Consider the following 144,179-nt stretch of genomic DNA (forward strand, 5'->3'; position numbering starts at 1 on the left):
GGACATCGATGGTAATACAATGAAAGCTCTGATGGCCATTCCAGAAAAAGAGTTCCAAAATCTCTTTGAAGGGTGGACTAGGCACTGGTGTCAGTGCGTAGCTTCCCAAGGGGAGTACTTCAAAGGTGACCATAGTGATATTCAGCAATGAGGTATTAGCACTTTTTCCAGGATGAGTTCACAAATTTAACTGTCAGAACTTGTGTGTGTGTGTGTGTGTGTGTGTGTGTGTACAAAGGGTGCCAAAAAAAGTATACACATTTTAAGAAAGGAAAAACCTATTAAAATTGTAATACTCAATAACAAAAGATGAATACAAGTCATGTTTGACGTCTGCAATTATAAGAGGAGCTCAAAGTGGTTACGATTAGTGTCCAGACACTTCTGATTACGGCGAACTACTGCTTGAGCAATGCTGACCAAAGTGTCCACTTGTGTACATTTTTTTGGCACCTCCGTATAAGTTACACACACACACACACACACACACACACACACACACACAGATTTTTTGAGGTTAAATGGAATAATATATTTGAAAGTAACTGGCAGAGTGCCTAGTTATATCATGTGTTTAGCACTTCTTTCCCTTTCTCCTTTTCTCATAGTTTTCCTTTTTTAAAGTCTTTCTTCTTTTTCTTCTCCTCCCTAATCTATCTAGAACATTACCACAGAATTATTGTTCTCACAGCCTAGCTGGTTCATTAAATCAGTGCCCTGCACCCAGGAACGGCTGGCTATTCATTATGCACTGGCCTCTCTGAGGGGGCTGCAGACTTAGGACGCAGACAGGTCTGTAGGGGGGAGACTTGTCCTCACCTGCCGACACGTCTTTCCCATCTGTCCACTGCCCTTACTGCCACAGTCAATGGAGGGTCAGTCTCCTTTGGGTGGCACTCAAGGTCCTCCTTGGAGCGGCCTGGACTGGGCCAAACTGCACCCATCAGTCTGTGAAGTCACAGCTCCCCCAGCTTACTTCCATGTCACTGCCACCTGTTCCCTCTGTGGTGTGGCAGTGCCCTCTCCCCTCCTCCGCTCCTCTTTCTGCCCACTGCCTGTCTGTTCCTTCACCTCCAGTTCAACTGGCTCGTGTGGGAGGCCTTCTCCAGTCCCCTAGGGGATGTGCTGCAGTTCTCTCACACTTCCTTCAGGTGCTTCTTAGGGGACCTGGAGTGTTCTACAGGGTCTCATGGCTAGCTCAGTACATCCGGGAGATCTCTCCACTCTGATCTCCCCAGGAAAATGCATTTCTCTTCCCAACCTCTGCAGGTCATGTGAGGGCCTCCCACCTGCAGTGACTCTCTGACATGTTTGTTGATGGATAAATGAAAAACGTTTACTCATTTTGTTGAGCTTGTGAACCAGGAGCCTATATCTGAGAGCAGCTGTCGTAAAATGAGCAACTACTTACTAGCACCAGCACCAGGAGGACCAACACATTTCTGTAGGCTGCCAAACGGCTATGGCCCACAACTTCTGCCGTTAGTACCAGTCCAGGGAAGACACTTCCTGTTGCTCCTGTTGATATGCCTGTTAGAAGCGATTCTAACAGGAATCTACTGAGAACAGGAGGACATGTGATTCTAGAACAAAACAGCCAAGTGGATAATCTACTTCTGATCAGAAGATTCTAGAAGATAGCTCATTTTTGTAGGGAAGCCCCTATACCACTCTGTGTCTTCCAAAGAACAGAAAGTTGCATGGCAACAGTTTTGCATTTTTGGGCTTAGCCTGGGGGCTGGCCTCTGTTGTATTTCCTGGATCTTGGTTCAGGGCTGTGTCTGTACAAATCCCGGGATTAAGCTTCTTTGGATAAAATCTTGGTGGAAAGTCTGGCTGGACAGAATGGGTCTCACCTATAATTTGTGAACACCTCTGGAAGCAGAGACAAGCCCCTCTAGGGCACTGGAGAGACCACCGTATTTCTGTCATCAGAGGTCTTCTTGAGCCCTGCTGCAGGGGGAGGCTGCGGCCACTGATGAAGGTGTTTGCTGGGTCTGTTTTCTTCCTACCTCATTCTTCTCCCCTAGCAGGAAAAGGTTTTCTTGCTTCCCTAAAGGTTAGAGCCTCAGGTGCAGTGACTGGCTGCTCTCCCACGGCCAGGTGTGCACTGATTCTGGGGGTGTGGGGCACGGTTAGCAGAAGGTCAAATGTGGGCCTGCTGATCCCAGTGACCTTTGTCCTAGAGACCCAGTTTTAGACATTCTAGTTCACTGCCAGATCATCAGCCTGGAAAGTAATTGCTAAGGACACTCATAATTCACAAGGACACACTTGTGTGCCAAGGGCCCCTTGAAGTCCTGTGAGGGATCCTGAGGGAATGAGGAGTTGGAACCTGTCCCTTGGTCTTTACTGGTACAGGCCTGGATGCCCAGGAGGCTTCTCACGAGGCACAGGAGAGGCAGCAGGCTGGGAAGGGCAGGCAGGGTGGACAGCCGCTGGGGCCACCGCATTGCACTCCCCACCCCCACCCTCCTTGGGGTTGATGGCTTTGTGTGTGCTGTACCTCTTCTTGGGGCGCCTTTCCTCTTTTTCTCAGCCCAGGACCCTCCTATTTCTCCCTAAGACTCTGCACAAAAGCCCTGTTCTGCCTTTCTGACAGATTCCCATGGCCATAATAGATTTTGTCTTTCCCTCTGTAAGTTCCAAATTGTTTCCACCTACCTGTGCTGTAGCATTTATCACGTGGCAGTAAAATTACTTATGGACATCATTGCCTCCTTTATGGGACTGTGAGTCCTGCCGCCCAGTTCTCCGTTTTATGCTTCTTTGCATCTGCCCCAGAGCCTACAAGGGGCAGGCCAGGCATGTGTTAGCGTCCTCACAGCACCTTCCATTCCAGGAAACTCTCGACTTGCGGTAGGGAGTGAGAACTCCCAGCAAGTCCATTTATCATAGGACTGGAGTAAGTGAAAGGTAATCCTTTTTAAAATGTGAGTTATGGAGCTTTGTAATGCGCCATTTGTCTATGTCTGTGTGGAGAGGAAGACGCCAGGGCAAGTTTATTACTTACACAGAGTGCACTGGGTGTTGTCTTTAAGGCCCCATTCCCCAGCCCTTGTATAGCACACAGTCATACTCTGACCCGATGAATTTTGATGAAAACATTGATTAAGCACCTAGAGTTGCTTGTTACCAAACGTGGAAGAGGTATTTGAACACATACTCGGCAACCAAGCTGTTTATTAGGCTTCTGAGTCTCTTTATACCCACCTTGCTTTAATGTTTAATATCTAATATATGTGAGGCAGGTATATTTTCTTGGAAGAAAGCTAAACAGCTTTCGGAAATTGGAAATCTTCTAGAACAGGCAGGTAAGTTTTAGAAGGATAAAAGGGATCAATGCAGTCAAACCACAAATTTGAAAAGCCTCACTAAAAAAATGAAATGAAGGATTCTTACATTTGATTTCCCTCCCCTACAAATGGTATTGACATGTAGCCACAGACCTTGGCTGAACGGGACAAATGGCACGATTTTCATTCACGCAAAATGGATAACACACACCTTATTTTGTTCCCAGTTTTAAGAAGTCAATATAACCCAGAGAGAGAAAACCCTTTGTCTCCATCTTCCTCTTTTTAAAACACTTGCAGCAGCTGCTGTATGGACAAACCTGTCCTAGTGTGTCTGAGGTGACACCCCCTAATGGCATTCATGTTTATAAGGCTCAAGACAACAAACATTTGTTTAGTACCGGCTTCTCTAGCTCCCGGAGCCTCACTTGCATTCCTAGGGCACTGGGCCTCCTTTGGTGTTTAGCAAGTGGGCGAAAGCTGCATGTCCAAGTGGCAGATACCGGTATTCACAGAGCACTTAGTGCTGTCGCAGGCACATAGTAGGCATCTAAAAAATATGACCAAGTATGAAAGGAAAACATGGACAGGACCTCAGGAAGTTGTGGTCTAAACACAGGTAGGCAATGGGCCATTGGTCCGTCTACTTCCCAAGACAGAAATGAGTCAAGGCTTGGGGGAGACACAGGGAGTGCGGACCCATTAGAGAGCTTTGTCGTCCTTCCTTTGTAATTGCTTTCCCCTTCAGTCCACTACACAACCTAAGGGGGCCAGTCCTGGGCCAGGGACACCACTCTTCCTGGAGGGAGGGAGCCCCTGGTGGGTCCCACGGCTTCCGCATGTCACTTCCCCTGCATTCCGATTTAATTAATTTTTATAAGTAGTTTTGAATGACACCCTTCCTCTTGCATTATGGTGAACGCTTTAAAATTACATTTATAGGGAATCACATTCCCTCAAACTTCTATTAAAAGCCAAATTCCAGGCTGAAGCTATTGGCCAAATGCCATTAAAAATAGATATTAAGTAAATTAGCTGATTCAAAACAGCTTCATCAAAGTAGAACACTGGTACCAACACTATTAAGAGTTGAATTACTGATTTATTTTTAATAGCAGGTGGTACAATAACAAAGAGGAAAAGTGACTTCCTTTCCCTTCTCCTGTCCTCCCATCACTTTGGGGGTCAGAGGGGGACTAGTGACCTAGTGCTGGAGATCCAGGAAAGAGAGGTGATGGCATCAGGGTGGAGGGTGGGGCCTAGGTAAGGGAGAGGGTGGAGAGGGAGAAGTGGAGACTAGTGGCCGGAGGGAGCAGGGGTCAGACGCCTGCCTGGTCCTCGAGGTAAAGCGGCCACCTCTCGGCTCACCGCGGGCCAGACGGGCCCTGCCGCTGCCGGCCGCCAGGGGGCGCGGGCGGAGCCGGCGGAGGGAGGAGGGAAACGCGGAGAAGGGTCAGCCGGGCGGCAGGGGCGGCGGCGGCGGCGGCGGCGCAGCTCCGCTCCCCGCGCGTCTTCGTCCCCGGCTCCAGGCAGGGCGCTCAGCCCCGCCGCCAGCATGCAGCCGCCCGCCCGCCGCCGCGCGCTCCCGGCACTGCTCCCGCTCCTCACCTGCTCGCTGGGTAAGTAGCCGGCGGCCGGGCGCGCATCGGCGGGGCGCGGGCGATCAGCCTGCCCCCGGAGCCCCGCGCCCGCAGCAGCGCCCCCTCGTGGCCCCCGGTGGACCCGGCTTCTCGGCCCCGGGACGCGCCGCCCCTGCCCCAGTCGGCTGCCGGATCCCCGCCGCCGCCCGGCCCGCCTTGTCTTCCCGCCGCCTTCCGCCCCGCGCTGGCTGTCGGCCGAGCGGCGAGCCCGAGGCGTCACCCCCCACAGGAAGCGCGAGTAAACGGGCGACTGCAAGAAACTTTGGAACGAGGGACGCGGGCCCGCCCCCTGCCTGTCGCCCGCGCGCCCCGCACCGCCCGCGGGGCCCAGGGATGGCGCCCGGGCTCCGCTGGCCCCTCGGGCTCCCTGCGGGGGCTGACTGTGATGCCCTGACCCCCGAGGCTACGAGGCTGTGATGGTGCCAACTTGGCGTCAGCACCCCCACTACGCATTCCTGGACGGGGACGGGGAGAGCGGTGCCGCCGGACCTCGGCGTGTGCGGCCCTGCGGAAGCCTCGCCGAATCCTGGCTGGGTCTTTAGGGGGAATTAGACACTCCTGGGAACCGCTGCCATGCTGTACTGCCCCTTCTCTTTTTTCTTCCATTCTCATAAGAGCATTTTCTCCCGTTTATCATAAAATGTGATAAAAGTTTTTTTTTTTTTTTAAATCATTGTAATTAACTTTCATGATGAGATTTGTTCAAGTTAGAAAGCTTGGGTAAAAATGATTCCCTTTTCAGTGCCCTCAGGGTTATTGTCGTCTAACCTAGACATGTGCGTTTCCAGCCTAAGGCAGGAATTTCAGGCTTTTAGGAATGGCAGAATGGTGCAACTTAGGAAGAGACGTGGTGTTGTCGCACGTCGCTGTTTGGTAGCCCACCAGAACCTTTTCTGCCCGTTTTTGTTTGGATTTAAGCTCTCCTAATAAGGACCTCATTTGCGAACCCCTGGTATTTTCTACAGGTGCTCAGTAAAGTGGGGGAAAATCAAGTGAGATTAATTGGTAATTAATTGTTCATACGCATGATTAAGTAAGCAACAATGTAATTAAAAGTGTGCCGGCATCTTGGGCAGACAAGGCTGTAAGGGACTGTGGGGAGCCACTGAATTTGGCAGAGATCTGTTTTACTGGGAGGGAGTGACCTGCTTGGGAGCAGTCCTGGGGGGGGCGGGGCGATGGACTAGGTGACTGCTACCTGCATCTGTTGGCTTGCTGCCTGGAAGTTTTGTACCTCACCAAACCCGGTGGGTGGTGGCTGAAATTGGCATTCTATTTTTAGCCCTGCACTTTATAATGCTGTCCTGGGGATGTAATGTTTGTACATAATATAGTCAACATATGGGCTGAAAGGCCTGTTTGTATATTGCTCTGGGTACCTGTTTTTTATTGCCCTTGAGGGAATATCTGCATTGTCCAAACTTGGTACTATATTAAAGGGACACGCAGAATGAACTAAAATGTCAACACATTTTTAGAGATGTCGCTCAGCATTGTGAAGTCAGATAAGCACAATAAAATAAGACATAAAACCTATGAAAAGTTCCCTGAGATATGTGACTTCATGAAATGGCTTTCATGGGTTGGTACAGGTAGGAAGTTGTATTCTTCGAGGTCTGACATACATCATGAGTTCATTTTATTGAACTCTGCTTTGATATGGGGGGGGGGAGCACCAGGATGTGAAAAGGTGGGGTACCCACTCTACAAATCTTGAAATCAAGATTCTTGGGATCTAGCCGAAACATGGGATATGATAGGAATTCTGAGGCATGTGGACACTCCTGATCGTTTAAATATACCTTAAATATTCCCCTATAAGTTTAGTTGGCCTGGCTGTGTATATTTTATTGTACCCACACAAACTGTAGCGTATTCAGTAGAGAAAAGTCAACATAGAAAATTTATTTTAAAGCCATATGATTATGCAGATAAAATTCACTGCAATTTCAGTTCTAAAGTCTGGTGCCAGTTCTAGAGTCAGAAGATGTATTCACGCTTCTAGCCCAGCCACTGTGCGGTTTCTAGTTGTTTCTCATGTAAAATGAGAGGCATAGACTAGATCAAATATTGGAATTTTGCCATTGCTTAGTTTTAACATCCCGATTCTATTGTAGCAGAGACTGCTATCTGCCTACACGATAACCCTTAATTCCTTCTTTTCCTGACTAGAAAGCCTCTTAGATAATCAGGACCCTTAGGGACTGAAACTGGTACATTGAAGTCTTAAGTCTCCATTGTGACCCTATTTGGAGATGGGGCTGTAGGCAGGTAATTGAGGTTATAAGGTTGTAAGGGTGGGGCCCTAATCCATTAGGACTCCTGTCCTTATAGGAAGAGGAAGAGACCCCAGGGGTGCATGTAGGCAGACCACAGGCCATGTGAAGCACAGTGAGCACGTTGTCACCGCAGCCAAGCAGAGAGGTCTCAGCAGAGGCCTCTGTTGGCACCTTGATCTTGGACTTCCAGCCTCCAGAACTGAGAGATACATTTCTGTTGTTTACACCGTCCAGTCTATGATTTCTGTTAACGGCAGCTGTAGCAGACTAATAATACAGGGGCTGAGGGGAAGGGTGGAGGAATGGTAGTGGTGGTGGCAGTGTGTCCAGTGACAAAACATTTCTCAGTGTCCCTTGCAAGACAGTGAACTCTCCGTACAGATTTTGGTGGGGTCTTCTTAAAGCTTCTTAAAGGTGGCTGACCCAATAGGCTGCAAGCCTTTTTTTGGCCTTCGTTTCAACCTTTCCATCGCCGATTATGCAAATCTGATGGCTGTAGCCATGGTGGCCATCTTGTGACCATGAGGTGACTTTGAAGACGGGAGCCAGCGGGAAGGATAGCAACCACCAGTGGATCGGTGCCGGGTGGACAGGAGCACCCCGCTAGCCCAGGATTGCCTGTTTCCAGACGCGTATTGCCTGGAATTAGGAATTAACCTGTGCCTTGTTTAAGTCAGTTGTTTGGGTTTTCTATTAACATAGCCAAACCTAATCCTAACTGATACATCTGTGAAGTTTATTTGAACCAATCGTAAAATAATAGATACTAACTTTTCTCTTTCTTATCCCCGTTTTTGCTCTGGATGGGTCACGATGGTATGCCTTAGCACCTGCCAAAATGAAGGATGGTTTCCATTCTGAGCCAGCTCTTGCTCAGATGTGTTTTGCTGTAGTGAACCAGACATTTCAGGATACCAAGAGTCAGGCCTAACTCCAGGTTTTTTGGCGTTTTTTAAATTTTTGATTTTTAGACCTTCCTTTTACTGTTTAGGCAGTACTCATATTGCTGGCATAGATTTTAACCATCTGGGTGGACTCTTTGTCATCCAGGACCCCCAGGTTGGCTTGGCCCCTTGGTCATGGACTTGACCCAAGGGAGTTTGCCTGTAGCTAGTGGTCAGTACCCTGTGTCAGAGCTCTGTTCGCTAAGCCACTCCCAAAGAAACCCTATTCAGTGTAGGTGCTGATTTGAACTGTGAGTAAAGGTTAACAGTTTAAAAATGGTTAAAAGTTTCTTCCATTTATTTAAAAAGTGTTGACTACCTGCGGTGTGTCAGGCATTGGGATGTTGCAGGAGGAGACTGATCTGGTTCCCCTCCGCCTGTGGAGCTGACAGGAAGCACACAGGACACCGGAAACTATATGCAGCTGTGCTGGTGCTGTGGCAGGAGCTCACTGCGCTGTGAGAGAGAACACGTGGCAGGGAGATGTGTGGCCTGTGCCTGGAGTCTGGAGCAGCGGTTCTTAACAGGCGGCGATCTTGTCCTCTGGGAAGTGTTTGTCCTTGTCTAGAGACATTTTGGGTGTCATAGCAGGTGGTTTGGCAGGGGTGGTGCTGAACATTCTGCAATGCAGGATACCCCGTCCTCCCAAGAATCAATGACCTGGTCCAAAGTGTCACATGTGCCACTGAGAAACCTTGGATTAGGAAAGCTTCCTAGAGGAAGTGACCTCAGAGATCAGAACTGGAGGGGAAACCGAAGTCGGTTAAGTGCCTTGTGGGGGCCGGGGGGCGGGGAAGCTTGGTGATTGAGGAATGGAGTGAGAAGGGACAGGACTGGAGAGATTGAGAGGGGGCTGGCAGGACCAGTAGGGAACCCGTTATGCAGGGTCCTGGAGACCAGGGTGAGGGTTTTGACTTTGTCCTTAGAGCAGAGGGAAGCTGTTGGAAGGACTGTCATAGGAAAGTGACACGATTTGGCTTCCCTTGTAAGAAGCTCGCTCTGGCTGCCCTGTAGAATTAGAGGATTAGAGGGGCCAGTGTGGAGGCTGCTAGAGTCACTACGTGAGAGACGATGAACAATCTCTGACATGGTGACTGATTGGTACAGTGGTACAGGGACAGCCACCTACAGAAAGGGTGGGGTCAAGGAGGAGTCAGAGGCTTCTGTCCTGAGCTGTGGTGGACCGTGTTGCTGTTTACTGGTATAGGCACCAATGGAGAAAAACTGGATTTAAACCAAAAAAAATGTATTGGAGTTAAATATATATAGCGTAAAATGTATCACTATGATCATTTTTAAGTGGATACTTCTGTGGCATGGAGCACCCAGATGTTTTTCTAAAATTTACTTTAATTTTATAGGGGGAGGTGAGGATGATGAGCTCAGTTTGGACAAGTTGAGATTGGGGTGCATGTCAGGTGTCCAGGTGCCATATCAGGTGGGCAGTGAGATCTGTGGGTCTCGAGCTCAGAGAAGAGGTCAGCTTGAGAGAAACTTGGGGACATTTTGAGTAGGTTTTTTTTTTCTTTAGAGAGCCTTGATTGATAGAATAAATTCATTTAAGTCTTTATTCAAAATGTATGTGTAACAAAGATTTGGTAGAGGTTGGGGAAGAAAATCTTTATCTGTACGATATAAAGCTGCAGGTTTAGGGAAAAAAATGCGTGAAAGTATATCAAATAAGATCTGAATGTATCTCAGATGTAGCAATGCCGTTTTCTCCTAGGGCTGTGACTGATTTTCTCTCCTAAAAGAATATTTTATGATCTGTAAAGGTGATATGTTTTCGTTTACATCATTGCTTCCTGTGAGAAGCTCAAGGTTCTTTATACATCATGCTGAATTTATCTTCTCCAGGTCCTTGAGGGTGGAGATGCAGGAGCTTGCTTTTCTTTTATGAGATGCAGGGAGGAAAGGAAGGTAATAAACGACTAAGGTCTGTTGTGACAATAGCCCTGTTCAGTTCCCTTGAGGGCCTATCCAGCTGTGCCTGCCAGTGTGTTTTGGTCTTTTGCATACATGGGTATCACCTCAGTGTCTTAAGGAGGCCCCGGTAAGGTCCCCCCTTTAAAATGCAGATTCCTGGATTCCAGCTCTAGATATTTCTGATTCAGAAGGTCCCAGATGGGGCCTGTCGGTTTGCATTTGTAATAAAGCCCAAGGTGAGTTGTGTGTGCTGGCAGGCCACCCTGGCCCAGGTATAAACCAGGACTATTACTGGATGACTTTCATGCACATCTGTAGAATGGAAAGAAAAGATTGCTGGTGGCTTTGTCTTGAAATTGATATTAGGGCTGTTCTGGAGAGAGCAGAGTGTGGAATTGAGGCCTCGTGGTCAGCCGTCAGCTGTTTTGTCTCCTTGGGAAAGGAACCAGGAACCCCAGAATTTAAACTAAGGAGTCTTCCTCTGGTTTCAGCATCATTTGACAGATTTTCAAATGCTACCAGAGGGACTGTGTGTGGGGCATGGGTCTCAGAAACTGGGGAATGGGTTGTGAGAGCAAAGGTTTTTGGATAGTAAAGTTCCTACAGGTGTTAGAATGTGGCAGTTGGGCACCATGGACCTAGCAGCACTGGCAGGGGTGCATTTCAGACTCACGTTTTGTATTTCACAAATAAGACACCCGAAAGTGAAGCATACGTTTTATTTCTGTAAGTTAGCCTGACAGCTAACGGTGCAGTACTACTCCTGCAATGGAAGGAACTGACAAGTCGCTGAATTCCTCGTTTCCATGTTTGCGCTCCAGGACCTCTACGGTGTGTTCCGGAGGAGGCTGTGTCCAGGGGCTCTGTGTCCCGTACCTGTGACTCAGTGCGTGGGACATACTTACCAGGGTGCTGTTTTGAACCTTTGACCCCAAACTCTGAGTTGGAAGTTTCTTCTTTTCATAGCCTGAAGGGTGGGTCTGGGGTTCTCACATCACTTGTTTAAATGAGATATGACTCAAAGAAGCAAATGATCTTTTCCTTCCTAAAATATATGATTATTTCGGTTATTTCCTATTTGTATCCCCTCCCCCTCCAATTTAAATATGTAAATTTGTAAATATGGCACATACACTGTAAATGTCCCTGTAAATATGTAAATATGGCACATACACTATATTGGTCCTGGCAAACTTGGTTACCAAGTGAAGACGTGTCTGTATGCCAAACTCCAATTCCCATTGACTTCTTTGATAAAACAGGAGCTATGTTTCAGATGGAGCAAGGTCAAGTCTGGGTAGGTAGTGGGTTCACACCAGGAGGCACGTTACACATGTCTGCTCACTGCCCGACTTGGGTGGGAGGCCAGGCCTCCCTTCATTCCTCCTCGCAGCCTCCGGAATCACGTTGTAAGTGTGGCAGACCCCATGGAGCCGGGATAGGGGACCCTCATTTGACCAGCTCTCTACCTGCCCTGGTAGCAGAATTGTGTTGGCATTCTCCCTGGTGCAGCATGTCCCCTCCCTAAAAGATTGCTGTTGGCACCTGAGCGAAAGGCTCTGGCGTTTCCTGTAGGCCAGACCCTGTCCCGACCTGCACATGTATTGACTTATTTGATTCCTGTTTGATTCCCCCCATTACAGGAAGAGAAGCAGAGGCTCCTGAAGACCAAATCACTGGCCGCACATTGCTTAGCTCCTAAGCAGCTCGGTCTGCACTGCCTCCCTCCCACATGGCGTGAGTCTGTACTCTGTGTGAGCAGTGAGCTCGGCAGGCAGGCCTGGGGCCTAGTCACTGTGGTGTGGTGTCTCCCCACTGCACTGTGAGCTTTAGCAGAGTGTTCCCTAAAGCAGTCCCCCCCGCAGACCCGGCTGCTGCTGGGAATTTCCACACGAATGTCCGGGGGCATCTCAGGGTGTTGGAAACCAAACTGAGTTTTCCCACACACCTGCTCACCCGGCTTTATTCTGTAGCTTGTGATGGCAGCCCAGCCCGCCCAGTGCCGCCCACCCGAACCCGGAACCATGCAATCACCTGCACCCCTCTCACTCACCAACCTTCTGGCCTCTCCCTTCCCCGCCCCGCAGATGTCTCAAAGCCCATCCATTTTGCCTCTAGTATCTCCAACACAAGCTCCTGCTCAGGACCCCGCTGGGGTGCCCAGGCAGGGCCTCACCTTAATTCCTTCCCATATCTCATTGCCTGGCCCCCTACTCCCTGAGCTTCCTACATGGCTTGCTTGTGCCTTTTTCTGTCCCCGCACACTCCATCCCACTTGCTATCTCTAGAAACCTCTATAAAGCACACATTCAACATGGCACTCCCCTTCTTAAACACTGCAAAAAGCCTTCATGGCACTCAATAAAACCATCTCCCTAACACCAAACCCTTTCATGACATGGCCCCTGCCATTTCTAGCCTCATGTCTACCTCCAGTCACTCCCTTCCCTCAGGTGCTCAGGCCCCAGTCACTCCCCTCCCTCAGGTGAGCAGGCCCCAGTCCCTCCCCTCCCTCAGGTGAGCAGGCCCCAGTCACTCCCCTCCCTCAGGTGAGCAGGCCCCAGTCACTCCCCTCCCTCAGGTGAGCAGGCCCCAGTCCCTCCTGCCTCAGGTGAGCAGGCCCTAGTCACTCCCCTCCCTCAGGTGAGCAGGCCCCAGTCACTCCCCTCCCTCAGGTGAGCAGGCCCTAGTCCCTCCCCTCCCTCAGGTGAGCAGGCCCTAGTCCCTCCCCTCCCTCAGGTGAGCAGGCCCCAGTCACTCCCCTCCCTCAGGTGAGCAGGCCCCAGTCACTCCCCTCCCTCAGGTGCTCAGGCCCCAGTCCCTCCCCTCCCTCAGGTGCTCAGGCCCCAGTCACTCCCCTCCCTCAGGTGTCCTTCTGGGTACCTTGGACTGTCTGTGGTGCTTGCATGCAGAAGTCTGGGCATAAGCCAGTTTCCAGGCCTCTTTGGTCTTGTACTTAGAGTCTCTGCTTCCTGGAATTTACTTCCTGAAGCTCACTGCTTCCCTGTCTGGAAGCCTCCCCTTCCCTCTGATGCTCTACCTGGGTAGGTGCCCTGTGCCCTCCCCCAGGTGCTCCCTTAGTGACTGGCCTCAGGACTCACATCAGAGCGGGCACATCTAACCTGGGTGTTGATGGGGACTTCTGTTGGACATCCTGGGGGAGCAGCTCATCCAGTCCATTCCTGGCTCCCAGCATCATGTGTGGCTCAGGTGCACATGGCCACTCTCGGAGTTTCTGTTGAACAGGTGAAACTGAATTCATGATGAAATGAGAATCGCTGCTGACCGCTAGAGAACTTAGCGAGTGCCAGGCCCTGTCCAGGGACAGCACACATGCCAAGCCATTCCATCCTCAGCCAAGGACGGTGCTGTTCTGTCCCCAGCCAAGGGCAAGTTATAGGGCCCCCCATCCTGTTGCAGGGGCGATGGAGCTGTTCTCCAGCGTGTCCACACTCGTGGGGCTGGTGGGTGTGAGGACAGGCTCCCTCAGTCCTTGTTTCTGCTCCCCCTGCCCATGGATTATCTGCAAAGCAAATAAATTGCCTGGGCTGTGCATCCTGGAGCTGAAGGCCCCTCCAGAGGGCCTGGAGTGAAACCTGGGAAGCTCCAGGGAGCCCAGCCACTGGGGCGGAGTTGTGCTGGGTGATATGTTTTTTAAGTAGGTCACAGGAAAGGAAGTCAAGTCCCAAAGGCTCCTCCCTCCCACTGTGTGTCAGAGGAAAGAGTATGTGGCCCTGAGCCCTGGGGGGCACCAGCTGCCACATCTGGGGGTGCGCTGTGAGCCTGTCCTGATGGCAGAGCTGGGCACATGGTTTTGTCCCCCCCGCCCACGCGGGTCGGGCACACCGACAAGGCCGCAGCCACCTAAGGTGTTGTCCTACCCACCCAGCCCAGCCCTGCACTACCCCTCATGCTTATCTCACTAACCTGGCAGCAGCCTAAGGTCTTGGTGGTTTTCTTATTATTTTTGTGTTTCATGTGGTTTGTGTGATAGACATGACTGGGAGAGTTTGGGAGGACAGATTAGGGAACAGGAAGAGGACAGAGCCAGGAGTTCTGAGGCGCAGGCTTCTCCTGCATAGGCATGGGGTCCCGTGACTCTCCTGGGAACAAGGGCGGGCGATGTGTGACTGGCGTACATGCAGTGAACTGAGTCCTATCCTGCACACTGGGCCAGGAGAGCCTATAAACCCTAGTCCCAGGTCCGTGGTCAAGTCCCGACTGCTTTCTCAGGATGGGTGTGCTGACACATTAGTTGACTTACATTATTTTACGTTGTCAGGAAAAAGGTCTTATTTCTGTTGCCTGCCCTAGTTCCCTGTAGCACGTCACAGGAATTCATGTCGAAAATAGAATAGGGAAAATTACTTTTAAACAGTAGTTTGGCGTGTACCTTGCAGTATTTCTCCTGCTGCACATTGAGGCTGAGCTTTTGAGAATATTTTTCCCCACCGAGTCTGGAAATCCCTGGGAAGACAAACTTCCTATCTGGAGCCCCAGGGGCCCCTCCATTTGCTGGAGTGGGGGCACTTCCCTCCCCCGTACCCGCACTGCAGGCAGGGTTGTTACACTGCCACCCTGTGCTCTCCTCTTAGAGTTTTCAAAGGTTGACGGGTCATTTATTACCTCCCGTGCTACTTTTCCTCACTTCCCTCCTCTATTTGCACTGTTTCCCCTTCATTTCCTCCAACTGCAGATTTCATTGGTAGGAATTCTGCGTATGATTCATCATCTTAAGATAGGGTTTATGAGTGGTAAAGTGTGTTCTGCGTCTTCAAAATGCGTTTGGTTCCTTGATGGTTTCTTTTGTTTTATTTAGATTATGGAAATAGGAAGATAAAACCAACTAGTATTTTTTTTTCATAGTCATCCAATGGGGTGATCTTGCCATATGACTTGGTTTTATGCCTGAAAGTAACTCTGATGCATTTCTTATGATATTGCTTTAGATATTGCAAAACTTATTTCTGGCAGGGCAGAAGGAGTTCCTAATGTCACAGCAGAGTAACGGGGAGAAACGACAGTTTTTCTTTTTAAGGATGTACAACTGTAGGCCTGTGCCTTTTTGGAGAGACTGCAATGTAGTTTGCCCTCTCCCCAGTTAAGCTGTGTCTGGATAAAGGCACGGGGGCCAGAGTGTGACAAGCTGGATACATGGGGGTCACTTGGTTTATTGGGAGCGTCTTCCCTCTAATTCCTACTTTAAACAGTAACATGGCCAAATAATATTAGCTGCTTATTTATGAAAGGGACGCGTTAGTCGTTTTCAGAACTAGTACCCAGTAAAGACACTTTATCTTCAGTGTCTTTCTCAGGGGCCGGGGCTTCTGTTTTGACACACATTTCTTTTTCCGTCAGCCACCCAGCCTTGCAAAAAAGTGACAGAAGACTACCTGCTGGTTGTCAGATGATGAATCACTGAACATGTTAAATAGAGGAGGTTCTTTTTCTGAATAGGAGAGTGAGCTCCACCCCAGAGAGCTCTGACTGTCTGTGCCTGGTGTTAGAACTGACAGGCTTGGTGGAGGGGGACGTGGGCATCTAAGTCGGGCATTAAACAGACCACAGTGTTTAGAGCCCGCATGTTGTCAGATGTGCCGTTTTCTGGGATCCTGTGGTGCCGAGTGATGTTAACATGTTGTCACCTCCCTGTATGATGTGTGTTGGTTCTATTTGTGATGTCTTCTTCACGGTTGTAAATGTGCATACTAGGTTGGAGGTAAATAAAATTAAAACAAACGCCCCCAAATTAAGTACCTAGAAGCAGAATTTAAATGGCTAAGTGGTGTTTGATGTTAAATCTCTCGTTTCTTCTTAGAACCTAATGAGTGATTTGGGCTTTGTGTTTGCTGTGTGTGTGTGTGTGTGTGTGTGTGTGTGTAAAAAGTGAGAATGTAGGTCAGATCCTAGTGAATATAAATGAAGGTGGGGGCGCTTCATCCTTCTGGGTTGACGCTGCCTAGTGTAAGGAGTCGACAGCCCTTCAATGATGTGACCCATCACGAAGACTTGCATTCATTCATTCTCTCGGTAAATATTGATTGACCTTCCTCTGTGTGCTGGCTTTGTTCAAGTTTCCGTGGCAAACAGTAAATAAAACCACATTCCTTCCTTCATGGAGCTTACAATAAACTAATACATAAGACAAGCAATAAACAAAGATATTATGTCAGTGGTGGCACGTGTTCTATAGAAAAGCTCAGCGGGGGTGGGGTGAGGAGGGGGTCGAGTGGGGGATTTACTGTTTAGATGAGGTGGTCTCAGGGAGGCCTCCTGTAATACCTGCTGTATCTAAATTCTGCCCATAGAGGTTCATTTGGCTTCTAATTCAATTTCATTCTGCCTTTTGAAATGTCATCCTGGAAATGGAAATGATTAAACCGCCTTAGTCATTGTCTTCTTAGTGTGAATATGTTTTAGATTATTTCCCTCGAGCAAATGTTAGTGGAGACAGAATGAGAGGCAGTGGAGGCTGGGAGGCATCTGCGTGTGAGGGTCGCTCCTGCTCCTGTCACCCAGGGAGCCCCATCAGGCACTGCTGGTGCTTGTGACTGCTCCGTGGAATTGCCTGTCCCACGCTCAGTACGTGCTTGCCCGACGGCATTGCCTGTTTTTCCTCGGAATGCTAATTGGAGAAAGCAAACGCTGAAATGCTTTCGAGAAATGCACTGTACAATTAAGGTATTAAGCTTTGTCTGGTTCACCTTCCTGACTGGTTTCTCATTTTGTTTTATATTTTCAAAGTGTTATTATCTTATTATTTTTTAAATGTGGAGTCTAGATGTGTCCCTAGGGATATCTCTGTTTATTTATGGGCTCCAACTCAGAGTATTAGATGATTCTGAATGGAGAGTGATTTTAATTCTTCTCACTCTCCTGGCCCCATGGCTTCAGAAGGGTCCGCTAGCTCTCTGCATGCAGGTAGCAGTGTGTACGCCACACTTCTAACCCACAACCCCAACACGGAAAGCTTGCTGTAGGTTCAGCTCTGTGGCTCCAGGCTCTCACAGTGATTTGTGGGAGTGGGGTTTGTGCGTCTTCCCTTGGGGTTCTCAGGAATTCCCCTTTGCTTAATTAAGAAGTAACCAAATAAATAAATAAATAAATAAATAACCTGAGAGGTCCCAAATTAAATTACAGCCTCAGGAGAGTGAGAGAAAGAGACAATAATAGTTAATTAGTTAATAGCTGGGGGCAACTAACAGTAGACTGCTCACAATTCCTGGATGTCTGTTGGAGCTTTGAATCAATTTCCAGGCATCTATTAGAGACCTCCAGAGGCCACCACATTCCGCTTGTACATGAACTTGCAGGGCTACTGCCTGTACCCAGTCAAAAGCAGTAAATACAGAGGTGCCAAAAAATGTATACACATTTTAAGGAAGGAAAAAACTGTATTAAAATTACACTGATGGTAAACACTTTGAGCATCTCTTGTAATTGCAGAAGTCAAGCATGACTGGTATTCATCTTTTGTTATCAGTATATATCGAGTATTACAATTTTAATACACTTTTTCCTTTCTTAAAATGTGTATACTTTTTTTTGGCACCCTCTGTATTTCTCCCTTATAGACCATGCCCTTAGCTTAGAACTGCCCTGCCTTACCTTCTCCTACCCCTTTATCCATAGCCAATGTCAATTCTTTCGAAACAACTACATCTTTCTTCCCCAAACTGTTGGCATAAAAGAGCCCCATCAATCCCAGGACAGGGGACTTGTTGCTTTCTCCATCCAGCCCTGTGGCTGCTGGCTTAGACTGCACGCCCCAGGACCGGGCCTTTCTAGCTAGCATGTGGCTCCATAAACTCTTTCAGAAAAGTTTTTGGCTGTGAAAGTTTTTTTTGTTTGTTTAACATACCACACTGGAATCAAGGTTTCTAAGAAGTTGTATTCTGTGTGCATCTATTTTCTGGTTTATACCCGCGGGCATCAATGGTATAAACAGATTCTAACTTCTTTGATGTAGTGTTTCTCTAGCTTGTTGGCCGCTCCCTGATAAATAACTTTAGGTCCAGAGATGAAGGCGGCGAGTGGCGCTGTTTTGTGGCAATGTAGCTGCTTTTAAAAATGAGCAAAATACATTTTGTTAAAGTATCATTTTTTTCTCTTTTTAAGCAAAACTGTTCAATGTCAGAATGAATCTTAATTGCTAATTTTAATATAAAAATGTGTCCTTTTTTCCAGCTTTGGCTTTGGCTTCTGAAGATGTAAAGAAAGAGATCACACGGTCTAAGGTACTGATTCTAATGATCAAATCTGTTCTTCTGATCTGACATTCGTTTGTGTTTTCTTTAATGGGAGATGTAATGATTTTATCTGTCAGTAGTTACCAAGTTTCTTTCTTTCTTTCTTTTTTTTTTTATGAATTAATGAAATGTTGGTCAACATAGATTTTGAATCCATAGCAGCAACCTATATACAGTCTGGCTTTAAAAAAAAATCTTCGATAGTTAAAGCAGATCCACTACGTTTCAAATTTCATTTTAAGAAAAAAGGTGTTTTAATGTGGAGTTAGACACCTGAGAAGTCTTGCTTGGATACGATGGTTTCCTCCAGTATTACCACATGTTAACCTGGGGCTTAATTTTCTCAGTCTGTGAAAGGATTATGCTGTTTCCAAGGTCACCCGTGCCTGAGTGTCCCTCACCTTGAAGGTGGCAGGCACTGTGAGAGGGCATCCTGGGGACTGGCTGAGAGACCCAGACTCCTCGGACAGTCAGAACCAGAAACCGAGACCTGGGGGTCCGATGGAGAGGGGCGGGCACTCACCCAAATGGTGGGGTGCTTTCTTTGCCAGCATTTCAGCATTGGTTGCGTTCTCCAACCTAATCAATTTTACCATGTGGGCTTAACGCGACATCTGTGAGGAGAAACAATATTTTAAAATATGAGTTGTTTTCTGTTGTATTAATTAAGGCTCAGTTGGCTCTATTTTTTACCCCATGATTGGTGCAAAAGCATTTTTTAATAGAATGTTTCTTTTATCAATAGAGTATTATCTGTGCTAACTGTACTGTGGAATTTCTACACAGGGGAAATAATAATAATAATTCCTTATGGTTTTCAGATCCGGTATGGTTAATTAAGCATTTTTAGACATTTCATTTAATTTGATCTTCTCAATGAGCCTGTTACTACATAGCAAACCAGATGTTCTATGCAAAACAGAAAATTTACCCTCAGAGAAGTTAGTGGTTTGAATGACTATTAAAAGGTGAAGTCAGAATCCAAATTTTCTGAGTCCTTGAATTTTTCATACTGTAATTTTATATTATACAGTCATGTGCCTTATAACGTGTATGTTTTTGCCACTAATGAGGCTCATTTAGAATGAATTTAAAGTGCTACCCAAGGGTTATTGAAATGGAAATAAAATGTTGAGTAATGAATTTAGAAATTATAGCACATACTTTTGAATACAGGTTTTGACTAATCTTTTCAAATGAGGAAATAATTCTCCTTTGCTTTAAATACATATATAGAGAGATAAGGTGAGTCCTATATCTTAGTGTCATTTTTCATGCAAAGGTATGAAAGCCCTTGAAAAATGTCATTAACCCCATCTGTGCTTAGGCCACAGAGCCAAAAAAGCCATTAATCCCACTAGGAGAGGCAGGGATAAAACATCTCCTGTAGACCATACCCGAGACGGGCAGATGGAAAAGAGTGTTTGTCCAAGGTCGTCCAAAGTCTGTAGGTGACCTGGAGACAGGAGTTACAGCTCTTAGCAATAACCACGTTAACTTGGGGTTCTCAGTAGTTTATCACCCTCACAAGCCGTGACCAGGATCTGCCCCATCACTGCTGCTCAGAAATGGCCCCCTGTGTCCCCATCACCCCACTGCTGGCTCAGTCACATGCCCCAGGAAGGGCTGGGGGCATCCCCAAACAAGGCTCAGATTCACTGGCTGGCATCAGGTGACTTCACATCAAAATCGCGAGGGCTGTCAGTGCCCTGTGGTCCTGCTGGGACCTGGCCTCTAGGCCCAGCCTCTCTTCAGGACTCTGGTCCCTGTACTGTCCTGGGTTGTGACCTGCCCCAGCTTTCAGGGGAGTCTGCCCACCCAGGCTCGTGTCCCAGGCCCTGGGAACAGCCACGGCCATGTGCCTGTTCAACCTGTAGTTTCGTTCAGCTTTATGTCTTATGGTGGCTTGTGACATTGTGTCCTGTATGACAGGGGGTTAGAGCTGGACACTGGCACTAAACTGCTGCGAATCACATCCCTTCTCCAACACTGACCTGCTGTGGACCTTACTGGGCCCCTCTGCCTCAGCTTCCTCAGTAAGATGGGATAAGAAGACCTGTCTCCAAAACCTGTTTTGAAGAGATAGATGATAGATAGATAGATGATAGATAGTTGGATAGATAGAATGTGTCTGTGCGTGTGCACGTGTGTCCACCATGTACCAGGCGCTGTTTAAATGTTTATGTGACATGACAGCAAGAAATGTGTTACTCAGCCTTTCAAAAGGAACCTAAACAGTACCAAAAAGACCACAGACCTTCCTGCTTGTATTGGTTCACTTCCCTTTATGTTGGCATTTGACTTCATATGAAGTAGATGATGATGATGGGAAATACTGAGTATTTGCTTTGGGCAGACACTACTCAGCCTTATATGCTCTAATTAAACTCTCACCACATCCCTGTGAAGTAGGTCTTGTAATTATGATTCCTGTTTGACAGAGAAGAAACTGAGGTCGGGGCTAGTAAGGGGTGGAGGCGGGAAGAACACAGACCCAATGTATGGCTGAGCACCCAGATGAAGGCAGGCATGCGGATTAATTTGTTTTACTCAGAGTCTGCGGGTGGCGGGGGCTGCTTGTGATGGGGAAGAAGAGGCCATTTTATCTCTTCTTAAAAGATTTCATATCACATTCTATTGAGGATGTCTACTTTTCTTTTGAAGGATTTATAAACGAAGGCTTACATAGATGGATTGCAGGTGTTCAAATCTGTTGCGCCTCAAAAAATAAAACTGGACCAAGGGTGACTTGATTAGTCCTTTCCCAGAGATGGGGACGCTCGCTGTCTGTGGGGCAGATGCATTGGTGAAAAACCTTTCTGATCTGAATAGCAGCTCAGTTGACTTATGAAATGTTGACAGCAAGCACGTTTGACTGATATTGATAGTCAGTGGAAGAAACATGCGGCAACAGAAATAATAAAACAAATCATGTGTTTATTTCTTGTTGGGAAGAACTAAGCCTTTTCATGATGGAAGCTGGAGACAGAATTTTAAATGTTCTGTCAATTTGTTCATTTAGTCTAATTTTCTTTCTTAAAGGGAAAATTACTCAAGACCATTCTGGTTCGGTTTCAATTCACGTAGTCCAGCTGTTTCTTGGATATTTTATTTTTACTGTTTACAAATTGAGCCATTTGAAGTGGCTAATCACTTCCTAGCTATTATGCCAGCCAGTCGGAGGGGCAGTGCTTGACGGCAAAGAGAAAGAGGTATAATTTTGGTTGCTTTTCTTTGGTTTCACAAAGATCTCTGATGGAAAGTCCAGTGGTGCTCCAGCTTGTTTCAGTTACAAGTCTGGAAACACTCAATTCAGGATCCTTTTTATTTTTCAACTTGTTGATAAGGTGACTGCTGTCATAGGTATTATTTTTAGGTTATTCTCAAAAGTTGTTTATATCTAATGATGCCCATTTTCTGAAAACCACCTCTGGAGGAAGACTGGACATGCATTTTCACGGGGGGTATGAGAAAAGGAACGTTGAGAAGGAGTAAAAAAATCTCAGTTTTAAACATAGTTCTGTGGCTAGAATGACGGTTGGATATTAGGAAAATCCTTTATCTTTTCTCAGCCTCTGTTGTTGCATTTGTAAAAGGAGGTTGTTCGATTGGATCATCTTCAATGCTGTTTTTTTTAATTGTGATAAAATACACACAACATAAAGTTTAACCACTTTTAAGTGTGCAGTCCAGTAGTGTTAAGTACAGTATTGTGTGGCCAGTCTCCAGAATTCTTTTCATCCCGCAAAACTGAAACTCTGTCCCCATTAAACAACTGCCCCTTCCCCACCCCAGCCCCTGGCCACCACCCTCTACTTCCTGTCTCTATGAATTTGACCACTCTAGGGACCTCCTGTAAGTGGAATCACACAGCATTTGTCCTTTGGTGACTGGCTGATTGATATGTTAACCTAAAAACAGGCAAAGTGAAGAGTCCACATGCATTTATTTGAGGTCATTAAGAACAGCTATTCAGGACGCACTGATTCAGGCAGAAGCTCGGGCAGAAGCCCAAATAGTGTTCTGATTAGGAGGGAAGGCAAGGGGTATTTTTGGGAAGGGGAAGGAGAACAATTAATAGAAGGAAGGCATTGTTGTTGGTGCAGATAAGGTAACAAAGTGATGCTAATTCTAAAGACTTGCTTTTACTTTTCAGTCCAGTAGTCCTAATATCAGCTTTCTTGTTATTTTTGCAAACAGTTGTTTGGCATACACTGTTGCCTTAGGCCCAGTGCAAAGGTTATTTTGCCCTGTTTTAACATCCAAAGGTTTGAGGCCTAAGACGTAAGAGGTGGTTCCTCTGGGATGGCAGGTCCTGCTCTGTTTATATTATTTTTTACATCACTTAGCATAATGTCCTCAAGGTTCAGCCACATTGTAGCATGTGTCAGTATTTCTTTTTTAAGGCTGAATAGTATTCCATTGTATGTACATACTATATTTCCTTTATTCATTCCAATGCTATTTTGAGAGCTAAAATTTCCTGTTTTCCATGAGCCCCAAGGAGAAGACAGCAGATGAATGGTGGGAGCTGAGAGACCCTTCTGGATCCCCGGCCAGCACTCCTTCCCCGGGAGCAGGACATTCTGCTCAAAATCCACTAGCAGCAGCCCCTGGTGGCCCCGCACAGCTCGAGCAAAGCCCTCGGTCCTAAAGGCATTTAGAGTATGGGAGATGCACGGAGTCCACACATGCTGACTTAGGATGGTCCTGCCTTTGATACCACATTTACACAAGTGGGTTGAGCTTTCCAGTCTTTTTTTTTTTTTTCTCTTCCAAAAAGTATGTGTTTTATCAGGAGTAAGTAACGTGTCAGTTGATCCTGGGGTGAGCCAAATGAGTATGTAACTCTGGGGTTCTTTTCTTCATGACTCAGTGGTATTTCTGTTCTTGAGATAAAAATCATTTCAGAAAATGCTACCAAAGGAAACACGCTCCTGTGTTTCACTGTCTGCCCCTGTCTATTGTCACGGTCCCTTTAGCATTCTAAGAGACGGCATCTGTGTGAGGCTGTCTTGGCGTTTAGACTGCTCCCGGTTTGTTTGTGCGGGCTCCGCATCGTACTTCTCATTGCAGCCTGTGAAGAAAAGGGAAGGATATTTGCCATTGTCCAGCTGTCATAATTATAGCATATGGCGGTTGAAAGCAGGAAAGGACAATGAGAGAGAAAATGACTTCCTTGTCTGCCGGAGAAAACAATGGAAATGGCAGTTAGCTGCTGCCACTTGGCACTTTGTCAGAGAACCTTCACGCTTCTCCCTGGTTTCCCTTGGATCAGGACGAGGTGTTTCTGTGTCCACATCCAGATTCCGTGTGTGCAGCGCTGCAGCCCTAAGACACCCGGTCTGGGCCTGTGGCGACCATGTCCAGGGCCCCCGTGCAGCGCCTCAGGGGGGAGAGAACACCGCGCTACTGGTACTGCGCCACCTAAAAGATGAGAAGAACAGTCATTAGCAGGGCTCATCTTCACAAGGGCACACTACCAGAACTGATACTATCTCCGCTATGTTTGCAATACTTTAGAGTTTACAACGGTTAAAAAAAAAATAATAAATAATAATAAAAAAAAAAAACCGGAGCCACTGAAAAGTGGAGCTGGAGCTGCCGTGCTGTAAGAACGGCTTGCAGGTCTTAGGCCTCAAACCTTGATGTTAAAACAGGGCAAAGTGACCTTAGGCCGGGCCTAAGGCAGCATGCACATGTCCCAAAGAACTGTTTGCAAGGAGAACAAGAAAGCAGATATTATGACTACCGGGCTGATGACTACTGGATTGCAAGGTGAAACCATTGTTTAGAATTAGCATCACTGTGTCACGTTATCTGCACCAGTAGCAGTGCCTCCCTTCTGTTGATGTCACTGTCTCCGTCCCCTTCGCATAAATACCATCGGCTTTGTCTCCTCAAAGCACTACCTGGCTTCTGCCTGAATCAGTGCGTCCCAGTAGCTCCTCTTTCGGATCTCAGATAAATGCTGTTGCCTCTCACTTTGAAAGGTTTTTTACTATATTTTGAGGTTAACATGAGGTTTCTAAATTAATGTCCCGAGAACACTGTGAACCAATTAAGCGTTAGCTCCACGTCACAAAGGAGGAAAGAGCCTCAGCTCAATTAAGTGATGGCCAGGATCACAGAAGGAAGGGACAGCCCCAGCGAGGCGTGTGTCACAGTACAGAGGCACATCACTGCGCTTTTCCCCGCTTAATTTTGGTCTGTGTTTTTAGGCAAACATTTCTAAGCTCTTATCTTCCATTTCTTCCCTTAATGTGTACCATACATATTTACTTGGTGTATTGTTTGTGACGTGATGAGATTTATCTTTTTCTCTTTTGTTTAAAATGCAGAATTTGGAGAAAAGTGGAATATCAAGGAACAATGACATAGGTAAGTAATGATTTTGTTTTTAACAAGTGTATTTCTTATAAATTATGTTTCAGTGAAGTGCATTTTTCTTTCTGATTTTATTTATGGTGTAAATATTATTGTCCGAATACGCAGCCCAGCGTTTGCCCTCATGAAGACACAGGAGAACACTTCTCACATTGACATTCATGTGTAGTATGTATCAAATTAACATCTTGTATGCTGGATTTAGGTCCCTCTGCCATAAGTTACTGAGTTTCCAGTAAGGGCAGATTAGCTGTCAGGTGGGCCCTCTGGGGATGACAGGTGAGTCAGACATGGTCTCTGTGACTGGGGCCCACACCAGCAGGAGGAAAGGACATGCCGGGGCCTGCTCGTGCCCTTCTCTGCCTGGAGCCTTCTCCCCGCCGTGGACCGCAGATACCACGGGCGCTGCGGTCAGCCCTCCCACGTGTCCTCTGTGCGGTTCCTGATCCCAGGTGCAGACGCGACTGCTCACTCCTTTGCAGACACTTTACATTCCTGTCACCATCCATATACACTCTTATTTGCAACCTCTTTTAAACATCTCTCTCTCCACCAGTATATTGTGTCTTCAGGGATGTGGCCAAGAGTTAGTCTTTTCTGTATTCTGTGGGAAACATGCCCCAGTGTGTGGCTGAGGGAGGGTAAGGCCACACCTCTCCCCAGAGGGTGAGAACTTTGTCACCATCAGTTGTCCCACGGTAGGCGGGGGACCTGGAAAGTGGCCCTGGACAGGAGGAAAAGGTACACCTTCCGTTCTAGGCCTTACTTCCTGGGCCTGGATTCTAAGGAGTTGGGAAGGCAGGAGAGGCCCCTGGCGGTAGCAGAGGATGGGGTAGTTATCTCTGAGGCCTGGCACCTGGGGGAGCACAGGGCCATGGGTGGGGTCTGCAGGCTCTGAGAGTAGCACTATGTGAGGGCACACATTGCATCATTCTTTTTCTTCTCTCTGTGAAAACATTCTGCATGGTTCAGCCACTCCTTCCCGAGTGGAGATTTTCTCTCTGTTGCTAACCCTGTGGGTTTGGGCATTTATCTGGATATTTATTTTATGGGAGCTGATGGGTCTCCCTGTAATAAAATGGTTAATAGATAGAGTAATGACCACCGTTGGGAACACGGGCTTGAAAGAGAAGTTACCTGGGCCAGAAATCTATATTCTTGGAATTGCGAATGGCCAATCTGGTGACACTTGGTGTCAGTTCATCTAAAAAAGACCCTAGGGATTATTCGTTTCACTTCCTATGAGTGTACAGGGCCGGGGGCTACTACGGCAGCTGCCAGTGGAGTCCGAGTGTTCAGGTCATGTCTCAGCACTCAGGGCTGGGTGCCAGCCTTCCAGGGTGCGAGTCCTGTCTTGTCTCCTGGCTCACCGCCTGATCCATACACTCACTAGTGACATTATTGTCACCACGTGACACATAATTGGAGACTCTTCATGTGTGTGCCTGTATGTATGCTTGTCCCTTAAATCCTGAGGGTGCTTGTTATTCGGCATTTACCCAAAGAATGCCGCGTGGGTGTCCATCAGCAGGACACCAGCCTGATGAATCTGTGTCTCCAGATAATTTCTCACCAGGAGAGACCAGTGCTTTCAGAGTGTGTGGCACGCGAGGGTGCTCAGCCCTGCAGGAAGAGCGGGCCTTTGATTTCTTCACCTCTGGGGAAGAATCTCTTCCCCTGCAGGCCGCCTTTCTGACGTCCCCGGTTCTGAAGCCTTCACTTAACGCTCTTGGCACCTCAGCACTGGCTTCGGTCCCTTCCGAATCCTTGACTGATTTCTTTATCTTCCCTGTCACACTCATCATTATTGTCAGGCACTTAGTGTACGACTCATTTGTCGCATTTTCCTGGAGGAGAAACAGTGACAATCTGTCTTGACTTGTGACAGTGTTTGGTGGAAGCAAATTGCACTGAGTTTAGGGACGTGCAAGCATAGTGAAAGGAGGTAGTGGGACTGTCTTATTAGGTCCAGAGATGGGGCAGTGGGAGATGTCGGCAGAGAAGACAGCTACCCAGGTGAGCTGGGATCTAGACGCCCCCAGGAGAGGGAGGGCTTAGCGTGCGTGTCAGAAAGTATTTCTCAGTGCTGATACAGAACGGCAGCAATTTATGCACAGACGCTTTTTTCGGCACTAAGTGGTACCAGCCTGGTTCTCCTCTGAAAGGGGCTAGGGCTGAACAGCACAGAGATGATTTTCTGTCGTTCCTTATTATCAGGGTTTTGGGAACCGGATGCACCCTTCCTCCTTTGCCTCACCCCGGCCACTCCCCTACAAGCAGCCTATTCCTCAGCCATACCTAACAGTTCCGATGTTCAGGGCTCTGAATTCCACTCGTTGTCCCGAACCTTTGCTGCTCTCTCTGTGGGGAGGGTCCTCCCCTGTCTTCTCGGGGTGTCCCCAGGACTGTATCCTCATCTCCTCCTCTGGGAAGGCTCCACCGTCTGGGGCGCCAGATGGCTCCTGAGCCCTTCTGCATTTGAAAGCGATTAGTCCCCAGCCTCTGAATGTGGCGTCAGAACCCTTCACGATCTGGTCTGGCTGACCCAACCTCCATCTCTAACTTTATGGCTGACCGTTCCCTATGCCCTGTTCTCAGCAATGCCCGACACACTTCCTGCTCACCACTCAGGGATGCTGCCGAGATAAGGCCGGCTGTGGGCTCGGTGATAACCCCACTTCTGTCTGCTGCTGACCCTCTGAGCCCGAGCCTGCACAAACAGCTGCTTTTCAAAGGAAACTCTGCTAACACCTCCCCCCAGAAGCTCTTCTTGCACTACCTCCCCCCTCCTCTGTGTCCCCAGGGTTCCCCAGGTGGGCTCTTTGCATTCACCCCTTGTGTTATGGTGGCCTATCTTATTTTTTAAAAAAAAAATTTAAGTTTTACTTTTTTAACTGGAGTATAGATGGTATACAATATATTAGTTATGTTTATTTTAGGTGTACAATATAGTGATTCCACATTTTTATTCCTTACAATGTGATCACCTCACTAATTCTAGTAATCATCTATCACTGTGTAAACTTATCACAATATTATTGATATATTCCCCTTCCCCTTTTCGCCCTTCCCCCACCCTTTCCCTGTGGTAACCTTCTTTTTTGGTCCCTGTTTCTATGAGTCTGTTTTGTTTGTCGTTATTTTTTTTTTTTTGAGATTCCACATAAAAGTGAAACCATACAGTATTTGTATGAGTTGTATCACTTAGCATAATACCCTCTAGGTCTATCCATGTTGTTGTAAATGGTAAGATTTCATTCTTTTTTATGGCTCAATGATATTGCATTGTACATATGTATCACCTCTTCTTTATCCAGTTGTCTATTGACAGACACTTAGGTTGCTTCCATATCTTGGGTATTAAATTCTGCAATGAACATAGGGGTGCATTGTCTTTTCAAATTAGTGTTTTTGTTTTCATTGGATAAATGCCTAGAGTGGAATTGCTGGCTCATAAGGTAGTTCTATTTTCAAGTTTTTGAGGAACCTTCACACCATTTTCCATAGTGGCCGCACCAATCTGCAATCCCCCCCCCCCCCCGCAACAGTGCATTAGACTCAGGTGCTGATGTGCAGGGACTGTGTTTGGTCACCTTTGTGTTCCAGAGTCTTGCACTTGGTAGAGTCTCAGGCAGAGATGTTTGCTGAATGAATGCACAGAGCATGTGTGACCAAGGCCCCTGGGAAAGGAAGGGGATGATTTCTCAGTAATGGAAGAAACACGTACAACTCACAGCCATGACCCAGGTGTGTGAAAAGCGGGGCAATTTGCTTTTTCTTCTCTTGTAAAGCCTCTTCCCTGCATTGCGCGAGCTGGGGACAGTGGGAGCTTGGCTGAGCTGGCAGCAGTGGCAGGAGCTGGTTTCTGTGCTGAGTGCTGGAGTGACCTTTGATGGATGGAGCTGCCTTGTTAGAAATTGCATTATGAATTATTCTGAACATACAGAGCTACAAAGAGTAATATAATGGACCTACCTACCACCTAGCTTAACAAATGAAACGTTGCTAACAGCTGGAGCCCTTGAGCCACGACCTGGGTGTTGTGTATGAGTCGCGTTCGTCCTGTACTTTCACATCGTGTGTACACACACATAGATGCGTGCGCTTGTAGCACACGCCCACTTCATGCATGTTTGCGTTCATCTTTGTACACCAGTGACTTCCATCATTGTTCCGTGGCCGCTTGCTTTTCTGCGCCTTCTGTCTGTACGATTTGTCTCCAGTGCCACCTGGGCTGATGTGTGTAGTGCTGCTGAATTTTTGTGACTGCAGAGTGTTCCGGTCAGTGGGTCTTGTTAGTGGGTATTTGAGTTGCTTCCAGTGTTTTCCTTTTACACAGTACTGCTGGAAGCGTGCTTGTTATAAATCCTCTTACACGCGTGGGGGTTTCTCAAGGACGGTTCATAGCAGTGGGGTTTCTGGGGCACTGGGAATGTGCCTCAACTTCATTACAGTTTGCAGAATTATTCCCTGATGTTTTACTTCATTCTTAACAAAAGTAGATCTTTATAACTTGCGTGTGTCAGTTTATGTTAATATTTCAGGCATAGTGGATGGACGATTACAGTTTAGCTGAACTAGAAGACACCATTTAAGCCTTATTGGGAGGACCGATTTACAGAGCCAAGAGCTGATTTAAAGTGGAGGTAGACACGGGCCGTCTTCATACTCACATAAACCCCCACCGAGAAGCACTGAGGTCGGATTCAGTTGGCTGTGCAGCTGTTCCTCTTACATTTTTTACGCAGTTTTAACCAAAGAGCATTTTGGATTATTTTTAGATCTAGATGGCTCACTGTGGAACGATTTGTTGTATGAATATCTGAGAGAGTGAATACATGAATGAAACTGTGGAACTGAACATAAGAGCAATAAAATATAGTAGAATAAAATTAAGACCAAGTTAGTGTTCCGGAGTTGAGGCGTTACAGGGAAAGGCTATGGTGGGGGAAGGTTCCCACATTCATTTCCTGTAAACCTGGCTGGAGGCTGTAATGAAATGAATGTGACACCTGCCTTCTGCCAGCGCCCCTGTCTGGTGGCAGGGTGCTGACACACGGCTGTTTCTAGTTCTCTTATCACAAGCTCCAAGCCGGGGAGGCCTGATGTGCTTCTCCATGGTGGCAGCTGAGCAGCCATGTCCCTCAGGACAACCTCCGATAGTCCTCCCGGTCAGGTGGGTGTGACATACCAGTGTCAGTCATAGACTCTGCTTGCTAAAGCCTGGCTGCTATGAAATTAAGACTGATTTCCTGAACAGAACACTCAGTTCTGGCTGGGTGCCTTGTGAGGGCGGGCCCGGAAGACTTGAGTTATGTATTCGCAAGCTCTTGTAAACACATGGGACATATGCAGTCACTGTTGAATGTCACCTTGGGGGACCATCCAGAACATTCTGGAGGTAGTATGTTAATTTGCTAGGGCTACAGAAACGCAGTACCACAAATTGTGTGGCTCAAAAACAGAACTTTGTCTAATGGCTCTTGAGGCTGGAAGTCTAAGATCAAGGTGTCTTCTAAGGCTTCTCTCCTTGGTTTGTAGACGACCGTCTTCTCCCTGTGTCTTCACTTCACTTCACATGTCCTCTGTTTATAAGGACAGCAAATACATTGGATCAGGGCCCACACTAACGACCTCACTTTAAGTTGATCACCTCTGTAAAGACCCAGGTCCAAACACGGTCACGTTCTGAGGTCCTGGGGCTCAGGATGTCAACATAAGTTTGGGGGACACAAGTCAACTCCTAACAGGTAGGGGCGCAATGTAGGATTGTGTGTGCATTGTTAAAAGGCTACTTGCGAGCAAGATTTTCAGCTATTGGGGGGTCAGTGTTCTAGACATGGTCATACTTTCCCAGGTTCGCAGTTGTTCCTTTTCACAGGTGCAAGAGCAAATTCAGTGCGACCACAGGTGTGATCTAGTACAGGGAGCTGGTTTGCTTGCTGACTTCTAGGCAGGAAGTTTCGGAGATCAGTTTAAAAACAGATTTTATCATTGGAATTCCGTATACATTGATTTTTTTTCCCCTAAGAGTTTTATTGTCTGAAGCCTTGCCTTATAGCTGTCTTGTTTTTAAACTTGTTTTCAAGTTTATTTCAGTTGTTAAAATATAAATACCTTTGGTGAACACACAATGTGATATATAGATAATATATTACAGAATTGTACACCTGAAATCTATGTAACTTTGCTAACAATTGTCGCCCCAATAAACTTTAAAGAAAAGTAAAATATAAATACCTGAAAATATTTTTTTTTTTGGTTCTAGATTTGAAAGGAATTGTATTTGTCATCCAGAGTCAAAGTAATTCTTTTCACACAAAGAGAGCAGAACAGTTAAAAAGAAGCATCTTAAAGCAAGCTGCAGATCTTACCCAGGTATGTGGAGATGGTTTGGGATGTCCACTAACATTTATTTATTTTTGTTTATTTATTTTTTAAACCGCAATTACTTTATTTATTTATTTATTTATTTATTTTTATTGGGGAAGGGGAACAGGACTTTATTGGGGAACAGTGTGTACTTCCAGGACTTCTTTTTTCCAAGTCAAGTTGTTGTCCTTTCAATCTCAGTTGTGGAGGGTGCTGTTCAGCTTCAAGTTGTTGTTCTTTGAGTCTTAGTTATGGAGGGCGCAGCTCAGCTCCAGGTCCAGTTGCCATTGCTAGTTGCAGGGGGCAGAGCCCACCATCCCTTGCGGGACTTGAGGAATTGAACTGGCAACCTTGTGGTTGAGAGCCCACTGGCCCATGTGGGAATCGAACTGGAAGCCTTCGGAGTTAGGAGCACGGAGCTCTAAGGAGCTCTAACTGCCTGAGCCACCGGGCCAACCCTCCACTAACATTTATTGATACATTTATGTTCTCCAGAGCACTTGGTCTGTAGAGAATCAATTTTATTTAAATGAGAATAATTCTTCTGACTTGTTTTGCTTATTTATATTGACTGTTTATGGCTTAAAATGCACTAGTTAATTCCTAATGCTCAAAACATCACATTCTAAATTATTATATATATTTTTCAATTTAAGAGAATTACATAATTATATAGGACTGTCATGGTTTTGTCATAAAGTATGATAAAAGAAGTGGAAGAAATAACTTTTTAAAAGCAGGGCTTAAAATAGAGATAATTAACGTTCAAAATTTTGGTAACAAGTTCTAAGGCAATTTTCATGTTGAAATACCATTTTGATTAACCTTAGTGTGATGTTTCCTCTGTGAGTCTCTTAGTCTGTTTTTTAATTGGATATCATTAATTGAACTTTTGATTTGATATGTAATGTATTACCTGAGAAGGATCACGGAGAGAAAGATCGACACGTACAGGTCCATTTCAGTAAAGTTTAAAAGAGGCATGAACTGAATTTAATGCTGGAGGTTTGGGGCAAAGGGAGCTGCGCCTCGAGTCGCCTTGCTGGTGCTTTCTTCTGTAGCCAAGCGACAAACATTCCTCAGGCTGCTGCACCGCCTGCTGTGGCCTCCGGAGGGAAGTGTGTGAGTGTGGATGGTGCCAGCCATGGGGGTCTGGGCAGGCGCCCTGATGGAAGGCGTGTGTGCATGATGGATTGCTGTCTTTCTGTTGGTGGGGGCTGGGAAGTAGGGTTGGACGTGTCACAGGAAAAATGAGCCGCCCTAATGATACTGAAGGCTGAGACGCTGCTGGGATTAAGGCTCGTTGTTTCATCCCGAAATGCTTTACGTACAAGATTCATCCAGCCTCCCCACGTCCTTGGGAGGACAGGGCCCTGGCTCCCTTGCTTGCAGCATCACACCTTCTCAGGGGGAGGGAAGAATTGCCTGCTATAGGCAGATGGCTTTTTTTCGGTGGAGATTGGAGCAGCTGGATGAGTCTGGACTTCTCTGTCTGGAAACCCAGCTTTTAGAGAGTTTCTTCTATAAACCTTTCCTGATTTCCTCAGAGAGGCAGACATGCCACCACTTTGACTGGCTGGGCTTCTTCCGTTTGCTCTGCAGAAGCAGAATCCCTAGTGGAGTGGACACAGGAGGCTGTTGCAGGGGCGGGGGGCCGCCAGTAGCCCACACAGTTCCTCAGGTGGTCCCGGCAAGCACTGATGGAATGTAGGTCCATTGGGCCTTGGCAGCTACATTACTGTGCTCAGCGATGACATCAGGACAATTATGTGTCACTCGCTCCGCCATGAATGAAGATCTGTGCATCCCTGTGTACCCACGTGTGACGTTGCTCTCAGAAGTACCTTCTGCCTTGGGCAGGCAGGTCCGTGTGTCTCAGATTGTATACCTTCCCCACTGAATCCATACTAATCGTCCTTGACACTCAGGTGGAAATGGCAGCCTTTGCCAGCAAAGACCAGGCGACAGAGAGTGCCCCATATGTCCTCTACAAGTGGTCCCCTCTTTTATGTTTTGGACTTTTTTGTGCCAAGGGGTACTAACCACTGGCTCTCTGCCTGCCTTGCCCCACACTTTTTTGGGAAGCGCGGCTTACAGGGACCTCGAGGCTGGCCGTACGTACTCCCAGGACTCGGCTCAAGTGGGAATTAGGCATGTGGGTACCTTTTGGTGGGAGCATGGACATTACAGCATGTTCCTCCTTTTTGTCCTCTTAGGGACAGTGAGACTTGGGAGGGCGCTGCTTCTTCAGGAGGCTCGGGACCTCCACAGAGGGTAGGGCCCAGGTACAAGATTCCTGGATGTTTAGGGCTGGCTTTAGGCTTGGGGGCAGGACGATGGTCATAGGTCCCATCTAAGCCGTAGTCACAGGTCCCCATCTAAGCTGACCTTGTCAGTCGTGGTTAGGAGTGGAGGACAGGTGTTGGCTAGAGCTTCTCCGTGTCTCAGGAGTGGAGGCAGGAAGGACGGCCATGGAGAGTGTGGATCCACAGAGCGCTGAGGACCGCAGGCTTGCCACCTTTCGCCAGGACAGCCACACCAGAGCTTGTGAACCGAAGTCCCTGTCTCTGGGTCACCTAGCACTTTACTTGCCAGTCATTTAAACTTGTGACTGTTCCCGGGATCACCTTGCTGTGCCGGCCTTTATGACTTTGGCAGATTGTACACTTAAAATTTGTTCACGTTAAATGTTCTTACCGCAATACAAGAAAAAAAATTCAATAAAAATTCAATACTAGCTAGGTTGGGGGTGGGTGGGAATAGGAGAGGGCTTTCTGCATGGGCAGCCAGGTAAAGGCGGCCAGGTGAGAGGCAGGAGCACGGTGTGTATGGGCGCTGCCTGCTGTCCCAGGGTGGGGTCAGGTGGCAGGTGGCAATGAGGGCGGCCAGCCTGGACGGTTAGGCCGGGACCTGACCACAGAGGAGCTGGATGTCCTCTTGAGGACCCAGGCCTTTCCCAGGGGCATTTCTGGTATTTTGAAAGAAATGTCTTTGATGTCCAAGACACTGAGTATGTCTGGCCCCTGGCAGTATGCGCTGGGAGCGACCCCCTACCCTGTTACTAAAAGTGCTTCCTGTGAGAATTACTGCTGGGGAGAGCGTTAGGGCTGCAACCTTAGCTTTGCAGTTTAAAACCGTCACTCTGGTGGCTGTGAGGCGGGCAGCTTTAAGAGAGCCGGGGGAAGGGGGCCTGATTCTCAGGTGATGGTGGTGGGGTGACGTGGGGCCAGAGCTGGGGGACATCGGGCCCGTGTGGGGCTGAAGGAGAAGTGAGGACATCCAGGGAGGACTGAGGGCGGGTGGGGCCAGCCACCATCTGAGGTTGCAGGTGACGGGCTCTCAGAGTGACAGGGTGCCAATGACTCAGGTGTCTGTAGATGAAATCTGAGGTGGAGGGTCAGTGGTGGGGGCTGCATGTCTGAAGCTCAGGAGAAAGGTTTGGCCAGAAGATGGCAGGTCTGGGAGTCGGCTGAGAGCTTGTAGGTGCTTCCAGGGGAGCGGTGGGACCCTGGGGACCCGTGTCTGGGGGCTGGGCAGAGCAGGCGCAGCCCACCCAGGACACAGAGGACAGAGAGCAGGGGCCTCCTGGGATGGCATGTAGTGATCAGTCCTTTTCCCCTGAGGACTCAGGAGGGGCTCAAACTGTCCATGTCACTGGACAGTCTGTGTGGACTCCCGCCTGTACCCTCACCTCAGCAGCGGGGGACGCCATTGCCACTGTGTGATTATTTTTAATTGTGGTAAAAAGCATACAACATAAAATTTGCCATTGTAATCATTTTTAAGTGTACGGTTTTGTTCTGTAAGGTGCATTTGCATTGTGCTACCCGTTTCCAGAACTTTTTCATTTTCCCAACTGAAACTCTGTTCCCACTAAATAATGACTCCCCATTTCCCCTGCCCCAGACCCTGGGGACCCCCCTTCTCTTGTCTGTCTCTGTGGATTTGAGGACTCCAGGGGCCTCCTGTAAGTGGAATGACACAGGATTTGTCTTTCTGTGACTGGCTCTTTTCACTGAGGACGATGGCCTCCAGGCTCAACACCCGCAAAGCTGTAGCTTCTGGCTGCGTGTATCGTTAGTGTTACTTTGACAGACTCTCCTCCAGGTCCTGCTGCCCTGCAGGTGACCTCCATGCTCATTTGGGGCCCCACGTGGGTGCCCGTGTGCTCTTTGTTCTTTAGGGCGTCTGTCCCACCCTCAGCTCTGCGCTCCTCTCCTCCCCTGTCCCCCAGGGCACCTACTTGTACAATGTCAAACACAGTCCATCAAACAATAGGATCGTCGCCGGTGAATTATTCTTGGCTTTGAAAACTTAGAGAACAGCTCCGTTCATCTGAAGTACTTAACTTTTCTTGCACTTCGTTCTATGCTACTTAGTTTCAGTGTGCTTATACTTAACTTTTATTGTCCTTGACATTTATAATTTTTACTTCAGACAATCTGTTTTGTAGGTGACTCACGTTGCCACTAGGTGGCAATATTGGTTTTGCATTTCAAGACTCGTAATTAAGCAGTGTCATTAAGCAAACCCCTCTCCTCCAGCATTTAATTTCTGTGATAATAAGAGGAATATGGACTAAAGTAGTAAGGAAACCACTGTTTAATGATAAGATAGTCTGTTTTCCCTATTCTGAAATTCTTTCCCGGGACGGAAGCTAGCTGAGTACTCAAGTACAGTAAGTCCTCACTTAACATCGTCCATAGGTTCTTGGAAACTGTACAAGGAAACCAGTTCTACCCTAGGCTGATTGATAGAAACAAGAGTTAAGTCCCCATGGCATATTTCTGGTCACAAAAACATCACCAAACTGCTAAATAAAGGTCCAAAACCCTTCTCATATTAAACACTGAAACCAACATGAACTCTACATCCATTTAAGAAAGATGAATAAACACAAGTGAGATAATGATTTTCCAGCCCGCTATTCCAGTTCAGGGTGGCAGTGAATGGAGCCCATCACAGCAGCTCAGGGCGCCAGGTGGGACCCACCCTGGACAGGACGCCCTCCCATAACACACCCACTCACACAGGGACAGTGGGATGTGGGGGGCGGGGAACCAGAGTTCCTGGAGAAAATCTACAGGTTTTCTCTGCACATAGACAGAGGCCCCGGCAGGGAACCGATACTCGGTTCTCATCAATGTTGTAACAAAACATTGAACAGACGGCATTATTCGAGGACCTGCTATAATTTGTAGAAAACGTCATCCCTCAGGTTCAATTCACTCAGTAGATCCAGAGTGTCCTCTAATGACTTAGAGCATATATGTTTGGATTAACAGGTCTTTGGGTAGTTGAAGTAGCCCGAAAGATTTTAGAGTGGGCAGCTGTATTTGGTACTGGTTCCTTTCTTTCTCTTTATAGAGTTCTTTAGCCTACATGTGTGCTTAAAAGTTGAATTGATCCCATAAGTAGCATTTTAGAGATCCAAAGATTGTTGACAGCTAACACGGGCTGCAGACAATACTTGGGGCAATGACGAGGTACCCTGACCCAGAGCTACATGCAAATAGAGAAGTGAGATTCAGTTCCGAAATGCACAGAACAGAAGGAGACACGGTCACTCTAAGAGGCAGGTATGGCTCCCTAGTTAAAACTCAACTGGAACTTGTTTTAAGAAATTGACATATTCTGGAGGAAGAATGGACAGCTCGGTCATCAGCCCTGGAAGCTTTGAGACTTGGAGGCAGAAGATGGCAGGACGTCCCCAGCACCGTGGCGGGGAGTGCTGGCTTCTTCGAGGAGGGGACGGTCCCATGGTTTGGCAGGTGTGCACTAGACTCTAATAAGCAGGCTGTGTGGGGCCAGAAGGCCTGAACCAGGACGCCTTCAGGTGGCAGTTTTGGGTTTCTCCATCGATTTGTCCACCATGGGCATTCACAAAAGTGGCTCAGTGGGGGGGACGGGGGTGCAACAGCAGTCAGTTTGATCGTTTGAATATTTATCTGACAGCCCAAAATATCTGTTCCTCCCACACTACCAGATGTCTGGAATTGTTGTTTGTTTATTCATTACTGTGGTCGGGTTGTGCTTGACTACAAAGTCTGCCCCCAAAAATGAAAGTGCAGAAATGTAAGGATTTCTGTGATTATTCATCTGCTTCTAGCTGGTCTCTTTGCTTCGTCAAGTCATTACCTGTGCCCGTTGGGCCTCAAGGCACCAGAATGCGGTCTTACTAAAAACACAAACATTTTTCATCCTTATAATGACTGAATATACAACTTTCTATGTGAAATTTAATCCTGTACTTGGAATTGTTTCTAGAGTGGTGAAAGCGTTTTCGTTTTCTGAAATAATTGGGGTCACGGTAAGTTGTTATTCTCATCTCCAGCTTTCAAACTGGAGTTTATAATGGCTTTGAAGTTGATAATGATATGTTTCTTCCAATCAATAAGCCAGCAGACTTCACCAAGTGTACTTTCGTGTGTGGAGTGCCATTCTGGATTGCAGTGGAGCAAAGGGTTAGAAAAGATTCCAATTCTTTGAATTATTGATAAGATAGATGGTATTTCACAATAGAAAGGACTATGTCACTGAGTAGAAATTAGAAGTCCAAAATGAGTAGTATGTGAAAATGTTTATTCATCCAATATTCTTTGGACATCTATAGTGACAGTAGGTACTGTTGAATGTGAAAGGGCATCTCTAAATAACTCATGGGGCCCTCGAGAAACACAGTGCCCATTGAAAGCTGTTTAAGAAGCAGAGCGATACGTAAAAAGCACGAATTAACATAGTGCTGACTGTGTGTGAAACCCGAGGATACATAAGGAGGACTTGTCAAATCAGGTGGGAAAGACAGCGGACATGAGCTGCAGGTGTTGGTTTAGAGCATGGACCCGGGACTAGATGACGGGGATGTGGATTGTCAGGAGTTTACTGTTGGGGTGCCACGTGGAACTGGTATTTGAGGAGGCACAGTGTGGGGACAAGTACAGCGCATGTTAGCAGTGGGATGGCAATCTTTTTAGATTGGAACAGAAGGAAAGCAAAGTGGGTGAGATGGGGAGATGTGGGGGACAAATACGGGGTTCTTAAGTGCACATCTGTAGATGTAAGGATACAGAGTTTGAAGAAATGCTATTTTTTTTCTGAGCTTATCTCCCCTCATGACAGGTGGAAGGGCCATGTGATGTTACAAAGATTGACTAAAGGTGCGTGGACAGTTCCTGTGAAGACCTCCGAATTAATCAGGCACTTAGTGCATTTCATTTTAAATGCCTACTATGTGCATATAGCATCTGGGTGTCCGTTATGATTTGACTTCTGTTTTCTGAACTTAAAAAAAAATCCTTTCCTGAGTAGATGTTTGCGTGAAAAATCGTCTGTCTTGTATGTTACACGAGTGGGAGCAGACAGCCCAGAACCTGGCGAGCACTCCAGCACAGTGTCTTATGACGATGGGGTGGAGAGGTGGTCACAGGGAGAGTCTCTTTCACCTTCTGGATCTTGGGGTCCAGTAACCAAGGGGATCCTACACTGAGAGAATTTTGACTGAAGCTTCAGAAGTGTGTCAACACTTGACTAACATTAAGGAAACCATTATTGTTCTCCAAAGGAGATTCAAAATATGATGAAATCGGAAACAGTAAAGGAAAGAAGATGAAGCATCATTTTGTGTGTGTATTTTTTTTAGTAGGTCCTAATAAAATAAGGATTTGTGCACCATTTTGAAGACCCTGAAGTGTGACCTTTAACCTTTGCACAGGGCAAGGGTCATGCTAGATTGGGAAATCAACTTTGTTGGGGAACAGGGAGGTGAGAGAGCTGGCAGAGGGAAGGATGGAGTCTGGAATGACGCAGGACCTGGGATAGGCCGGAACCACAGGTAAATTATGGTTCCATTTTTAAGGCAACCTGCAAATACAGAAAAACAAATTCAGAAGTGGGATATGCTTATAAGGTTTCAATTCTGGAGGTTGGTACAGCTGTAAATTACATTTTATGGTAGGTGTTGGAGCACATTTTTCGCTTTAGGCCAAATGGAGCCCGGCTAGCTGCTGCTTAGAAATCTTCCCACTCTCTCACCTCCCCCGACTAGAGAGCTTGTGATGGGAACACACACTTCTAATTTTACTGCCTTTTTCTGTGGTATGAACTTTGTTTAAAACCTGGCAGACTCTTAACCTTACAAATAAATGATTCTTTTTGCTTGCTCACAGAAAGTTTTGGAAATCACTATTTTCTTGAGAAGAGTTAGTCAGGCCTTGAGTTATTAGTTTTAAAAAAACCCCTCATTTTCATGAAATAAGCCAGGAAAGGGAGAGCAAAACCTTTATAGATCATAGAGCAAAGAAGCTTGATCAAGATGGCCTTGTGTCTTCTATTGTTAGGGATTTCTTAATTGGCAAGGAGACAGCGTGAGGTACTCCCTTAGGAGCTTGGCTTTCAGAGTTGAGTCATTCTCACTCAGCTTTTCTTTTTAGGTGAGAGTAATTAGATACTTAATCACTCACTAAAAGTTTGTTTTTTGTAGTCACTGATAGTTAAGTAATCACATTAAGTTATTTGTTAAATTGGAGATTTGATGACATTGCCGTTGAATAAGAATGGTCATCTATTCATTTAATAAATCTTTATCGGCTATTTACTTTATGCAGAGGCTTGGGAAAGCTGCCCCAGAGGCAGAGCAGTGAGTCCACTCCTGGGGCAGGAGTCGCTCAACAATAATGATTATCTGCGCTGTGTGGACGGGCGTGCTATGAGTGCCCGTCTTTTCGTCTGTCCAGCATTTGAACCCCTCTCTGGCCCTGAGAACCTGGCCCCGTGTGTTCTGGTGGGGTTGGGGCTTGGCCCACTAAGAATGTCAGAGGCCAGACACTGGTCTCCCCGAGCTCGGGAGGGGGCCTGTGATGGAGTGCGTCCGGGTAGACATTATTGCCACCCAGGATTCTGAGTCTGGAGCCAGGGACCCAAAGAAGCTGGTCGCTTTAGAACTCACTGTAGTGTCAGCTTGGTTCGGACATTTGAACTGAGCCTGGAAGAAATAGTAAGAGTTTGCTAGACTCCTGCCAGGGTCACCTGTGTGGACTGCCTGGATGGAGGATGTCCCTCGTGGGTCTCACTGCTGTTAGCGGACGGTGCCTGTCAGGAAGGTGAACTGTTGTGTGAGCCAGCACGATGGTTCACGTTGGGAAGGTGGCCTCGGAGAGACGCGTGAGATGTCTCATGCATGGGGTCCGGGCCTGGAGTGGAGACACAGACTTGGAGCTGCAGGGTAATCCCGGCTGGCTGTCACTGCGTGCGTGTCCCCATTGTTATTTTATTTGGTGCTCAAAGCCACACAGTGCTGAGCTGTTTTCAAGCGTCAGCGCATGTAAGTCTGTGAAGTACTTACTGTTATCCTCCCCATTTGCAGAGGGGAAGCTGAGGCTCCGACTGAGTGACACGCCCATGGTCACATCACTAGTGAACAGTGCAGCTGGCCTGTGTGTCCTTTTCAAGTGGCCCCAAAGCCTCTACTGTCTGTGTGGCTGCCTCCTGACACGCACCTGGGGCTCTCGTCACCGGCGGGCCGGAGATCAGTGCAGCGGGCGTGTGCAAAGAACTCCACGCTGCTTAGGTGACAGTGTCCTGTTCACGCCACCCCTTTACCTGGCTTTATTTTTCTTATGCCATTTATCCCTGACATTATCTTTTAGATTTATTTGCTTATTGCCTGTCTCTTTCATTAGAATGTGAGCTCCAAGAAGGCAGGCACTTGGCCCTGTCTTTTCACAGCTGTTTACTGTGTTCCTAGAACAGTGCCTGGCACACAGTAGTTGCTCCACAAAATAGTGTCAAATCCATAATAATAACAATTGTCACATGCATAGCATGTGCCAAGTGGAGGCATGTGTTAACTTGTTGTTTTTATTCCTATGGTAGATGACATGAGACGAGATGACAGAGGCACAGACAAGCCAAGAAACTTGCTAAAGGTTGCACAGCCCAGAAGAGATGGAGTGAGGATTCTGATTAAGTACTTTGGCTCCAGAAATCAGGTCCTTAAATACTAGGCTTTACTCCCTTTCATGAATGAGTGGATGGTTAGTTAAAACAGATTTATAGGAGCTATAAAAATGTACGTAGTAATGCGTTTCAAAGTAAATACGTAGTTTATAAGAATAAATTTTATAAATAATGAGGTCATATTTTTCTCTTGTTAAGAAAGGACAGTTAATGACTAAGGTCTGCGTCTGGAAAAAAATTTTTTTTTTTTTTTTTTTTTAAGATAGGCTCAGATTCCTGGAAGATATGTTATTATAGCATCATATGTAATCTCCTGGTCCATAAATAATACTGGGTTTTTAAAGGCTAGTAAATCTGTCTGATCCATGCTTCAAACAGCACACTCCACCTCTCTGCTATCATCCTCGTAAGATACACCAACTTCTTAGGGAAGAAATTATAACAGCAAACAGATGTTAATTTTCATCCTAATTTATTTGTTGGTCTAAAAGCTCAGTTCAGCGCCTGAGAAGTATATCATAGCTGGGATTTAGAAATGCAGTTGAACTGGAATCAGTCTTTAAACTGAAGAAATATCTTGACGTTTGCTTTCTAATTGAGTGCTTGGTCTGAATGAGACTGAATTAGACCATAAGCTCATGTACTGCTAAGCTTATATTTTAAATTAAGGTTTGGACAAGTTATAAACATTGGGAAACAGTCTGTGAAGAGGGGAAAGGCCAGATAATGGAGTTAAATGAGTTGAATTCTTTCCAGACACAGGCAGAAAAACTAAAGTGGTTCAGAACCAAACTTGCCCAATAATGAAAGTTACTTGTGATATTTTCTATGTTAATCTATTTTCATCCATGTTCAAATGCTGCCTTTTTTTATTCATACTATTTATTTTTCTAGCTATACATTTTCATGGTTTTTCCTCCTCATTAAGAACAAGGGGCTGAGCATTTTTAGAATGCTCGGTTATGGAGTCAAACCCCTTTCTCTAATGAACATAATGAATATGTGTAAGAACCAGGTACTGAATTAGAGTGTTGGTTTTGAGTTTGCTTGTTTTCGGTAATTATTAGCAGCTTTAAATGTGAACATGTGCCTCAATAACAACTAGGTTCAAAGGAAGTCCTGACTGAAAGTCCAGTGGGCTTTCTGAGTTCAAAGTGCTTGTTAGGACACAGGTTGAAGCTGACGATGGAAAGAAAGGTAGACTTTAGTTCAATGGGACAGGTAGAGATGCCATAAGAAGTTCAGATCACTGTAATCAAGTTTTTCTTGTTTTTTGCCTTTTCTGTCATTTACCCACATGTGGTCATTTGCATTTTTAGCTCCTTTATGCTTACCTCTGCTATGGCGTTACCTCCTTGTTGAAAGGATTTTTCCTTACTTTTCAGGTTAGAAACAGTTAAGTGTCCGGGTTCTGTTGAATAGGCATCGTTTATAAGACAGGGCTGCATGCCTGACTGTCCAAATCTCCCACACCTTTTCTTCCTTATATTCCCCTTGATTTTTCATTTGAAAACTTTCTCAGTCATTCTAGATAAAAATGCTTCAGCTCTAAAAATGCCTTACGGTGGTGATACAACACCTTTACAGAGGTCTGAATCCTGTCATGGTGTTAAGACAGATGGAAGGAACATAAATTATGACCATTCCGAGTGGTAAGAACTGGGATAAGATCATCTGATGGAAAATTTCACTGTGACCTTTTAAATTATTCTGTCTTAGAAGTGCTAATATATGAACATGTCTGTAAGTATTTGAGTCTTCTGTAGTCACAGAATTTATTCACACACACACACACACACACACACACACACATACACACACACACACACCAAACAGGAATAAAAGCTCATGGGGCTTTTTGAGGATTAGTAGACAAAAATCTATTTATAATTAAAGTGACCGTGGCTTCATCAAGAGTTGATGAAGACCAGATTCTGTGTCAAGGGAGAACTTACTCTGTCCTCCTGAGACACAGGTATTCACACCCCTGTGGACACAGCTATGAACACAGTACACTAGTTTTTGAAGTGTTTCTATTTAGAGATAAAGAGGTACAGAAAGCTCGATTGCCATTTCTGTGTTTACCAACTGAAGCAAATATGAAATCCAGACATACATGGTTTAGTGAACAGAAAGTGATGGAGATAGGAATGGCCATAATCCACAGACTTTATTTTAGCTTAGAATTCAACTCGCCCTTGGTGCTGACTCAACCTTTGCGCTGCATTTCTGTCGTGACAGAAGTTATTCTTAGACCATCTTTGTGCCTCTGCCTTTGTGCCCTCAGGGCCTTTTTGCTGATGTTACCTGTTTAGGAGTGATACTTGTTTAGGTATGGTACCTATTTAGGTGTGATACCTGTTTAGGTGTGATACCTGTTGACATCACTTACATATTTCCTCTAACTAGGAAGGATATAGTACTTGTTTGGGAGAAAAATTTTGAGGTGCATTTATTGTTCTTCAAAACATTTTTAAAACTAAACCATGATTTAACTACATAAAGGATTTTTAAAGCTTATATGTATAACCTTTGTCATCTTGACACAAATATTTTAATTTTCTGGCTCCTTTCCAGTCTCTTCATATATAAATTTGTTTTACATTAGTTAGAATTGTGTCTGTTCCCATTTAACATAAAGATATTTCCGTGATTATAAAGTCTTCATTGTATTTCAATTGCTACATAATAGCCCATTTACTACTTATTTTCTTATAAAACTCTTTTTAGTATTTACTATGTTTCTTTTCTAGCTAGTTCATATAAGCATGCTCCCATAATTATTTGAAGTTTTATGCAAATGTTAACATTATTAGTTTTCTTCACACATGAATTTTGTTCTTATATAATCCCTCATGAATATATCTATATATCCACCTACATATCTATCTATCTATATATATATATATATCGACACATATAGCAAGTTTTTAAAAACAATGAAAATTGCTGCATAATCCAATCAACAGTAGGAAAACCCTGGATTACATTGGGTAATTGCTAATTCAGCTTTAGGTTTACTTTTTCTCTCTAACATGCCACGTTGTCAGCCTGATTGCCCCTTTGATTACTGGTTTGCGTTTCATATTTGTACACGGAAGTTAAAATACAAAATAAAGAAACGAGGCTTGTTTGCTATCCAACTCCAAAGATTTATATTAAAAATGATTTTCTTCTTAAACATAAACTTATATGAACTTTAAGACTGTTGTGGAATCTATATTAGTGCAGTAATATTTCAAATAGTTAGACATTTGTTCTTAAAGTCTTTTGACTTTAACATAGTTACCAGGAAATAGTATAAAACACAGAATATACTAATGTTTGTTGGGGGAGGTGTTCGAGCTGATTAGGTATCTGACTCTTGGCTGGTAGCAAATGGAAATATATTGACTAGTGTTTTACTTCAACGCTAATGTTCATAGCCTTGAAATTATGGATCTCTCTTTTTATGTATGTGTGTGCATGTTTATTTAACCACAGTTGTGTCTCATTGCTGAATATGATTTCCTTCTATATTTATAAATTTTGAAATTCTATCATTGTGCTATAACTATTGTTACTTGAGTATTTAAGGATTATATTTCTCGTATTTATACCCCAAACTCTTTATGACGGTGTTTTAGTGCTTTTACGGCCCTTTAAAAATGTTTTTTCCACATGAGGTAAATTGGATGTTATATCCTCTGGTTTAGCCAAAGTGTTTCATTCCCCATGTGCTACCTGTGCTGTGTATCTGGTAGAAACCTTTTAGGCCTCTGAGTTTTCTCTGACTACTTCCCCTGGGCTCTTCCCTTCCTGTCACCTTTGCAAATACACAAATTTCAGGTCAGCTCCAGGATCACTGAAGACCCTCCCTGGTAGTCGCCACACTACTGGGTGTCTGGGTGTTGGAGCGGTAGTGGGGATTCAGGCACACTCTTTTATTTCTAGTAGCTCCAGAAGAGAGAAAGAAGAGAGTAGTGTGAAGCGTAAACTATCAGGTCTCTAAAAATTCCTGCCTTTTAAAATTGTCTTTTATTCTTTTCTAAATTGGAGTGGTCATGTTGTATTTTTACTTATTTATCTTCTTTGATAATGTTTCTTTAGGAACTCCCCAGCGTCCTTCTTCTCCATGAGCTGTCTAAGCAGGAAGGTGCCTGGACCATACTTCCGCTGTTACCACAGTACGTTTACCTCAAAATGTGTCAGGTCTCGACACTTGTATGATCCCTAGTTTTCTTATCAAGAGGGTATGTTTTTTCTCAGAGCCAGTCAGTGAGGTAAACTTGAAGTCCACTTTTTATGATTACTGCATGAGCCAGATTTCTTGATGACTGACTCCTAGTTATGAGTGGCTTTCATTTTTAAATATGTCCTTATTAAAAGATAAAATGTCTATATAGTTGATATTTATATTTGAAAATAATCTATCTTTAAGAACTCCAACTGTTATAAAACCATTAGTATGTGGCTTTCTTATAACCTGAAACTATTAACTGAAGAAAAATATAGGGGCAAAGTGCAGATTTCTTGACATTGTATGTGTCCTTCATCCATTTCCTGCCTGTGAGTTTTAAACCTTATAATGATCTCCCTTTATAAAGTGATTAGTACCATCTATTTCCTTTTGTCAGCTTTTCTGTAACGTATAGCAGAAATTCATCATGGATTTTCTTCTGTGAAGAAGAGACAAGAATACGAGTTCCAGAACTCTTAGAAGTGCTCAGGAGATACGACCCATCAAAGGTGAGTACAATTTCAATGCCAGTATTTCTCTTTTGGGGAAATGCTTAAAAGAAGATTTAATTTTCATTATGAGGCTTTTCAGCCTAATGAAAACACTTAATTTTAAAGGAAAAAGAATGGAATAATAGTTGACTATCTGGAAGCAATGTTCAATAAGTCTCTAAATTTTGTAGCTTTTAGACGGATGGAACTTACAATGAACTATTTTTAAATGAAAAACTATCTATCTATGCTAGCAATTTCAGAGAATTTAGAAACTATAACCCAGTTTAAATGGGTTATGTCTCTTTATGAACAATGACCACATATCATTTTAGATAAGAGATATTTTTTGAGTGCCAGCTGTGTACCAGGCAGTATGACAGCAGTGTCTAGGACACACACACCTGCCCACCTGGATGGAGAGGGTGCAGGAGAGGATGGCCCATTAAAGCAGCAGTTACAGTTAAAAGTGAGACATCTTGTAATAAGCAAACAGAGGGTGCTGTTAGAAGCACATAGCTGGCATCACATTTAAGTTGGGAGGGTCACGAACGAAAGTGACATTTAATCTGAGTCCTGTAGAACAAGTAGCAGTTAACAGGAGAGAAAGAGTGTTCTGAGCAGAGGGAACACTATTTGAGAAGTTCTGGAGAAGGGATGCATCTTGCGTTAGAAATGCACAGCTCCTTTCATATTTTCAAATTTTATTTTGTGCAGACATGACATTGTGCAGATAAGACATTGGTCTTGTTTACCTCTGAATCCCTAGCACTGATTGGAGTGTTGACCACTTAGTAGGTGGTCGATGAATATTTATGAAAATTATACAACCCTGTAATGTCAGCTTCCCTGTGGGGCTGCGATCAGCGCCTCAGGAGGTTCTGGAGGTTTTGAGGGCTGCCTTGGAGATATCGGGTGTAAACCCAGCTTTTCCATTCTCTTGGAGAAGCCCAGGTCACTTTTTAGAGTTCTTTCAACTTGGAATAAGCAGAATGGGTCCTTTCTGGTATTGCTGGGCCAGCTGTCCTACCCGAGATCTGATGACCATTCAGAGCTGGACCAGATTTGATGAGGATTTGGGGAGCAAAGGTGGCCTCTGGGTACCTGTCTGGTGTGTTGATGTGGACACCCAAAGTTGGGCGACAGCTGGAGCACCAACTTACTTTCTCAAACTCTGCAAGTGTGTTGTTGTCATCAAACCACCACTTTCGATGTTAAATGCTTGAAGGACGCATTATGATTTCTCTTCATGCCTTTGCCTCCTGGGAAGATAACAGATATCATTCAATGAGAAAGTTTTTAGGTTAAAAAAATAGTTCCTTCAAAGAATAGAAAATTACGACCATGTCTCATCCCGTCTTCTCAGATGATGCTCACCAGCGTCTATGCACTTCTTGCCATGTTTTATGTAAAACATTTGTTAGGCTTTTATGTTTTCTTTTCACTTGGGAAAAACTCCCAAATCTTTTTGAGGATGTAGGAGTTTTAATCTCCTCCTAGTGTTCATTTCACCTGCAGATTATTTTTCCATTATCCAAAGCTCTAATTCTGTACAGTGACTCACTGTGCTTTTTAATGAAAATTGGAATGATAAATTCAAAAGTTCAAAGCAAGTTCAGAGGCAAAATGAGATGTTCCCCCCTCTTTTCTGAACTCTCCCATGTGAAAAAAAAAGCTAGGATGCTTTATTTCTTTTGAAACTAGTATTTGGGAATAAAAATTACGTAATGTTGAAATTCACTAAAACCAGTGTGGATTTTTCCCTTACCATTTGAAATTTTAGAAAAGGAAGTATAAAGCAAACCTGGCTTTGATACTGACACAAATAAACTACATAAAAATAATATGATGTAGTATGTTACAGTATCAGTTATTTTGTTTGAATCTGACATTTTTTCCTTTCAATATCTTTCTGTCATTCTTACTAATACAAGTTTATGCTGTTATACACTATTTTAAATGGAAAAATGTAATCTTTATTAAAAGTAATCTTTGTTAAATAGCCTTTCTAGGTGATTTCTATAAATTTCTATATCTTGATGAAGTCTTTCTTCCTCTCCACCCCCACTCTGCTTTCAGTATAAGCGTGTATTTACTCACATGTCTTGACTTTTTTGTTATTAGTAGAGGTGAAACACAGGTACTGGTAAAGTAATTCTATGGTACTAAGAGAACATTGTCTGACTTATTTTATTATAGTTTATCTTGATAATAATTGTCTTTGTTATGAAGTTATTAAGAAAATCATTAAGAAAGATGGGGGTATGCCTCTTTTCATAGATTCTATATCAGTCTCTCCCTTAATATAGTTTATAATATAGTCCCCGACTAAAATGTTAAAAAAAAATCTTTTATACTAAATAATAGCTGAAAACTGCCATTAGCAGTTAAAACCTAAAAACATGTTCTGCATAAAATTAGGTTTGGAACAGGAGATGATAACAGTGGAAGATTAGTGAGAAGGATGCTAAAATACACTGACGTGTTTCTTTTCATTAGATAAGCTGTATTGACATGGTATGTTAAATGTGATGATTTTTGTACTGGTTAATGTTTAGTAGTTTGGCAAAGTGTTATATTATTGATTTAGAAAAATGATGTTGAATTGTCCATCTCAAGCCAGGGCCATTTGCCTGGTAACTATCCCTCTTGCCTAGTGATGACTTGATTTAGTTATAAAGTATCAAGAAGAAAACCATCAGGTGGAACTGTGAACCTAACTGTACAGGTTGTGTCAATGGCTTTCCCGCCTCTTCTCTCAAGACCTACTGCTGAATTGACCAAAACTAAGACTCTGGAAGGTATTGGGGACACAGCCCCAAGCAGAAAGGGGCTCTGAAGAAATGGTGCTGTATCCCTCCTGATGAGGGATAGGGAGTGAGGTGGTGATGGCTGGATAAGAGAGAAAATAGGTAAAAACTTTTAGAACTTAGGGTACTTGGTTTAAATTATATGCTTTAGTCTCCTTCATTGGGGTGGTTGCCCTTTTATTTTTTTCAAGTGTGTTTTTCCAGGACCCATCAGCTCCAAGTCAAGTAGTTGTTTCAGTCTAGTTGTGGAGGGCGCAGCTCACTGGCCCGTGTGGGGATCAAACCGGTAACCTTGGTGTTATGAGCACCGCGCTCTAACCAACTGAGATAACCGGCCGCCCATGGGGTGGTTGCCTTTTAAAGCTTTCCTGGGCTTGCTCCATTAGTTTCCAAAAACCAGTGAGCACCTGGGTATTGTTAGCTATTCTGGGGATACAGCAGTGAGCACAGTGGACAACATTCCTGCCCACAGCAGGGGATATTCTTGTTGCAGGGGAGATAAGCAATAAGCAAAAGTGCAAACAATGTGTCAGATCGTCACAAGGGCTGTGGAGAAAGTACAGCGGAGTAAGAGGGATAACCGACAGACTGGGGTGGGCTTACTGTGCCGTAGGGTGTCAGGGAGCAGCTCCTGGATCAAGTCACATGGCAGCAGAGTTTGAAGGAACGAGAGGGAGGGAGCCTTGTGCTTCCTAGTCCTCCACCAAACCGCCTTCTTCATGCCTCCACCTCTGTCTAACAGGAGCCTCAAACTCAGTGTGTTCAAAACTGAACTCTTACCCTTTAAACTCCTTCCATCTTCAGTCTTCCTCATCTCAGAAATGGCATCACCGTCTATCCAGTTGCTTATCTGAAAAACATAGGACTCATGACTGACTCCTCTTTTTCCATCAGCCCCAGTTGAGTCTCTCTCCAAAACACACCTCTCACTCATCTGCTTTCCGTATTCAACACAGCTCAGGCCCAGGCTACCATCATCTCTTCCCTTGAGCATTATTAGCTGGTTTCCAGGTTTCCACTCTTGCCCTCCTAATAATCTAGGCTCTCTATAATTCAGATGATAATCATTCACCTGTCCAAAAACTTCCAGGATCTGCCATTCCACCTGAGATAGTTTCGCTAGATACAGCATTTTTGGTTGGCAGACATTATCTTCTATCACTGCAAAGGTGCTGTGCTACTGTCTTTCATATTCTGTTGTTTCTCTTGAAAAGTCAACTGTATGTCATTTTTGCTCCTTTGAAAGAAATGTGATATTGTCCCCCAGACTGCTTTTTAGATTTTCTCTACATGGTTTTTCAACCAACATGTACCTATGTGTAGTTTTCTTTGTACTTGTTTTGATTGGAGTTTATAGAGCTTCTTGAATCTATAGTTCGATGACTTCTGTCAGTTTTAGAAGATTCTAAGCCTGTTTTTCTTCAGGTATTGAGTCAGCTCTGGTCTCCTCCTCCTCCTTCTGTTCTGTGCTTCTAATTTAGACTTTTTCACTGCGTCTCACATTGCTTTTATGCTCATTTCTGTATTTTCCTCCTTTTGTTTTCTTTTTTGTATATCAGTGTGGATATTTTTTTACTGACTTGCCTTCCAGGTCACTAATCCTCTTTTGTGTCTAATATCCTTTTGGATTCCATACTTTAGTTACTGCATTAATTCAGTTTTAGAATGTCCATGTAACTCTCATTTATATATTCTAGTTCTTTGGTAAAATTCTTCATCTTTCATTTATTTTCTTAAACATATGAATCACAGTTATGTCTCCGATAACTACAAAATCTGATTTATCTGTGCGTCTTTCTATTTTTCATTTTTCTCTTTGTTTTCAGTTTGGTCTTGTTTCTTGGCATACCTGGTCCTTTTCTACTAAATGTCAGATACTTCATGTAAAACATTGAAGAGGCTGTGGCTGCTATCCCTTCCTACAGGAGGACTTATGTCTGTGCCCTCACTCGTAGCCCCCCGCCCCCCGCCCCCCGCACTTCACCCTTGGGCTCCCCAGCAGCCCTGCTGACATCTTTGTTCAGCTCTTTAGCCTCTACACTGCTGCTTTCCACTTGGTTCTTGGTTTTCCCCCTGGCTTTTGTACAGCCTAGGAGTTGAAGGGAAATGACATGTATAATTTTGGACTCACTTCTCTGAAATCCTCTTAAATCTCTACCTTTTTGGCAGTCTCCAGCTCCAACCTGTCCAGGGAGGTGGCAGAGTCCCCAGCTACTGCTTCCTGTGGTGTGCTCCTCTCTGCTCTGGGAACCAGCCAATTCCTGAGGGTAAATGGAGGTGAATATGGGGTTCCCAGGGACAGGTGCCCCTTTTCTCTGGGATGTTAGCCCTCACTTTCCATCTGTCTTGTTTTCTGCCGCCCTCAATCATTTGCTTTAAGTAATTCTCCTGCTTTTGTACTTGTTCTTGGTGGAGGAGTAGGTCTGATCCAGACTGTTCTGTTGTGGCCAGAAGTGGAAGTCTGCCACTTCACTTAGAATCTAAAGTCTATGTTGCTTTCCACTGGTGTCTAAAACCCACTCTGGTCTGTCTCCTGCTGCTCTCTTTCATTCCGTGTCTCCTTACACCCACGCAAGTCTAGCCACACTGGATTATTTTTTCCATCTAATATATCAAGCTCTTTCCCACCTCAGGGCGTTTGTATTAACTGCCTTGACTGCTCCAGCTGCCCCCGGATGTTATTTACTCTTCAGTTGTTATCTCTTTCCAGGGCCGCCTCCCATTCGCCTGTTTTGTTTTCATCGTAGCACATCGCAGTTCTATCTGAACTCACTTTACTTGCTTGCTTGTTTCATGTGTCCCCACTGTTGTGTAAGCTGTGTTTCTGCCTGGTGTGGAATCTTTGTTAAGTGCTAATTGATAACAATAATAAATTTTAATTGAATGAATGAATGAATGAATGAATAAAACAGGCACTGCTTCTGGAAGGAATTTTTCAAATTCTTCTTTGCAAACCTCAGTGGGGCACAAAGGAAACTGTTTTCTTTGCCTTCATAGTATTTTGATATGGAATATTGTATAAAATACCACTTTTACATATTTATGTTATAATAATGACTAACATTTTATTTATCCTGATGATATTAAATTACTCTCTTTATATACGAAGGTTATGTTCTGTTCATTAGCATATAAGTATCAATTTTATTTTTGTTGAAAGTTTTAAAAATATGTAATTTTTTTATCACCTAGAATATGTAATAAAGTAAAATTAATGATATGACTTTGTTTTGGTCTTACAGGAAGTGGCTTTTTAAGGAAATGACATTTCATATCTTTATTTAACAGGAATGGTTTTTAGGAAAAGCATTACATGATGAGGAATCTACAATCATTCACCATTACGCCTTTTCTGAAAATCCTACAGTTTTTAAATATCCAGACTTTGCTGCTGGCTGGGCCCTTAGTATTCCACTTGTAAACAAGTAAGAATTTATTTGATTTTTTTTTTTTTTTGATGTGTGGATCAACGTTTATTTCTCTGCGTGTTATAATTGATGGATCTGAGATGAGTTTTCAGCCAGAGCCATGTATGCTAGAGCAGGAGCCGTCCCTGAGGGTTCTCGCTTCTGCTCCGTCACCTGCCGGTCCCATCAGACTCACCCCGCCACCTGTCTGTGCTTCCTCTCACTCACCTGCAGAATAAGGTGAATAGCAAATTGTGACTCTGAGGAAGGGCACGCAGATGGTCTGAGAATGAGAACTCTACACCAAGGAGTGTTACTGTTGTTCGTGGAGTAGTTAGCAACAGGTATGACTTTGATGGTCAATAACGATGAAAAATGAACCTGACACACGCATGGGCCTGGGAGTTGATGCTAGTCTGTGCGTGGGTATTCACGTTTAAACACAGGCCAGGCGGGAGGGACAGCTCCCAGGAGGCACTGGTGATATTCGTACCTGGTTCTTTGTGTGTATAATAGCAGTCATGCTTTTTTAGATGTAAAAAGTGAAGATAATTAAGGTGTACTGCAGGAGAAATGTGGTTGTCGACAGGCCCTGTCAATCTGAATACTTCAAATTAATTATTACGTGTTTTTGTTCTTTAGGGAATGGAAAGTTGGTAAAGCACTTGTGGCCTTTATGTCTTCAAAGGTGAAAAGGTTTCTTACATGATGTTTCTTACATTATTTCTTACATGATGTGTGCTGTTTCTAGGATTTGGAGTCTTGAGAACTTTTTAGCTCATTGTAGGTACAGGAAGTAGTAGATCCCTTGTCATTCGTGGCTGGCCGAAGGGCTGGGTGACTTCCTTGACATTTGAAAGTTCCTTACAATGTAATCCCCTCCTTTCCACTTAGAATCCAGAAATGCCGTCAGCACCCCGTGTTGTCCAGGCTTCCTTACTACTAGGGGACAGTGTTGTGAGGCAGGTTCCAGTAGGTAGATGTGCCCTGGAAAATTCTTTTTAGGCACTGAGTTATATTGGGTTCCATTTGGCTTGAGAGGGCACAACAGAGGAGGGGTCATTTGGGGGGCTGGCAGCTGAGACAGTGGCTTCCTGATGGTGGCGGAGACCACAGCTCCTTGCCACCCATTTCTGTGGTATGAATCTGGGGATTGTTTTTACAGTCTCAGTCTAGAGTCTCTTTCCAATAATTCTGTGAGCCATCTATATGCCTTAATAAATGCATTTTGTGCTTAAACTGGTCAGAGTGGACTTTCCAGCTGAAAACTTTGGCCCGTGTGCCCCGTCCTGAGATAGCCGGGCAGGGCTGCCCTGCTCCCAGCCTGTACCAGACTTGTCCAGGATGGTGCTACAGTGTCCTGCCCCATTCTCAGGAGGGCTGGGCCAGGGAGGGACCGAGGAGAGAGCTCTCATTCTCTCTCAGCCTCTACTGATGTGCCTGGCCCTGCTCTGTCAGAGTGAAGGGAATATGTGGTATCCGCAGACCAGGATCATGGTTATTCTCAAATTAATGAAACTTGTGCTTGCTGGCGTTCGAAGATCAGGTGCTACCAGCACTCTCTTTCCATTGTGTCCAGCGGTCTGGTGCCAGGGACCAGTTCAGCACCCTTTGTTTGGCCTGAACCCTTCAGAAGCTGTGAGCATCATGTCCCACGCTGGGCTCTGTATCTTGTCCCTTCAGGATCCCAGAGGCAGCGGCAGCAGCAGCAGCAGCAGCAGCAGCAGCTTCCTCTAGTCCAGCCTCACTCTTTTCGCTTTGCTTCGTGATGTGGATTATGTGGGCTGCCTTCTCTGCAGAAGTCCTGGTGGCCGTGGCTTCTGTGAAGCTCTTCTTCACTCTGTTTCTCTCCCTTTTCCTGGAGAGCCAACTGAGTCCCCTGAGAGAGGGACAAGTCCAGCTATAGCCTTCCCATGACGTTCAATGAGCGTAGACAGCGCCTTCTCTCCAGGGCTAAGGAGGAAACCAGCAGACCCACGGAGCCCTCGGACAGCAGGCCCGGGGAGACAGCCAGGTGTCTGAGCCAGCGCGAGCTCCTTCTCCGTCCCTCCCTCTGGTGCAGGAGGCCTCTCATCCTGAGGCAAACCCTGGCGGTCTCAACTTTGACCTTTCTGCTTCCATCCCAGTTTCCTCATCTGGCAAGGACCTTAGAGACCTCTTTTGATGCTGAATGCAGTTCACCTTTTATTGAGCTAAGTGTGAGAAATAATGAGAGCTCTGGCTTCCCTTTGGACTTATTTTTAAACCATATGGATGGGAGTGATGTGTCTTGAACACGCCTTTGTCACCCGTACAGGACAGCTGTGTCCAATCCTACTGCTTGTCATGATGGCATGAAGCATCGCCTATCCTATGAAACCTCTTGGATCTGTGACTGCCCTCTGGGTGCAACGCTCATAGGTATAGAGGCCACCAGGTACCGGCAGGTGCCATGGCTCTGGCTTATGCTCACCTCATAACCACCTTGTGCTTACCATGTGAGAGCTGCCAGGGACTACACGTCCTGCACCAGCCAAGATATTTGTCTTGTTAAGGGGACACTTTATGTTGTGGATTGCCTGGCATTCTGTAGAGATAGTCCCATGGGCACATCATTCTCTTTCTTGTCGTGTTTATGAGGTTATTGAAAACATCTGTTGACAAGTGCCGACTCACTCCCTTTCTGGTCAAGCTTACCAATATTTTCCTACAGAGATATGAGAGAAGATGGAGGGCCTCCCATCACTGCAGTAGGGTGTGTAAGGAGCCATAGCCAAGGGAGTTGGGGCCAAAAAACTCATCTTTTGCACGAGTTCACAGAATTTCCAGCACTTCCCCCACAACTGCTGCATGATCGAAGAATGAGGCACCAGTTAACCGTCTGCATTGAGCGTCATCCGCTTTCACGGCACTGAATAACTACCAACAAACCGTAGAATATTTGCATTTAATTACTATCCATGGTCTTCTCTGCCTGCCGTCCTTTCCCTTGCCAGCAAAAACAAAACAAATTAAAAATGCAGACTCTACCGTAGGACCAAATTAAAAATTCTGCTTATCTTAGACCCTGTTTCCTTTTTCTCATGATATAGACAGGTAATCAAACAAAAAAATGATATAACCCATCTAGAATAGCAGCTGTCTGTGGCCAAAATATTATACACCTAATAGGAGATTCTTACTTATTCTTTAAGAAATTGGTATTGTACTTTGAAGTAAAGGAGGTGTAAGTACCAGTTAGCCCCACCAACTGCAAAGCTGGGTCTTCCCATTTGGTCTGTCCGCATTCCAAAGCTGATGTGCTGACGTAGTTTCCTCTTGTTATTGGGAAATCTATCAGTCTGAACACTGAATTGAGGACATACTATTCCTGTACTTGGAAAGTGAGGTCTGTGGTGTGGTGGTTGCAGAAACCCAACACTGTTACTGAGGAGCCTGGTTCTGTGTCTCCTGCTTCAGACACAGCGTCATTCATCCTAAATCTGGTTCCCTTTGTGGTTTCAAGGAAGTAAGGGTGACATGTGTTTATTTATGTCCAGCAGTTGAGAACCTCTCTAGCCATGGAAGGTAAGTGCTTATCTTCAGTCTCTAGTTGGATCTTGTCCAGTTGAAGTTGGTTGGATCAACTTCAGGTGTGTACCAACCCCTGGACCATTAACAGTTGCCAGGGAACGCCAGTATTTTGGTTGGGATCAAACTAATTCGGATTCTGGAGCCGTTTATTGGGCTCAAGAATTAATCAGAATCGGACTTCTCTTGGGAGGAAGGAAGGGGAAGGAAGTATTGTGTAGGCAACTCACAGCGCCCTCTAGAGGAATGCCGAGTCTCCTTCTCACCATTTCTGGATTTTCTGAACTACTTAGTAGGTAAGACAATTTACAGTTATACTTATGAAGGTATTTATCCTGCTCAAGTCACCAGAAAAACTGGTTAAAGACCTTTCATGACACACTCTTTCTTACACTGTTTCCCATCAAAAATTTCATTGGCCCCAATTTCTGGCATTAATTGTTTTTTTTTGGCACTTATTGGTTATTGAAATTAGCATTTAAAAAACCCTGTGCCCTCTTGCTTGGTGCATAGACCAGTGAAACCTAGTTCCCACTGCTAGGACTAGCCCTTTAAGTTAGGACAGTGCCCTGCACACTTTTAGAACTTGAACTCATTTGCACGGTGACTGCCTTCGGCTTGGGATGTCACGTGGTGACATGAGGCGACCCACCAATGTGAAGTTCATGATGTCGAGGTAACCGTCACTCCATGGCGGCTAGGCGTCACCACTTAAAAATGTCAGTGTGTGCATTTGTTTGTCTTCAAATCAGTCATTATCTCCCTGAAAGGGCCTCTACCCATGGTCCTCACTGCTCCACTCTCTGAAGTTTCTCCCAAAGGAAAAGTTTCAAGAATTGAATGAGAAAGAAGCTTAAAGACAAAGAGCAGACAGCACACTTGGGCTAACAATTCAGAGATGTGTCTGTTGTATATTGGGAAGGGGCATGGGAAGCGTGGCCATTCCCTGTGGATGTCACATGAGATTGGGTTCTGATCACAGCTTTGTGTCCCTTGCCTGTGACTGTCGCCCAGGTGTGACCTTTTCTGTTTTTGGAGTCTGAATGTGGTCTGTTCGGATCTTGGAGGCACTTAGCATGAGTCCACATTCCAAATTTAATATAAGACCAGTTTGTTTATACAAACTGGCTCCGAGTGAGCAGAACTTGAGCTGGTCAAGACCCCACTCCAGGGCCGAGCTCTGTCTTACCATATGTCGGAATGTGCCTGTGAATTGGTGTCTTCGTGAACCCTCACACTCCGACTCACAAATCTGTAGGCAGACACCTAGCAAGGTGACAGATCCCACGGGCTTCTTTTGGAGCTAGCTACCTGTCACCAAGCTACATTAATATCAACCAGAAGACAAATGCTTTAAACCAAGTATCAATTATAACCCGAGTCCTCCTTCTTTCTCTTCCCTCTAATAAGGAGTAAATTGTTAAAGAAACCTTTGTGGCTCAACCAGGCTAAAAACTCAGTACAGATGTTTGATACTTATTACTACTTTTCCTTTTAAAGTCACTATTATTTCTTTATAGTGAAAAAATGTAGTAGGAGGTTTGTAACTGAAACTGATGGTCTCATCTCTAGCCCTGTAATGAATATAGGACCGTATGGTATGCCAGCGGTCTTGGTAAGTATGTAACCCTACCTCGCTTGGCTTGGAATCAGAGAATACACGGCCCCTCTAATCGGGTTGCTCACTGAGCCCTTGGTTTGGCGGGGTGGGCACTCCTGGCAACACAGATTATAATGCGTGTAACACAGCTGACGGGACGGTGCTTCCTCTGCGAGCAAAGGAACTTTCCATTTCTTCTGATAGGCAAGTCTGGAAAGGTTTCACACAGAAGGTGCCCTTGAGTCTGGTCTGGAAGAAAGTTTGCAAAGTAAAGGTTGAGTGCAGGGGTATGTGGGTCCAGGGCCTGACGACTTTGTTCTGCATTGCAGGAGCCATTGAGGATTTTTCAAGCAAGAAAATGATGTGAAATGAAACTGTTATTTATTCTTCCCCGAAACCACATGTTCTCTCCCCCTAAAAACTCCACACACCAATTTAATTCATTTGGGTGATTAAAAATAGGAGAGTGGAAAGTAGCAACTTTGTGTTCTCTGTCATACAAGATTTTTGCTTTTCTTTTTCTTTCTCTGCGTTATTTAGTGTAAGGATTATCAGGAGTCGACAAACTTAGTGGCTTTTTGTAAAGGCACTTAATGTGTTGTATTGTTTTATATTGCATTTGATGTTAATAGCCAGATGTTATAGTAATGAATGCTGCATTTGCAGCAAGCCTCGCCATCATATCCCGGTCAACATGTAATTGCATTTTCACAGCCCTCTGCCTCTAGTAAATTAAATTGTTATTTTTTATCTGAAAATTTGTATTTTTGCTTGTTTTCAGATATTAGAAAGTCTCAAGAATGTGTTATTCTTGTTTAACCCTTCTTCTGGTTTCAGAAAAACCCTCAAATTGTCTCTGTTTTTTAGGCTTACCAAGAGGTTAAAGAGTGAGCCCTTGAAGTCCGACTTTACAATAGATTTAAAACATGAGGTATGTTGTGGTTTGTTTGGTTAAAAGTCTTACTAATCAGGAATTCATATCTTCTGATATAACAGGTGTCCTGTATTCCCTGCCATGGCCCCGCCCCCCCCCCCCCCCAAGGTTGTTCCACTCCCCAGAATCAGGTCCTTCTCTGTTAAGCTCTTTTTAGTCACGTGGGTGGAGAAGGATCAGTGAAAAAGACTGCATCTTGTGATTCTTGATTCTTAGTTTTAAAGCTAGGTGGATGGGTCCAGCAGTGGATTTCTAAAAACATGTAAAAGTGTCATTAAAAGTACCTGTGGTCTTACTTGGTGCATTGGTTGTACATGAGGCCTTCGTCACACCCCTGTGCTGGATCTTTTGGGGCAGAGCTGAGCCAGTTGGTCCCAAGCAGGAGCTGTGGCACGCCAGTCTGGACCCTCAGCACCCCTGGCATTTACTGGGTATCTGTGACCGATCGTCCTGGAGGCAGGTGGTAGGTGTCTCATCATTGATCATTAAGGTCGGTGTGCATTTCATTGATGGGCATGTTTGACTGCCTGAAACAGACTGCCTTTCCCTCTGCAGGAATCTGTGTCTTAGGACCCTGGGGTCCGTCTTGACACGTAATAAGTCCAGCCATGTTGGCAGCCTGCCAGGAGCAAAACGGGAGCTGTGGTGTAGAGCCTAGGTTCTGGAACCTATTAAAGATTGAATGCATACAATCGAGCATTTCTAACGTATGTGAAAGGGATAAGGGTTGGGCAGAATGTCTGTGTGGTCCCAGGTTCCTGAACCTGGGTCTGTACCACAGCTGACTTTTGTTACAAATACCTCGGCAGGCCCTGGCTTCCCACTAGTCATTCTTTCCTTTTTGTGGGAGAGAAGACTGATTTTTCATACGTGTATTTCTCGTCAAGTGAGTTATTTCCTCATGTAGAAACAGCCAAGGAGTGAACGTCTTGCACGTGCGCTTTTGCTAGCATAGTCGTTGCTTCTGTGAGCATTTTGATGTGTGGCATGTGGATTGTCTGCAAGGCTTTCTCCAGGGCAGAGGCTTTTAAACTGTTATTTTGACTGTGACCCCCTTTAAAAAACTACATTTTTAATCGTGACCCAGTATATTTGTGTGTTGTACTGTGTTTTGTTACTGGTTTCTAACTTAGACTTATTGTGGTCTATATAATAGTAGTTTGAAATACTTTTAGGCTTTATGGCTTAGTTCGTGTTCATGTTTCATAAATAGAGAAAAGGATGTGTATGCTCTAATTTGGGGGGTATAATATTATTTTTACATCTATTAGATTAAAGAAAAATGTATTTAATCTAATAAGTTAACCTGTTAATGCACAATTAATATTGTGCTTCATAGATACCCTTCCTCCCTCACCCCCTCCGCCCCCTCCCTCCCTTCTTCCCCGCTTTGTCTGTCTGCTGGGTGTATCATTTCCTGAGGGAGGAGTGGGAAAATCTCTCATCATAACGGTGGATTTGACACCGTCTCTTCCTTTTTATGCTCTAAGACTATGTTAGTTACATGCATACAAGTTCAGAATCATTACCTCTTAGTGAATTATCTTTATCTCTAGTAATGCTCTCTTTCTTAACATTTATTTTGCTGATATGAATATTTCTATACTAGCTTTCTTTCAGTGTTCTCTTTGTAACTGTTTTTCATCTTCTTCTTTCAACCCTTTTGTGTCCTCATCTTTTAGGTGTGTCTCACTTAAAGAGGACACTGTTGTTGTTGTTGTTTTAATTTAATTTAATTTTTTAAATTAGTTTCAGGTGCACAAAACAAAGTAATAGTTAGATGTGTATCATTTATATCCCTCACACTGTGTGAAGCGCCCTCATGCCCTGCCCCTCTGACATCTCACACAGCCATTACATTTCCACTGTCTCTATTCCTAATGCTGTACTCCGCTTCTTGTAAGTATATATATATATATATATATATATATATATATATATATACACATAAAATTATAGTTGACATTCATTATTGTTCAGCTTCAGCTTCAGGTGTACAGTGCAGTGATCAGGCATCTACATCATCCCTGAGGTGGTCTCCCTAATGAGACAAGTGTGCATCGGATACCCTACAAAATCTTTACAACATTATTGATTACATTCCCCAAATTGACTTTCATATCCCGTGGCCATCTTGTGGTTACTGACTGTGCTTTCTAATCCCCTCACCGTTCCCCTTATTCCCCCCACCCCCACCCCCCGCCCATCCAGCAATCCTCAGTTTTTCAAGAGGACATTGATTTTTAACTCCTACTTAGACAATCGTTATCGTCAAACCAGTTGGCAAATTTACATTTATGTTGATTGTGATTACTAATATATTTGAATAAAGCACTTTGTTTTACCCCTTCCCCCCATTTTTCTTTTTAAAACTTCCTTGCTTTCTTTAGATTTTTTTTTTTCTTTTTTACTCCTCTGCTGTGTTGGAGGTCAATATTTATGCCTGTGCTTATTGGTTATTTTAAATATTTTAACATGCATTCTTAACTAATGATGGCTAATTAATCAGTGTCCTGAAAATTCAAGGGCCTTAAATAATTTAACCCTGATTACCCCATTCCTAATTTATATATCTTGTTGTCTAGTATTTTTGTTGTCTTTTTTAAAACCCGGCAACTTAAACGTTATCATTACTTTATGGTTAACATTTGTATTAGCTTAACCATCACCTGCCAGTGTCTTTGCTCACTGTTCTGTCTTGCTTCTAAACCTTCCACCTGGGATCATGTTTATTTTTCCTGGAGTACATCCTTCAGAATTTTCTCTAGTGAGGTGGTTAATTCTCAGTTTTGTTTGCTTTAAAAATGTTTATTTCTACTTTTTCTAGAAAAAGTTACCCTGTGTATACGGTTGTAGGTGTCACTGCCATGGTGTCACTCCACTGTGTTGGCTGCTGCTGTTGCTGCAGCGTTAGGAAGTTAGCATGGTGTAATGTGGGTCCTTTGTACGCAATGTGTCCTTCCTCTCTGCCTATGTTTACGATTGTCTTTGGTGTTCGCTGTTTCCCTGTGAGATATCTAGGCATAGACTCTTTTCTCTAATCCTGCTTAGGATTCTTTGGCCCTTTCTGTCGTAGGATATTTATGCAGTTTTTGGAAATTTTCAGCCAATGTCTTCACTGTTTTCTCATTCCTGTTCTCTCTTGTTATCTCCTTCTGGAATTTAGATGCTGCCAGCAGTCTGAACTTCTCTTTCACATTTTCCATCTTGTCATGCTACATTTCAGATAACTTGGGGGCTTTGTCTTTTAGTTACTTGATTTGGTTTTCAGGTGTGTCTAATACATGGTTCATCCTGACCAGTAAGTTTTTCATTTTAATAATTATTATTTTTCATTTCTGGAAGTTCTAGTCATTTCTTTTTCAAGTTTGCTTTCCTGTTTTGTATAATCTTTTAAAAATGTGCTCACGTTTTAAAGTTTTTTGTTTCTTTGTAAAAACATATTAAATGTGGTAATTTTATAATAAGTGTTTGGTAATTCAAGGACCTAAAGTTTTTGGGTCGGATTAAGTGTGTTTGCTGGTGCTTGCTTGTCGGCTCATTTCTTTGTGCTTCTCTGAGTGCTGCTCCTGTGCCTTTGGAGTTTTAGCTGGAATCCTCTGAGTCCTGCGCTCTTATTGAGGACTCGCACTTGCTTTTGCCCCGAGGGTTGTACTGACATGGAGCCGCTTTAAATCCCTGTTTGAGGGGCTCAGACCACATAGGTGGCACAAGTAGGGAGGCCTGGCTTTGGTTACAAAATCCCAGAGGAGGTTTGGAGATGATTTTCCCTGCCATCGAGCTCCGGAGTCCCAGCTTCCTGTGGGGTTTGCTGTTAGACACCCCCACTGTGGGGGTCACAGGCAGTGTCCTCCTAACACCTGTCAGAAACTCAGCATCCCCAGGGCCCAGCTGATGCTGACTGAGGAAAGCTGCCTCTGGTGCGCTCGTCCCAGGTTCTCACTCTTGCATTTTTGCCGTCAAAAGTGCCACACTTTTGTGCCAATTTAGCCATCCATTTAAAATGATTTTAAAGATATTTTGTCCAACATTTTTGATATTTCCAGCACGTCGGTTAGTCAGGATATATTATATCCTTTCCATTCTGCAGGAGACCAGGGTGGTGATAACATTTTATTTCATCTTTCTCTGTGATGTTTGAGAATTCCTAACACAGCTTCCCCACAATGGCTTATGACAACTTTGGAATGTTTTGGGGGTTGAAATATTGATTCTTAGTTAATTGTTTGTTGTTAGTAAAAGGTAGATTGATTGACATGGGATTATTTTTGTAGGTAAAGAAAACCTGTTGAATATTGACAAATTAACATGGCTGTGTGTAATGCTCTGTATGGACGGTGTGGCCACTTCTCCTTGAGATGTTTTGTATCTTCTCATAGGTGGGGTGCCGGTTACATTCTTTTGCTCACTGTCCCCTGTCCCCTGACAGGTTGCCCTCTACATCTGGGACAAAGGTGATGGGCCCCCCCTTACTCCAGTGCCTGAGCTGTGTACAGATGGTGTGGACACCCACTGTGCTACCACATTCCACTCTTTCCTACCTCTTTGTGTAAGTAATTGGAGAAAAACTCCCTTGCACCTCAAAGGACAGTGTACCTGCTGTGTATACCAGCACTTTACACACTGAAAAAAACTAACGTTTGCCCTGTGCCAGGTAATAACCATATATCACATTCCTATGAAAGAGAGCCCTGTAAGGTAAGCACCACTGTCACCCCATTGTACGCAGGACACGAGACAGGCACTCAGGTCACACAGATTACACAGCGAGTGGGCCGGAAGGAAGCACGTGACCAGTGCACTGTCCCTCCATGGCCTTTGTGCAAGACCGCCTGCCAAGCTCTCAGGGTGCCCGGAGTCATTTCTGTTGTTGATGATGTGGTATGTGTGTCTATGGGAATATGAGTTCCATCTCCAAACGTTTCCAGTGATACCCAGGTCTCTCCTCAAGCCCATCTCATTACCCTCTCAGCTGGTGACCGTGCTTCCATCTCACCTGAGGCTCTCCAGGACTTTCAGAATGCACTACTCGTTAGGGCAGACCCTGGGTCCAGTCCCAGGATGAGCCTGAAGACCACGGAAAATCACTAGGTTGTTACCAGTTCTCCTTCATCAGGGAAAATTTACTCCCCACCCTTAGATGGTGTCTGTTAGTCTCAAGTCAGTCACATAGAAGTCTTGTGCGTTGCATTTTCACACACACACACACACACACATACACCTCGATGGGCAGAACCTGTAATGTTTGCTCACTTCCTTAGGGAACACCTGCCTTCCTAGGCCTTATGCCTGCTGGCTCTTTAATGCTTTTCTAGGGAATCTGGGGGTGGGGTAGGGAGGTACCCTCCTAATATCGTGAGTGACATGATCAAGCTGTGGTTAGATGTCACTATAAACCATCCCCAGGTGATGTAGGAGTCAGGACTGAATTTTATTAAAGGCCTGAGACAGGTGATGAAGGGCTCATCACACCACATGCCAGTCCATGGCTTGGGTGCGGGCTGCCCACAGATCTCTCTGTGTGCCCGCTTTTATCTGAGTGATCAGCTTGCATTGGAGCTGGCTCAGGGCTCCAGGACCCCCACGCCCACCCCATCCCCGCCCCAGTGTTTGGAGTAATCCTGCCACTATAGCCTAGACTTGGGGAGACAATCCAGGGGCCATGAGAATACTTTAGACATCAAGGTAAGGCCAGGCCCACAAAAGGGGGTCATCTGTCATTTTACACTGCAACACTCCCTCAGTTCTCTCTCCCTTTGTCAACATCTTCATCAGCTGGAAAAAGGAAAGGGAAGGTTCCTAAGAGTTACTGGGCACCTATGACGCACTTGATAAATAGTCATGATAAAACAGCTTCACTGGTGGTTATTCTTCCCACCTTCTAAATGGCAGACTAAAGGTCACAGAGTGAAGGGACTCGTCCACATGACACGGTGTGAATGGCAGAGCTGGGATCAGGCCAGTCCGACTGGCAGCGAAGGCTTTGTTGTCAGCTGGACGACAGTTGCTTTTCCCCCAAAAACTTCATCCTGGAAACAGGCTTGATGGCCCTGAGGTGCATTTGACCTCTAGCACATGTGATATTTAAGGTGGGTGTGGAGTTAAGATGACATGGACTCATGTGCATATATTTTTCCTTGTTTTTTAGGGAAGTCCAGTGAAGAAGGAGGATATTTTTGTTGCAGTGAAAACGTGCAAGAAATTTCATGGTGATAGAAGTATGTTTTGGGTTATTCATTTTTATAGAACTTTAAAAATCCATACTGCCTTTTCAAAAATGTATAAACTCAAGAAAGGGATGATGACATACATACAGTTGGAGTGAAAGCAGTTGTTATCGAATCAGTATTCCTTGTCATCCTGCTTCAGTCACCAAGATCAGTTAGAAAGAACAGTTTTGTACTGAAACATGGGTGGCCGTAGCCCTTCAAATACTGTTTAAAGCAGTGTTTTAAACGAGAAATGGAAAAGCTCAGCTGTTGCAATCTTGGAGACAATACGTGAATAACAGTCCATTTTGCAAAACAATGTCCCATTAGGTCGCTGTACAGTCTCTGAACTGCATGAGAATGTTAGGGGGGATTTCAAGGTGACAAAATGCCAAGGAAATGTTTTTTGAAGACTGTTCTTTGTTTTTACATTTATTTCAAATGCACACATTGGAACTCTTAAATAAAGATTTGTATTTGCTCATGAGTTGATACATAAAAGGAAAAAGGTGCCTTATAAGCAGTGGTCCCTTGTTAAGGAAATTCTGGCTTTCAAATGGATGTTGTTTTTACTCAAGTTTTTGGTATCATTATAGAATTCTACTAAGTTATGGTAAAATGTGAAAAAAAGCCCATCCTAAATACTATATATAGACAATTTCTCTCTCCTTTCACCTTATTTCAAGCAGCACTTTTCTGAAGTTGAAAATTAGACAGTCTCTTGCATTTGCTAATTTTAGCACATGTTTTTCCATGAAAAGACTGTCTGTCGATTTCACCAAGAGTGTGATATTTATATAGGAGAGATTTCTAACCAGTGTCATTTTTGTGGGATTGGAGTTATGGGGGAAATTCATTTATATAATTTATGTGAAAACATGATACTTACAAATTATATTTTAAAAGGGAACATATTTTCCAAATAAAGGAGTATTATAATTTGGGATTAAAGTATTGTCTGAGACACTGGCATCAGTTAAAATCTGGTTATAATCAACAATATCTTAAAAGTACATTTACTATAAGCCTTTAAGTTTATCAAAAATAGTCGTGTTAAGTTCCCAGTCCAATTAAATCAGCCTGTATAAATATATGCATTCATTATACCACGAGTCTTAAAATACTATTAAAAATCAACATAGCAGTTAAAAATGTTCATTTATCACAAATTTAACCTATATTTAATATCCTTTTGCTTTTTTAAAAAATATGGAAGCTTTGTGGGACAATTTTTGGCAAGTATCTTTTATAAAAAAGTATCAAGGGAAATTAACTGGCTGCTTTTTTTATTAACAGCAAGCAGAAGTGTTTGAATTGATTTCCTTGATCTTGAAGCTGCACTTGGAGTAGTGAGTGGTTTTATAATACTGATGTTAATGGTGGTGGTATTTTCTCTTTTGAAACACATTTTTCAAGTGACAAAAAAGTAAAATTAGGGACTCTCCTGTCATATTTTTTATATTCTACAGAAATGAGAAAAAAGGTTGCTGATTTTAAATTAGTAATTTCAAAGTTTATTGTTTTCATATTTGCAGAAGGTTGAGGTCAGTTTTCAGATGTCCATGGAATGCATTTATATTTTAATTTTGACTCAAAGCTCTTTAAAATGACAAACTCTTAAAAGCTTGTTAAGAGCATTAACCTCCCCACCCCACCCACAAGCCAGCTGGGCTGATCTGCTGCTATTCATTAGGTCATTGAAGCCTGAGACCTAAAAGATACTGAGAGGCTTTCACAGTTGGCTTTCTGTGGCAAGCCATCTTGAAACTCAGATGTTTGTGTGACAAGATAGTGTAAGGCAGAGGGTTTCTGGGCTTTGATGTCCGTTTGTCTGGACAAAAGTGAAGCCTGCCAGGCCCCTGGGCTCTGCCTTCCTTTTGGAAGTCTAGTCCAAAGCCACCAGCGGGTACAAAGCGTTATCCAGTAACCATGTTAGTTACAGTGACAACGCATGGTAACTGCTCTAACTGTTGTCCTACTTTTTCTGGTGTGCTTCTCGTGTACATTCATACAGACGCGTACATCTGGCTTCGTGTGGACAGCTCCTCGCGGTGCTAGTTAGTGTTACTCACGTGATACTGTAGAGAAGGCCGAGCTGGGCGGGACACAGCTGGCCCAACTTCCTGTGGATGTGGAGCAGGGCAGCTGTGACCATAGAACAAGCGTTCTTGGTAAACGGCAAAGGAAGGAATTCGGGGACGCACCAAGTAAACCACGCAAACAAAACCAGGCAAGCAGTGGTTTTATTAAAAGAAAAGAAACAGTACAGTACATTCTCAAGATGGCATGACAGTAGGCAGGCCCAGAAGAAGAGCAACTGCCGAAGAACAAAGACATTTAGTATTATAATCAAATGAGGGTGCAAAATATTTAGGGATGGCATTACAGGTGTTCCCAGGGCAAGTCTTTGCTGACCACGCCTTCTCGTTGGGAGGAAGGATTTTGTCCTTATTTGGCCCTTGTGGGAACTGGCGTGCTGACACAGGGAGTGGAGATTTTTCTTGGCTGCCATGCTAATACTAGAGTCCATTATAGTTAGCTAAAGTTCACCCTGACGGGCAAGATGGCATCCTGGATCTGCTCTCGGCCGCCAGAATCGAGTTCTGGCCTGTCTGGTAGCTGCACCTTTTCCTGAGGATGGTCTCATCTCCTTCCTGAGTCCCCCTCACATCCTTCTTCCCCTCCTCCCCTCTCTCTCTCCGAGGCCCTCTTCTTTCTGCCCATGGTAATAGCTGGAGCTCGGGTTTCCTGGCTCCACACCCCATGTTCTTCCTGCCATGGCACAGCTATATTGTGATCTTGGATGTGTTACAAACCCAAGACTTGATAAATAGTATTTGATATTGGTGTTGACGTTCTGCTCAAGGTCACTTTTGACTTGGCTGTGGAAGTAGGCTTTTTGTTTTCAGCAGCGATGGGGATAGGCAGGAATTGAAATCCTCAGATGGTCTCAACTGTGGATCAAGCTGGCAGTTTAGACTGCTACCCCTGCCCAAGCACATCACTGCTGTAGTTGAGAATACATGGACTGGTGTTTTTTTATTTTTTCCTTTTCTCTTTTCCTGTGCACTCCATGGTAGAAACACTTGAAGTTACAAAGGTCAAATGACAATGAAGTGAAAAAAAACATAGAGAAGACTATGTATCTTTACAAAATTGGGAGTGGCATACTGTGAGTGGCAGGTTGTCACCTTGGGTGCGCTGAGCACAAGGTACTGAACACAAGGTGACACTAGCAACGGCCCCCACTCTTGGCTCCTTACAGTGTTGGCCAGCTCCAGGGAGGAGGCTGAGGGACGGGACATTCTGTCCAAGGCTCTAGTCAGGGCAAGGGGAAATATATGTTGAAGTCATTGTTTTATACTCTCATGGAAGAATTGAGAATAAAGCCAAGTTCCAAAATGAAAAAAAAAAAAAGATTATTTTACCTCTTGTACTTTTTTTTTTTTTTTTTGCCTTACAGTGAAACAAATGTTTATGTAACTGCTTTTGGCTGGATTCTGATTTAAATGGAAAAAAGAAGCAAACGTTCTTAAGACACAATCAGCCAAAGTATTTTCTGTCTTCTAGCTTAAGGAAGAAATATATCATGACACCATCGAAACAGCAACACTCTTCTGAGATGCAAGCATGTAGTAGGGTTTTAAAGAAACTTTAATATAAAGCAAGGAATTGGGCTGAGCATGTCAGATTATTTTGAAGCAAGGTTGTCTCTGGAGTTTAATATTCAGCTTGATCACTTCCTCTCGGGTTCTGTGTTTTTCACTGTGTGATGTAGGCGGTCAGAAAATGTGAAGATGTCTCTTTGCACCATTTTGCCATGCAGCTTTTGTGCCTGTCTCAGCTATCCTGGGGCAGCCGCTGTTTCTGTTCATCAGATAGTGAGCTGTGAGAAGCCCTCTTCCTGCCGTCTCCCTCTAAAGAGGTTAAATTGCTATTTTCTCAGCCTTTAGTTCCTTTTCACAGCTTCCTAAGCTCCTAAAAATAGACACTTTATTCCTTTTACAGTAAAAAGACACCTGTTTGATATCTTTACTGCAGTGATCTTGTCTAGAAGAGGCAGATCTGAGCGGACTTATTAGGAGTGTGTGGTAGCTCTGTTCTTTTTGATGAGAGGGGCTTGCAATCTGCTTATTTAATATGAGGCTTGGGTGAAAATGCAGCCCCAGGGGAAGTCTCCCCGTGTGTTAAATGGAGTGATTAGATCAATTAGTAAAGGCAGGAGGGAGTCAGGTGTTGCCTCAGACAGTTTTCCCCTGGCTGTGGAACAGATGAAGATGTCCCAGATTGTCCTGAAATGTTTCAGATTGGCCGTGAGGGGTGCTTTTCAGTCTTAGGTACAACTCCTCTCTAAAATCAGGAGTTACGGCACACTCTAGGCAGCTGTGTCTCTAAGCCTCTCCTGAGAAGAGACAAGCAACCAGGGTTTTATTTTGCGGTCACCGACTACCATACAGCAGGTCCATTTGTCAAAAATAGCAGAGTCCTTAAAATCACGAGTCATTCATATTTGATTGTGTGGGGTTTTTGTACAGTGTTCAAGGGTCAAGTTCATGAACATCTGTAATCAGTTTCCCAGGTAGAGTCACTGGCGGGTAAAATGTGTGTCTGTGCCTCATAAAGAGACTCGGCTCCTCCTGCTTTGAGTCTGTACAGCCACGTGGAAGATTTATACCTTCTGAGTGTGGGGTTTTTTTTATAGTCCAATTTTTACTTTGCTCCCATTTTAAATTGATTTGCAACAAACCTTCTTGAAAGAGGCATTCGCTATTTTATTATGTGGTAGAAAGTGTGCTTCTCTTTATCGAAATTGAAATACTAGATCATGTCACTATTTTGAAATATTTTCTCAAAGTTTAATGTCATTAGGGTGCATCCCCTCAGTATAATAATAATAATAATATAAAATATTTTATAAATAACAGAATGAATTCAATTTAGAATTCAAAATGCTGATGAAATAGGCCAGTCATTTAACAGTGTTAAGTAATTTAGAATCAACCCTGGTTGAAAATAAAGCCTTAACCTGCTGGTATAGAAAATAAGCCTTAACTTGAAATTCTTTATAGCTGGTAGAGAGGACAAATGCACAGGTCTTATAGTGACACATGACACAAACTGCTGAATGCTTTTGGTACTATAGTACCATAACACCTCATTCCATTAAAATGGTTAATCTAGTTTTAAACGATGGGTAGTGGCGGTTCCCTCTTGTGCCAAAGGATGAATTGCTGGTATGAATAAAACCTTCCTTTCATCTAGTTCCAAAGCGAGCCCCAGGCCTCTGGTTGGAATTCCTACGAGATTCAGTCCTCATTCAAGTATTTATTGAGCACCTACTACGGTGTCCCAGGCACTGTCCTAGGTGTTGGGGAACCAGTCATACGGTAATTCTTACCTTTCCTGAAATTTCTGTGTCGACTGTTTCAAAGGAAAACTGGAAACATGTAGTTAGGTATATCAAAGACCTAACTCACGCTTGATTTTGACTTTAATTTCATGAAATCAGCTAACTGAGAAGACACACTTGTGCTATTTAATAAAGCCATTAGAACCAACAGGAGCTGACTGCTAAGGGCTGAGGAAAGTGGAAGCAGAATTTGTAAGGCTTATGGCCGAGTAATATTCCATTCTGTTTATATATCACATCTTCTTTATCCAATCACCTATCGAAGCACACTTTTGTTATTTCCATGTCTTGGCCACCATAATTAATGCTGCAGTGAACATTGGGGTACTTATATTTTTATGGATAAATGCTTTCAATTTTTCGGATGGATACCCAGCAGAGGGATTGCTGGGTCATATGGTAATTCTAGTCTTAATTTTTTGAGGAGCCTCCATACTGTTTTCCATACCGGCTATACCAATTTACATTTCTACCAAAAGTGTATGAAGATTCCTTTTTCTCCACAGCCTCTCCAACACTTGTTATTATTTGTCTCATTGATGAAATACTGCATTTGTGACAACATTGATGGATCTTGAGATTATTATGCTAAATGAAGTAAGTCAGACAGAAAAAGTCAAGAACCATGACTTCACTCATATGTGGGACGTAAAAGTGAAGGCAACAAAGGAACAAGACAAAGAAACAAAAACTCATAGACACAGATAACAGTTTAGTGGTTACCAGAGGGTAAGGGGAGAGAGGGGGGATGGTAGATGAGGGTAAAGGGGGTGAAATATATGGTGACGGAAGGAGAACTGACTCTGGGTGGTGAACACATAATGCAATATATAGGTGATGTGTTATAGACTTGCACACTTGAAACTTATGTAGTTTTGTTGACCATTGTCAAACCCCAATACATTTTAATCTAAAAAAAAGAATTTACAAGGCTTGCAGGACCCAGTGCTGGGGCCCCAGGAGAATTCTCGGCCTATGCAATGGAGCACATTTTACCCAAGTGTGAACATTTAGTGGCTGTGAGCTGTAGGGAGCCTTTTCTGGGGTAAGTCCTCCTGCTCAGTATGTGCCACGTCCCCTGCCACCACAGCTGGAATGTGGGAGTGGAACAAGGGAGGACTTCCCCCACTAGCAGCCTTGCCATTACTTCCTGAATGTGTGTCTGTTTTGACGTGTGAAATCTCTATCTGCCTTTTTTATGATTGCAGAAAAATTCTATTGTAATGTATAAAAATAACATTTAGAGAGTTAAAATAGGTAATTTGGAGATTATTATAGCTAATGTCCAGAATTCATAGGTCTTTTTCTTTCTTAAAAGCTGGTAAATAATGGACTATAAAATGGTGCACTTTTATATTTTATATACAAGGGCTGTCAGTTTGACTCACATAGCTAAACACTTAAATTTGGCATTGCATGGGCAGTTTTTGCATATAATTTATTTTTATTTGGGCTGCGAAAAAGGAAAAGATAAATGATCTGATAGAGTCTCAAAATACTGGTCTTAAGATTTAGTTCATCAGAGTTGAGATTCTTAAATTAACAGGGTATAAAATCTAGATAGGGTGATCTTTTCTATGAAAACAACAACAGAAACCTTTTCTTTTTAAAACTTAGAGATGCACAGACAGTAACTTTAAAAAAAAAAGGTATACAAGAAAATAATTATTCAGATCACTGCTTAAGTGAATTAATATCAAATAGTGATCAGGCAGAATTCCACATCAGGTGTGGGTAAAGAGCTGTCTTTTTTTTTTTTAATTGGGGAACATTGGGGAACAGTGTGCCTCTCCAGGGCCCATCAGCTCCTCCAAGTCATTGTCCTTCAATCTAGTTGTGGAGGACGCAGCTCAGCTCCAAGTCCAGTCGCTGTTTTCAATCTTTAGTTGCAGGGGGCTCAGCCCACCATCCCATGTGGGAATCGAACCAGCAACCCTGTTGTTGAGAGCTCATGCTCTAACCAACTGAACCATCCGCCCCCACCCCTGCCCCTCAGAGCTGTCTTTGAACCTCTCACCTGAAAACATAGAAAACCAGGAAGGTTTTCCATTGTTTGTGTTTATTGTATTAAAACAATTTATCTGTTAATGATAGAGGTTTACAATCTGCAATGCTTCCCAAGGTCTTATTTCCTCCACCTTTTCCCAAAGTGCAGCACAGTAATGCCACTCTTAGTCTGCGGTGAATCTCAGGGGTGGGTTCATGCCCTTTCTAGGGTGGGTGCCCTGTTGGAATCTGCGTGTGGGGACCGTAGAGTTTGTAAAGGTAACCCCCTCCTCATGCCCTGGCCCATGGTAAGAGAGATGAATTTGCATCTCAGAACCACAGAGAATATTCCACTCTTGGAAGTAATTCTATTCCCCATTCCCCTAAAAAGCATTTTAAAATTCCAGTTGTGAATTTTAAATGAAGTCTGTTCGGAAAAGAGAAATATTAGTTAAAACTAATTTAAATGCAACAGTAGAGTCAGACTGTTGATTATATACTGATTAAACACAATCAGTATAATCAGAAAATTTATGATATGGAAGCAAGTGTATTTGTCACCAGGAATGGAAAGTACTTGGCTCTAGAGTAAATTGAAAATGGCTTAGGAACAGGGTTTTATTCATGTGCATCTGACATTTCTCAGGTAGAAAAGGGAGCTCAGAGGCTTCGAACACCTGAGGAAGAACAAGTCATGGTTCCCTTTCTTTACAGGTGCTGGCCCTTTGCGATTCCAAGCTTCTCTTTATAACTGTGCCAGTGACTGTCATCTGTCTCATTTTTTCAGTCCCCATTGTAAAGCAGACGTGGGCTGGTCAGGCAAGTCGCATTGAATACTACAGTGATTATGCAGAAAGTTCCATTCCTACAGTGGACCTGGGAATTCCTAATACAGACAGAGGTGAGTCCTTCATTCTTAACTCCTCTTATTCAAATGTGCATTCTGTAAAGTACAGTCCATTCAGTTAGGATAGAAATAAATTTGTATAAATACTTGAATTTTTGCCTTCCTCCCCCAATGTCTTTACCCATGGATATGGAGCAATTTTTGCAGATTAAGAGCTGTGTTATAAACACAATGAAAGGTTTTAAGTTTTAGTAGCCGTGTAGATGACTGAGCACATTGCAATTACAACAGCGTTCTGAAGCACATCACACCTTCAGAATTCATCATGGCTCGAATGACGTGCTCAAAGTTAATCATCTTTTCACACAAAGCTTCTCATTTAATTTTAGCCATTTAACCAGCCAGGATGTTGTCTGACGGCTGTGTGCCAGCTACTGTTGAACACTGGGGGAAGTAGGAGTGAAGCTGGCAGTTTCTATCCTCAGGAAGCTGATGGTCTAGCTCTCATTTTGTGTGTACCTCTGAATGACAATCACATTCCACACTGGGTATGTGTGATATAAACGTGCTCTCTCCATATATATATTAAAATACTAAATATAATTAAAATACTCCCATATTTTAATATAATTGTTGGAAGTACACCAGCTTTTTTCTTCAGATTGCAGGCTTTCTAATCAAAAACATTTTTTTATTTCACAAAATGGATGTAGAAATTTGGCCAGCTCACCCACACATGCTCTTTGTTCATCTTAATTTTTGTCCAGTGTTTCTGCCACATTTTTTCTTTAGTTTTCTGGATCCCCGAACCCGTTAATGAATAAAAAACATAAAAGTAGTAAGTTGACTGTCTAGTTCGATAGTCATTTGTCTTGATGAGTTTATGGGAATGTCACTCCTAATACCTTGATTGGTTAAATACATATAGACTCAGATACACCGTCTCTGTGGCTGTCGGTTCTTTTGACAAAGTTGAATATATTACTGAGTCTGTTGCTGTCTGGTTTGGAAAAATGATTTTAGATGAATTTTCTTTTTGGTTAATCTTGCTTTTTAGACTTTAATTTAGCTTGGCTTTAGTATTAATTTCTTGATTCGTGCATTCCTTATTGACGTCTTTATTTTTAGCCTGACCTTCTTATTGCTCATGTTTATATTCTACTTTATTCCAAGAGGAATTTGAGATGGCTTTCAAAAATATATACAGTATGGTTAAAAATACAGAAAGAGATCAAGAATAACAAAAATAAAGGTGAAATTGAGTGGCTTAATATTAATATTAGTTTGTTCTCTGTTGTGTCACCAAATACTTTGTTGAGATGAGGGGCGTCTTTCTATTGATCGACTTGAGTTCTCTTCCCTAGCCTTTTATTCCTATCTTGCCCCAGCATTTTCCATTAAGGCAGCAACATTTATCTGTTGGCCCCTGAAGGTCTGTGACTGTCTTAGTACTGTGTCTTCAGTGCATAGCCTAGAAACTACCACAGTACCTGGCATATGAAAACTTAACAGCAAATATTTACAAAATGAATGAATAGCATTCCACTTTTGCACCATTGTTTCCCTATGGGTGCAATCCTTGGCGATCCTTATTCTGACTGTTCCTTCAGAATAAGTATATCTAAGGGAAGATGCCAGACTTGTAATTTCTCTGAGGCTTACAATGTTCCTGTTTGTTTGGAGTGATGATAAGTCTCGTCTCTGCCTCAGACTCGCTACATGACTTGTGATTCCCCTCATCTCTCTAGTCTCCCATTTCCTCATGTGTGAAATGAATGGCTTAGACTTCATGATCTCTAAAGTTGCCCCTGGTTCTCTATGTCTATGAAAATTAGAAAAGTCTAATTTGTAAAATTTCAAATTATTACATACATGCCAGCATTTAAGCTTTTACTTTTAAAACTTTAGAACTAACAAACATATGTTTTTAAATGAGTTACGTATGTTTTAAAGAAAATAATACATTGTAAGTTTTCCTCTCGCCTTTCCTAGGTCATTGTGGAAAGACATTTGCCATTTTGGAAAGATTTCTGAATCACAGCCATGACAAAATAGCATGGTTAGTCATTGTGGATGATGATACCTTAATAAGGTAAGAAGTCATTCTCATCCTAGGGTGACTTGAAATTCTCTGTATATTCGTATTTTGAAACTATGATGGGTACTTCTGCTTCTGGCCACGATGGGATAAGGACTGGATTTACTCTCATATATGAAACATCCCCCCAAAAGAACAAAATATGTGAAATGAAGGTTTTTAAGATCCTGAATATAGGCAACAAAGGACAGTGATTTATGAGACACACGCAGCAAGTGAGGTGAGTCCTACAACTGCCCCGGCTAACTGCCCTAAGAAGGTGTGCAAGTCAGTGCTCAGGGAGGGGAACCCAGAGGAACCTGGCCAGTTCCTTGAATTGAAGAGATGAAGCTGAGGGTCTGGGAGACCGAGGCCGTTGGAGTTTGCAGGACAGAGCAGAGGAGAGGACAGAGCTGCATAGGAGAGTGCGGGAGAGCTGTGGAGGCGCCCCTTAAGTACTGATCGTACGTGTGTACGAGGAAGCTGCCGGAGGCTGGGGAAAGAACCAACAGAAACGATGAGAAGGAAGGGGCCCGACATCACACAGGGCTGAGCACAGTACCTCTTCACAGCAGCCAGCCTGGAACACCCTTGATTCACAGGGTCGTGCTCTAATAGTGGGGAACGGATGACCCCACACTAAGCACTGCTCTTGTCCTGCCAGACAAATCTTAAGAGAAGGATCATGAACGACCAAACTGTTCCCAAGTAACATGCCCACATCCTCTCAGGAAGCTTGAGAGGATTTATAGAAGTATCAAAATATCCAACTCTCTACAAGGTAAGGTTCACAATGCCTGAAATCCAGTCAAAAGTTACCAGGCACGCAATGCAGCAGGAAAATTCACCCAACAACCAAGAGAAAACTCAGTTAATTGAAATTGCCCCAAAAATGATGCAATGTTAGAATTTGTGGTTATTAAGCTGTTACTAATAAATAGTTAATTCTAACTCCATTCCTTATGTTCAAAAAAGAGATTTGGAAGGTATACGTGAGACAGATCAAACTTCTAGAGATGAAAACTACATTGTCTGAGGTGAAAAATCCACTGGATGGGATTAACAGCAAATTACATGTTGCAGAAGAAAATATCACTGACTTTGGACACTGCAACAGTTGACTACCCAAATGAAACACAACGATAAAAAATAGCTCTGAACAAATGAACAGAGCATCCCTGAGCGGTGGGACAATTCCAGGTGGCCTTGTATAGATGCATTTGGAGTCTCCCAAAGAGAAAGGGCTCATGACAAATATTTAAAGAAATATTTTCCAAATTTGATGTGAACGATACAGATCCAAATTTGATGAGCACCCACAGATCCAAGAAGCTTGGTGAACCCCAAGCACAACTGTGAGCATCAGAGCAGCACATGACACCTCCAAGGATGGCGTCCTCGCTGACGGCGTCCCGTGCGTCTGTAACCGCGTTACTTGTGCCGTCAGTCTTCACCTTACTCCACCTGGAAGTTTTTGCCAGATGTTCGTTTAGTTTTTTTTTATTTTCAGTTTTTTCCTTTTTATTAGCAATACTTCTAACTGCTCAGTGATGTCCTAAATATGTTTTTGAGTTTGAACCTTGTCACCTTTTCCTTTTAAGACTCTGATGTCATCCTTGATTGCCATGAACACCCTAACTTTTCTGAAGTCACAAGGCTGAATAATTGCAAGTCCACTCGGATAGAATTGGAGATTTGCTGGTTTCAGTCACATTTCCTCCAACTTTTAGCAAATATGAAGTATGTGACAGTTTTCACACTCAGTTTATGTTTCTTCAGCTTTAAAATAATATTGTGAATATGGAAACGGTTAATGTCATCAGGAGAAGAAATCCAGAGGAGATGCTAAATCACTTATTTTAACATTAGAAATTGAAGGTTGAGGGTTGAATTGATAATTTTACAATATGCAGGAGAAAAAGGAATACTTTTCATTCCTTCTCTGGTCAAGAAGTAGGCATAAATTGGCCCCAGCAGGTTTGGAGTTTTGCAGAGCCTTTTACCAACTAAAGGCTGCAATTTCCTTGGGGACCTTTAAGAGTCTGTTCTCTGTAACTGAGTGGTGTTTTACAGATATCCACACACTTACTGGCCTTCCCCCGAGGAGCTATTTGTTAGATGACTTTTTCAAGATTGATTCCCAATTAGGTGCCTAGAATGTTTAACATATGTGCCCAAAACAGGATCGTTCCCAAAGATAACATTTTCTGGTCATTCAGAAACTGTCAGCATCAGTGACCTTGACCTGCAGACAGCTGTCAACCCGGTTCGTACACATGTAGACCTGTTTCAGCACCACACTCATAAAGGATTTTTTCCATATAGTTAATTTTTCTTCACTTTCATCCTTAGCCTTATGAGCTGGGATATTTTTGTAAGCTGCACGAGCATGGATGGAAAAGATCTCCTCTTGTACATCTGTACTTTGTTTTCTTAAAAAGAGGGAAAACATGATGCCAGATCGCTAGGTTCTAGATGTTAATATTGCTCTGTGAGAAAAGAATTCATGATTAATAATTTAGAGAAATGTTTGCTGTCATATCTCCCTCATGGAAATGGCATGATGCTTGTGAATCACAGGCTTGAGAAAGATTTATTTAGCCAGTTAAGAAAATGTAATCCAAAGTTATTGACCATGTGAAAGCTTTTTTCAAGGAACACTGGTTAATATCATGAGGGAACCTAGGATTGGGTGGTGTGTGCCCTGGAAAGCCCTAGTTTAGATGAAATAGTGGAAGGACTTTGTACGGCATTTGTAAGTGGGGTAGGCTCTTAACACATGGAAAAACTAGGCTTTCTTAACATCAGCATTTTTGTTGCCTTTAAAAAGTTACTTCTAGATTTTATTTTCCCATGAAATTTTTTCATCCTAAAGCAGCTCTAGTTGTAGACATTTTTCCGAGCAGTCCTCAAATGTTCTCGTTTTGCTTTGTAAGCTGCCATTGTTGACACATGACGAAGAAGAATTGGGGCCAGAAGGTATAGACAGACAGACATAAAAAGACCATGGACCAGCATGGCCTTACTCTAGGGAAACCTCAGCAAGGCTGCGTATCATAAAGGGAAGGTCACTGGAACAGCTCCGCCCAAAATTCCTTCCTCACCTGCCAGCCACATCCTCACATGGACCTCATTTATACCTCAGAAGTTCCCTTATTAGCCATCAAAAATTAAACAAACAAACAAACAAGTACATCTGAGGAAATGTGATGATTAGTTCACACTCCCTGGGGAACAGACCTAGTAGAAGTGAGTTATCTGGTACACCTGCCACCTTTACTTCCACCCAAACTGGGCAGCCACGTGCTGCAGGGGCTTGTTAAAAGTGGGGACGAAGCCCTTTGTTTCTCAATTTCTCTCCTGTTTTCAGAAATGCATAGTGTTCATCAATTCTTTCTTTTTCTTAAAAAAAAAATCCATTTCTTCTGTGAATCACTTGAATGTCATCACCAAGTGATTTCAGTATCGTATTGGATAATAGAAGCAGTGGGGTGTAAGGACCATAAAATAGTTCCTGAATGAGAATTATTGCTTCTGTCCCCTCTGGGATCCCAGCATCTCCAGGCTCCGGCACTTGCTCAGCTGCTACGACTCCGGCGACCCGGTGTTCCTGGGAGAGCGCTACGGCTACGGCCTGGGCACTGGTGGCTACAGCTACGTCACAGGAGGCGGAGGGTAAGTATGGGCGTGGCTTTGTGGGCGGGGCTTTCTGCCCTGCGCTGCACAGGGCACTTCCGGTTCTGGATGCCAAGCTGGGCCCCTGGCGGATGGACGGGAACTGCTGTGGGAGTGCTCTGTAAGTGGTAGCTGTTACTGCAATAGGAAGGTGGACATCACTTTTGTAAATATCAAAAGAACCCCGTGAAGAATAGTTTACCCCTTGAAGAGACGATATAAAAATGTATGTCAGGTACTCGGTACAAATGTCCCTACAGCAGTGATTGCTTCTGGGTAGCCAATTAGGTTTGATGGTCTGTTTAAATGAAAAAAAATTGGATGTGGATTTTATTTTCAGAAAGTAAGTCATTAGACTTAAATTATCCGGTGCTTACAAATCACATCTGGGAAAAGAGTAGTGTAGGAGTTTAGACTCAAGCAATTAAGTGATATTTGTGTAGAATTTATAGGTTTCAAGTAACAGTTAAAAATCAAAGGTTTTTAAATGAAACATCTGCCAAATCTCTTATGGGGAAAGATTTTAACTTGATTTATACGGGTAAATCCACCGAGCAGTTGTTTCTGCAGTCTTTGCTATTGAGGTAATTGAGGGAGGCTCTTCACTTGGTTAACTGTAGCAATTTAAATCCATCCAAGAGGAGCTTGTTGAGTGTCCACTCTGTGCTGGGCACAGTGGATTATTAACTTGTGAAGGGCTAGGACTTGCTGGTTTTACTTTGTAGTCCCCTAGAACAGTTCCTACCGAAGGGTCTCGAGAATCACATTCCGGGGGTTCCAGGTTGGTCTGGCCAATTCAGTGGCCTGTGTAACACAGTCATGGACGTGGCTCTTTCACAGTGGTAACCAGGCGGGGGTGGGTGCACTGATCTTTGCTGAGTAGCATTCGTCCACATGAGGTCATAGTAATAGGACATGGGTGTCCATCCGGCCTTTAAAAGGACAGTAAAGGGTGAGGCCAAGGAGTATTGACCTCTTCAGTAGAAAAAGCTTCAAGCTGTTCGCAGCTTAGGTCACCAACATCTCCTGCATGGTGGCTTCCTGCCACATCCTGGTCCCCTACGTCCCATGCTGTTGTCCGCATGGTTATCAGACCTTGCTCCAAGCACATCTGATCCTGCCCCTCCTGCTCAGAGGCCATCACTAGCTTCCCATTTTTCCCCAAGCGTGTGAACCCTTTCCTACTTTGGGCCTTGAAGACTAGGAGCTAACCATTCGGACTTCAACAAGAGCCAAGCTGATCAGGGATAATGCTTCATTTTAGTCACCTCAAGTTGGTCTAACCACAGTCTCCCACCTGTGAAGGCCTCTCGCTAGGAATTAGTTCATCTAGGTTTCCTATCATCTATCTCTTCAACAAAAATGTGATTTTTCCTGTTACCACAGGGGAGTAAGTCTTTTGCATCCTTTTATAACTTCCCATTGTTTTTAGGATAAAGTCCACACTCCTCATCCAGGCTCCCAGGCCTCTCTTGGCAGAGGCTGTGTACCCTTCTAGCCTTGTTCATCTGTACCCTCAGCTTAAAGAGTCCATGCTGAATTTATTTCAGCTGCTCAGAGGCACTGTTTTTTCCTGTTCTCCAAGGTACGGCATCTGCTGGCCTCGACATAGCATTGTTCCCCCACCCCTACCTTCTGCCTCTGTCACCTGGCTAATCCTTCTCATTGATTCGATACAGCTATCATTTATTTGTTCCTGGGAGCCTTCAGCCTGGTGTATCCTCTCACATCTGGGTTGATGCCTTTCTAATGTGCTTTCATGGCATATTATGCAAACCATTATCATTTAATTGCCTATTTACTTTTCTGTTTTCCACCTAAATTATGAATTATTTGAAGGCAGCGCCTGTGTCTCATTTCTCGTGATATCCTCACTTCCTAGCATAAGGACTCATTTTTTTTCTTACAAGGTACAATGAATAAACAAATGCAGATCACTGGGCATTGTTCCATAACTAACGTTGGCTAAGGTAATATCTGTTTTTTAATAACACATTTACAAAGATGCAGAAACGTTCTTTGTGAGATTGTCTTATATCAACCTTCGAAAAAGCTGCAGACGCAATGTTGAATAGTTTTTCTAGTATTACGGTAGGTGTTTCTGATGGTCTAGTTGAAGACCAACATGTCTGCAAGTCAGGATCAATAATGGTTGTAAAGCCAATGAAAGGATCATGACCATCACTTTAAAATAATGTAATACAGAACGGAACAGAACGAACTAGTACGAGTGTAATACATGTAGTTAAGGACAAGTATTGTTTTGTGAACTTTCTGTTTCAGTTTTATACGCACAAAACACATAAATGGTTGCAATAGGAAATGTGTTCCTTGTTTCCTCACCGTGTTTTTTAAAGATTTTATTGGGGAAGGGGAACAGGACTTTTATTGGGGGAACAGTGTGTACTTCCAGGACATTTTTCTAAGTCAAGTTGTTGTCCTTTCAGTCTTAGTTGTAGAGGGCGCAGCTCAGCTCCAGGTCCAGTTGCAGTTTCTAGTTGCAGGGTGCGCAGCCCACCATCCCTTGCGGAGTCGAGCCGGCAACCTTGTGGTTGAGAGGACACGCTCCAACCAACTGAGCCATCCGGGAGCTCAGCGGCAGCTCAGCTCAAGGTGCTGTGTTCAATTTTAGTTGCAGGGGGCGCTACCCACCATCCCTTGTGGGAGTCGAGGAATTGAACTGGCAACCTTGTGGTTGAGAGCCCGCGCTCCAACCAACTGAGCCATCCGGGAGGCAGCTCAGCTCAAGGTGCCGTGTTCAATCTTAGTTGCAGGGGGCAGAGCCCACCATCCCTTGCGGGACTCCAGGAATTGAACTGGCAACCTTTGTGGTTGAGAGCACACTGGCCCACGTGGGACTCGAACCGGCAGCCTTCGGAGTTAGGAGCATGGAGCTCTAACCTCCTGAACCACTGGACTGGCCCATCTCACTGTCTTTTATAGTCAAGCAAGTTTCTAAAAACCATTGCCTTAAACCATCCCTCTGAGCCCCTCTGGTTTGAGCTAAGTTGGGAATGTGGATTCCAGTGATTTACATGTAGATTTTCTGTATTGTTTGGAAAATGAAACCTTGCGCTATTTAAATCCATGCGTCTTCTTGTTTTTCACTTCATGCTTACTGCTTGAAAGTTTGGGCATTTGGGGACAACTGGTTCAATAACTGTTTTCTTTTTTGAAAATACTTATTTACACATGTTTGGTTAGGAAACTGGTCAGTATATCATGATTCTTCTGGGCAGCCTCTTGAAAGGGGCTGGGGGCAGGGTTACCCAGAAGGGCCATGACCATGACCTTTCACTTGCTGGAGGACAGGAGGGGCACACGGGTCTGAGGCGCTTTATCTTCTGCAAGTATTCTTGACTCGGTGGTACACCCTCACACAAGCCCCTGCCTCCCAGCTCGGTTTTTCTTAGTTTTAAAATTAGTGTTTTACATATGAAAGGAAACCACGTTATTAATTTTAGAGCCTTTCAACATCTTTTTAATATTTAAAAGTTGGCAGACAGAGCAGATATACCCTGATATAACTGGCAATTTTCCATTTTGGGGGCCAACTTCATCCTGAAAGAACCCATCTGCATACTAATAAAGCAGTGATATTAAAGACCCATGTGTTCCGAGTTTACGTGAATAATTAATGTAAGAGTGTTCTGTGTGAGTAGGCACTTACCAATAAATATTTCATGCTTACATTTTATCTTTCTGTAAAGTTAATTTTCTAGAAAGTGGGCCATAATGAAAGGCCTTCCTTTTCTTTCTTGTCCTACTAGATGCTGGCAAAAGAAATACAGAAAGTATTTTTATTTTATTTTTATTTTTTTTTTTAATTTATTGGGGTGACAATTGTTAGTGAAATTACATAGATTTCAGGGGTACAATTCTGTATTACATCATCTATAAATCCCATTGTGTGTTCACCACCCAGAGTCAGTTCTCCTTCCATCACCATATATTTGATCCCCCACTCCCACTCCCCTTACCCTCTGGTAACCACTAAACTATTGTCTGTGTCTATGAGTTTTTGTTTCTCATTTGTTTGTCTTGTTCTTTTGCTGTTTTTGGTTTATATACCACATATCAGTGAAATCATATGGCTTTCTGCTGTTTCTGTCTGACTTATTTCGCTCAGCATCATACTCTCAAGATCCATCCATGTTGTCACAAATGTTCCTATATCATCTTTTCTTACCGCCGAATAGTAGTCCATTGTGTATATATACCACAACTTCTTTATCCATTCATCTATCGAAGGACATTTTGGTTATTTCCATGTCTTGGCCACCGTAAACAAAGCTGCAATGAACATTGGAGCACACGTGTCTTTATGTATAAATGTTTTCAGATTTTTTGGGTAGATACCCAGGAGAGGGATTTCTGGGTCACATGGTAATTCTATTTGTAATTTTTTGAAGAACCTCCACACTGCCTTCCATAACGGATGCACCAGTCTGCATTCCCACCAACAGTGTATGAGGGTTCCTTTTTCTCCACAGCCTCTCCAACACTTGTTACTATTTGTCTTGTTGATGATAGCCATTCTGACTGGGGTGACGTGATATCTCATTGTGGTTTTGATTTGCATTTCTCTGATGATTAGTGATGTTGAGCATTTTTCTTTATGTCTATTTGCCTTTTTTATGTCCTCTTTGGAGAAATGTCTCTCCAGGTCCTCTGCCCATTTTTCAATTAGGTTGTTTGTTTTTTTTTGTTGAGTTGCATGAGTTCCTTGTATATTTTGGATATTAGCCCCTTATCGGAGGCACTGTTTGCAAAAATCTTCTCCCATTCAGTTGGTTGCCTCTTTATTTTGTCGATGGTTTCTTTTGCTGTGCAGAAGCTTTTAAGTTTCATATAGTCCCATTCGTTTATTTTAGCTTTTACTTCCATTGCCTTTGGAGTCAAATTCATAAAATGCTCTTTGAACCCAAGGTCCATAAGTTTAGTACCTATGTTTTCTTCTATGCAGTTTATTGTGTCAGGTCTTATGCTTAAGTCTTTGATCCATTTTGAATTAATTTTGGTACATGGTGACAGATAGCAGTCCAGTTTCATTCTTTTGCACGTGGCTATCCAATTTTCCCAGCACCATTTATTGAAAAGGCTGTCTTTCCTCCATTGTATGTTTTTAGCTTCTTTGTCAAAATTAACTGTCCATATTTATGTGGTTTTATTTCTGGGTTCTCAATTCTATTCCATTGGTCTACGTGTCTGTTTTTCTGCCAATACCATGCTGTTTTGATTATTGTAGCCCTGTAGTACAAGCTAAAGTCAGGAGTGTGATACCTCCATTATTGTTCTTTTTCTTAAGATTGCTTTGGCTATTCGGGGTCTTTTGTGGTTCCAAACAAATCTGATGATTTTTGTTCTATTTCTTTAAAAATGCCATTGGGATTTTGATGGGGATTGCATTAAATCTGTATATTGCTTTGGGTAATATGGCCATTTTAACTATGTTGATTCTTCCAATCCATGAGCACGGAATGTCTTTCCATTTCTTTGTGTCTTCTTCAATTTCTTTCAAAAATGTCTTATAGTTTTCAGCATATAGGTCTTTCACATCCTTGGTTAAGTTTATTCCTAGGTATTTTATTCTTTTTGCTGCAATTGCAAAAGGAATTGTTTTTTGTATTTCTTTTTCTGAGATTTCATTGTTAGTATATAGGAATGCAATGGAAATTTGTACGTTGATTTTGTAGCCAGCAACTTTACTGTATTCCTTGATGTTTCTAATAGCTTTTTGGTGGAGTCTTTAGGGTTTTCCATATATAGCATCATGTCATCTGCAAAGAGTGATAATTTAACTTCTTCATTCCCAATTTGGATGCCTTTTATTTCTTTCTCTTGCCTGATTGCTCTGGCAAGGACTTCCAACACTATGTTGAAAAGCAGAGGTGATAGGGGACAGCCCTGTCGTGTTCCTGAACGTAGAGCAAAGGGCTTCAGTTTTTCACCATTAATTATGAGATTAGCAGAGGGTTTGTCATATATGGCCTTTATTATGTTAAGGTATTTTCCTTCTATACCTATTTTATTAAGTGTTTTAATCATAAATGGATGTTGTATCTTGTCAAATGCTTTTCTGCATCAATTGATATAATCATATGATTTTTGTCCTTTATTGTGTTTATGTGATATATCACATTGATGGATTTGCGTATGTTGAAGCATCCTTGTGCCGCGGGGATGAACCCCACTTGGTCCTGATGAATAATTTTTTTAATGCATTGTTGTATTCAATTTGCTAGAATTCTGTTTAGGATTTTTGCATCTGTATTCATCAGAGATATTTGTCTGTAGTTTTCTTTTTTGGTGTTGTCCTTACCAGGTTTTGGTATCAGGGTAATGTTGGCCTCATATAATGAGTTAGGGAATACTGTCTCTTCTTCATTTTTTTGGAAGAGTTTGAGAAGGATTGGTATTAGATCCTCTTTGAAGGTTTGGTAGAATTCACTAGTGAAGCCATCTGGTCCAGGACTTTTGCTTTTGGGAAGGTTTTGGATGACTGATTCAGTTTCGTTATTGGTGATCTGTCTCTTTAGATTTTCCAGTTCTTCATGGTTCAGCCTTGGAAGGCTATATGTTTCTAAGTACTTGTCCATTTCTTCTAGGTTATTCATTTGGTGGCATATAGTCCTTCATAATATTCTTGGATGATCCTTTGTATTTCTGTGGTGTCCGTGATAACTTCCCCTTTTTCATTTCTGATTTTGTTAATTAGTGTCTTCTCTCTTTTTATCTTAGTGAGTCTAGCCAAGGGTTTGTCAATTTTGTTAATCTTTTCAAAGAACCAGCTCTTTGTCACATTAATTTTTCTATTGTCTTTTTGTTCTCTATTTCATTTAGTTCTGCTCTGATTTTTGTTATTTCCTTTCTTCTGCTGACCTTGGGTTTCACTTGTTCTTCTTTTTCTAGTTCTTTAAGGTGTAACATGAGGTTATTTATTTGGGAGTTTTCTTGTTTCTTGAGATAGGCCTGTAATGAGATAAATTTCCCTCTTAAAACTGCTTTCGCTGCATCCCAAAATTTTGGTAGGATGTATTTTCATTGTCATTTGTTTCTATGTATCTTTTGATCTCTCCTCTAATTTCTTCTTTGACCCGGTCGTTCTTTAAAAGTATGTTGTTTAATCTCCATGTATTTGTGTTTTTTCCTGCTTTCTTTTGCAGTTGATATCCAATTTCAAAGCCTTGTGATCAGAGAATATGCTTGGTATGATTTCAATCTTCTTAAATTTGCTGAGGCTGATTTTATGTCCCAATATATGGTCTATCCTTGAGAATGTTCCATGTACACTAGAAAAGAATGTATAGTCTGATGTTTTAGGATGAAGTGCTCTATATATGTCAATTATGTCCATTTCATCTAATGTGTCATTTAGGGCTGCTATTTCGTTATTTATTTTCTGTTTGGATGATCTATCCATAGCTGTCAATGATGTATTTAAGTCCCCTAGTATAATTGTGTTTTGGTCAATTTCTCCCTTTAGTTCTGTTAGTAGTTGCTTGGTATATTGCGGTGCTCCCTGATTGGGGGCATAAATATTGATGACTGTTATGTCTTCTTGTTGTATAATCCCCTTTACCATTATGAAATGTCCATCTTTGTCTCTTGTTATCTTTTTCACCCTGAAGTTTGTTTCATCTGACATCATTATGGCTACACCTGATTTTCTCTGGGTACCATTTGCTTGGAGTGTCAATTTCCACCCTTTCACTTTGAGTCCATGCTTGTCCTTGTAGCTGAGATGTGCTCTTAGAGATAGCATATGGTTGGGTTTAGTTTCTTGATCCAATCTGCTACTCTGTGCTTTTTTATTGGTGAGTTCAGTCCATTTACATTTAGGGTGATTATTGATATCAGAGGATTTCCTGTCATTCTATGTTTAGTTTTCTGGTAAGGCTGTGTCTCCATTGTTGCTTTGCCTTCTTGTTGTTGTCTATTATTTCTGTGTGGTGGTGGTATTCCATGATGTTTCCCTCTGTTTCTTCTTTTATTACAGAATATATTTCAGTTCTGGTTTTTTATTGAGTGGTTACCCTTAAGTTTATGTAAAAGAAAGTTTGATATTTAGAGTATTCCATTTTCTTCAGCACGCTTACTCTCTCCATTCCCATATTCCGGTTCAGGCCTTTACTCTTCCCCTTTTTATGTTTCGGTTGCCACAGATTGTCCCTGTTGATGGTGGTCGAATAGCCTCCTTTAGTATTTCTTGTAGTGCAGGTCGTGTATTAGAATATTCCCTCAGCTTCTGTATGTCTGGAAAGGTCTTTATTCCTCCTTCATATCTAAAGGATATCTTTGCTGGATATATTATTCTTGGCTCATAATTTCTCTCTTTCAATAGTTTGAATATTTGGTTCCACTCCTTCCTGGCTTGTAGAGTTTCTGCTGAAAAATGATGATAATCTAATGGGCTTTTCTTTGTAGGTTACTGTCTTCTTTTCCCTGGCTCCCTTGAGGATTCTTTCTTTGTCGTTGATTTTAGACAGCTTCAATACAATGTGCCTTGGAGATGGCTTGTTTGGATTGAGGTAATTAGGTATTCTATTTGCCTCTTGGATTCGAGGATCCAGTTTTGTCCACAAGTTTGGGAAATTCTCATCAAGAATTTGTTTGAATATATTCTCTGTTCCGTTCTCTCTTTCTTCTCCTTCTGGTATGCCCATTATTCTTATATTGCTCTTTCTGATGGAGTCAGAAAGTTCTTGTAGAGTTCTTTCATTTCTTTTAAGTCTCAAGTCTCTTTCTTCTTCCATCTGTGTCATTTCCAGGTTTTTATCTTCGATGTCACTGATTCTTTCCTCCATCTGGTCAACTCTACTACCTAAGCTGGTTATTTCATTCTTAATTTCTTCTATTGAGTTCTTAATCTCCAGAAATTCTATTTGGTTCTTTTTTAAAATTTCAATCTCTTTCGTAAAATGCTCATGCTGTTCTTTGATTGTGTTTCTGAGTTCATTAAACTGCCTTTCTGTGTTTTCTTGCATCTCGTTGAGTTTTGTCAGAACTGCAATCTTGAATTCTCTGTCATTTAAGTCACATATTTCCATATCTTTAAGTTCCTTTTCTGGAGAGTTTTCACTTTCTTTCTGAGCTGTCTTGTTGCCTTGGTTATTCATGGCAATTACTGATTTATTATTTCTCTTCCTAGACATCTACAGGAGTTGCACAGGTTGATAGGAAGAGGTCTTTCTTTTGTTTTCCAGTACTTGTTGGTAGAATGTTTTATTTTCTCTCCTACTGCAGCCTTTTTTTTCTCTCTCACAAGGTAGTGCTATGTTTTCTCTGCACTATTCCAGCTTCTCACACAATGGGGGTATTCCCTTGGAGACGGGCTTCTCCTCTGTTAATACTTCGCCTGGGTCACAGGGCGCAGTGTCCATGTGGGTATGTGGAGAGCTTTTGAAGTTCCAAAGCTCTTCCTGCACCAGATTCAGAGTCCGTATGTTTCAGCAGTTCTGTGTACTCCTGCAGGGATCTGCTTAGATTGGTGGGTCCAGGGGTGGGGTTACTTGTGAAAGGTGTCCCAGAGCAATGGCAGCGACCACCACCACAGCCAGCCCTGCTTCCACAGCTCCCTCCCCTTTGCCGGAACTAGTTGGACTGTGAATCTGTGTCTGCGGTCCACAGTTCTCAGAACAGCAAATATTCTGTTCTTTTGATCTGATACTGCTACTGTTCCGCTTCTAGCACCGGGCAGGTGGGCGCGGGGCAAGCTCTGGGAGGGTAGGGAGGGGGTGGCTAGTCTCAGTGCCTAAGGCTTCCGTTCTCTGCTCGGCAGTGAGGGCTTAAACCACCGTTTTCAGCCTTCTTCCCTCAGTCTTTTCTGCGAGGTCTCTGCCGTGAGCTTGGGTTCAGCTGTGTTATATGCTGTCCCCTCAGCCCTGTGGGCCACAAGTGGAGCTCTAGCAGTCCAAGTTCTTCCCTCTCCCCCAGCTGCCGTAATTCCGGGATGCAGCAAGCTCGGAGCACTGAACTAGGTCTGCGTCCTGTGCCCGCGCAGCTCCGCCCACCTTTAGGTGAATTCAGTAGTGGGCCTCTTCGTCTTGCCTGTCAGCTGTGCAGGGAGTCCTTTGTGGAGTTGTTGTTGTTCGATTAGTTGTATAATCCAGGGTAGCTTTACAGAGGCTCACTTCACGCTGCCATTTTGATCTGGATCTTAGTATTTTTATTTAATGTGGGTTGCTGATTACCGAGATTACAGTTCTGATTGGAGTACAATGAGTAGCATTATGAAATTTTCCTTGAAGTGGCATCAAATAGGTGCCATTTAAGGGGACTGTGTTTGTAGTCGATGCATGTCCCCTCACACAGACCCTTTTACTGGGGTCAGTTACATGAGCTGGAGTTTGACAGGGCCACGTAGGTGTGATGCCCAGGGTCGCGGGTGGACACTAGACTTTCTAAGAGAAAGACAATTGATGGTGAGTTTCACACCTCAGCTTTGCTCTTTGTCAAGTCCATCTGGTGCAGCCACACTTTCTCAGATGATCTTAAAGAGCTTCATGTCACTGTATCTTCTGACATCTTAGGGAGAGTGTCTCTGTGTTGTTGTGTTGCTAGCGTTTGGTTACTCGTGTGAGTTAAACTGCTTGCTCTGACCTGAGTCTGGAATCAACATTTTTGCCTCAGCGATTGTGTCCAAGCTCTTTGTCCTTTCTCCTTGGCTGCTGAATCATGGAGCTCTTCCTCCCTCGGGAAGAAGGTCTTTGCAAAGGCAGCTTCATTCTCACTTACTTGATATATCAGAAGTTTGAGTGCTTGCTATGTGTGAGGCCCTATATTTGGCTGTGGGAAGATATGGATACATTTTAGACAATTTTGCCTTTGAGACAGTTATTGCTTATTGGAAATGAACTTGTGAATGACTCATACTTGTTTCATCAGCCCTATCAGCTAGTGGGTTATTGATAATACGAGAAGATCCATTACTACCCTAGGACTAGAATGGAAGCCAGAAACCAATCTGTATGTTAAAAAAGGGAGAGCTGATTGTAAGAACATGGTACAAAAGTATTGGAAAGCGCCAGAGGAATGAAAGGGAGAGGTGGCTTTACTTAGAGCTCGGTGACCATAGAAAGCTGCTACTGCCCCTAAGGCTAGAGGAAGTGCTGTTTTCTGGAGCCCGTCCATATGGGCTGCGGTGGCTGCTGCTGTCAGTCATAATGCTGCATGTGGGCAGACCAGGACTGGCCCGTCACTCCTGCTGTGGGACCGCCATTGATGCTCGGTCACCCCTGTGGGCTCTGCTGCAGCCCGTGGCTGCTCGCCATCCCCTATCCCCACTCCAGAGACCACCAGAGCCAGAGGTACATGGCCTCCCCCAGTGTTGTGTGCAGGAAGCCAGGACTGGCTGGAAAGGCAGGAATGGGCTAGAGTTCCACCAGGAAGTACCCGACACATCAGGGCAAGTTCCGTCAGAGCACCACTTGAGGCAAACCAATTTCCCTCCCCTCCCTTCCTCTCCCCTCCCCTCTCCTCCTCTCTTCCCTCTCTCTCCTCTTTCTCAAAATCACCCCGTGGAAGCTCTGTAGACCGGCATCACTTGGACACTGCATGGCTTTTCAATTCGGTTTGATCTCATTGTGGGTCGTCACCTGTGCGAGTGAGGTACCTAGTATTTCTGGGCCCTTCTACCTGCTGGGACTGTGGCAGATTTTGTTGTTGCTCTGACAGAGTGTTGAAAGTAAAGAATGGTTTCAATCCATTGGCATCTCAGAAAAAAAACATGGCTTCATAGTATTAGAAAGATACGTAAAGAAGCAGAACTGTCTATTAGGTAGGTAAACATCTCTTAAGTGATTTTCTTTTCAGAGAATGCATACAAACATTTCCCCCAGAATTTATATTGCAATATAAACGCTACTGGTGTCAGTGTCTTTGCTCTTTATCAGAAAGGTGGCCTCTGAACACTGTTTCTTCACTCACGTGGCTGGAGTCCAGGAGCGGCTCTAACCCCTTGTCTGCTCTGACTTCCCGCTAGAATGGTCTTCAGCAGAGAAGCCATCAGGAGACTGCTCGCCAGTAAGTGTCGCTGCTACAGCAATGACGCCCCCGATGACATGGTCCTAGGAATGTGCTTCAGCGGGCTGGGAATCCCCGTGACACACAGCCCCCTCTTCCATCAGGTGAGGAGATGGTTGTCATTTCTGTCTCAGGGGAAGGCTCATTTCTTTTCACGTCAGGATCCTGCATCTTGCCTTTCACATATTCTCCTGGAAACAATCCTAAGAACTGGGTGGACAGGCCTTGCGGGTGTCCTTACAGACCACTTGACCAGAGGTTGGTGTTGTACCATGGACCGCATGAAGATGGAAGGCAGAAACATCTAGAAAACGAAATGGTGTTTGACCAGTATCCTGGCGTGTAGGACCGGGAAAGCCTGTTGTTTTTTTCCCTTTATTTTGAGTTAAAGAATTGATGATGTTTTAAAATTACTAAATACTGTCTAGAAATATACAGAACTGACCCAATACTGTCCTGTGGGCCACCAGATGTATGTAATTCTACACTGTCCTCCATTTTCACACTGTCCATTGGCTGCCTTTTTATTGGGCTTTCCCTGCTTTGGTGCTATTAAGCTGAGTGGCTAAACTTTATTAAATTCCAACATAGTATCTCAATAAGCATATATTCTGGGGTCATAGAAGAGGAGAGATGATGTTTACCTGGGCTGGTTGGTGCTAATAGCTTCACCATTCTGCAGTTTGGGGTAGAGAAGGACATTTTTCTGCGTGATTTTTAGTTGCTTTTTAAGAATCAGGTCAGTGAATGTCTGACGTTGTAGGAATAAAAGCAGACATACAAGGTGTGACAATTAAGTTCGCGAACTCATTTGCAATACTGTTGCTAACCTTTTTTGATATCAGAGGGATTACTCCTTATGAATTTGTACCAACTGGACAAACAGTTAACCAAGTTTACTGTTTGGAAGTGCTGAAAAGGCTGTGTGAAAAAGTTAGATAACCTGAACTTTTTGCCAACAATTCATGTCTCTTGCATCGTGACAGTGTACCAGCTCGCATGGCACTGTCTGTGAGGGAGTTTTTAGCCGGTAAACAAATAACTATATTGGAACACCCTCGCTGCTCACCTGATCTGGCCCCCAGTGACTTCTTTCTTTACGCGAAGACAAAGGAAATATTGAAAGGAAGACATCTTGATGATATTCAGGACATCAAGGGTAATACGACGACAGCTCTGATGGCCATTCCAGAAAAAGAGTTCCAAAATGACTTTGAAGGGTGGACTAGGCACTGGCGTTGGTACATAGCTTCCCAAGGGGAGTACTTCAAAGGTGACCATAGTGATATTCAGCAGTGAGGTATGTAGCACTTTTTCTAGGAAGAGTTCGTGAACTTAATTGTCTGACCTCTCACTAAAAATAAATATAGCCCTCACCCATTCAATACCTTCCTTAAAGCAATTCAAAGCTTTTTGAAATGTATGAATGCATGTGTAAGTGCCCTCCCTTCTATTGAAAATACTATGGTTTTCATGCTTTAGTTAGTAACCAGCAGCAAATGCTGTCACAGCGATATAGGAAATTAAGTGTGACACAAATAGCTCTATAGAAAATAACGTGAAAAAGGTGAAGATGGCATTTGCATCATCAAGAAAGGCAGAATCCATTTCTGTATTCTACAGGACCACAAGGAGGAATGGAAACAAACCTTTAGTAATACGCAATGTATGAGAAGCCGCCTTCCTGGTACGAGGCGGAAGGCGCTTATCCGTCTTTTAATACCTTGAGAGTTCTAACCCAAGTTGAGCCTTTGTGTTGTATTATGACGACTTGCAAAAGCAAGTTATTCCCTCTTCCTCTCTCTCTCTCTCTCGTTGTGTCTCATAATGTTTCATAGAGAAAGAAGGGTGACTAGGACTGTTGGTGTGTAAGGGAAATAATTTATCGTTGTTACTATGACAGTCGTTGGTTTTTATGGCAGCCTTTTTCACTTAAGGAAAGAATACATTGATAAATAAAATGATAAGGAGAAAAGAAGAAGATAATCCTTAAGCAAAAGTGCTTTCAAGATAATTTTTCTTAAAAGTTGTTTTCCACACTTTAAAACTCTTGATTTCTCTAATCCACATAATAAATTTTAAACTTTTCCAAAATTGTAAAACTTGCTTCAACGCTCCCAGCAGGCACTGTGGTGTCTTTCCATTCTCAAGCCCCTTTTACAGAGTTTGCTGTGATTTGGATATCACTTTCTATTTGTAAGGTATGAACCCTGATCCAAGCAATGTATTTGTTTGTACTGGGAAAGAGAGATGAGGCAAAGAAGAAAATCTAGGGTTCCCGAGGAGTTAGAGTAGGCATTTGGAAGCCGTCACAGAGGCAAAGTTGCCTGGGCCACTGTGCTTCTTTTGTCAGTCAGGGAAGGTTATGGTGAAATTTTAGGATTATTTCAAGGGGGCTTCAAGGAGTGTCTGTCCTAGTATATCCCTTTGTTAAAAACAAAGTATCCAGAGCACATGGTTTTCTGTTCTTCCAAAATTCTTTGCCACTAAGGGTATGGCAGTGTGCATTGGCCAGTGAACCCAATGCAAAAATTGTCAAAACAACCATTTCCTGACTCTGGAAAAAGCATTGAGAAGCATTTATCCCTGAAAAACTGCTATAGTTTTGGGTAAGAACCCCAGTGTCTGAGGCCTTCTGAGGCCTTCCTGCCTAAAGTCTTAAAAGCAACAAAAATCCTAATGAAAAGGGAAGCAAAAAATAAGATTATTGGTTGATTTTTTGTTAAATAGAGACCTGAAGGCAGAAAGAAAAAAAAAAAACTTGATGATTGTATATCAAGGAAAACTATCTTTCCAAAATTGAAGTGGAATAAAGACATTGCCGGATAAACAAAAAGTGAGTGAATCCTTTGCTAGTAGACATTCCCTATAAGACAAACTAAAGGAAATCCTTTGAGCTGACAGGAAATGACAGCGTGGTAACTGGAATATATAGGAAGGAATGAAGAGTACTGGGAAGGGTTAATAGGGAAAATGTAAAAAGAATGTGTATGTGTTTGTGTGTATATATGAGTATATGTATGTATATATGTGCATATATATGTATATAACTAGGAGAAGGAAAAAATGTGTGTATGTATAAACACACTTAAGCACATATTTATGGACTGGAAGCCTCAACATTGCTGTGATGGCAGTTTTCCCTGATGAATTTTAAATACTCTAATTTTATTCATTTTATTCTTTTAAAATTAACTTTATTTGTTATATTCTGAATGCCCACATGAAATGTTCTGGATCAGAGACAGATTTGTAAGTTAATACTTCACAGTAAATAGTAAGCACATCTTGCCCCATCCCTCCTGCCACTGTCCCTCTGTCCTCGGGCAATATGATTAGAGCCAGGTCAGTTGTCCTGTATAAGTGGCTAGATACCCAAAGCCAAAGGACACGGAAAGGTTATTTTCTTTGCTTATAAATGTGAAGGAGGCAGCTATTCCTTCCCTTTCCTTTCTCCAGCCCTTTGGAAGGCAAATGAAATCTCTGTAGCCACCTCTTCCTTCTTGAAGTGTGGTTGTGTCCCAGGGTCTCCCTGGCACCTTGAGTCACCCTAGGGACCTAGTTCAGGCAGGTGACCATTGGCCTTTTCCTAGGGATGAGGCAAGTTTTCCTCTTATTTTGGATCAGAGCAATTAGCTAGACAAATGGCTACAAATCTGATTCTCAAGGCTTTTTTTTTTTCTTTAATATACTGAAACAGAAATTTTTTCTACTGAAACAGTTTTAAAACAGAAATTCAGGGCCATTTTCTTTCCCCACACTCCCCAGATTGGTCTACACATTCAGTGCAAATGCATATCAACATAGCAGGCTTCTTTATAAAAACTGACAAGCTGATCCTAAAGTGTACATGGAAATACAAAACAAATTTTAAAAAGGAGATCAAAATTGGAGGATTTACACTTACATGATTTTGAAACTTACTGTAAAGCTACAATAAATAAGACAATGTGAAATTAGTATAAGGATAAACATACGTATCAATGGAACAGGACAGAGATTCTAGAAAGAAACCCTCCTGTTTACGGTAAGATGCCACGGCACTCTGTGCTGGAACGATTCTCTATATATCCACACAGAAAAACTGCAGTTAGAACCCCACACCACACAGAAAAAGTAACTCAACATGGATCATAGTGCAAAGTAGCAGAGTCAAAGCCATAAACTTCTAGAATAAAACAGGATAATTTTTTGTGACCTTAGTTTATGCAAAGAGTTCTTATGGCATCAAAAGCATGATCCATAAAAGGAAAAATTCATTAATTGAACTTCATAAAAATAAAAAAACCTTTACTTGTCAAAAGGTATCATTAAGAAAATGAAAATTAAAAAATCCAAGTCATAGACTAGGAGAAATATTTGCAAATCATATATCTGATAAAGGACTTGGGTCCAGATTATGTAACAATCTTTTACAACTCAGTAAGAAAACAGACCACTCAGTTTAAAATAGGCAAAAGATGTGAAGAGACATTTTACTGAAGATGCTATGTGAACGGCTCATGAGCATGTGAAAAGGTGCTCAGCGTTCTCGGTTGTCAGGGAACTGGTGAATAATACTGCTGTGAGGCGCCACTACGTCTGCTAGAATGGCTCTAAGCAAAACGACAGCCGTGCCAAGAGTGGACAAGGGTTGGAGGACACGCGCTCCTCTGTTGCTAGTGGGAAAGTGACCATCACACGGAAACATTCTGATGGTTTCTTAAAAGTTAAACATACGCATGGTAGGCAGTCTGTGACGTGGCTCATGGCCGTGTGTGGTCCTTCCCCCTGGAGTGTGGGTCAGGGTAGCGTGGCGATGGAGATGGAACATCTCCTCCGTCATTAGGTTACAAAGGCTGCGACTTCCATCTTCCTCGCAGACTCCCCCAGGGCCGCCGTGGCCACACTCGGTGAAGCAAGCAGCCGTAGGGGCAAGGAAGTGAGGTCCTTGGTCCACCAGCCCGCAGGGGACTGCATGTCCCCAGAGCCACCCGGTGAGGACGCGGTTCTTTTCCTAGTTGAACCTTCAGATGAGACCGCCGAACCTTGGATGACATCTCGATAGCCACCTCGTGAGAGACTGAGGCAGAGGTCACAGCTGAGTGGTTCCCAGATTCCTGACCCATGAAAGCTCTGCCATCGAAAGAGTGTTGTTTGCATGGTGTCCATATAGTATGATACTGCTCAGCGGTAAGAAGGATGAACCACGGACACACACAGCGAGGCTAAGGGAAGGAAGCCAGGCACAAAATAGTCATACCATATGATGCCATTACGAAGAAACTTCTGGAACAGGCAATACTATAGAAAAAAGCAAATCAGGTTTCCTGGGTCTGCCAGTGGAGATGGGGACTGACTGCAAATACTTGCGAGGGAATTCTGGGGTTAATTACAGTGTTCTAAACCTGGATTTTTGTAGTTCCTTACTCTGGATATTTACTAAAAAATTTCAACTACCATTACTCTGCATGAATTGTATGTATGTGTGCGTAAATCATACCTCAGTACAGCTGTAAAACGTGTTTATCCAAGGAAATACAGTTGTAATCTCCATTTGTTGTGCTGTCCAGTGTGCTCTCATCTTTCTAGATACAAAGGTTTCTGTTTTGCCACAGTGTCCTCGTGCAGTCTGAAACCTCACGTCCTGCTCCGTCCTCACCCTGCCCGGTAGTGTTTCCTTCTGGCCCCTTGGGCTCAGAGATGTGCTCACTAGAGGTGTACAGACTTCTTGGTGTTTCGGATCCGTGCTGGGATGCATTCCACTTGTCTGCTTTGTCTGGTTCTTTTCCATGACTTCAGGTGTCAGAGACGGTTAGCACCTTCTAATGTTCAACGAGCCAGCTCTTCACTTGCTTACATGGCTCCTGAGCAGCAGTCAGTCCCTTCTGGAATGTAGATTAATAGAGGGAAAGATGTGATGGGTTTATTTTTTTTCCGTTAGGTGTATTTGTATCTGCACCCTTTCTTTTTTAAATGTGGAAAACAAGCAAAGATTTATTTCCATTGCTTTCCTCCCTTCCTTCCTTCCTTCCTTCCTTCCTTCCTTCCTTCCTTCCTTCCTTCCTTCCTTCCTTCCTTCCCTCCCTCCCTCCCTCCCTCCCTCCCTCCCTCCCTCCCTCCCTCCCTCCCTCCCTCCTTCCCTCCCCATTATGGAATTATCTGAGGACTGAGAGTATGTTTCTCCTGGGTTTTCTTCCCTGACAGTAAACTCTCAGAGGGCCTTGCAAGGAAAACATCGCGTAAGATATGAATTCCCTCAACTAATATTCAGAACGTTCCCAATTCAATTAGAGTTTATTCCAGTGTGCATTTTTACTCTGTCTCACTGTATGGCCTTTAAAATTTCCTTCCTTAATTTTTAACTCCACGAGCACTTAGAATTTTTAAAGGGCGATAAAATGGCCAGTGTGAAAATTTCCCCCTACATTATTTTGAAGTCTTTCTCACAGATGTTACTGTTATTATAAGTGTGCCACCAGTGAATAAAGGAGGCCGGGGTGACTGAAGCAAGGCCCATGTGCCGAGCCTGTCCCTTGAGGACCCGCTGCAGGTGCCTTGGCGGGACATGAGACCAGCAACGGGCACCTGCTCCAGCACATGCTGGTCATGTCACCCCAGGGAGTCAGAACTGCTGCGAGCGCCGGCTTCCTCATTTGAAACGAACTCTCTTACAGGGTTATTTCAAGGACTGGATGAAGTAAAATGGAACTAAGGTATTCAGTGAACCACTCATGAGAGTTGGTTTAAATATTCATATCAAAAATTTAAGCAGAATGTAATAAAATAGTAGCCGTGAGAAGACTTGTTTTTTAAAGTGTATCCTATCTACTTTTAACTAAAGTCGAGACTATTTTAGAATTGATAACCCAGTGAGTTACTGTGTAACACAGATGGGCTGTGTATGTTTATAAACAAGATAAGCACTGAGAGAAGATGGACGCTTTGTTCAGAGCAAACAAAGTAGGGTCTGGTGACAAGTTTCCTTCCAAACCCTGCCGGTTACTTCTTCAGTCTCGTCGATCTAGACTATGTCTGATTCTGTTTAAATTTCATTTCTTAAGTTTAGAGAATTTTAAAATGATGATAATGCAAAAACCTTCAGTCCCTCTTACAGACTGTTCTGGTTACTCAAAACGCCCGTTCATGCTTCTGGAACGAGCTGAGAAATTTAGGTAGGAGGAGAGAGAAGTCACTTGACTCTTCTCCCTGCTGAGCCCCACATTTCTTCCTCTGAAAGACATATTCCTAATGACATGTGAGCAGTGGACGGGCAGAGGGGACCCGAGAACGGCCTTCCCCACCCCACGCAGCCCAGTATGGCCAGAGTTCTTTTGACAGACTGGAAAGTGATGATTTTGTGTGCCTTTTAGCAGAAGTCATAACAGGAACTTAAATGACTTACCACGGAAAACCTTTTATGTTTATTACCCGTGGTTGAGGGGTCTCCCATAGCTGTGACTATGGAACACAGAAGCAAAAAGCGATGCATTTGGGATATTAAAGTAACTGAGATGTAACAGCAAGAAGCCTGCAGTGAGAAGGGAGGTTTTAGTGGAAAACATTTTCCTTCTTGCCTGTAGGTTTCCATAACTATTATCAAATATTGAGGAATGCAATCGCATCGTACCTTCAAATGCTGTTCTGGGCAAGACTTCCTTGATGAACCAGCATAACTCTTCTCCCTGCAGGCCCGGCCCGTGGACTACCCCGGCGACTACCTTGCCCACCATGTCCCCGTGTCATTCCACAAGCACTGGAACATCGACCCAGTGGAGGTGTATGCCACGTGGTTGGCACCCCGTGTGGAGGACAAAGCCAGACCTGTGACACAAAAAGGCTTTAAGGATGAGTTATGAAGCCTGGTCCTGGATACACAGTCTGGGCAGGACACGGAAGTGGAGATGGTGGCCTCGACCTGGGTGCCATCTTGCCACTGTGTACCACGTGGCTTCGGGACCTTCTTGACTTCCGGTGGAAATGGTACATGGTAGTTTTTGAGGGGGGAGGAAAAGCAGTCATGGGGACAACAGATTTTTTTCCCCCAGGAAAAATCACTTGCTTTTTTGTATTATGCATTATTGTATCACACAGTGATTCCTGTGTGGTTCTCCAGCTGTGACACAGCAGATTTATTACTATCATGGGAAAGTAAGTGGCACCAGAAGTCCCCTTCCTGTTCCTTCTCTTCATTGTAATGAAAGTTTCAGGTGAGCACGAGACTGGAGAGACGTGACTGTCTCAATCTACATGTAGAGAGAGAGCAGCGGGAACGCCGACTGATGTGGATGTTACAATGGGGTGAACTTTTTAACCATATTATTGATGGTGAAAATGACATGCTGCTCACTCGGTGGGAACAATGCTGTGCTACGGAGGACTCATAAAACATCATCACAGTCTAGCTATGAAATCCCCTGTAGTCTATAGTTGGGGTTATGTTTTATCTAGTTTTTCTGTTTATGCCTCATAAAAAGAGAAGAAGTCTTCTGTGGGAGTGTCCCCCTTGTTAGAGGTTCATCTGTGTTCTGTTTCTCCCTGAAGTCCTATCTTTTTTTTACCTACTTAGAACAGGAAAGTGTACTGGGTGTACTGGATGCTGCCAGAAAAGACTGTCCTCGATATTTAAGAACAGAATTGTCATGTTTTATTCAAGTCTTAGTGAGCTCTCTGTAAGTCTCAGGAAGTGAGTTAAATTAATTTGTACCTGGTGTTTTGCTCTTGTTTTTTTTTGAATGTTACTGAATGACTCTCCTGCTCAGAATAGATCCCCCCAGGGTACCATCAAACCCTAGTGGCAGGAAAGTGGTGATCTGGCAACTTTCCTGGGTTCTTAAAGAATGAAATTGGAACATAGTATTTTGAAACGGCTCTAATTTTCAAATCATATCTTTAATATACAGTAATTTAACACATTCATTTGTAAAAAGTACTCCATCTTTTAATGTTGCAATTATATAATTCAGTTTTCTAAAGGTATTTGCATAAAAATTGATTTTGATGTCAAACTAATTATGGTATAGTAAAATGCTTTCCTCTTTTCTTTCTTTTCTGAAAATAAAAATTGCTATTCATTAACTTTGATTGTAGTGCGTTTATAGCCAAGCACAGGTTTTAAAGCCATACCACCAAAAAGTACCCAGGTGTGTGCCTGTTAACAATATATTTTTCTTGTAGCTTAGAATTTGACTCATTTCCCAAATGATGTGATAGCGTTTACCATTTTCCCAAATGCGCAAATACCAGGACTGCTGTGTTTTCAGTGATAACCTGACTGCACTGCATTCATTTTTCTGGGAGTGGATTTTGTGGCCTGTCCAAGTGATGGATCAGGGACCATCTGCTGTGTGAGGAGCATCCTAGGGGTTTATAGCTCCTGTCAGGCTGTTGCTGATGACATCAGCATTGTTATCACAGCTGGATTGTCATAGCTACCCGTCATCGTTACCGTGATATCATCGTCACCTTCGTCACCTCTAATAATCCTCCTGGAGGGCCTGGCTGCCTAACCTAGTGGAGAACAGTCTTCAGTTCTTTCTGTACCTGCCACCGATCGTCACACTCGGAAAACGGCATATTCATTTGACAGGATCAAACTGGTATCTGTGTATGAAGACACACGTCCATCTTTTCTGTTACAATCAGTGCCTTCCGTGGGTACTTTTAAGAGTTTTGTGTATTATATTTACTTTTTGGAACTGTGTAAGCCTAACGACAAATAAAAGATCTTTGCCTAAGGTTCTGATTCCTTATATGTATTCATTAGTCTCACCCAGAGTAGGAGTGTGGAGGGGCCTGGAGAAAAGGAATTAGTGAAATCAGAGAAAAAAGTTGGCAGCTCAGCAAACAGGTTTCAGAGAGAAAAATTAATGAAAAGCTATCCTGTTAAGGAAACCATCAGACATTGCAGATATAGTCATACGAGGTCTATAAAACCATGATCCTTATTATTATATAATGAATTGGTGATGCTATCTTGGAACTGGTTGCATTCAGTTCATATCTTAAGAACTAAGTTTTGAATCTGAACTTCCCAGGACAGATACTGTCCTATTTGTATTTCCTTTGCCCTTTGAACAGGAATTTCCAAATGGCTGTCTTTATCCCAGGGATGTCAACATTCAAGGAGTTGTGTGTGGAATCACTGGAATGTTATTTTGGCTTTTAAGCCACTTCTGCTGCTATAGCCAAAGCAAGCTGCCTGACTGTGTAGGATTTTTTTTTACATCCTGCAGCTAAGTCAGGAATCCGGACAAACAGCCTTCATAGACTGGGAGTGTGAAACAACAGGAAGCCAGCCTGCAAGTGGAGCTGTGCGCCGGTGTGTAACTACCAGTGCTCCCCAAACGTCCTGATTTACTGAATACCTTTAGTGCCTCCACACCCGCACCCATTACAATGGTGTATGTATTTTTCTGCAAAAACTAACACTAGAGCAGACCTTTGTGAGAATGCTTCTCTTGTCTTCCATTCATACGCAGAAATGTAACTGCTGTGAGCTAAAATGAATAGATTCATTCGGCAATTGTTTAATATTAAACATCCTCTGTGTGTCAGACATCCCAGGATGCCGTCATCTGTACCGTTCACCACTCCATCCCTGGCATCTCTGAATTCCTGGCACACAGTAGGGGCTGTTGTTTTATGTTACTAAGCATTCTACAAACATGTCACCTGCACAACATAGTTTCCTATGTAGACAGCGAAGGCTTTGTTTCTGGCATTGTCTTTTAGGGCATGTTTTCACTTTAAAGGTACTTAAATTCCCGGAGGAAGAAGGGGTCGGTACAAGGAGAAGGGACATAAAATAGACCAGTAAACAAGTGAATGAACAAGATGACTTCTCATAATGGTCCGTGCTGTGAAGGCAGTGAGCCTGCTGGGGGGTCGGGGACTTTGGGTGGCGTGGCCCGAGGGCGTCTCTGAGGAGGTGATGATGGAGTGAGGACCCAGCTGAATAGAAGAGTCAGGCGTGCAGAGATTATGTGCTGGGTGTTCTAGGCAGAGGGAGCAGCAGAAGTGAAGGCTCTGAGGCGGGCACAAGTTTGGCAGGTCAGAAAAGCAAGCAAGCCTGTGTGACATTGCTTAGCTGTCATCGTTATTATCGGACGTCCAGGTGTTGTTAAATAAACAGCTGATATGGAAGTCTGGAACTCAATGGAGAAGTCAGGGCTGAGCACACAAGTCTGGAACTCCTCAGCATTTCGACGGTTTGAAAACCACAAGACTGCACGAGCTCGAGTCGGGAGACAAGAGCACAGCCAGTCAGTCAGTGGGGAGGGAGGGGCACCGCAGAGTGGCGTGGAGGAGAAGCCGAGGAGACAGTGTGGGTCGCGAAGCAAACAGTCAAGTGTGTCCCATGTTGCCAAGAGGTCCATGAAGAGAGGACAGAGAAGGGACCGTGTGATTCGGCAGCATGGAAGTGACCTTGACAAGACTGCTCCCAGTGAATGGGGCAAAATGGGGGAAGAATGGGTGGTTGAAATTGCAGAGCAATTCGAAACAAGTTTTTTTTGGTCCATAATTTTTTTATGGTTATTTTAAAGACAGGGAAGGTAGCTCAAGAGGAACGTGGGGCCTTAGGGAGTTTATGTTTTAAGATGGAAGATTTGAGGGAATGTCGCTTTGTGATGAGAACGGTAAGTAGAGAGGAAGGGTGATGGATGATGACACTGGCAGTCCGGATGTAATGGGGTGGGGTCCAGAGCTTAGTGGAAGCACCTCCTTTGACAGGAGGACCCACTGCCCAATGGGGGCGAATGTAGGCACAGAGAAAGATGTCAGATTTGCTGACAGGAAGGTGGGGGTGTTTGCATCTGATCACATCTGTTAAGTGCAAGGCAGTGTTAGCTGCTGAGAGCGTCCGAATAATGCTCGCTCTCATGGAGAACTGCGGCAGGGATGCTGACAGCCTTTTCTGTGATGCTCACTGCCTGGCACTGTTCAGTGCTTCACACACTAATCTCAGTCCTCACAACATTCCTCTGAAGCGAGTGCTGCTGTTTCGCCACTTTACACTGGGGGTTACTGAGGCACAGAGAGATTAAGTAACCAACTCCAGGTCACACAGCTGGTAAGTGGCAGAGCTGGGTTTTGAACCCAGACATTTTGGCTCCAGAGTTTATTCATTTAATCCCTGTTCCCTTTCATCTCTATCAAGAAGAACGTGGAGTCCACTCATTCATCGGATAAATATATTTTGGGAAACTACATTGTGCCAGGCATTGTGCTAACATTGGGCCCTCAATGATGCCACCTAGGTCATCCACATCAGGGCACACACAGCCACACCCACACACATTCTCTATGATAGTGATTCTTTAGGCAGAGAGGTCAGGTGACAGACCCACCTTGTGTTATTCTGGGCTTTTTTCCACACCAGCCTACTGGATGTTTTCAGACATTTCTAAGTCTAGAACATCTTTTCACTATTTCCCTGCCTGTTTCATTCCTCTTGCAAGTTTCTAACGGTTTCACAGCTGGGACTGGGTGTGTTCTGTTCCTTTACGCTGAAGTGAGATGCGTGTGCACTGGCTCAAGAGCCCTACTGCCAGCTTCACTGTGCAGTCCCGGGTAGCTCACTTGGTGTCTCTGGGCTTTAACTCTGTGAGGAAATGAAGCTCCTTGAACTTTAGAATGTTACGCTTCTGTGGTCTCATAGGGAATGCACATAACTGACTATTCCATTAGTGACTATCTGTACCCCACCACGAAAAGACCTTAAGTTCAAGACCTTGAGGTTCTCTATGAATTATCTGCTCTATCAATCTGGAAAATTCTGTCATATTGAGTTTAATCAATTTGAAATATATTTGATTTTCATTCATGGGTTTAGCAACACAGGAAAACTCTGTAATAAAGATTTAAGATGATCTTTCTTTATGGATGCAAAATGTAACTTTGGCTCATTCAATAGATACTAAGTTTTTTGTTATGCTCCAGGTTCTGGAGATGCAATGGTGAGCAAAGCAGACAATTCTTTGTCCTTGTAGAATTTATAATCTAGGATATGGATAGTAATAAAAACTATTACCATTACTACTGCTAAAATGTAGAATTATAAACTTCAATAAATACAAGAAGGGAGTTGGGCTTTGATGTGACATAGAAAAATAAGCAGTTAGCCAAGAAGAGGGGTCAGAAGATGAGCATTTAGGAAGAAGGAGCATATGCAAAGGTACTGTGGTAGAGGGATTATGGCTTCTCTGGAAAACTGAGAAAAGCCAGTGAGCTGGAGTGCTCTAGGATACATTTTGCATACCCCTTTGTAACTTGGGGTTACAAAGTGTAACTTGTTACTCTTACTATATCATGGACCTCTTACATGCTATTTAATATTCTAGAACAAAATCTCCACATAGTACTCACTGTATGTTTGCACCACAATTTATCTAAGGAATTCTCTATTATTTGTTATTTTGGTTATTAGCATTTCACACTTTTTTTTTTACAGTCTCACCAGTATGTCATTTTTACACATTTAGTTAATTATTATAAGAGATTAAATTAAAGCAAGAGAAGTAGAATGACTTAGCTAAGATTAGACAGTAAGGCTACGATCTTGAATTGCTTATATTGGTCACATCAATCGGTGGGCTGAAGGACTTTCACTTGCTTTTATTATTAAAGGTGTTACTTTGACGACAGTGAAAAGAAAACAATAGCCATCTTTAATGCAACTCCCAACTCTTTTCCTATGCCTTCCTCTCCCACTTTCTCTTCTTTCCTTCCTCTCTCCCACCTTTCCCCCCTCACTGCTTCTCTCCCTCCATCCCTTCATTTTCCTTTCTCTGTTTTTGTGAGCCCTTTTGATCAACGTCTTGAGATTATTCATAACATTTTCTACCGTAAACTTATGTGAAGAAGAATCTTAGGCAACAGGGTTACAGAAGTCATAATGTAGATAGAATCAAAATACGAGGTCTGACAATTAAGTTCGTGAACTTGTTGCAACGATGTTGTTAACCATTTTTTTTTATATCAGAGGGATTATTCATTATGAATTTGTGCCAACTGGATAGTTAACCAAGTTTACTATTTGGAAGTGCTGAAAAGGCCACGTGAAAAAGTTAAACGACCTGAACTTTTGGCAAACAATTCATGGCTCTTGCATCACGACAATGCACCAGCTCACATGGCACTGTCTGTGAGGGAGTTTTTAGCCAATGAACAAATAACTGTATTGGAACACCCTCCCTACTCACCTGATCTGGCCCCCAGTTACTTCTTTTTTTACCCTAATATAAAGGAAATATTGAAAGGAAGACATTTTGATGACATTCAGGACATCAAGGGTAATACGACGACAGCTCTGATGGCCATTCCAGAAAAATTCCAAAATTGCTTTGAAGGGTGGACTGGGTGCTGGCATCAGTGCATAGCTTCCCAAGGGGAGTACTTCAAAGGTGACCATAGTTATATTCAGTAATGAGGTATGTAGCACTTTTTAGGATGAGTTTGCAAACTTAATTGTTAGACCTCGTAAGAGAGAGGCAGGAGGGTTAGAAGGAGAGAAAGGTCTGAAGATATTAGGCTGCTGTCTTTGGAGATGGAAGGAGCCAAGAGTCAAGGAATGCAGGTCGCCTCCAGAAGCTGCAAGGAAATTGATTCCTTGTTTAAAGGGAAGGAAACATGCTCCCTTAGAGGCTCCAGAAGGCAGGTAGCCCTGCCAACACCTGAATTGTCAGTCTAGTGAGGGCTCTCGCAGACTTCCAACCTCCGAACTATAAGATATTAAGTTTATGTTGTGTTAAATCACTAAGTTGTGGTAATTGGTTATAGCAGCGTAGGAAAGTAACACAGATAGCACCTGGGAATCCCTGGCGAGGTGGAAAGTTTTCATGTTCTGTCGCACGTTCTTCCCAACTGGAAATTGAAACTTTGGGTATATACTTTAGAGATAAACGGGCCCCAAAAGTCTGACTAAAGGTGTTCAGAGAGCTTTATGATTCTGTTGCCTAATGTGAAAAGGAAATAGAAATTCTCATTTAGTCCTTTGGGTCATTGGAAAGCCATCAGTTAAACAATGCCTGGTACACCTCTTCTACAACAAAGGAACATGCAATTCTATAAGCAAATAATTTGCACCTTTGTTAGAACCAACAGCGCAAGCTAAGAGGTCTGACAATTAAGTTCACGAACTCATCCTAGAAAAAGTGCTACATACATCATTGCTGAATATCACTATGGTCACCTTCAAAGTACTCCCCTTGGGAAGCTATGTACCGATGCCATTTTGTAATTTTTCTGGAATGGCCATCAGAGCTGTCGTATTACCGTTGATGTCCCAAATATCATCAAAATGTCTTCCTTTCAATATTTCCTTTATCTTTGAGTAAAGAAAGAAGTCATTGGGGACCAGACCAGATGAGTAGGGAGGGTGTTCCAATACAGTTATTTGTTTACTGGCTAAAAACTCCCTCATAGACAGTGCCGTGTGAGCTGTTGCATTGTCGTGATGCAAGAGCCATGAATTGTTGGTGAAAAGTTCAGGTTGTTTTCGTCTTTTTCACGCAGCCTTTTCAGCACTTCCAAATAGTAAACTTGGTTAACCGTTCGTCCATTTGGTATAAATTCATAATGAATAATCCCTCTATATAAAAAATGATTATCAACATCGTTGCAGCAAGTTTGCGAACTTAATTGTCAGACATCATAGACAAGCCTTTGTGATTACATTGGACCAACTTGAATAATCCAGGAGAATCTCAAAATCTTTAACTTGAACACCCACGTACCTTTGCCATGTAAAATAGTAGTCATAGGTTCTGAGGATTAGGATGTGGACATCTCTGGGAGCCATTATTCTGCCCACCGCACCATCCTAGGCTTTTTTCCCCTGGCTGGAAGTCAAATTTACCTGGCTGTGCTTCTGTGCAGTGCTACTTAGGGCTACATGAATGATTATGCTGAATGTGTGACTGGTGCTTTCTCTGCCAAATCAATTCCACGTGCATTTATGGCCAACTTGAATGCAAAGGGCTTTGTCCTAAAACTGTTTTTAGTGACAGTTGTATACTTTCCTCCCTGTCATCACAGAGAAAATTTAGAACCTACAGACTAGAGACCCACTAACATTTCTGTAACAGCTCGTCAACATATCTGCTTACCCGTGGTTATCACCGCTTGGTGTTCTCACACTTCATCAGGGAAGGCAGAGCAACTCAGAGAAATGTGTAACAATTCGAGGTGAGGATCGCTTGATGGTGGAGTTGGAAGCCAGTCTTTTCCATCATGCTAGTGTTTCTTACGATTTCAAATGATCAAGTCTTTGAGTTGACACTTAAGATGCTCAGCCCAGCTAGTTCAGAAAATTTCCACAGTGGCTCTTGTCAACAAAAGTTTGCTGCCACCAATCTAATGTCAACAAAGGCCCCAATTTGGGGTGCATAAAGAGGAGAAGCTTTATTCAGATAAATAGCTTGCAAACTGAAGAGACACAGTCTTCAGTTGAAACTGAAAGTGTGCCCGCTGAGACTAAAACAAAGCTGCTTTATACAGAGAATGTTCCTGCCTCCGGCACTGATTAGTCCATTTTTATGCAAATGAGGAATCCAAATTTCCAGTTTTGTTGTTCTAAATAGCACTGTCCCAATCGGTCAGAATTCCGTGTTCTGATTTGTATGAAGCTGCTCTGATTGGTCAGTACAGATTCAAATAAGGACACAGCTGTGTGGTTCTGATTGGAGGGGGCAGGCCTGAGCCCATTGGTTGAAAGACAATACCAGGAACTCCTTTATAAGGGTCAGTTTAGGCAGCAGGAGCACAGTGCAGGAGGCTGGCAGCTCAGTCTGTGGCTTTTCCCTGAAAGCAGTGAGTGTGAGAGGTCTCTGTTAGCAATGGCTGCTAGATCCTGGTCATGATATTGGGCCTTATTAACCATGGGAAGTCTTTCTTGGTAGATATATTTGTTCTCGGGGTCAACATTCTTTTTTAAAAATAATGTACTTTATTTTCTTATTTTTATTTTTTTTATTGGGGAATATTGGGGAACAGTGTGTTTTTCCAGGACCCAGCAGCTCCAAGTTAATTCATTGTTTTCAATCTAGTTGTGGAGGGTGCAGCTCAGCTCCAGGTCAAGCCGTTGTTTTCAATCTAGTTGTGGAGGGCACAGCTCACTGGCCCATGCGGGAATCAAACCAGCGACCTTGGTGTTATGAGAACTGTGCTCTAACCAACTGAGCCAACTGGCCACGCCTGGGGTCAACATTCTTTAGGAACCAAAAGTAAGGGAAAATACTCTTATGGATGAAGTCATAGCTAAATTTAAACAAAGTTCCAACAAACTGTTTTTAGAAGCCTTTGCAAAAATTGAATTCATTGCTGTTTATAAGAGGGATTCTATTCCAGGAGATCAATCCAACTGCATTTCTCCCAGGGAGTGAAAAATGGAGTATGATTTAAACAGGAATGTTCTGCAGAGCACAACTTAGTACGGTGCTGCTTTTTCTCTTATGTGCTGTGAGTGACACATGCCCTCACTGTAAGTTTGATGAATGTCTTTCCCTGGGATGAAAACCTGGGGGTCCAAAGGATAAAGACGATATAACTGTTTTTAAGTTACCCCTGTTAAGTTCTATGATTTGCACGTTGAGGGAGCAGAGAACCAAATCCAACATTGAAGAAACTGATAAGCTTATGGGGATAATGTGTCCACCATCAGATCAACCAGGCCTGCAGACAAGGAGGAAGGTCTCTGTAACAAGGGACAGTTGGGGGAAAGGACAGATCAGAAAAACACCATCACAAATCACAGCCTTCCCTGAAACAACCTCTTCTATATAAAATTGAGGAGCTGGAATCTCGTAGTGACTGTGCAGAAAGAAGAGAAGGGAGTCAATCGGGGTGCTAGTCATGGTAGAACACAAAAAAAATCACCCCTAAAGGAGGGAGCCCCACACCAAGTGGAGGAAATACTAACAGAAGGCCTCAGGCCTGGAAGATCCAAGTACTGACTGCTGAGAAATAAAAAAAAATGTTGGTATTTTTACTGGGATATTAAATGCTTCCACTTCTACCCTATGCCAAGGTAGGAGACAGGCAATGTCCTTATGGCCCCTGGGGGAAGGTGGAGGATTATTACTTCACACATTTTGCCCCCAGTGTATTATGCTTTTGTGTGTTTCAACCTCATTCAATTTTACTCTAACCTCTTTCAACTTTTGTTGTGTCTTGACTAGGGTAGGTAAAATTTTGCAGTCGGTACCTAGATTTCAGCTGCTCTCTTTGATATGTAATTAGAAGAGACTGACTTCTGTATATCCTATTGAGTATTAACCCTCTTCATGTTTCATTCCATTATTTTCCCAAGCCTGATGGGGAGAAAATATTCACAATACTTGTATGTGACAAATTACTTATATTCAGAATATATTGAAACTCCTACAAATCAGTGACAAGAAGACAATTCAATTGATAAGAGGGTAAAAGATTTGAACAGACACTTCCCAAAGAATATATATGAATAGCCAATAAGCGCATAAAAAGATGCTCAACATAATCAGCCATCACTGTTAAACTCTCAGCCAGGGGCTGGGAAAGCTCTGAGATTTATTATCTCTGCAAGCTAACGAGTTAGCCTGTCACAGTTTCGTGGATACTGGCAGAAAAACACGTGGCAACTGGGTCAGAAACAATAAATAACTTATTACTGTCAGCTACAGAAGTAGCCAGAGTCACATTTGTCTCAGCTCCCTGTGCCTGGACTCTCTCAGGACCATGTGATGAAGGTCCGGTGTTTACTGTATGTAGAGTGGTAGGCGTTCCAGGAGGAGAACGCAGAGACTAGCAAACTTCTAGTGGTCTGGTAGGGGGGCTACTGGCAAACCTTATCTTAGTACACTGGATTGTATGAAAATCTGTTCTGGGGAGAGGAGATGGACGTCTCTACCTTTACTGCACTGTAACAGTAATGTAATGTATGCAAGAGATGTAAATAAATGTGCTCCAGAGTCACTGTCTCTACCTTTCCAAGGCCCTTTGCTCATACAAATATCCTTGCAAAGAGAATTCGAAGCAAATTGGTTGCTGATGCCTAGATGTTTAGAAATGTAAGATTTGAGGAGTGACTCACAAAAATCATTTGGGGTCACTCATTAAATCGGTGGGAATATTACACCCCAATGTGCCTATTTTGTGTTGTGGGGGAGCCAGATGCAACAATTTATTCTTCATCTTAGCAGGGATATCTTGACATGCACAACCATTGGACCCCTAGAAACTTCGCTGAGGTGCAAGGTCCCTGAAAATTGGCACAATTTCTTTTCCACCCTCTGATGCGTACATGTCTTACCAATATATCTAGGATAGTTGCTACTTCCTGACCACCGGGCCCAATCAGCATAATGTCATCAATGTAATGCTGTCTGTGGGAGGGAAAGGTGGTCAGGTCCCTGCCGTACCACTTTGTGAGCGAGATGGAGAAGTGATGTGCCCCTGGGGTAGGACAGTGAAGGTGTGCCACTGGCCTTGCCACTGAAAGCAAACTGCTTCTGTTAGTCCTTGCCAACGTGTGGAGAGAAGGCGTTTGCATACTAGATAGCAGGGTGTGTGTTAACTTGCTCGAGCAACAACATTACATCTGAACAGCAGTTGGAATTGGAGTCACCACCTGGCAACCCACTGTCATTCTCCAAGATCCATTTGTCTTCTGCACAAATAGAAGAGTTGAATGAGGATGGTGTGGGAATCAAGTTTGAGGGCACTAATTCTCCAGAAATGCGTTATTGTTTTGGTTTACTCTTTGCCTAGGCAGAGATAGTTCTAGTTAGTCCACTTGGTCTTTCCTACCTTAATAGCCCTCGCTCCATTGGCCGGGAGCCAAGGTGTAGATTTTGCCAGTTACTAAGTAGGTCCACTCCAATTATGCATTCTGGAACTGGATGGGTTTGGGGACCCACCGGGCCCACCTGTGAGACTGATCGGAACTAAATCTCTATCGATCACCTGACCTCCATAAGCCCCTGTTCTGATTGGTGGGCCACAGTAGCATTTTGGGTTCCCAGGTATTAGTGTTTGTTCAGAGCCAGTGTCCACTAATCTCTGAAAAGCCTAATTATTTCCCCTTCCCCAATTCACAGTCAGAGTAGGTCCCTTTGCGGAAGGCTGAGAGACCGGCTAGCAGTGTAGGTATCTGGCAGTTTAGTGAGCTGCTTCCAGCCGGGGAGTCGTCTCCCCCTCCCTTTATCCAGGGTTTTGGGCCTGAACTGGGAGTTCATTGAGGGGTTGTGACTTTTTTTTGGCGATTCTAGTCAGACTTCTATCTCTTAGACTTAGAACACTTTCACTTACTCAGGTCGGGGAAGAATTTGGGAGGCTGCCCGTCTAGTTCTTTTCTAGGGATGCTGAGGTCACGTAGCCAATTCCATATGTCTTGGCCAGCCAGACTATTCTGACTCCTGCTTTGGTCCCACGGCCCATTACCATAACCACACCCACATTGTCTTTGGCAATTAAGTGCCACCTCTTTCTTGGCCCTGCTCCCTGGGGTCCCATAATCCACCCTGCATTTGGAGATCCTAGTTCGGTGGTAGCAGTTCCCACTGTAATTTCTGACCCACAGAGAAGATACTGCGGCTCCCCTCCCAAGTCTGTTTCTCAGTCATGATAAAAAATGTCTTCTCTGGACCCTCCCAAGGTGGGGGATTGAGATTTACATGATAAAGCCACGTTAACATTCTAATATCCTTAAGTCTTTGAATACTTTCCTCTCCAGCATACCAGGGCAGTTCTGGCATTATGCCACCTTTGATCCATATTTCAATCAACTGAACAGCTCTTCCTAACCCCTCAAGCTAAAACACTAAATCCAGAATTTTGCGTAGTGAGCCCATCTTAATAATTTCAGCCTCATCCAACTTTATATTCTTTCCATCTTGATCCATTACCACATATATTTCCCATTTTCTGTCTGTATAAAGTAGAAAGATTACATAGTTCTTTTGGTATGCATCACACCTCCTCACTTATTGGACCACTGATGGGGAAAAATTGCTGTAAGGACTTGACTGGGACCACTGATGAAATCTGAGTATGAATTGTGGGATTAGCTACTAGAATTCTATGTTAAATTTCCTGAGTTTGACCCTTGTGCTGCCATTATCTATGTTCTGTTCTAAGAAAATATAAGCAAAATCTGGGCAAAAATCACCTACCAAATCTTAAAAACAGCGCGAAAAATAAATTTCACTCTTAAACTTCAATCATAGTGTTATTGTTTTTATGTAGCTTCAAAAGAATTTTGAAAAATTAGGTTTCTCTTCTTATCTTTTTAAGTTGATACTTAAAATGTTTTATCATAAGTTATACTGAGAATTATCTAAAACATAAATAAGAGAATTATGTGAACTTTACATGTCTTGTTAAGCATTTTCTAATAAGCTAGTTTGAAGATAACCTGATTCTTCAGGGAAAGTTAGTTTGACTTAGTTTTGTACTGATTAGGGCACAGCCATTTTATAATTTTGTAAAGTTAGAGATCAGCTTGTAGAAAAAATGATAAGGTGTGTAGATTTTTCTTCTCTGTCTGCTAGAGCAGATAACTGTATGGGTTATTGTTCCTGTAACACATTAACCAGTTTTGTTTCTAATTTAGCAGTCTTGTTTCATCATTCTTGCTTTCACTGACTGCATATAATCCCAGTTTCTCACATCATTTTTTTTTTTACTAACTTTTTAAAAAAATTCGTTTCAGGTGGCTCAGGGCGGTTAGCGCTCCATGCTCCTAACTCGGAAGGCTGCCGGTTCGATTCCCACATGGGCCAGTGGGCTCTCAACCACAAGGTTGCCAATTCAACTCCTAGAGTCCCGCAAGGGATGGTGGGCAGCGCCCCCTGCAACTAAGATTGAACACGGCACCTTGAGCTGAGCTGCCGCTGAGCTCCTGGATGGCTCAGTTGGTTGGAGTGTGTCCTCTCAACCACAAGGTTGCCAGTTCGACTCCCGCAAGGGATGGTGGGCTGTGGCCCCTGCAACTAGCAATGGCAACTGGACCTGGAGCTGAGCTGCGCCCTCCACAACTAAGATCGAAAGGACAACAACTTGAAGCTGAACGGCACCCTCCACAACTAAGATTGGAAGGACAACAACTTGACTTGGAAAATAGTCCTGGAAGTATACACTGTTCCCCAATAAAGTCCTGTTCCTTCCCCAATTAAAATCTTTAAAAAATAAAAAATTGGTTTCAGGTGTACAAAACAATGTAATAGACATTTACACCCCTCACAAAGTGATAACCCCTCTGACATCGTATATAACTGTTACAATTTCATTGACTCTATTCCTTATGCTGTATTCCATATTTAATTATAATTGACATTCGATATTATTCAGCATCAGCTTCAGGTATACATTGCAGTGGTCAGGCATCTACACAGTCCATGAAGTAGTCTCCCTACTAGGACAAGTGCCCATCTGACACCCTACAAAATCTTTACAACATTATTGGTTACATTCCCCAAACTGTCTTTCATATCCGTGTGGCTATCCGCATATGCTGACTCCTAATTTGTACTTCCGAATCCCTTTACCTTCCCCCCATCTGCACCCGCCTCCCATGCCCTCACATCTTTTTAGAAAAGGCTTCGTTACAAGCTGGTTCCTCTCAAAGTTCCAACTAAAACTTTGGCTCATCTATTTTTATGATATTTAACTTCTATTTGTATGATAATTAGGTTTTTAACATTGTGTGAGTTATGCTTTCACCGTTCAAATAGTCATAAAACATGTAGTAATAGTATATTGTAAAAAAATTAAAATAAAACTGCTAAATCACTTTTGATTTATCCAGAAGAACCCAAATACCATGGCAATTTAATACCTACCATCATTCATTTAAAAAATACAGGAATGAGGTCTTCTTTAACAATCAGAAGCTGTAAATCATTGCTTTTTCTCCTTAAACTCATGCCCAGAATTCTCAAAAGTCATTTATTAACAATCCATTACACTTCTTGGCAACAAAGTGTATATGTATGTATGCATAGTTGTTTTAAAAAATTTCTTTTGACTCTGAGGCTTTAAATGTTAAAAAATTCTGGGTTGATTTATCATGACAATTACTATGAAGACACGATTGATTTAAACAGCAGTTAAATTTTTGGTAAGTATTAAATATAAGAAAGTACTTTATTGGAAATGCAACTCTTAATGAGATTGGTGGAGCTTTACAACATTTTTTATTCATGGATGAGTATTATTTATTGCTATTTTAATTTTTATTGATGTAATCGCATCAATAAGTAGATGGAAATGGAAAGACTATTATAATATTGTCATTTAATTCTTTGAAATCCTGAGTTATATGCCAAAAATTACATAGTAATTTATTCATCCAAAAAGATGTTTAGTGATCTACCAGCTAATAACTCCATTAAGTCATCCTTCAATTTTGTTGACCACAAAGAACTGGAAACCACCTGACTTATATAAGGATTTTTACTTAGTCATTTCCCATCAGTGATACCCAGATTTTGAGTGGATCGTTTGTTTTGCACCCAGAGGTTTACCCAGTGTAATATATCATAGTGAGATTAGGGGTGGGAGAGCCAAAGGCCTTTCTTTAATAGAGTGAGAAGGGAGATTGTGAAAAGGGGGGGTGGGCAAGGAGAACCTGTATGTACCTGCAGGACAAAGTTCAGAGTACAGAGGCAAGTGCAGATCTGGAAACTGACTCTGTTAAACATCATAACTACTGATATAGTTTGAAGGCTGCTACTCTAAAAAATTTAGCTCATGCTTTTGTGACATTGCAAAGCAGTTACTACCAATGTCAACCTTTTAATGGGTTTGAATGACTTCCTAGAACAGGTGAACTGAACCCAGCCTATCAGTGGTGTAATGAGCTCAAACGTACCTGCCTATATGATTCCAATGAGAAGTTCACAAAATGAAGAACACACAACCTAGGAATTTACATCAGCATTTGGCAAAACATTTGGGGGTTAAAGCACTTTAAGAAAGATGAAAACTATGCCCTACCATCAGAAGATAACGGTGGTATTTTGCTCTGACTCGTTAATGCCGAAAGTCGCATTGACTCACTCGCTTACAATTAAGAGGCAGAAATATCATATCATGTCCACAGTGATATGAAGAAAGGCAGTCGACCAAGAAAGTTAGCAGAACACACCGATGTTTGAATAGTCTAATCAGAGATAACACCATCTGCTGATAATCCGCTCAAACAACTCAAAAGGAGAAAAATACGTTTCCTCTCCTTCCCCTTCTCCCAGTAAGTGATCAGTATCTAATCTCCTCTTCAAAAATGTAAAAGAAACAGACTTTTACTTTCTCTGGTCACAATCCATTTCCAAACCATTTTCACTCTATAACCTCGCCTGGAAGGCAGGGCTAATTTAATCAGAACAAAGGAAATACCTGTACCTACAAATTAAAGCCCTGTAAACTCATTTTAAGGCATGCTATGTTCACTTGTAGACTAGATCTTGATAATGAGGCAATAGACACATTCCAGTATTTCAGATTGTAAGACTTATCTGCCCACTGATGTTGTGAAGGTTCTTTTAGTGCAAGAAGATTAAGCGGAATAGGGTTCATTGCCAGTTACATTCAGTGGTTTCACCTCTGAGAGATTAGTGATCAATATACTCGCACTCAGTTCCTCCTCGTGCCGTGACGCCCTGGTCACCACATCAGGCCAGCTGAGAGGGAAATGAGGCGACGGTCCCCTGCTGCCCTGCAATAGGAGCTGGTGAGCAGGGGGCCTACCGATGGCTTCATGTGCCCTGTGGCAAATGTGAAGCAGAACCATCATCGTGGCTGGGGGTCCATGGCGAAACACCCCACTCATTCGTACCTCTGACCTAGGGAGCAAGGAAGGAGGAAGGTAAGTGTTTAATTTTCACCTCCTAACTGGAAAAATCTCTAGGCCACTATTTTCTTCTCAGCCGCAATGTTTTTCACTGAAAATGATCAATTCCCTGAGGAACAGAGGGACACAGGAGGTCCAGCTCATCTCAGTACATTGTCCTTCATGCTGGGCTCTTAGCTCTTTGTGTTAATTATTGCTATGTAACAAATTATCATACACTTAGAGGTTTAAAACAACATTTATTATTTCACAGGTTCTTAGGGTCAGGAATCCAGATATGGCTTCCTGACATGGCCTTCGCTGGCTGGGTCCTCTGCTTCCAGGTCTCTCGTGAGGACGCTATCGAGGTATCAGCTAGAACCCACACCTCACCTCAAGGTCAGACGAGGTAAGGGTCCAGTTTTAAGCTCACTCAGTGGTTGCTGGCAGGACTCAGTTCCTGTGGGCTGTTGGGCTGATGGCCTTACTTCCCAGCCAGCTTTTGGCCACAGGCTGTCCTCAGTTCCTTGCCACATGGGCTCTGGTGACATGGCAACTCGCTCCATCAAAGTGTACAAGCTGAGAAAGCAGCAGAGAGGGTTTGCTAGCAAGATGGAGGTTAGAGTCTGCTATAATGGAATCAGAGAAGTAACAGCTCACCACCTTTGCAACATACTGGTTACAGACAAGTCACAAGTCACAGCCATACTCATGAGGAGGGGATTGCACACGGGCACGGCTACCGTGAGATTGGGGATCGTCGTGTTCCTCGTGTCCTGCATGCCTTGGCCAATTTTTGATGACCAGATTCAAAAGCTGTTTGCTTTCTTTTTTCTAAATCTTATTCTGTTTTTTGAGTTTTTCTTGGTGGAAAGTGTGGTTTAATACAAGCTACCCTATGAGTCTTGCAAGCAGTAAAACAGTGCATATATGCTTTTTTTTTATCATGGGGAAAATACACACAAAATATACCATTTTAACCATGTTAAAGTGTACAATTCCATGGCATTTAGTACATTCTCAGTGTTGTGCAACCATCACCACTGCCTAATTCTAGAATGTTTCATCACCCCACATAGAATCCTTACACCCCTTATTCAGTCACTCTCTTCCCTCTCCCCCAGGCCCTGGAAATCACCAATCTGCGTTCTGTCTCTATGAACTTACCTATTCTGGATATTTCATAAAAATGGAATCATACACTATGTGGCCTTTTGTGTCTGGATTCTTTAGCTCAGCAGAATTGAAAACAAGGCTCAGCCATGTTGGAGCATGTGTCAGTACCTCTTTTCTATTTATGGCCAGGTAATATTCAATTGTATGGCTGTGCCGTGGTTACTTTTAATTTACACTAATACATTCTGCCATCGGTCTCACTATGCTTCTCACTTTGTTTTGACTCAGCTCCTTTTATAAAACGTTATTTCCTTGACGTACAACGTGCCCCAAGGTGCCGTGAGGTATAAAACTTTCCAGTATTAAGCGTACAGTTGGATGAGCTCTGACAAATGCATTGATGACACTGTCACCACAATTATGACATCCAACATTTTTGTCTTTCAAAACGTACCTCATGTTCCCTCATGGTCAATCCTACCCGCCCACAATGGGCCTCAGGCAGCTGCTAATCTGCTTTCTGTCAGGAGAGTTTTGCTTTTCCTAGAGTTTCATACAAATGAAATCATTAGGGACAACATCCAATCAATGGATGGGGTTTCCATGATAACACAGAAATTGGAGGGAAGAGATTATCAGAGAAATGATTTTCCAAAATTTCCCAGGGATGGAAAGAGACTTCAATTTTCCAACTGAAAGGTCCTATTCTATATCTAGCACAACAAATAGAAAACAAAACATAACAAAGCAAAACATACAAACTTTCCACACTTAGACACGGCCATGGGACATTTAATAGAACTGAGGATAAAGGGATCTGAAAGCTCCATGAAGAAAACCACAGGACGCTTATATGGAAGGGAGAATGAGATGGGCGTTAAGCTGTACTAGCTGTTGAAATCAAATGGATCGATGCCTTTTCTGTGCCGAGAGAAGGAGATTAGAGCATGGAGTGCTGTCTACACAGCCCGGGCTACCAATCAAGGGTGACGAGCAGTAAGCAGCTCAGTAGGTAAGCCAAGGGCGGAGATTTTACCTGTAAGGACTGCACGCCTCCTTAGGAAGTTCTGATGTTCCGGCCCCATGGGACAGTGAATGAAGGGAAGAGTCCAGAAAACAATGGCTGTCCTCGGATGAGTGACAGAATACAGCAGGAAGATGGACAACTCCGGGAGGGAGCTCCCCGAGAGAGGCAGGATCCACGGAGCAGAGAGTGCCACTGAGCTGCCGGATGGGCTGAGGATAGACTCGCAGCAGGAAACGCGAGGAAGGCCATTAGGAGTTTCAGAACGTAAACGCTGTGACGGAAAGCAGCACAGTCACTGCATACTGGCTCTGCAGCGAGCAGTATTTACTCTGGCACAATAATGGGTGCTACTGATACTGAAAACTGACTGGCAAAGAGCAGAAAAATTAATTACTGTTACCAACTAGCACATAAAGATTGTAAAAATACAATTGCACATGACACATTAGAAAAGGGTGTAGGGCGGGCAGGAGAGGTGAAGGGAATGGCAGGAAGGCTCTTATCCTCATATTACAATCTGAAGGGTTGAAAGATAATATCTAGAGTCGATGCTACAAGACATAAACATTTAGTTGTATTATTTGAAGTTAAAAAAATGTAATCAATAGAGAGATAAATGGGTGATAGAAGTATATTGGGAGGAGGTGAAAATGCAGGTAAAGGATCCCCAAAGGTGTTATGTAAAAAATGACAGTGAAAGTCTATGATCTAGAAATACGCTGGAAAACAACAGAGGAGTTAGGGACAAGTGATGGAAAGCACTCGCCCTGGGGATCTGGACTTGGGGAGGAGAGGAGAGGATTGGGGAAAGAACGTTCACTTTTACTTATAGGCCCTCTGTGTCACTTGATGTTTAAAACTATGTGTATGTATTGATAAAATGTGAAAACAAACATCTCAAAAGTGGTGAAATTAAGAAGATGATGCTGATATGAAAAAATATCCAGATTTATGAAGAACTTGGCGGATTGTAAAAAGGAGTTAAGATTTTGCCCTAGGGGATGGTAAGATCAAGGGAAAGACTGACTACAATTTGCATATTAGAGACCAATGTTGATGGATTGATAGATGTGGTCTGAGACCAGAGACAGGTAATAGTAAGGGTGCTATTGCACTAGGTGAAGTCAGAGGTGACCAGGACCTAAGCCAGAGCGATGGGAATAGGAGGTGAGGAAGAAGGCTGGCTTGGGCAGTGGGAGTGCGGGAGCCATTCCCAGAGCAAAAGGAGGGCAAGCTGATTAGGGAGGAGGAAGACAGAGTTTACCGCTGGCCACATTGCATTTGCAGTACCTACAGTGGCCTCTGGGGGGCCACGGGGCTAGCCAGAAACACCGGCTTTTCGGGAGGAATGTTTGGGGTAAGAGCACAAACCTGCCTAGTGTCCTCTGAAGCCACGATTATGGGTTAAATCGCTCAAACTAAGAATATGGAAGCAGGAGTCGTGGGCCAAGATAGCATTCTAGAAAACAAAGTTGTGTGGTGGGCAGAGACACGGAAACATCCTGGGGACTCGGGGCCTCAGGGGACACCTGGCCCATCCTGACCAGGCACAGCTCTCTCGACCTAACCACTTCCTTTGAGGTTAAGGTTTCTTCTTTATTTCACAACTCCTGGCACAGACACTGTTTGAAACTCACTTTATTTTCTCATTCTCTATCACAATTGTCTTGTTATATGACACAAAATTAGCAGTTATTTAGTGGGAAACAGAATACACAGGCTGTAGAAAATAACCAGAAAACCAAGTGAATTTTTGAATCTTTTGCATAATTATTACATAGCATAGAATTTTAGTTGGATAAGTAGGACTAGTTGGCGCTCAGTCACTATATTGACTGGTACTTATTTTTCATGCAGTGCTGGGCCTCACTGCCTTGGTTACCTATTTCAATACAGGCAAGGTACGACTCTGGGCATGAAATCCACCTGGGAGAAGATAATCTGAACAATTTATGGATACATTTAAACGTGAAAACAAGCAAAATTAAAATGTGCCACTGCATTTCAACAAGCAAAGAGTGATAATATCTCTATAGAAACCAATTACTGCTTCATTTTCTCATGGGCACTGAGACTGGGATTGCTGGGGACATAAAAAACAAAATGAACTTTGAGTTGAGGATGGGCCATAAATATCAAGGCTGTTCTCTCAGTGGAGGCATGAAGTCTCCTGCACGATGATCTATGCCACAAACATTTGGGCACACGGCTTCTATATGTCAAATACATTGTATGATTGCTTTACTTCCTTTTGCCCAAACTCGGCACCCAGCCTCATTACTGCAGGCCAGCAGTTTGATGAATGGTGTTTCCTTCCTTATTTCATAGCACCTGATTTATATGTTTTCATCTTAAATGGGTCTACAGAGATAGGGGTTTAAATCATTTTATTGACCTGAGGTTGAATTATATGTCATTCAAGTCAACACATACACACACACACACACACACACACACACACACACACGCACACATACACACATCCGTTGATAAGAAACAACGGTAAGATGAAAATCCACAGCCAGCACAAATATCAACAAAGAAAGAACTCTAGTAGAAGATCATTTAGCATTAAGTAAGTTAAGCTTTTCCAAACAACCATTTTTCCAATTGATATATACAGAAAGGAATAAATATTCTGACTTTGTGGTTTTATGAGATCTGACAATTAAGTTTGCTAACTTGTTGCAACAATGTTGCTAATCTTTTTTTGATATCAGAAGGATTATTCATTATGAACTTGTACCAATTGGACAAACAGTTAACTAAGTTTACTATTTGGAAGTTCTGAAAAGGCTGCGTGAAAAAGTTAGATGAAAATGACCTGAGCTTTTCACCAGTTCATGGCTCCTGCGTCACCACAATGCACCAGCTCACACGGCACTGTCTGTGAGGGAGTTTTTAGCCAGTAAATAAATACTTATTGGAACACCCTCCCTACTCACCTGATCTGGCCCCCAATGACTTCTTTCTTTACCCAAGATAAAGGAAATACTGAAAGGAAGACATTTTGATGACATTCAGGACATTGAGGGTAATACGACGACAGCTCTGATGGCCATTCCAGAAAAAGAGTTCCAGAATTGCTTTGAAGGGTGAACTAGGCACTGGCATCAGTGCATAGCTTCCCAAGGGGAGTACTTCGAAGGTGACTATAGTGATATTCAGCAATGAGGTATGTAGCACTTTTTCTAGGAGGAGTTTGCCAACTTAATTGTCTAACTTCCTAAGTGGCAAAACCAGATGAGAAAGTCCATAGAGGAGATAATGGGAGGTACAATCTTGTGATATGATTTTGGCCTTGTGCTCATTCAGGAGCCTTTTTGGGCTGACAGGGTCAGCATACGAATTTTGAAGACTATAGAATCAGTAGCATGAGGGTGCTCTAAGACTGATTTAAAAAAATAGATTTTTATTAAAAATTTAGTTAGCATACAATATTATATCAGTTTCCGGTGTATACCACAGTTATTCAACATTTATATACCTAAAGAAGTGATCACCATGATAAGTCCGGCAACCATCTGACACCGTACTATGCTATCAAAATATTATTGACTGTATTCCCCATGCTGTACATTACATCCCCATGACTTGTTTTATACCTGGAAATTTGGACACCTTATTGCCCTTCATCTTCCCCCGACTTTAAAATTTTTCAGTTACAGTTGACATTCAATATTATTTTATATTAATTTCAGGTGTACAGCATATGGTTAGACATTTATATAATTTAAGAACTGATACACCTGACTAGTCTGATATCCATCCGGCACTATACATAGTTATTACCATATTATTGACTATATTCCCTATGCTGTACTTTACATCCTCATGATTATTTTGTAACTATCACTCTGTACTTCTTAATCCCGTCACCTTTTTCACCCAGACCCCCAACACTCCCTCCTATCTATCACCCCAATAAACCTAGTGCCCATCTGGTACTATATGTAGTTATTACCATATTATTGACTATATTCCTTACGCTGCACTCTGCAACCAATTTGTACTTCTTAAACCCTTCCCCCTTTTCACCCACCCTCTTAACCCCCACATATCTGACAATCATCAAAATGTTCTCTGTATCTATGAGGTTTTTTTTTCTGTTTTGTTTATTTTGATCTTTAGATTCCCCATATAGTTAAATTCACATTGCATCTGTCTTTCACTGTCTGACATACTCCATTTAGCACATACCCTCCAGGTCCACTCATGCTGCTGCAGATGGCAAGAACTCATTCCCTTCCTTGGCCAAACAACATTTCATTGTATATATGTATCACGTCTTTATCCATTCTTCCATTGACGGACACACAGGCTGCCTCCACATCTTGGCCACTACAAACAATACTGCAATGAACATATGGATGCACACGTCCCCTCAAAGTTGCATTTTGGGTTTCTTAGGATAAATACCAGGAAGTGGGATTACTGGGTCCTTCTTTGTGTCTTGCTACAGCCTTTGTTTTAAAGTCTATTTTGTCTGGTATAAGTATTGCTACCCAGCTTTTAAATTTTTTTTCATTTCCATTTTAATGAAATAACTTTTTCCATCCCTTTGCTTTTAGTCTGTATGTGTCTTCCAATCTAAAGTGAGTTTCTTGTAGGCAGTATATGTAAAAGTTTTGTTTTCTTATCCATTCAACCACCCTATGTTTTTGATTGGAGCATTTAATTCACTTATATTGAAAGCAACTGTTGATAGATATGTAGTTATTGCCATTTTATTTTTCATATCTTTTATCTTTCCCCCCACCCCCATCTTAAAGAAGTCCCTCTAACATTACTTGTAATACTGGTTTGGTGGTGAGGAACTCCTTTAACTTTTTCTTGTCTGGGAAGCTCTTCATCTGTCCTTCGATTTTAAATAATAGCCTCGCTGGGTAGAGTAGTCTTGCTTGTAGTTCCTTGTTTTTCATCACTTTGAATTTTTTGTGCCAATCCCTTCTGGCCTGCAAAGTTTCTGTTGAGAAATCAGCTGACAGTCTTATGGGAGCTCCCTTGTAGGTAACTGCTTTTCTCTTGCTGCTTTTAGGATTCTGTCTTTGTCTTTAACCTTTAGCATTTTAATTATGATGTGTCTTGGTGTGGGCCTGCTTGGGTTCATCCTGTTTGGGACTCGCTGTGCTTCCTGGGCTTGTATGTCTATTTTCTTCATCAAGTTAAAAAAGTTTTCTGTTATTATTTCTTCAAACAGGTTCTCAGAACTTTGCTTTCTCTCTTCTCCTTCTGGTACCCCTATGATGTGAATATTGTTATGCTTGATGTTGTCCCAGAGGTCTCTTAAACCATCTTTATTTTTTGGCTTTTTTTTTCATTTTTCTATTCCAATTGGGTGTTTTCTGCTACCTCGTCTTCCAAATCTCTGATTCAATCCTCTGATTCATCTGGTCTGCTGGTGATTCCTTCTAAGTGCATTCTTCATTTCAGTTATTATATTGTTCCCTTCTGACTGGTTCTTTTTTTATGGTTTCTGTGTCCTCTTTTATGTTTGTTATCTCTTTGTTGAAGTTCTCACTAAGTTCCTTGAGCATCCTTATAACCATTGTTTTGAACTCTGTATCTGGTAGGTTGCTTGCCTTCATTTTGTTTAGTTCTTTTTCTGGAGTTTTCTCCTGTTCTTTCATTTGGGACATATTTCGTTGCTTCCTCATTTTGTCTACCTCTCTGTGTTTGTTTCTATGTATTATGTAGGGCTGCTATGTTCCCCAGTCTTGCTGGGTGGCCTTATGTAGTAGGGGGTCCTGTGGGGCCCAGTGGCACAGTCTCTCTGGTCACCTGAGCCAGGTGCTCCAGGAGTGTCCCTTGTATGGGTTGTGTGTGCCTCCTGTTATAGTTGAGCCTTGATTGCTGTTGGCATGTCAGTGGGTGGTATTGACCCTCAGGCTGACTGGCTGTGGGGTTTGGCCACGTCCATAGCTTATGGGCAGCTGTGTGGGGGACTTAGGCCATGAAGTGATATTTGCCTCAGTGGGCTCTGGTGCCTCTTGCGACCACCCTTTGTGTATTCTTCTTGTGGGGCTAACTGGGGGGGGTGCTCTGCTGTAGTCGGAAACCAACCTCCAAGTATGGTGGTTCTGGGACCTTTTGTGAGGTGCTCTGGTGCAGGCCCAGGTTAGCCACTGCCTGTGAGTGGCCAGGGAGTACCTGGTAGGAGCTACAAAGCAATCCATGGTTGTTCACTGCCTGGAGGCATGTGGGAGAGGTCACATTGTGAACCAAGGATGGCTGCCACCAGTACTGGGTCTGGAGTTGCACCGCAAAAAGCAAGGACACTCCGAGGCCTGCTGCCACCTGTCGACTCCCATAAGGTTCATAAAGTCTCCTATGATTCATAAGTTGGGCGAGGCAGAGTTTCAGGGAGTCAACAGGGTGGAGTGGCAGAGCTCACCAGACCAATCAGATTCAGATTTGGCCGGTGGGGGGAGGGCTCAATACAGGAAAGATAGCGCCCGCCTGCTGGCTGCACAGGAGAAGGGCCCCAAGAGGGAAAATTGGGACTGTCCCTCCATTCCTCACTCCAAAATTACACAACTCAGTCTCTCTCCATATGTCTCTGATGCTCCCAGAGTCACCATTCCTCTGCCTGAGACCAGAGTGAGTGCCTGTGCAGGCCCTTTAGGAAGACATCTGTGTTTCCCGCAGCCTTCTGTGCCACCCAGATGGTCAGAATCCCCACTGTTTTTCACAGCTAGAAGTTAACAGATAAACAGCAGCAGCTTCTACATGCCTGAACATTATTTATGGGAGAAAAATCTTAAAAATTAAGAAAGTATTGCAATTCATCTGGATTTTTCTGAGTAATTGGGAAAATGCTGTTGTTAAGTTTGAGCTCTTGAACACATTAGCCCACCCCATTGGGAAACTGCTCTGTAGGAGTATCTTTCTGGGAATCACTGTCTCAGCCAACACAGACAGCGATGTCAAGGCATCACAGATGTGTGACTCATGTTTGCCCTTCTTTACTCAGGTAGACATTTGCTTAACTCACTTTAGAAAACTTATTGAGTCTTTGATTTGTCTTATTTACTCAAGAGCCAGCAAATTCTTTTGTCTGTATTAAGTGGTTGAATTAATAGAACCGTATGTCAACTTTCTCTAGAAATTCAAAACCCTTTGAAGTATTACTGCCACTTAAAGTAGACAGCAAAAACTCCTGTCATTCTTCTCAAGCCTGTTTACAATATCTAAAATTCAGGTAAGAAAAGAGACATTCAAAATGTCAACATACACAGGATAATGCAGTGAGTTTCAGGTGAAACATTGAAGGAAGCGGGTAATGTGAAGAGCAGAAGGAGTAGAGGACGGCAAGAATGTGAAGAGGGAGGGAGAGAACAACGATAAACAGGAGACATTGAGTTTTGGAAAAAGATCATAGCAAATTAGAAAACAACCCATGTTTTCATAAAAATATGGCCCTGTTTGTTGTCTCCCCTACAAATTTGGCAGGACGAGGAAAGGCAGGTGCAAGATTTTGGATCTTAAAATTGTAGGAGTTACTTGAGTGGAAATCAAATCCACAGCAAGTACAGAGAATTTTACAAAATCCATATGAAGAGAGGGAGGCATATTAAAGACAAATTGTCTGCCCCTTACTCCCTCCCCTTCACTCCTGTGAAGGAACCACTGATACCTCGGCCTTCTCCTTGTACTGTCAGGGCTGGCTCTGCAGTGCGGGATGAGCGGCTCTAGCAATCTCTGCCTCAGGCCAGCCAAGACCTATATCCAGAGCTGTCCATTCAAGATGCAAACTTTTAGTTTCCTTCATGGAGGCAGTTGGCCGGGGAACAGGTCAAGTGTTCTTGTTTTCCTGGTGGGAGAGAGAGCTCTAAGTCTGGGCTGACTCCCACTGGCTAACCTTTCCTGAAGGCTTAGCCATCCCTTTGGTCAACTCCTCTGAGTGCACTTAAACTCAAGATGGAGAGAAGTCCTCAGACCAGTTGTGGGCTGGGGACACCTATATTCATTTTGTTCTTCTCTCCCATCCTCCTTTTTTTCAGCATAGCTATTTTGAGTCCATAACATGTGCTAGACCACTGTTCATGGCACTGAAGGGGGTGTTGGAGACCTTCAAGGAGTTTATATTCAAGAGGAAGGAAGTAGAAAATTAAGATACGATTTTTTAGATTTGTATAATTTCCATGAAAGAAATAAACAGGACAATGTGGTAGAGAATAACTTGTAGGGAAGTGGTTCAGGAAAGACCTCTCTGATGAAGTGACAAGAATGAAAGTGGCAACTCAAACCCTAACCTTGCGGAAAAATGGCGGCGTGACATTAGCCTCTGTAAAGCTCCCCTGGAATTTACAAAGAATCGAACAACAAAAACTCCACAAAGGACTCACTGCACAGCAGACAGGCAAGACGAAGAGGCCCACTACCGACTGAAATCACCTACAGGTGGGAGATTTGCGTGAGTGGGGGGAGAAGGAAACGGAGAAGTGCGCGGAGACGGAGCCGCGCGGGCGCAGGACGCAGACCTCGCTCAGTGCGCCGAGCTCGCTGCTTCCCGGAACTACCGCAGCTGCGGGAGAGGGAAGAACTCGGACTGCTAGGGCTCCGCCAGGGCTCCACAGGGCTGAGGGGACATGTGGGGACAGAGCCCCAGAAAGTAGTTTACAGGCTCTCGGCCTCACGTGGAAGGGTACTGGCTCAGGTGGTGAATGGCCGTTGGCTGTGGCTGATTGGCCGTCGGCTGTGGCTGGTTAGCCGATTGGCCGCTGGTATAACTGCTGTGGCTACGGAGGAGAGCCGAGGAGAGCGGAAGAGGAGAGGCGAGAGAGAGGAACAGAGTCGAGAGAGTAGATGAGAGTCGTGGGTCGGTCGGTTGGTGGAAAGGCGGACTGCAGGTCATGCGTCCGGTGGGCCCAGCCTCCAGTGAGACCATAGTGATATGACTCCCCTACCTATGGCTCCGTGGGTGTTCCTTTTCGGCCTCACCATATCCTGCGTTCTTGTGTGGGGAGCGGGAGCAGAGACCCCGCAGGCCGCCCCGCCTGAAAGATGGCGCGGCGAGCAGGGTCTCCCGCACGACAGGACAGCATATAACACGCCTGAACCCAATGCTCACGGCAGAGACCTCGGAGAAAAGACTGAGGGAAAAAGGCTGAAAACGGTGGTTTAAGCCCGCACTGCCGAGCAGAGAACGGAGCCTTAGGCACTGAGACTAGCCGCCCCCTCCCTCCCCTCCCAGAGCTCGCCCCGCCCCCACCTGCCCGGTGCTAGAAGCGAAACAGTAGCAGTGTCAGATCAAAACAACAGAAAATTTGCTGTTTTGAGATCTGTGGACCGCAAACACAAATTCACAGCCCAACTAGTTCCGACAAAGGGAAAAAAGCTGTGGTAGCAGGACCGGCTGTGGTGGTGGTCGCAGCAATTGCTCTGGGCCACCTCTCACAGCTCACCCCGCCCCTGGCCCCACCTATCTGGGCGGATCCCTGCAGGAGTAAATAGAACTGCTGAAACATACGGGCTCTGAATCAGGAGCTGGAAGAGCTTTGGAACATCAAAAGCTCTCCGCATACCCACCGGGACACTGCGCCCTGTGACCTAGATGAACTATTAACAGAGGAGAAGCCCGTCTCCCAGGGAATCCCCCCATTGTGTGAGAAGCTGGAATAGTGCAGAGAAAACATAGCACTACCTTGTGAGAGAGAAAAAAAGCCTGCAGTCGGAGAAATAATAAAACATTCTACCAACAAGTACTGGAAAACAAAAGAAAGACCGCTTCCTATCAACCTGTTGCAGAAGTCACTCCTGTAGATGTCTAGGAAGAGAAATAGTAAACCAGTAATCGCCATGAATAACCAAGGCAACAAGATAGCTCAGAAAAAAAAGTGAAAAATCTCCAGAGAAGGCACTTAAAGATACAGAAATATGTGACTTAAATGATAGAGAATTCAAGATTGCAGTTCTGAAAAAACTCAACGAGATACAAGAAAACACAGATAGGCAGTTAAATGAACTCAGAAACTCAATCAAAGAACAGCATGAGCATTTTACGAAAGAGATTGAAATTTTAAAAAGAACCAAATAGAATTTCTGGAGATTAAGAACTCAATAGAAGAAATTAAGAATGAAATAACCAGCTTAGGTAGTAGAGTTGACCAGATGGAGGAAAGAATCAGTGACATCGAAGATAGAAACCTGGAAATGACACAGATAGAAGAAGAAAGAGACTTGAGACTTAAAAGAAATGAAAGAACTTACAAGAACTTTCTGACTCCATCAGAAAGAGCAATATAAGAATAATGGGCATACCAGAAGGAGAAGAAAGAGAGAAGGAACAGAGAATATATTCAAACAAATTGTCGATGAGAACTTCCCAAATTTGTGGACAGAACTGGACCCTCGAATCCAAGAAGCAAATAGAACACCTAGTTACCTCAATCCCAACAGGCCTTCTCCAAGGCACATTGTATTGAAGCTGTCTAAAATCAACGACAAAGAAAGAATCCTCAAGGCAGCCAGGGAAAAGAAGACGGTAACTTACAAAGGAAAGCCCATTAGATTATCATCAGATTTTTCAGCAGAAACTCTACAAGCCAGGAAGGAGTGGAACCAAATATTCAAACTATTGAAAGAGAGAAATCATGAGCCAAGAATAATATATCCAGCAAAGATATCCTTTAGATATGAAGGAGGAATAAAGACCTTTCCAGACATACAGAAGCTGAGGGAATTTTCTAATACACGACCTGCACTACAAGAAATACTAAAGGAGGCTATTCGACCACCATCAACAGGGACAATTTGTGGCAACCAAAACTCAAAAAGGGGAGAGTAAAGGCCTGAACCGAATATGGGAATGGAGAAAGTAAGCTGCTGAAGAAAATGGAATACTCTAAATATCAAACTTTCTTTACATAAACTTAAGGGTAACCACTCAAAAAAATCCAGAACTGAAATATATACTGAAATAAAAGAAGAAACAGAGGGAAACATCATAGAATACCACCACACAGAAATAATAGACAACAACAAAAAGGCAAAGAAACAATGGAGACACAGCCTTACCAGAAAACTAAAGATAGAATGACAGGAAATCCTCACATATCAATAATCACCCTAAATGTAAATGGACTGAACTCACCAAAAAAGGCACAGAGTAGCAGACTGGATCAAAAAACTAAACCCAACCATATGCTGTCTCCAAGAGACACATCTCAGCTACAAGGACAAGCATAGACTCAAAGTGAAAGGGTGGAAATTGACACTCCAAGCAAATGGTACCCAGAGAAAATCAGGTGTAGCCATAATGATATCAGATGAAACAGACTTCAAGGTGAAAAAGATAACAAGAGACAAAGATGGACATTTCATAATGGTGAAGGGACTGTACAACAAGAAGACATAACAGTCATCAATATTTATGCCCCCAATCAGGGAGCACCGAAAGACACCAAGCAACTACTAACAGAACTAAAGGGAGAAATTGACCAAAACACAATTATACTAGGGGACTTAAATACACCATTGACAGCTATGGATAGATCATCCAAACAGAAAATAAATAACGAAATAGTAGCCCTAAATGACACATTAGATGAAATGGACATAATTGACATTTATAGAGCACTTCATCCTAAAACATCAGACTATACATTCTTTTCTAGTGTACATGGAACATTCTCAAGGATAGACCATATATTGGGACATAAAATAAGTCTCAACAAATTTAAGAAGATTGAAATCATACCATGCATATTCTCTGATCACAAGGCTTTGAAATTGGATATCAACTGTAAAAAGAAAGTGGAAAAAACACAAATACATGGAGATTAAACAACATACTTTTAAAGAAGGACTGGGTCAAAGAAGAAATTAGAGGAGAGATCAAAAGATACATAGAAACAAATGACAATGAAAATACATCCTACCAAAATTTTTGGGATGCAGCGAAAGCAGTTTTAAGAGGGAAATTTATCTCATTACAGGCCTATCTCAAGAAACAAGAAAACTCCCAAATAAATAACCTCATGTTACACCTTAAAGAACTAGAAAAAGAAGAACAAGTAAAACCCAAGGTCAGCAGAAGAAAGGAAATAACAAAAATTAGAGCAGAACTAAATGAAATAGAGAACAAAAAGACAATAGAAAAAATTAATGTGACAAAGAGCTGGTTCTTTGAAAAGATTAACAAAATTGACAAACCCTTGGCTAGACTTACTAAGATAAAAAGAGAGAAGACACTGATTAACAAAATCAGAAACGTAAAAGGGGAAGTTATCACGGACACCACAGAAATACAAAGGATCATCCAAGAATACTATGAAGGACTATATGCCACCAAATTCAACAACCTAGAAGAAATGGACAAGTTCTTAGAAACATATAGCCTTCCAAGGCTGAACCATGAAGAACTGGAAAATCTAAACAGACCGATCACCAGTAATGAAATTGAATCAGTCATCCAAAACCTTCCCAAAAGCAAAAGTCCGGGTCCAGATGGCTTCACTAGTGAATTCTACCAAACCTTCAAAGAGGATCTAATACCAATCCTGCTCAAACTCTTCCAAAAAATTGAAGAAGAGACAGTACTCCCTAACTAATTCTATGAGGCCAACATTACCCTGATAACAAAACCTGGTAAGGACAGCACAAAAAAAGAAAACTACAGACCAATATCTCTGATGAATACCGATGCAAAAATCCTAAATAAAATTCTAGCAAATCGAATACAACAATGCATTAAAAAGATTATTCATCACGACCAAGTGGGGTTCATCCCCGGGGCACAAGGATGGTTCAACATCCTCAAATCCATCAATGTGATACATCACATAAACAAAATAAAGGACAAAAATCATATGATTATATCAATTGATGCAGAAAAAGCATTTGACAAGATACAACATCCATTTATGATTAAAACACTTAATAAAATGGGTATAGAAGGAAAATACCTTAACATAATAAAGGCCATATATGACAAGCCCTCTGCTAATCTCATAATTAATGGAGAAAAACTGAAGCCCTTTGCTCTACGTTCAGGAACACGACAGGGATGTGCTTCCTGGGCTTGTATGTCTATTTTCTTCATCAAGTTAAAAAAGTTTTCTGTTATTATTTCTTCAAATAGGTTCTCAGACCTTTGCTTTCTCTCTTCTCCTTCTGGTACCCCTATGATGTGAATATTGTTATGCTTGATGTTGTCCCAGAGGTCTCTTAAACCATCTTTATTTTTTGGCTTTTTTTTTTTTTTTTTCATTTTGCTGTTCCAATTGGGTGTTTTCTGCTACCTCGTCTTCCAAATCTCTGATTCAATCCTCTGATTCATCTAGTCTGCTGGTGATTCCTTCTAAGTGCATTCTTCATTTCAGTTATAATATTCTTCACTTCTGACTGGTTCTTTTTTTATGGTTTCTGTATCCTCTTTTATGTTTGTTATCTCTTTGTTGAAGTTCTCACTAAGTTCCTTGAGCATCCTTATAACCATTGTTTTGAACTCTGTATCTGGTAGGTTGCTTGCCTTCATTTTGTTTAGTTCTTTTTCTGGAGTTTTCTCCTGTTCTTTCATTTGGGACATATTTTGTTGCTTCCTCATTTTGTCTACCTCTCTGTGTTTGTTTCTATGTATTATGTAGGGCTTCTATGTCCCCCAGTCTTGCTGGGTGGCCTTATGTAGTAGGGGGTCCTGTGGGGCCCAGTGGCACAGTCTCCCTGGTCACCTGAGCCAGGTGCTCCAGGAGTGTCCCTTGTGTGGGTTGTGTGTGCCTCCTGTTATAGTTGAGCCTTGATTGCTGTTGGCATGTCAGTGGGTGGTATTGACCCTCAGGCTGACTGGCTGTGGGGTTTGGCCACGTCCATAGCTTATGGGCAGCTGTGTGGGGGACTTAGGCCATGAAGTGGTATTTGCCCCAGTGAGCTCTGGTGCCGCTTGAGACCACCCTTTGTGTATTCTTCTTGTGGGGCTAACTGGAGGGGTGCTCTGCTGTAGTCGGAAACCAACCTCCAAGTATGGTGGTTCTGGGAACTTTTGTGAGGTGCTCTGGTGCAGGCCCAGGTTAGCCACTGCCTGTGAGTGGCCAGGGAGTACCTGGTAGGAGCTACAAAGCAATCCATGGTTGTTCACTGCCTGGAGGCATGTGGGAGAGGCCACATTGTGAACCGAGGATGGCTGCCACCAGTACTGGGTCTGGAGTTGCACCGCAAAAAGCAAGGACACTCCGCGGCCTGCTGCCACCTGTCGGCTCCCATAAGGTTCATAAAGTCTCCTGTGAATCATAAGTTGGGCGAGGCAGAGTTTCAGGGAGTCAACAGGGTGGAGTGGCAGAGCTCACCAGACCAATCAGATTCAGATTTGGCCTGTGGGGGGGGAGGGCTCAACACAGGAAAGATAGCGCCCGCCTGCTGGCTGCACAGGAGAAGGGCCCCAAGAGGGAAAATTGGGACTGTCCCTCCATTCCTCACTCCAAAATTACACAACTCAGTCTCTCTCCATATGTCTCTGATGCTCCCAGAGTCACCATTCCTCTGCCTGAGACCAGAGTGAGTGCCTGTGCAGGCCCTTTAGGAAGACATCTGTGTTTCCCACAGCCTTCTGTGCCACCCAGATGGTCAGAATCCCCACTGTTTTTCACAGCTAGAAGTTAACAGATAAACAGCAGCAGCTTCTACATGCCTGAACATTATTTATGGGAGAAAAATCTTAAAAATTAAGTAAGTATTACAATTCATCTGGATTTTTCTGAGTAATTGGGAAAATGCTGTTGTTAAGTTTGAGCTCTTGAACACATTAGCCCATCCCATTGGGAAACTGCTCTGTAGGAATACCTTTCTGGGAATCACGGTCTCAACCAACACAGACAGTGATGTCAAGGCATCACAGATGTGTGACTCATGTTTGCCCTTCTTTACTCAGGTAGACATTTGCTTAACTCACTTTAGAAAAGTTATTGAGTCTTTGATTTGTCTTGTTTACTCAAGAGCCAGCAAATTCTTTTGTCTGTATTAAGTGGTTGAATTAATAGAACCATATGTCAACTTTCTCTAGAAGTTCAATACCCTTTGAAGTATTACTGCCACTTAAAGTAGACAGCAAAAACTCCTGTCTTTCTTCTCAAGCCTGTTTACAATATCTAAAATTCAGGTAAGAAAAGAGATATTCAAAATGTTAACATACACAGGATAATGCAGTGAGTTTCAGGTGAAACATTGAAGGAAGCTGGTAATGTGAAGAGCAGAAGGAATAGAAGATGGCAAGAATGTGAAGAGGGAGGGAGAGAACAACAATAAACAGGAGACATTGAATTTTGGAAAAAGATCATAGCAAATTAGAAAACAACCCATGTTTTCATAAAAATATGGCCCTGTTTGTTGTCTCCCCTACAAATTTGGCAGGACGAGGAAAGGCAGGTACAGGATTTTGGATCTTAAAATTATAGGAGTTACTTGAGTGGAAATCAAATCCACAGCAAGTACAGAGAATTTTACAAAATCCATACGAAGAGAGGGAGGCATATTAAAGACAAATTGTCTGCCCCTTACTCCCTCCCCTTCACTCCTGTGAAGGAACCACTGATACCTCGGCCTTCTCCTTGTACTGTCAGGGCTGGCTCTGCAGTGCGGGATGAGCGGCTCTAGCAATCTCTGCCTCAGGCCAGCCAAGACCTATATCCAGAGCTGTCCATTCAAGATGCAAACTTTTAGTTTCCTTCATGGAGGCAGTTGGCCAGGGCACAGGTCAAGTGTTCTTGTTTTCCTGGTGGGAGAGAGAGCTCTAAGTCTGGGCTGACTCCCACTGGCTAACCTTTCCTGAAGGCTTAGCCATCCCTTTGGTCAACTCCTCTGAGTGCACTTAAACTCAAGATGGAGAGAAGTCCTCAGACCAGTTGTGGGCTGGGGACACCTATATTCATTTTGTTCTTCTCTCCCATCCTCCTTTTTTTCAGCATAGCTATTTTGAGTCCATAACATGTGCTAGACCACTGTTCATGGCACTGAAGAGGGTGTTGGAGACCTTCAAGGAGTTTATATTCAAGAGGAAGGAAGTGGAAAATTAAGATACGATTTTTTAGATTTGTATAATTTCCATGAAAGAAATAGACAGGACAATGTGGTAGAGAATAACTTGTAGGGAAGTGGTTCAGGAAAGACCTCTCTGATGAAGTGACAAGAATGAAAGTGGCCCCACTGTTATATAAGGCCCACGTGAGTGGGGGCCTTCTTTGTCTTGTGACTTAGCCTGCTACAGTTTCATGGATGCTGACAGAAGACACAGATGCTGGGTCAGAGACAGCACAGAAAGCAGCAGGAAGTTCATGTTTGTGTCAGTTCCCCTTGCCCTCAAGTGCCATAGGGGGTGATGATTTGAAAACGTGGATGTTACTGGGGACCTGACAAGTGTGGTTTCATTTGGAGACTCAGAGACAAAAGCCAAGCAGAGTGGGTGACGATGTTGTCACAGAATAAATACAACTATTTCAACAGGGTTTGTGTGGACAAGGATGGAGAAGTGAGAGGATAGTTGGGATGGGCTGTGGGGTCAAAGGAGAGTCTCTTTACTCAGATAGGAAAGACTGGAGCATATGAACATACCGATGGGACCAGTCAAGTAGAGAACGAACACTGATGCAACAGAGCTGGAAAGACAGAGGGGCATTGAAGGAGTGACTCCTGGAAGAGCAAAGAGCGTAAGTTCTCTGAGTACAGTGGAAAGACCTGCCATTGTTAGAGGAAAAGTCATTCTTCACTGCAACAGGAGAAAAACATGTTTGCAAGTGCAGGAGGACCTATGGATTCGATTGTGGGAAGATGAGGGAATTCTTGTCTCATGACTTCTTTTTTCAGTAAAATAGGAGAAAAGTTCGGAAGGGAAAGGGCTCCTGAGAAGAGGGTGTGGAAGACTTGAGGAAAGAAGCAAAAGTCGATATGCCTCAGGTGTGAGAGAACCTCATAAACTTATGATGAGGGAAACAGTAGAATTAGTGGGGAGGGTTGAGGGTCCCTTTGAGATGAGTGATCACTGAGTTTAAACTCATTCTGACAGTGTGGCTTTGTAACATCTCTAGCAACATTTGGTGTTTGGATGTCAACTAGAGAAAGTGCATCTTTGGGTTCAAACAGATCTGGAGCGTAACTATTTGAGTGTAATGGAGAACAGAGTGGCTGAGCTGTTGTGGGAGCTTCTAAGGGCTGTCTCAAGGGATCCCTCTCACGACACTCTGAGTTTGACCACAAAGTACCTTGCTTAGGAACAGTGGTTAAGAATGTGTGTTCAGGAGCCAGAATGCCATTTGAAATCCAAGCTGTGCCATTTGCAGAGCTGAACCAAGTTATTTAACCTCATTTAGAACAAGACTGGACAGACCTCACTGGAGTGGCGAGTGAGAATGAAATGAGTTATTCTAGTACCGTCTTTAGAACAGTGCCTGATACATAGAAAGTGTTCCCCAATGACATTGGCATCTAGATGGATGCCACAGTTTTGGGGAACCTAAGAGGCAGATTAACATTCAGTTTTCCACGATCTACCTAGGACCTTGTCCTACCCACCTTCATTTCTCCCAGTCCTTCCTCCAGGGAACAAGAATGGGGCAAACATGTTGAGAAATGTAGGTGTTCCCTAAGGCTCACCTCTGTTTTAAAATTCTTAACCATTTTCAGAATCTTTGGCAGGATGAAAATGTTCACAGTGAGTGCTGTAAGTTCGGCATTAGAAAATGAGTATTTGCTATATTTTATTGGAAAGCAGACTCTGAAGGTACAAGGGCAGTGAGCTGGGGGAAGCCTGTGATGGTCAGGTGTCCACCAGAAGCATTCTGCGGCACAAGTGCTTGAGGTGGGTGACGGGGGCCGATTCCCACCGAGAGGGGCCACATGCTGCTGGCCCATCAGGCAGCAGGACAGCAGGGACGAGCACGCCCATGGAGTCGTCTAATGAGATGAACATATTGGAACCAGAAGAGAAGCCCCTTCCTCCTGCGATATCCCTCCACGTGCTTTACTGACAAAGCTCAACATCATGCTCGCTGTGAAGGAGAAATGCTTGAATGGCCCGGCTCCACTAGGGCAGAGCAGGTACTGAAGGGTGGACTGGAGCGGGAAACAACTGGTTGGTAACTGGCACTGTATCCAAAGGCTTTTGGGCACCAGAAACACTGATAGCACCAGCCTGATTAGGGCCTAGAAATAACCCTTTGAGAACTGTCCAGATGCTTTTTCTGTTATGTCTGCCTTATAAGAGGAGAGAGAAAACCAGACTTGAGCAGCCTACTCTACAGTTCAAATGTCAAGATCAGGGTTAGGGGCTGTTTATAGAGCACTGAGTATGCTCTGAGTTAGCAGACATGGTCAGCGCCAAAGGGCTGGGCATTCAGTCATTAATGTCCAGCCTCGAGATTCAATTTCATTTATTGTTCTTTGTATTATCTAAAAGAAAGATAGATAAAGGTTCAGAAATGCTCTTCTTTTTTCTAACATTGAGCAACATTCTAGCTCCCAGGATTTCCCCTTCTGGCAACCTGTCCACCATTAAATCTTAACTACTTTGACTCCTCTAATCTGCGAACCAGGCATGGTTTCAAACAAAATGTAAATAAGTATGCCTCTTTCTAGGGCTACCCCTAGGGTGTGTGGGGATACAGGGAAATCTTTTTGAAGAGCACCTGTCTATATAAACAATTTAATTACAAAATGTATTAGAAAATTTGTGAACCTATGTGAGTTATAGTGACTTACTGATGAATTATGGGTAGGGAAGAGGTATTTGCTTATCTTTGAATCAGAACATGTGAACAATCTATGTCCTGTGTCCTCTGAGAGTGAGAATCACCCCAAATCAGTGTCTCAGCACTATTCTCATGACTCAAACTTGTGTGATCCTGTGAAAAAACTATGTGCTGGCCAGTGGGAGTACCCTGCTCTCCAGGCCATCATCTTGGGACTAGGTCCCTGTGTGGGGCCCTGGGCTGACTCCATCTGCGTGGCTTCCAGAGCTCCACAGGGCTGTCGGTCTGTCGCATGTATGAGATCAAGAGCTAGAGAGTACCCTAGAGGGAATGAGGACTGGGACCCACGTGGGCCATGATCTGGGCTTGGGACCCCAAGAGCAGATGGCATGGCTGATCCTGGCAGGTGCCAGGCTTTGAAGAGGGACTTCTTTCATGGAAGGCACTCCAGGGCACTGGGCCTAGAGGCATGGGACAGTGACAGGGATCTGCTTCCCTGATCTAAGAGCCGCACTGCCTCTTTCTACGTCTGCCTCACTGTCTTTGAGTGTATAGGTCACCCATTCATTCTTTTCACTTTCCCTGGAGACACGCAAAGTGGCTGAGCCATTCATTGCCCCTCACACGTCATGCCACATGGCTTCTTCGTGAGTTTCAAGAGAAAGTCCTTCCCCTCAACTTTCAGTACCTCATTCTGTTCCCTAGTGTTATGGATTGAATGTTTGTGTCTTCCCAATATTCATATGTTGAAGTCCTAACCCACCAGTGTGGGTGTTTTTGCAGCTTGGGCCTCTAAGGAAGTAATTAAGGTTAAACGAGGTCATTAAGGCGGAGCCCTGGTCCAACAGGATTAGTGTCCTTATAATAGGAGACACCAGGGAGCTCTCCCTGTTCCTCTCCCTGTTCCTCTCCCTCAATACGCAAGCACCACAGAAAGGTCACGTGAACCCACAAGGAACAGGCAGGCATCTACAAGGCAAGAAGTGAAGTCTCACCAGACACTGAATCTGCTGGCATCTTGATCTTGGACTGCCAGCCTCCAGAACTGTGAGCAAGTAAACTTCCATTGTTTAAGCTCCTGTCTGTGGTGTTCTATTACAACAGCCTGAGTCCACAAATACACGTGGCTTCCCAGGGTATGTTCTACCCCTTCCCAAACTATCTTTCAAACCTCTCTTTGCAACCTTCCTTCCAATTCTACCTCTGTGTCATCTCAATCCTTCAGCAGCTTGCTGTCAGCTATCAATAATAGTTATTAATGTTACATCTTCAATAATGGTTATTAATGTTACATCTTCGGGCTAAGATATTGACTTTAATCAGGACAACTGCTGGATAATTTCTTAATTCCAAAGAATGATCTTAACTGTGGGCTTTCAAAACACTAGGAGGGGCAGGCTGAGGAATTCAACTTGGCTTACACAGGACTTCAGGTGGGCCTTAGATCCCTCCACGAAAGCAGCTGCCTTCTCATGTGTGAATGGCATCGACCTTAATCTTCAGACTGAAGCAGTCCTTTCATTTTCAATATCCAGGCAGGGAATATTTCTTTTCCCAGACGGGATAGGGAAAATAATTATATTTAGAAATTTCAGTTGTTCATTATTGTATCATTTATTTGAAATGGACTGTCATGTATCATTGTTCATTTTTCAATGTTTACTTATATGTTTCTCTATTTAGTTTGCAAGATAGTTCACAACACAATTCCTACCATGAAGAATGATACTAACTCCCTTTTATATTTTTTAAAGCAAAAGTTTAACGAAGCCATTATGTACATGATAGGTATTCTTGCTTTGGTTTAGCTGCTCAAAAGTGCCATCTGAGCCTCAGTCTCTTTACCCTGTCCTCTGCAGTGTGTTGGCTTTTGTTCTAATGCTTATGCCTCATGATCAAAAATGGCTGCTGCAAACAGAGATCATGTCTGCATTCAAGGCAAGAGGGAGGGCATGTTAGAACTGTGTCTAATGACCACTACTAGTTGCTAAGGAGGCTTGGAAACTGAGTGTTTAGTTGTTTAACCTAACAGAGGTGGTAAAAGAGAAGATGATTAGAAATACGTGTCAGGTGAGTCACAATTGGAAGAAATCACATTGTGTTTAGAAATAGTGATGTTATCAAGATCAATCTTTAATGCTAAAATGTTTGGAGTAATTTTTGTATGTGATATATCTTGGGCGTTTTCCGTAAACTAATAATTTTGATTGAGAATTACTTCCTTTCCTCTGAACATAAAATTAACACATACTCAACTTTTGCTTTTGGTTAAGATAGAGAAAGTAGCAGCACACCACTGTTTCCACAACAACAAATAGAAGAAACTGGATGAATTACAAATGTTTTATAAATGACTGTGGATACTGTGAATAAACAAAGGTATAGAAGAACTGAATTTCAAACTAGAAAGATCTTCTACTTGAGTATAGATCTGTAACTTTCAATTATTCATGAAGAGGTAAAGTGCTAATTTATGGTAGATGTGAATAAAAAATGAATATTGTTTAATTGCTAGAGCAATTGCTAAAAATAAACTAGAAAGTAAAACAAAGTCTGGTAGAGGAGATAAAAATGGAACATTAAAATACTTGATTAACCCCAAAATAATCATAAAAGAAAATATGGACAAGAAAAACTAAATCAAAGACCTATATCCAACTATGTCAGTAATTACCTTAAATATAAATTGACTAAAAACTACCTTCAAAAGGAAAATATTGTTTTAGTGGGTTAAGAATCAACACCAACTTTATGCTGTTTAAAAGAAATATACATTAACTAGAAGAATCCATAATAAATTGAAAATAAAATGGAAAAAATATGCCATGCACATATTAACCAAGAATACAATGCTTGTTATATTAATATCAACAAAGCAAATTTTGGGGCAAAATGCCACTAGAGTAAAGGCAAACATTTTATAACTATACAAAGGGCAATTTAACAGGAAGACATAACTTTCTTAATTTGAATGCATCTAATAGCATAGCTTCAAAATATGTAAAGACTGACAAAACTAAATGGAAAAATAGACAAATTCATAGTCATATCTTTAAATTTTAACACACTTTTCAGTATTTTACAGTACTAGCAGACAAAGAAATCAGTCAAGACTCTCAGAAAGCAATGAATAGAAGGCAAATTCTTCAATATCACAAAGTGTATCTACAAAAAATCTACAGCTATCATAATATTTATTTATTTATTTATTTATTTATTTTTAAAGATTTTATTGAGAAAGGGGAACAGGACTTTATTGGGGAACAGTGTGCACTTTCAGGACTTTTTCTCCAAGTCAAGTTGTTGTCCTTTCAATCTTAGTTGTAGAGGGTTCTGTTCAGCTTCAAGTTGTTGTTCTTTCAGTCTTAGTTGTGGAGGGCGTAGCTCAGCTCCCGGTCCAGTTGCCCTTGCTAGTTGCAGGGGGCACAGCCCACCATCCCTTGCGGGAGTCGAACCGGCAACCTTGTGGTTGAGAGGACATGCTCCAACCAACTGAGCCATCGGGGAGGTCAGCGGCAGCTCAGCTCAAGGTGCCGTGTTCAATTTTAGTTGCAGGGGGCAGAGCCCACCATCCCTTGCGGGAGTCGAGGAATTGAACTGGCAACCTTGTGATTGAGAGCCTGCGCTCTAACCAACAACTGAGCCATCCGGGAGGCAGCTCAGCTCAAGGTGCCGTGTTCAATCTTAGTTGCAGGGGGCAGAGCCCACCATCCCTTGCAGGACTCGAGGAATTGAACTGGCAACCTTGTGGTTGAGAGCCCACTGGCCCATGTGGGAATCGAACTGGCAGCCTTTGGAGTTAGGAGCATGGAGCTCTAACCGCCTGAGCCACTGGGCCGGCCTATCATAATATTTAATGTTGCCATATTGAATTATTTCTTACCTAAGTTTGAGGAAAAGTGTAGGATTTTAACCACTGCCTTCTATTCAACATTCTTTAGGAGGTTCTAGGCCAGGCAAGAAGACAAGGAAAACAAAGAGAACTGTCTAAAGGATGGAAATAAAGAAGTAAAATTATATTTGCAGATGAAATGATTATATACAGAGAAAACCCAAAGAAATCTACCAAGTATCTCATCTAGTAAATGAATTGACCAAGATCACCAGATACAAGGTTGATATAAAAAAAATTAATTGTATTTCTACATACCAGAAACAAATAGTTGGAAAATAAAACTAGAAAAACAATGTCATTTACAATAACATAAAAATATCAAATACCTCTAAATAAATTTAATGAAGTAATTGCAGGGCACCTATAAAATTTTGTTGAGAGACATTAAAAAGGAACTAAATAAATGATTTGTTATTTCATGTACTGCAATATTCAACATTGTTAGGACTATAATTATTATAAATTGATTCACAGATTCAGTTCCAATCAAAAGTAGATTTTTTTTGGTGTAAAAATTGACAAAATTGGACCTAGCATAGCCAAGCCAAATGATGACAGAGTTTGAAGATTTACATTGCCAGATTTAACAAAAAAAATGATTGTTTTACTGGCATAAGGATAGAAATTAGATAAATTGAACAGAATAGTGAGCCCCAAAATAGATCCACACATACATGGGTACTTGATTTAAGACAAAGACAATAAATGTAATTCATGAGGGAAATGATGGTCTTTTCAGTAAGTGTTGTAGAGAAATTAGATATTTATAAAGAACAATATGAAGCAGCCACACAAACTTTGATGGATAATAGACAAACTACTAAAAGCATAAACTATAAAGCATCTAGAACAGCAGTTCTCAACCAAGGGCTTGTTGGCCCAAGGAGACATTTATCACAACCTGGATGTCGTGCACGGAGGCCTGCTCGCCGCGCCATTTTTCAGGCAGGGCGGCCTGCGGGGTGTCTACTCCCGCTCCCCACACAAGAACGCAGGATATGGTGAGGCCAAAAAGGAACACCCACGGAGCCATAGGTAGGGGAGTCATACCACTATGGTCTCACTGGAGGCTGGGTTCACCGGATGCACGACCTGCCATCTGCCTTTCCGCCAACCGACTGACAACTCTCCTCCACTCTCTCGACTCTGTTCGGCTCCTCTTCCGCTCTCTTCGGCTCTCCCCTTCCGCTCTCCTCGGCTCTGCTCGGCTCTTCGGCAGTCCTCGGCAGTCCTCGGCTCTCCTCGGCAATCCTCGGCAATCCTCCGTAGCCGCAGCAGTTATACCGGCGGCCAATCGGCTAACTGGCCACAGCCGACAGCCAATCAGCCACAGCCGACGGCCATCCACCACCCAAGCCAGCACCTTTCCACGTGAGGCCGAGAGCCTGTAAACTACTCTCTGGAGCTCTGTCCCCACACTGGAGGAGACATTTATCACAACCTGGAGGAGATGCTGTTGAAATCCAGAGGCCAGGAATGTTGTTAAATGTGTGACAATGCATAAGAGAGTCCCTACAACCAAGAATTATCTAGCCCCAAATGTCAATACTGCCAAGGCTGGCAAAACCGGCTCTAGAAGAAAACATGGGAGGATGTCTTTATGACCCTCGGTAGGTCATGAACTGTTAAGCACAGCATAAGAACCGCTATCCATACAGTAAAAAAAAATGGGTAAGTTTGATTTTATTTGAAATAAAACGATTTTTTTTTTCTATCAAAATGTGGGGACAGAGCCAGGAGTACAGTTTCCAGGCTCTTGGCCTCACATGGAAAGGTGCTAGCTCGGGTAGTAAATGGCCATCAATTGTGATTGGATGGCCATCAGCTGTGGCTAGTTGGCTGTCAGCTGTAACCAGTGAGCCATTGGCCACTAATAGAACTGCTGTGGCTATGCTAGTAGAAAACGGAGCCTAGCAAGAAGATGGTGGTTGGCAAGCGCGGATTGCAGTTAGCAAGGAGTTGGTTGGTTGGCAGAGTGAGGTGGATGGCAGGTAGCGGATAGTGTGGCTTCTGCTTCCTGTGTCTCCAACTCAGCCGCCAGCGAGAATATAGTGGTATGACTCCCTTATCTATGGCTCCGTGGGTGTTCCTTTTTGGCCTCACCATATCCTGTGTTCTTATGTGGGGAGTGGGACCAGAGACCCCGCATGCCGCCCCACGTGACAATGCCACTGGGCTTGGGTAATAATGCTGTCATGCGGGGCGTCCAGTGGGGTCTCTGCTCCCGCTCCCCACACAAGAACGCAGGATATGATGAGGCCAAAAAGGAACACCCACGGAGCCGTAAGTAGGGGAGTCATATTAGTATATTCTTGCTGGCGACACTATAGTCTCACTGGAGGCTGGATCCACACGGTCTGCAAACCGCCATCCTAACTGCAATCCGTGCTTGCCAGCCCAGCCGCCAGACTTCCTGCTAGCCCCCATTTTTCTGCTAGCCTAGCCACAGCCGTTATATTAGTGGCCAATGGCTCACTGGTTACAGCTGACGGCCAACTAGCCACAGCTGATGGCCATCCAATCACAGTTGATGGCCGTTTACTACCTGAGCCAGCACCTTTCTATGTGAGGCCAAGAGCCTGGAAACTACACTCCTGCCTCTGTCCCCACAAGTGCTGTGTCCAATAGACAATACAGATTCTCAGCCGGGACAGCCTACAAATCCAAGAAACACAAACCGATCAAATACGTCCAAAATACTTGAATGAGCACCTCACACAAGTTCTAATGGCTAACAGATCCATATGTTAAGTGCTCAGTGTCACGAATATCATGGAGTAACACGTTAAAACCACACACATGACATTACAACAGAAAGAGCATAGATGTGATGCTGGGCCCTCTCAGTACATCGTGTCAGTGGGCACAGGAAGTTGGCTGGTGCCATGAAAAGGCTAATCGTGGTCACCTGGGCAAGTCAGTGTCTGCCAGCTTCTTCACAGAAAGCCCCTACTTTCCCCTTTGTGTCTGACCAGTGTTTTGTGGACAGTCCTGAAACGTTCCTGTTCCTTAGACCTCCATTCAGCAAACCTCACGCCCATAAACTGTGATGGTTGCTGAGTGGTTATTTTCATCATTCCTTCCACATGGATGAGTCACCGTTCTATTATAAAGACTTTCCTTTCTCCCCTTTGTATTTATTAACTTACTATATGGCATAGAACAAACCCCTGGTCGTTCACAGAATGTAAAAGCATTTACGAGACTCTACAAGAAGAGTAAGAAAAGATTTATTGAAAGTCAAAAAGGGAGAAAGAGAGAGTTCTGTTTGGAACTAGCAAGAGGAGTTTTGTCAGTTCAGTCTGACAGAAAGAGCTGCCGAGACAGAGGGGTAAGAGAGATACCGGCAGAAGTTTGCCAGGGCAGACAGAGTCTGGTGGCGACAGCTGCGTCGATGAGGAGTGCTGGGGTTTTATAGTTTTCCGTGCAGGATGTAGGGTGCTTGTCAGCTTGCAGGGGAGCTGCCATTACACTCGGCTTCTCCTGGGAACTGCCCTGTTCCCATCTATGATGGATGTCAGCTTGCAGGGGGTTGCTCTTGCGATTGGGAACTGTTCTGTTCCCACCTATGATGGATGTAAGGTGCTTGTCTGCTTGGAGGTGCAGTGCTAGCCAGAGGAGTCAGAGCCAAGTGATTTAATGTTTAGCTCGTTCCTGTTAGCCCACAAGCCCGCTCCTGTTAACTCTTTACTTGTCTCAGCATTTATTTCTATTAATATGGATCTATTGGTTATAATTTTATCAGTGGGTTGTAATCCCACATTGTGTGTATATTTCAAAATAGAGAATTACAGACTCAATCCATTTGGATTGTTTCAAAAGATACAATAGTTTTCTTCATTTATCAATGATAGAAGTTAGAAAATAACTTTCAAAACAGCCCACTAGATGTCCAAAATTACGTTCCAAAGTGTAACCAGGGAGCAGTTTCAACAATTCAGGCCAAGAATTCATCTATCACAGACTCATCACAAGCAGGTCTTCCTTTTAAACAGACAAAACTTTTTGAAATAAACAAAAAACATGGTACTGGTCACTTTTCTTACAACGCACAGTTACTCAACATTAAGTAGTACTTGGACTGAGTCAGGAGAGGAAGGGGCCTTCCTGACGGGCCTTGTCACAAGAGTACACGTGGGTGGGAGCAGAGCATCTGTCATCTCTGCAATAGCACATTTTAATTCTAACCTTCGGCTTGACTTAAACATTGCTTTTAGGAGCATGTCGACACCACTGGGGCACAAAGGGCTCGTGAGGGGTCTGTAGAGCACACAGACCTGTGGCTCTTCTGTTCTGGAGGCTGCAGGCCAGCTAATGAATAGTGTTTGTCACACGCCCTCTTTAGACCTTTCTGCATGAATGCAGGACACTCCACACACACACGACAGCCTCCCG

General features: G+C 43.3%; 1 protein-coding gene across 1 annotated transcript; it reads left to right on the plus strand.

The window, feature by feature from the left end:
• The first annotated feature begins 4,614 nt into the window (after nt 1-4,614).
• Nucleotides 4,615-100,002, plus strand: B3GLCT (beta 3-glucosyltransferase). Its single transcript, XM_074330078.1, has 15 exons — nt 4,615-4,915; nt 18,273-18,322; nt 24,676-24,715; nt 30,990-31,099; nt 45,137-45,213; nt 45,664-45,775; nt 51,856-51,992; nt 57,991-58,054; nt 62,487-62,606; nt 64,206-64,275; nt 72,450-72,563; nt 74,502-74,601; nt 78,142-78,261; nt 90,245-90,389; nt 97,956-100,002. Exons 1-15 carry the CDS (start codon nt 4,852-4,854, stop codon nt 98,121-98,123), a joined length of 1,491 nt encoding a protein of 496 aa, XP_074186179.1. The 5' UTR covers nt 4,615-4,851; the 3' UTR covers nt 98,124-100,002.
• Nucleotides 100,003-144,179: the final 44,177 nt, after the last annotated feature.

This window comes from Rhinolophus sinicus, linkage group LG04 (assembly GCF_036562045.2).
Source record: "Rhinolophus sinicus isolate RSC01 linkage group LG04, ASM3656204v1, whole genome shotgun sequence".
Lineage (NCBI taxonomy): Eukaryota > Metazoa > Chordata > Mammalia > Chiroptera > Rhinolophidae > Rhinolophus > Rhinolophus sinicus.

Coding starts and splice junctions, on each gene's coding strand:
- B3GLCT (XM_074330078.1), top strand. CDS start 4,852: ATGCAGCCGCCCGCCCGCCGCCGCGCGCTCCCGGCACTGCTCCCGCTC. Junction 45,214..45,663: donor ATACTTCCGCTGTTACCACA/GTACGTTTACCT, acceptor TCCTTTTGTCAG/CTTTTCTGTAACGTATAGCA. Junction 51,993..57,990: donor AGTATTCCACTTGTAAACAA/GTAAGAATTTAT, acceptor TCTGTTTTTTAG/GCTTACCAAGAGGTTAAAGA.